Consider the following 121,896-nt stretch of genomic DNA (forward strand, 5'->3'; position numbering starts at 1 on the left):
GCAGCCAGAGGAACCGGTGGACCTGAGTTGCCCATGTCGCAATCCGCGCCTGCGAAACTGCGACTGCCGCGCTCAGGGTGAGTGCAGTGCTGGCCGCCTTACCGATCTCCTCAGCCTCCACTGAGGACATGGTGTCGGACTGCTCAGATATCCGCACCATGGAATTTGCCAGCAACGCAATATTGTTTGCCGCCGCTGACGCCTGGAAAGCACACTGGTGCATCTTGTCGGTCTGTCGGGCGACAAACTGATCCCTGGAGGCAGTCAACATGGGTCGCCGTCCGGCAACCGTGCTGGCCTGCTTAGCTCCCAAAAACTTTGTGAGGTTCGGCTCCAGCGGAGGCACGGTCGGAAACCCTTTATCCGTTAATCCCTCTACCCGTGTAAGGGGAGAGTAGCCTACGTGGATATAGGAGCCCTCAATGTCCTGGGGTTCGCTGCCGCTCCCTCCTGGTATTTCCGGATGGGCGGAAAGCGTGGCCAGATCGGATCACTCTTGACCCTCTGATCCTGGGAGAACACCCCGGACATGTCATCCGAATACGTGCTCACCTGAGCTGGGGGAACGGGGAGATCTCGCCAGGCGGCTGCCTTAGCGATAATCCCCGGAAGCTCCTGGAGAATTCCGCCAATCGACGGCAGAGCCGTGGTGGCGGAAAAAGAGACCACTGGTCCGTGTGCCGGACCTACACCGGGCCCCAGCTCTGCCTCCTCCGTCCGGAGGAGGGAGATGATGGGGGAACCACCTGGTGATCCATGAATGGAGGGGGCGTAGTCATCCGACTCGTGCCCTCCACTCGGACCCAGGAAATCTAGGGACTCGTCCACGGAGTAATCCTCCTGAATTATCCAGTCATCCTCGACCTCAGCGGCAGCGAGAGCGTCCGCTCTCTGCTGTCTGAGGGCCAGAGGGAGACGGGCACATAATGAGCATGACACCTGTGGGGCTAGAGCAGCTCTCGCATGCTCAATCCCCAAGCAGGACTCACACTGTGAGTGTTTGTCAAAACTCATTATATAGCCCGTCCCACATGAAAGGCAATTCCGGACGCGGCCCTGACTTACCTGCCTCATCTCCATCTTTCCACTAGAAACAAAGCGTTTTACGGGAGGAATCTTTGTTTTCTAATGTGCCTGCTACAGTGCTTCTGCTACTACGGAGTGCTGAAGAAAAGTGGGAGTAGTTGGACGGGCCTACTTCCTATTTATACGGAAGGGAGGCTGAAGGTGGGGCCCACGTCATAGGTGGGCGTGGATTAAGTCTGTCAGTGCTGCACACGTGCAGTGGGATTACCCAATAGCGATAGCCTTAGAGGGCGAAGCCTTATACGAAATAGAACTGCGCCGCCGCGCCGCGCCTCGCTCTCATTACTGCGGGCGTCTTTGTTCCGCGAGATTTCAACGTCTCATGTAGGCGAGCCTCCAGAGCAAGTCGGACAAAATGACTAACCATCATGCAACGCACTAGCAAGACGGATTTAACTTCTGCTAGACAGCTATATGCCATACATTTTTGCACACATTCACAGTAAATATGTATTCAGTATGATAGCTGTCTAACAGAAGTTAAATCCATTTCTCACTTATTCTGACAATGTACTTAACCCCAAATAAAATAACCCAATAAAAACAGTTGTTAAATAATAGTGAAGTCACGTTGTAATAACAATAACTCATCTCTCTCTCTCTCTCTCGTTTTCCTTTTGAGGTTTGCCAAAAGCTACTGTGTTAATGTTGTCCTACTTGGGTTGCCGTCCGGAGTTGTCCAATATGGCGGACCATCTCGCACATGCGCACTGCGGATCGGGCAGAGCTGCAGATCGGGTAGTGACAATTGCAACTGTGCAGGGCTGCTTCTCAGGTCGACTATTTTCATTTCCTCGCTCCTCGGTCCTCGGTCCTCGGTCTCACCGGAAGTTGATTTGCCTGCGCCATCTTGAGTACCGTCCCATGGCTCTTATTTCTGCCGGAGGACCGAGGATCGAGGAGCGAGGAGCGATCAAGGAGGAGCGATAACCGAGGAACCACCAGACCATCCTCCGATGAAATCCTCAGATACTCACCCCGCCCCCTTACTGTGCATCGCTCACTGATTGGACGAGGTAGTGCATGCACTGATCTGATGCTTCTTGACATGAGAGCAGAGTGAAGAAAATACATGAACCTCACGGGAGTCACTCCTCAGTTTATACCGTGTTTTGTTTCAATTCATGTATCATTTAGTTACAAATATGTGATATATCGGAACAACAAAGTGGTCAAAAATCGTTTAATTCATTTTTTGGAAACATTTTCATGATCCCTTTTTTCGTTTTACATTTTCATTTATTGTCATTTCCATTCAGTCAGTCATTAAGTGCTATTAAAATGTTAATATGCTACATATCCACACAAACACACAAAGTGTGCAATCCAATGAATGTTAATCTAACTGGGTTTTGATAGATAACATATCTCTTTTTCTTCTCTCAATTATTTTATTTCTATTGTGCACTCTAATAAATATTAATCTAACTATTGTTTGTTTATACATTTTAAGAATGGCGTTTATCTTTTTTTGAGAATGAGTTCTTATTTTTCTTGTATTTATTGGGGTCTGCAACAGATGATACAAATGTTTGTGTCAGTAAATGTGTACTAACAGAGGCGGGGGTGTGTGTGGAAATAACGGGGACAGAGCTGCTGTCAGACGATCAGCTGCGCAGCGTCATCACAAACGGACGTCGCTTCACGTGACGCTCCGGAGGAAAGGACGTCCCATTGCTCTTAAAACTCATTTCCCTGCTTCTCGTGGTTTCCTTGCGTCCCTCCATGCTTCCCTGGTGGGAGGGACTAAACGCAGGGAAACGACGCAAGTGAGGGAAGCAAGGATTTCATTTAATCGACCTGAGAAGCAGCCCAGGTCTCGCTTGTCTCAAACAAGCCTACTTGCTTCCATAGCCCCTCCTCCAACACACGAACGCGCACATGACCAATGAGGGCACGAGATAAGTTTGTGCACGAGATGGACAGCTGACAGGCAGGTAGGCCGTCCAGTTATTTTAGCCGTGCCGGCTCAGATGATTGGTCGTGCTTTTTACAGTATTTATTGTCAAATAATTTAATATTGCTATCGGGACGTTAAGAGCATTCCATGGAATATAACAAAAAGTGTTTCTGAAGTTACTTACCTACCCCAACTTTAATGTATATTTTCCAGCTACGTTTTTCATTTGTTTTGCTTATCCTGAGATTCATATGGTGCGTTTAAGACAAAGTGTCCTTGTTCTGACATCTGGGAGATTGGTGACACTATTAATACATGTTTTTCTAGATTACATTTTGGGAGTTTAAAGTCTGACACCTAGAGGGAGATCACTTATATGTTCATCTAGACTAGAGGCTGAACATTTTTATTGCAGTTGCAGAATGTTGGAGGTATAGTAATGCCGCCATCTAGTGGGTGACATTCATAATCGCAAGTCAGAGAAGTACATATTGCAAATGTGAAAACACAATCTTTAGTCATTCAGGTTAAAGAGTCATCTTGTGGTATTACATATTTTATAGTGCCTTATATTGACATATTAGAAAAAAAGATCATGGCGCCAGCATTAGCCAAAAAAAGTGTTTGTGTCCTATTTGTACCTCACACTCAAAGGCACAAAAAACGAAACAAAAGATCTTTAAAATGTAAATCTGTTGGTGAACAAGTAGCCCACATATAAGCCTGTCATCTTTAGCCCCAGCCATATTTTTGTTGAACTTAGGAAATGTACCGGGTCTTTTCTGCAACCAATCTTTTTTGAGGGGTTGTGAAAGGCATTGCCTCACCTCAAATGACCTTTAAACACAGCAGATAAGAGTTGATGCAGGAGCAGATAGGACAAAAGCAAGCAGCTTCCATAGTCGTGCGTTCTCACCTCAGTACCTTCCCAATACCTCTCTTTCTTTGCTGTCAACACGCTAACCCTGGTGGGCCTCATGTTTCCTGGGACCTGCCCCTCCTGCCTGCTTTCCACAAGTCTGAGTAATCGTGGTGGAAGAAAAGCATGCGTCAGGTCCTGCCTGCCTGCTGCTCACTGACCCTCACTTGTACACAGCACTGCATGAGTCAGTTCATCTGGGAAATAACCTTATAAGGCTGATGGCATGTCATCTGTATTACTTTGCCAAGGCAGCAAGTCAGTCAGGAATAAGAATGTCTGGAGAGAGGAAAGAAAGGCAATTTGTTTTATTATGGGACAGAGCTGTAAAGTACAAAGGTACCAATTACTGAAGAATACAATGCACTGTGAGATAATGATTATGTGTTACTGCATGAAATGTTTCTCCTTAAAACCAAGATTTATCATGTAAACACAGTCCATAACAATGTCTCAAATGGCAATGTCTGCATTCCATAAAACAATGATCTCGTATTAGCTTTTTGTAGTCGACACCATACCATTACCCATGTCAGAAAGATCAGATGTCTCTTGTTTAGCCTTGTTTGCCTGTAGATATCTTTTGTCGAAGAGCGGGTTTCTAAATTAAGGTGAAAAAAAAACACTCAAGACACAACAACAGTTTACAAAGTCTCTGCATTTCAAACAGAGCAGTAGCTAGATGTAAATCTGTCTAAAAAGGACCTTTAATTACAGCCTTACTTGAGAGTCTTTGATCTGTTTCTTTTATGGTTGAAGTAGCTACTATTCGTGGAAAGAGGAGGGCAAACTCTACCTCTTCTGTTAGTGATGTCACCGTAATTCACTGCCGATATTTTCCTCACAACTTCAACAGCTGGAAGTTGATGATATATTATATTCAATATGTGTTTATTGACATACGATGAATGATTACACAAATATTGGGATAAAGCCATGTTTTGAATTCTGATTGACTTTGGGCTCAAAGGTTAAAATGACATGCAACTGTTGGAACGGGGGTTGGGATTATTTCTTCTATTTTTCCAGTCTTAGTTAGATTATTTTCCAAACTGCCACGTTGCTGTCTGTGTGTTTTGGTAATGGCCCGCTTCCACAGAGGGCTGTCTGTCTGAACCTTGAACACACAAGGTTCCCTCTGTTAGCTGTCATTATGACACACGCAGCAGAAAGGGGTCACCCTACCCTCTCACCCTCTCTCTCTCCATGACTCAGGGACGACAACTTCAAACTTTTCAATCAGAGTTGTGCCCCAAAGAGTTACTCCTTCCCTTTAGGGATGGGGAGGCGGGGTTAGTGTCTCTCCAAATGCATCCCTGAGACCTCCACACTCTCTCTGTTCACACCAAAAGCTCAGGAGGGGCTGTCCTGTGGGCGGGGTGTATGATAATAGCCTCTAGAGGAAGTGAGCGCAGTGTAGTGGAATGTTTGCCATTAGTGGGAGTTGAACTGAGGCTAACAGCTAGCCTGCTATGTTGAGCTGCTGATCTGGAGACGCAGAGGACAGTGATGAAAACATGCCTCACTTCACTGTGGTACCGGTGAAGGATCAAGCTCAGGACAGATATGACAGCCTAGAGGGGATCAACTGGGTGGATTACAGGCACACTGGGCAGGATCATCAGGACACTGTCAGCTCTGATGGTGAGTACATCACTTTTACTCAGTTTTTACCTAAGCTTTGACACAACATGACTACTTTTGATGTTAAAAGTTGATACAAAATGCCCTTTAAGTAATACTTGATGAGTTTTGCCAAAGCATGGGATAACCCTGCGTTGTCCACTCTGAACAGCTGATTGTATGGTTACCATGGCAATTCTCCAGAGCCAGAAAGCAGTTCTTCCTACAGCAGTTTTTGACAGCTCACTTTGAGTAAAGTAAAAACAGTATGTCATGTTGGGAGCACTTTTTCCAACATGTAAACGTCTTTTTTAATGAAATGCCAGGACATACAGTATGAGTAAGAAAGCCACAACAATGAAAGGGGTGAGAACCGTGGGGGGGGGAAACACCACAGGGCTGGGACTGTTTGAGGGGGGGCCCGGTACCTCCGCAGCAAGAAAAGGCCTCAAGTGCTTCTTTGCACAAAAGATGGAGCTCGCTTTGTGCCAGGGGAGGGTTTCCTTTCACTAAGATTGGCTGCTCAACAATGTAGGAGCAGATTTCTCCCTCCTCACTTGTCCTTCTTCGCAGCTTGTCTCTCACTGTCACTCACTTGTTTCTTCACTGTATAAGCATGTAGAGAGAGGAGGGGGGGCAATCCCAGACAGAAGAGAAAGGGAGGACAGAGGGAAGACAAGGAGACAAGGAGTGAAGGCTTTGTTTGGGTAGGATTAACAGAGAGCAGCACTGATTTGTGTGGGCTGGGAGTGAATCAACGACGGGAACAACGTTTTTTAATAAAAGACACACATGGGTGCGGCCGTCCAATGAAGCACCCACGCTTTGCTGAGTGCCCAGAAGGCCATGCTGGGATGAAACCCACAAACTGACTGGCCACCCACTTATACTACCTTAACACGTCATGCTGACTGTGAGCTCCCTACAACAGAATAACACAGGAAGTGACCAGGATTCAAGGCTTACGACTCATACAAGTAGTTGTTACTGTGTGAATGTGCCTGTAGTGTTTGAGAGACATTATGTGTACAGGGATGGGATCTGTGTCTGTGTGGATAATAATGAATGCACGTGGAAGCATGTGGAAGAAAACTAGCCATGCAGATGAGGAGATCTAGGTAAAGTGAGCCACCCGGATCAGATACACTGGTGTTTGAAGCGTATCAAGAAGGATGTTGAACTAGCTGTCTGTGTGTTTATTGCTGGAATGCATGGAAGTTACCCTTCAGAGGCAAATCTCAAACAGCAGGAACTCAAGATAGTAGCCTGGTGTTAAAAAATGTGATTTAAGTCTTAAAAAGTAGTGGAATGAATGTTGTCGAAGCAGGACTCTGTAGAAGGAAAAGCAGATGTCCTGAAATAACCCCCTGTTTTATGGTTGCGTTTCGCACTTACTTGTTGCTGACTCCCTGCTGTCATAATTCTCTTTAAACCAACCGAGGAGAGCTTCCTGAGAACAACATCAACAACTATTAAACGTAGTGGGTAGCTGAGAGGATGAGTATATGTTGGACAGTTTGAGCAACAGGAGGAGAAGAAGAGCAGGGAAGTGAGACTGTGAGGAATGATGTGATGGAGCAAATGTTACACAGTGTGTTAGCATTACGTTCAAAACACACGTGGGAAATAAACAGAAACAGCTACTCAAGTCAATGTTTTTGTTTTTTATAAGAGCGTTATGCCAGACCTCTGCACAATTTAAAAAAGAAATTGGTTTTAGTTTTGAGAAACAATAGTAGAACTTGGTAAGACTTACTTTTAATTGTAGTCTTGTAGTACGTACATGTTTAGTATTTTTCCAACTTGAGTTCAACATGCCGCATTATGAAATATTCAGGCAGTTAAAAGTTGGGTGGGATTGTTTTTGCTGTGGTAATACCATTTTAAAGAGCCTGCGTGTTCTGGATGATTTCACCATGGGAGTGGTGGGCTTGGGTTTGGGTCTCCAGTGTGACGTCTGCAGCTCGGAGGAAGTGACACAGTGCGAGTCTGTTTCTGCCTGAGAGCTGGGCTCTGTTCAGCAGGACAGGATCAACACTGTGCTCATTGTAGCTGTGCCCTCCTGAGCAGAGCAACTTGGAAAGTTTGTTGCTGAGACTTGCACTTCTGAGTTTTTTTAAAGGCTGCATATTGGATTGTTGTTTGTTTGGAACATGACCTTTCCCAAGCCGGAATTGCCTCCAGTTGTTTTACCAAGAGCTGGTTGATATCTTGTTAGCTTCATTTGCAGATGGTAAAAGTAACAACGAATATAATCTTTTAAAGTCTATAAAAGTTTCTGTTGTGATGAGTGCTTTTGCTTTTTCGACTTGGAAATAATTGAAAGAAATGTGGAAAGAAATTTGTGGCAAATTAATGATTTAATAAGAGTTTAAAAAGAGAGAAATTAAAAGTAGGTGAGCAAGAGACACACGTTTCTCTTCTTCAGCACTGCCTGTAAAACTGTACAGTTTCCAGTCTGAGATTATGTGAAATAAAATCCCATGAACTAAATATAGCTAACTTGCTAGAGAAAGTACTGTTAACATAACACATTACATTGAAATACAATGTATATACCTACATTTAACTTGTATAGGCCCCTCTATGATTATAACAGAGTCATTTGACCCATTGTTTTGATAAGTTAATAAGCATTTTCTTTCCTTCATTGTTATTGTAAAAAACTAAATGTGCAGCTGTCTAAATACTGTACAGTAACCATGTTGTGCAAGTATGTCTCTGGCTTTTATTGGCCTCAAATAAAACAGGTGCTGAGAAACCTAATAAGTGGCTGAATTGGAGATTGTTGTTTGGATACCCCTTATCTAATGAAAGATATTACTGTCCTACTGTCTGGGGAACTACTCGGATAAACTTAGAAAGATAAACGCACTGTGTGGAGCTGATGACAAAGTTGGAACAAATTCAGATAACCACACAATGTGTTTTACACAGCCCTTCACAACTTTAAGTTTACGCCTTTGAAATACTTGTCAGAGATGTTAAAGAAGATTGTGCTTTAAATAACGGATTTGACACGCATCATTTCCTATGATACACTATCTCGCCATCCAATCATCTGCCATCTCTGTTCCATCTGCTCATTCACATCAAAGTGACAACGGCAGAGCAGCAGACAATGTTTCTCCAGTCATTCCTAAGGATCTCCTATCAAGCAAATGCCTTCAGTGTTTTCCTCTACCCTCTCACTTTAACACCAAACAGATCAATGCAAAAATAGATACAGTACTACAGATGAAAGCATAGATAGTTTACATTACATTACATTACATTGCATTTTATCCAAAGCGACTTACAATAAGTGCGTTCGACCAACAAAATACAAACTTGAAGAAAACAGAATCATATAAGTACATCAGGTTTCAACGAGCTAAAACATTTCAAGTGCTACTCAACTGGCTTTAGGTAAGCCAGTCCTTTATTAGTATATAAGTGCTTTATTAATAGTTCTATCGCTCGAAGTGGAGTCGAAAGAGATGAGTTTTCAGTCTGCGCCGGAAGGTGTGTAAGCTATCTGCTGTCCTGATGTCAATGGGGAGCTCATTCCACCATTTTGGAGCCAGGATAGCAAACCCACGTGTTTTTGCTGATGGGAACTTGGGTCCCCTTCGCAGCGAGGGTGCAGCGAGCTGTTTGGCTGATGCAGAGCGTAGTGCACGTGCTGGGGTGTACGGTTTAACCATGTCCTGGATGTAGGAAGGGCCAGATCCATTCGCAGCATGGTACGCAAGTACCATTGTCTTGAAGTGGATTCTAGCAGTTACCGGAAGCCAGTGAAGGGAGCGGAGGAGCGGCGTGGTGTGGGAGAATTTAGGAAGGTTGAAAACCAGACGAGCCGCTGCATTCTGGATGAGCTGCAGAGGTCGGATGGCACATGCAGGTAGACCAGCCAGGAGGGAGTTGCAGTAGTCTAGGCGTGAGATGACGAGAGCCTGGACCAGAAGCTGCGTCGCTTTCTGGGTCAGCTGGGGACGTATCTTCCTGATGTTGTAAAGCGTGTATCTGCAGTAGCGGGTTGTAGCAGCTATGTTTGCAGTGAAGGACAGGTTGTTATCTAGGGTCACACCCAGATTCCTTGCAGTCTGAGTCGGGGAAACAACAGAGGTGCCGATGTTGATTGTTAGGTCAAGAGTGGGACAATCTTTTCCCGGGAGGAAGAGCAGCTCAGTCTTGTCAAGGTTGAGCTTGAGGTGGTGAGCAGACATCCACTGAGAGATGTCAGCTAGACAAGCAGAGATGCGTGCGACGACCTGGGTCTCTGAGCGGGGATAGGACATAATTAATTGGGTGTCGTCAGCGTAGCAGTGGTATGAAAAACCATGCGGGCTAATGACTGATCCGAGCGAGTTTGTGTACAAGGAGAAGAGGAGGGGACCAAGAACAGAGCCCTGAGGGACCCCTGTAGTTAATTGACAAGGGTCGGACTCCGAGTTTAGAGTCTGAATGATTCACACTGTGGCTTTCTGTGGTGCAAGTTATGGACATTATCAGGATCCAGTACATGAGAAATGTTCAGACAATTCTGTTAAATAAGATAAGGAAAATGTTTCTTTCGTGATTGCAGGCAAATTCTAGCTATTCAAATTAAGCAGGCAAACAGGTTTGTTAGCAGATCTGACAAGGGAAACATTAAAGAAGAAGTTACTTCAAGAAAAGCAGCATGTCAGGGTTTGAGTTTTTGTGTTAATAGTTTCTTGTTTTATTTTGAAATGTTTTCCCTCTTTGTGTCTTTTATTGTTTTAATTCCTGTCTTTTAAGTAAACCCCTGGGTGTTTCTCAATGTCGAGGACGCTTCCTTGGTAGGACAAGTCCCTCCGAGTCAGGGGGTGTTTCTCAATGTCGAGGACGCTTCCTTGGTAGGACAAGTCCCTCAGAGTCAGGGGGTGTTTCTCAATGTCGAGGACGCTTCCTTGGTAGGACAAGTCCCTCCGAGTCAGGGGGTGTTTCTCAATGTCGAGGACGCTTCCTTGGTAGGACAAGTCCCTCCGAGTCAGGGGGTGTTTCTTAATGTCGAGGACGCTTCCTTGGTAGGACAAGTCCCTCCGAGTCAGGTCCTTCAGAAGCGATGCAAGAATCCTTCCTAGCCTCGGAAAACGAAGAATGGTGGAACAGGGTGTTTCTCAATGTCGAGGACGCTTCCTTGGTAGCACATGTCTTCCGAGTCACTTGCTTCAGAAGCGAGGCAAGAATCCTTCCTAGCCTCGGAAAACGAAGAATGGTGGAACAGGCTAACAGGTGTGCAGGTGTGCGTCATATGCGAGGCCCCGCCTAAAATTGAGCGCGATTTCCGCCAAAGATTTGGATATTGGTCCGTGCGCAAAGCATTGTGGGGATTTTAAGACCACGGAGTCTACACATGTGCAGCCTCGACATTTCCCGCAACGAAGTACGCCGGCCTCGGGAGAATTCCAAGTATGTTGGACATTGGAACAGTCCTTCGGTGGGACTCGATGACGTAGCATCCTTGAAATAGTGGCTCTGGAGCAGCCTTCCTCGACATTGAGAAGCACCCACTGATTGTCTGATTTTGTTCACCCGTTGCCCTCTCCAGCTGTATCTTGTCTTTCTGATAAGTCTTGTGAGTATAGTCTTGTCATCCCTTGTCAGTTTGTCGTCGTTCCCATAATTGTCCCTGTTGGATTTTTCCAGATCCTACCTCTTGATCCCCGGTTGGTAAATGTTTAGTTTTTATCAGTTTCTCTTTGTTATCAGCTCTTTTTTTCAATTAAAACTCACTTTTTGTTGAGAATACTTGATTTCTTATTTTATACTGCTCTTGGGTCCACCTTCCTGCCTAAGCATGACAGCAACAGGAGCTTCTTCATTGCATTTCTAAGAGCCAGCATCTAAATTGTATGTTACTTTGTCCTTCTTGAGTTTTATTATTAGACATAAAAGTAGGAGTAAATGAGAAATGACTTTTACAACAGTCTTGGTTGGACGTCTTATAGTAATACATAGTAACTTTGTTTTCATTAGCTACAATGGGACTCAACCCCCATTCTTAAAAATTGTGTCTGATTTATTTTGAACAAGGATAACACATATACTTACTTAACACCCAAGATATTTCTGAAGGCAGTTTTTTCGTTCACGCTGTCAGTCATCAAATTCACTAATACTTCCAACCTCCTCTTCGGACGTCACAGTATACAGTTTAATGAAGTACTGAATGTACTGAGGGATTAGCATCTTGTTGTTTACCTCCATGGCAGTGTGCTGTTTATGATATTACCATGGACATCACGTGTAAATAAACAAGGCAGTGGTTGTTCATCAATGCCTCACAGTTTATCACATGTAGAAAGTAAATGCTGAGTCTGCTGGAAATATACTGCTGAAACATTGTTAAGTGCATGTACATACCACACTTTGGGTGTGTTTGGTGGTTAGTTCTGCACCAATTTGCTTGCCTATTTAGTTAATTTGTGTCTTTTCAAAAGTCTATTGTACAATGCACCTCTTCTCGCCCACCTTTACCCCCCCGAGGTACTCAGGCTGAGCTGCCGTCCTGTTCTCCTCATTAGCACACATCAGAGATAATATGTTTTGCTGTACGGCTCAGCAGGTTAGCATTCCAGGGTTCAGATGCTGCTCTGCATGAAACACAGTCATTACAGCTAATGTCGGCCCATTGCTACAGCAGACATTATTCTGTGTAGTGCCACGGGCTAAGGAGGAGAACAAGTACAATGCTAAATAAAACATGCACAAATGTTCCAACAGGGACATGATTCATAGTTTTCAATATTCATTTGGAATAAATATACCTGCTGAGCATGTGTATTTGTATAACCTCCAGATTAGTATTTGCACACGTTGTTTTCCTTTTAAGGGCGCTGTCAATCAGTGCATTGTAAGGAGTTTAGGATGAACACAGTATAGAAGGTGTGCATCCCCTTGAATCATTATGAAATTACTACTTGGTTTACGATGGTTGAGAACATTTTCATGAACATATCTGCATATATTCTAATAAACAGTACATTATTTGACTTGACCTCTGCTATCATCAATGTAGGAGGATAGCTGCACTCAATTTAATGTTACTATTCGCAATTATGAGAAATACCACATCTAATGTTGTTGTATCCTGCGTCCACAGTGGTGCCCCATACTATAACATAATATTAGCAGTGTTATTTCTGTAGTGCAGGGGTGTCAAACTCAAGGCCCGGGGGCCAAATCCGGCCCTCAACTTCATTGCATGTGGCCCGCAAGAGCTTGCAAATAATATAATGTGTTTATTACACGGTTGAATGCCGCTTCACAGAAGCACGTTGTACATAAACTACATGTCCCACAATGCATCTCATTTTGTGAAATGCACACTGAACATTGCCCTAGACTTCTGCTTTCAGACGTAGTTAATTATGAAGTTCAATAATAGTTATTGTGCTTTTTATCTTGTTGTTAATTATTGTTTTTTTTATTTTACTCCTATTGTGTTATTTTATATTTGTTCCCTGCACTTTGGTCAACTGAGGTGGTTTTGAATGTGCTATATAAATAAATAAAGATTGAGATTGAAAGTTACAACCGGCCCTTTGAGTGCAACCATAATGCTATTGAGTTTGACCCCCCTGCTGTAGTGTATACACATGAAAACACATAATGAATCAAAGGTGTCATGTTTTTGTGAGCTTTTGGAAACCTCCTGTTCATGGACTGCCCCCCCCCCTCCCTTAGGGGAATTCATCCACAAAAAACACACCGGACGAAATAAAAAGGACAACTTAAAGAATGGTTGAGAAACAACCAGACGTGCACTCACCGCTAAATGCACTTTAACACAGGGGAATCTCCTCTTGCCACTTGATGCATCTCTTGTATCTTCTCTTGCACTTAATATGTGGTTGCTGTTATAGTGTACTGCCATGTGGTAAATACTTGTGTGTGCTGCTCGTGCTCTTTTTCATATCATGTATTTATTTGTTGCTATGTTTACAAATGTCATGTTCTTATATGTTGTATGTCAGGGACTACGGATGGAAATTAGCTCAAAGCTATAATCCGGCATATTTACACTTGAAGCATTATTGCTCTAAAGTGTTAATTAATGTACATTGTCCCTATTCAAATAAACGGTTAAATGAAATGAAATGAGTTGTTGATCTTATCATTCACATCCTGTTGGTAGAGCTCAATGAGTTTCTACATAGCAACACTCCATATATGACACATCAAAGTTGTATTAGTTTAGTTAGGATTGCTGGTTGGTTACAGCTGGTTGGAAAAGGTCAGAGTGGCTCTGTGTTGGAGGATCATTTTACAGGCCCAGACACATAAACAATGAGCTGAATACACTGCACAATAGAGCATACATTTCCTTTCATTAGTTGACCCGCTGCCAAGCAACAGTTGTATTATGTTTGCCCAACCCAGTGGCATAGTCACATGCTATGAAGGCATGCAGCTTATTAAAGTCGAGGGACCAAAGGATATGCACACAGTCCCTTTTTACAGCCTGTCTCTCTTTCACAAACACATGCACGCATTTCTCTCTACAGTAATGAACGGAGCAGTCTTGCCAACTATCTGCACAAAGTAGAGTTATACGCCCTACTACATTACTGCTCTGCCTCTTAGTGTTAAGTCTTGAGTGTTTATTAAAGAGGAAGTTTAATACTTAAGCAGAATAAGCTTATGGACAAGGTGGGATATTGTTTTCCATGACTAATCAGCTTTTTAAAAAGTTGAGAGACATTACGGTGAAGTTTCTTCCTGCCTTAGGGTCAGGTTAGGTTTTGAAGGCTACTTGATAATATCCCACAAGGACAATGCAAAATCAAATTCCTAATTTATGAAAAACTCTTCTACAGGATTGAAGGAGACACTTTCTGACAGTTGTTCAATCAGGAGAGACGGTTTTGATGTAAGAATACATATTTATTGCCAGGAATACACGAATGAATGTAATGGAGTTTTGGCGATTAGGCCCCGTTGTGCAGGAGTATCATTCGGGAGGGGAACACCGATCCGATGAAACCCCCGGGGTCTAGACACTGGTGGTGGTGAATGGATAGTTGGGTTCGGTCTGAAGGGGACGGGCTTAGCTTGACCCTGGATTCAGAGGGACAGGAGGTGAAAAAGGGGTGGAGGAGGGTTGCGTCGAGTCACCTGAAATGACAGGTGTCAGAGGGGAGAGCAGATTTAAAAGGGTTAGCGGAGCGCTATGATAGGTTTGTGAGAATAGAGCGAAGTGATTGGTTAAGCTGGGGAGTGACGCCCCCGATCACTTATTGAGAGGAGAGAGAGTAGCCTAGTAACATAGCATAATAAATGAATGAGTAAAGAAGGTCTTCCTGGTTGAACTTGCGCTGAGCTTCATTTGTTAGACCTATAACAAATCATAAACAATATTGGTTTTGTCTTTGTAGACTTGCCCTGACATGTTGTTTTTTTGTTTCAATGTCATGTAGACCTACTTTGCACTCTGACAATACTTTGACAACGAAGAATCTTCCCTGAAAATTGATCTGGTTTTAAACAGACAACAAATAAAACCTAGACACATAGGCAGCCTGTCAACACATTTGCTTTTGTCATTCACTATATTGGTTTTAATATAGGTATAGCTATAATTGAGAGCATGGTAAATTGAATCAAAGGATGCCTACACTTAAGAGCTGCTTCCAATCTTATGGCAATTATAAACACTCAAAGTGCTTATAGTTCATGCTTTTTTAAATATTTGCAGTATTACCATTTAAGTTAAAATATGTGGGAACTAAACAGTAGCAGATCCTTAAGTAAATATTCTTGACTGCATGTACAGTTGCAAGAAAAAGTATGTGAACCCTTTGGATTCTCCACACATAGCGTTGTGTGTTCCTTCCAAACAACTGAACTTTGGTTTCATCTGTCCACAGAATATTTTGCCAGTAGTGCTGTGGAACATCCAGGTGCTCTTTTGCAAACTTCAAACGTGCAGCAATGATTTTCTGGACAGCAGTGGCTTCCTCCGTGGTGTCCTCCCATGAACTCCATTCTTGTTCAGTGTTTTACGTATCGTAGATTCGTCAACAGAGATGTTAGCATGTGCCAGAGATTTCTTTAAGTCTCTAGCTGACACTCTAGGATTCTTCTTCACCTCATTGAGCATTCTGCGCTGTGCTCTTGCAGTCATCTTTACAGGACGGCCACTCCTAGGGAGAGTAGCAACAGTGCTGAACTTTCTCCATTTATAGACAATTTGTCTTACCGTGGACTGATGACCATCAAGGCTTTTAGAGATACTTTTGTAACCCTTTCCAGCTTTATGCAAGTCAACCATTCTTAATCGTAGGTCTTCTGAGAGCTCTTTTGTGCTCTCATGGTTCACATCTGGCAATGCTTCTTAAGAATAGCAAATTCAAAACTGGTGTGTATTTTTTATAGGGCAGGGCAGCTTTAACCAACACCTCCAATCTCGTCTCATTGATTGGACTCCAGGTTGGCTGACTCCTGACTCCAGCTCTTGAAGAAGTCTTTAGCCTAGGGGTTCACATACTTTTTCCACCCTGCACTGTGAATGTTTACATGGTGTGTTCAATAAAACATGAAAACATATAATTGTTTGTGTGGTATTAGTTTAAGCAGACTGTGTTTGTCTATTGTTGTGACCTAGATGAAGATCAGAACACATTTTATGACCAACTTGTGCAGAAATCCAGGTAATTCCAAAGGGTTCACATACTTTTTCTTGCAACTGTATGTAGCATCTCCACGGTGTTGTTATAAAAGCAGTGTTTATTTTACTATGTCGGAGTAAATAGAACTCCGCTAAGAATCCCCCCCAAAAAAAGATCTAAACAGAGTTAGAGGAACTAAAAAAGAAAAGTAGAAGTCGTGACCCTCCCTGATTTACTGCTCTGCCTTGGTTCACCCTTGTGTGAATGTGTCAGTTCTTCAGCACAGGCATCTTTGATCTTCTGGCAGCCAGACGGGGGAGGCACAGGTGACATGTCAGTGCACGTTGCTATAAAGCCTCTGTTTTGTTTCGGGGCACACAGCATGACTCTTATGTGCCTTCATAACAGGCAACTTTAAACTTTAATCTTTTTAATTAGACATTTAAGGTGAGGTTATTAACAACAGATCCCCGCTGTCTCCTGTTTTGCAGGTTCTGAAATAGACTGAGCCGGAAGCTGAACTATTTTGGGTTTAATATCAGGATCTAGTAATGATTGAGTAAAATGTCCTGTGGAAACCTTTTAAAACATAGTGTATTCTTTGGCTAATTGTAGGGCAAAGAAAACATCCTCTATCTCCTTCACACAGTAGTTTCCCCTCATTGCTGCTTCAAACACTTTGTTGTGTTTTTATCCCGTGCCACTGACAGCAAGATGACACTAGAGGACAGTGTTGGCAATGTTTTATCTCATCTTGTCTCCACCATAACTCTGATCCTGCTCTGTGGTTGTAGGGATTAAAGAGAGTAGTCAGACCATTGGGAGTTTAGCCTTCATGCTCCAGATGATTAACTCATTTTCTTCTGGTATTTGCACCCTTTAGACATTTTTTACATAAACATTTCTTTCATAGAGACCTGGAACATCAGGTTATTTGTTTCAAAATGACACTGCAAATAATGATTAATATTGATTAATCTGCAGATAATGTCCAATTTGTATCTATTTGTTTAGCCTAAAATATTGAAAAATATCCACATCAATTCCTAAAGCCTTAGGTCAAATATCTTTAAATATCTCCTTTTGTCAGTACATCACCCAAATATACTGAATATGATATTAAACCTAGCAAATCTCCTTTAAAATACAGGCTTAAAATATTATTTTCTGCCTTTAAAAAACAAATTACTTCAACAACAATACAATGATTATCAAACTAGTTAGCAATGACCTTCTGTCAATAAGCTAATTAATAAGACACATACTTGTTGCAGCTCTTCATACAAGGCATTGTTTTAGCTTTTTGCTATATTCTTGGAATAATGGCATGGGGAAAAAACATTTGAAGGATGATATATCCAATATATCAAAACTGAACGTGAATACATGTAATACTACAGATGCTGTAATACTGCACTTTTTGGAGATACCTTCAACCCAACCCAAGGCTCTTGTATCCCTATGAGCCGACCTGTGCTCTGCATGTGTTTGTTAGTCAGGAAGTTACTACAGTACCCTACGCTGCCCACCTCTCACCCCCCTCACCATGCACCATGTGTTAGATCAGGCCCCTGATGGAGTATCACCCTGGGTGACCGAGTGTCCCGGATAGTAATCGACAATTCCCCAGGCTCGAGCTCAGAGTCCTGCTGCAGTTTGCACACCGCTCATAACTATGCTCACCCACAGAGACAGCAGCAGTGGGACACAGAACACAGGTGAGTGCAGAGCAGCATTCAACCTCAACCACTTACAGCAAAGCTTAGACATCTTCATCACTGTTGAGATTATTTTCTATGTCATGCTCACTTGGTAAATTGGCAGACTTTTTGCTGGAGGATTAATCTGGGTTTTAAAGATGCCTCTGTCAAAGTTTACATGCTCTAATAACCACAGCGTAGGTTATTTCTCGGTAATGAGGTGCGTGCCTGTGTGTGTTATAAGATCTGCACTCTGCGTGCAATAATCGCCGCAGGCAGTGTGTTCTCCTCTGCTTGATTCTTTCTTCAAAAGCAGAAGTTAATGAGTAAAATCTAATTATATGGCTGTTTATCTGCGGACACTGCTTATAGTGGATCTGTGCTGCTTTTGGCCTTTCTCTGCAGCTTCTCAGCATGGGTTGTGTTTTCTACTACATGAAGATTATGAATATGTTGAAGTTATACTAATGTATATTTACAAGCATTGCAATGAAGACACTGTATTTGGTATAGAAAAATACATTGCATTTTTCTACTTACATTTTTTTAATTGCTGCACAGGAAATAATGCTGGGCTTAATTAATATCTCGACAATGCCACATCAAATCCTTTTTTTAACTTTTCATTTATCTTTTGCTTGTCTTAACAGTACTTTAGAAGGTTTGTGATCCAAATTGGATGACATTGATTAAAACCACAACTGTTTTATTATACAGTGTGTGCACCAATAATATTCATCTCTGTTGACCCATTGTATATTTGGACTAAATATAACTTCAAGGACAATATTTCACGTTGCACAACATGTGAAAGAATCAAAGTGACTGTGGCTTTTAATTGTGACACTTTAAGCCCAGTCATCGTAACTCCATAGTTTTACATTAATGACATTCATATTTTATGTAAACATAAAGTCTTGTTGTTACAGTAAATACTAATCCTCCCAGTTTAACGCAGATATTTTTGCAGATTTCTATGAACTTTATTTAAAATCATATCTCATTGTGTCATATCAGTGGATCACAATGATTTGCTGTTGCAGTTGCAGTGCATGATTTATCAGGATGCCTCCAATATATCTCAAAGAACAAGTATTTGCAGAGAAATATTGTTTGGTTGATATTCCCCAGTATATTATAGGTTGTATAGGCCTTATGTCTTGTTTTCCTTTCTCTAACAGGACATGGGAATCATAAAGAAGACAGACCATTTCTCAACAGTGCTGATGCTGCAAGCAAGAATAATGACTTCTATGACAGGAACCTGGCTTTGTTTGAGGTCTGTTACTTTCCCCCATATGTATTTAAGATGTTCCACTTGCACCAAACTCATTCATACAATCTCCCTTCTTTTCCTCCTCCAGGAAGAGCTGGACATCCGGCCGAAGGTCTCGTCTCTGCTCAGCCGCCTGGTCAGCTACACCAACATCACCCAGGGGGCGAAGGAGCACGAGGACGAGGAGAGCGCTGGGGCCTCGCGCAGGAAGACCCCCAAGGTCAGGACACAGCCGAGGAACACTAGGCCCCACTGTTTTTCTATCACTCAGTCTATGGATGTTTAGAAACATTATCCTTCACCTCTTGCTCTCTCCCTGCCTCGCTATCCAAGTTTTAGATTTGTATTAAGAGTTGTTGATTGATTGCTTATGGCTTTGCACGCTCTGCACTCACACGGTGGCTGTGGGAGACCTGAATGCATGCAAAGAGCTGATGATAACATGATTGAATGACCTTTAAAAAAGTACATCAATCAATACAAGTGATCAATACACTTGATTCCTGAAATGTCATGGTCAATATTCTGCCCTCTCACTCTCCATCTCTATCTCTTTACCCCTCCCTCTTTCTCTCTGTCAGACTCCCAACATGGGCACTCTGATGGGAGTCTACCTGCCGTGTCTCCAGAACATCTTTGGTGTCATCCTCTTCCTACGACTGACGTGGATTGTAGGGATGGCTGGCATCATGCAGTCACTCCTGATCGTGCTCATGTGCTGCTCTTGTGTTAGTATTCACACACACACACACCACACACACACACACACACACACACACACACACACACACACACACACACACACACACACACACACACACACACACACACACACACACACACACACACACACACAACTGTACAGACCAACACACACACACGCTGGGTTGATTCCCCCAACAATGTGGGCCAGCCTTTGCTAAACCAGTCAATAGGATCCCCATGGTTAAAGAGGAAGCAGCAATTATTTAAGCCAAATAATGCCCCCTTGACCTGTATGTTTTCTTTAGTCAGTGCTTCCATTACCTTTCATACTCAACAAATAGCTTACTGTGGTCTTATTAACTTTAGGCTTCATATGCTAAATCTTTAGAGACATGATTTCTTGGAGGGAAGCTGTGCTTAATGTCAATTTTAATATTGGATATTTACTGAATACCTACAAGTTCCCAAGCCTTTTCCATATCACTTATATTTTCTTTCCTCTGTAGACAATGCTCACGGCCATATCAATGAGTGCCATTGCTACGAATGGTGTTGTTCCAGGTAATTCAAAATCTCTCTTTGGTACATAGCACTCAGAAATGTTTTGGCTAATTTGAAACCAATGCAGTAGCAGGGGTTTGACTTGTTAAAAGCTAATGTACTTATACAGGACTCTTGGTTCTTTGAGTTTGAAAACGTCATGTAAAAAGAGAGCGCCATTAGCATAAATGTATCCAGCAAAATGCCGACGTCCGCACTATAAATGCCATGTTTTAGACAAGCTAGTAGACATTAACTGCTTTGTAAGACATTTCTATTTGGACCTGTATACTTACTGTATCTCCATACTGCTTGGCATAGATGTAGAAGTTACATTTGAAATTACGTTTGTATCCACTTGGGGGCAGCAGAGATTTATCGTTGAATCCACTGCATGTATTTCCAGTAACTCTCTGTGTGTTTTGCTGTTGTAGCTGGAGGGGCATACTTCATGATCTCACGCTCCCTCGGCCCTGAGTTTGGAGGAGCTGTGGGTCTGTGCTTCTACTTGGGCACCACCTTTGCCTCTGCCATGTACATATTGGGGGCCGTCGAAATCTTCTTGGTCAGTTTGCTTAAATATTAATGTGTGGTTACATTACTCACATTGGTAGGCTTCAAAATGATTTCCAAACACTATTTTATATGTGTTTTTATTTTATACATGCAGTAACTGGACTGTAATTTATTTTCTCCTCAGAAATATCTGGTCCCCCAGGCGGCCATATTTCACGCCACAGACTCCCTTGGGGGTGACAGTGCCATGCTGAACAACATGCGAGTGTACGGCTCGATCTGCCTCAGTCTGATGGCTGTGGTGGTTTTTGTTGGAGTCAAATATGTCAACAAGCTGGCCTCTCTTTTCCTGGCCTGCGTCATTATCTCAATTGTCTCCATCTATGCCGGGGCATTAAAATCCATGACTCATCCCCCAGAGTTTACGTAAGTCTGCAAGGAGGGTTTGCTAATATAAACATGTGCCTTAACACAGGGGTCTCCAAACCTTTTTCACTGAGGGCCACATACAGAGAAACATACGGAGGGCTGGGACACATGTGACGTACAGCTCATACTGTATGTTAAGTTATAATTTAGCAAAATCAATCAAATCTAGCTAAATTATTCTTGATAATTGAAAATGCTTAAAGAAGAAAAGCAGCCGACAGCACAGCTCTCCATTAACAAGGTTACATTATTTTTGATTTCTTTACAAAAAATGTGGGTATTTCAGGCTTGGGCTTTTAGTAATATTCTAAGTAAGATTTGTTGGAAAATATTTTCAACTTTAATTGACTGAATTGATTGAAGCATTTGGCTTAGTAGCACATGAATACTGTGTAATATATGTGTACATATATATTTAAGAAGAACATTATAAGTGAAGTACATGTTTCAGATGTGTGCCATATTCTATTATACTTTTAGAATTTGCTGAGGGCCAATCTAAAATGGACCAATGGCTGTAGTTGGCTGTAGTTTGGACACCCCTACCTTAACAGAAAGTATTGTGAATTACGGGGACCTTAATATGGATGAAGTGTTTTCTATGGAAATTATATGGATTTGTTGGAGATGCTTTTTCAACCTGGATAAGTTATATAATTGTTTTAATTTTTATAAAAAATATTATTCAGTTATTAATATTATTTTTTAATATAATTGTCCTTATTATTATGGCGTTACTCTCCCACCAATTAAATGTTTCAGTCCAACAGTTTGACTATAACTTAGTTTGATAACCTTTCGACTATAATGAAGGTTTGGAGAAATGCTCCACGACCATAATCCCTGTATTTGTGTCCCTGTCCTGGCTGTAGGATCTGCATGCTGGGAAACAGGACTTTGGTGAGAGATCGCTTCGATGTGTGTGCTAAAACGGTGACAAAGGACAACATGACAGTGCCCAGCCAGCTGTGGGAGAGGTTCTGTCTGCCGGGGAACATGAGCAGCGCGCAGTGTGATGACTACTTCCTCCAGAACAATGTGACGGAGATACAGGGCATTCCTGGACTGGGCAGTGGGATTATTAAAGGTACATTTAGGGATTAAGGTATTAAAGTATAAAGCATGAGATGTTGATAGATAATGAATGTAACAACTCTCAACGTTGCAAGTATGTTAATCATTATTATAGACATCCAGATTAAGAAGTAAAATACAGTGTTGGGATGTATTCAAGATGAAGATGCATCCGTAACTTTATTGCATAAATGTTAAATGTAAATTTTAAGGATATCATTCAGTGGCAAATTCAAGCTGTTTTCTGGAAATCATACTGTTATAGTTTGCAATGTCCTGCATCATGAATAACATATGCATTATAAAATGATACTGTTTTCAAATGTAAGTGTGTCACCAATGTTTTAAATGTCTTCTGTTTTTAGAAAACATGTGGGGCGACTACCAAAGGAAGGGGGAGATCTTAGAGAAAGTGGGGCTAGAGTCAGTGGAGGTCCATGGTGCCACGGACAACTTTGGCATGTACGTGTCAGCAGACATCGCTACATCGTTCACGCTCCTGGTGGGGATCTTCTTCCCGTCTGCCACAGGTATTACAACGACATACAGAAAACCTTCACAAAGGTCTGTCATGACACAAACCTCAGTCTACATGCAGTATGAAACTGTAGATTGACTCTTTCCAAATGTGTTCAACAATCATTTTGAACTAAAGTGCCAGTTACCTGCTTGAACTTAAATCTATAATGTTTGAATTTGGATGCAACATTAAGCCATTAAATGCTATGTTATTACATTTTTTAACATAAGTAACTAGCACACAGTGAACTCAACTAGCTTAACCACTGATCCAGCCAGCAGGGAGCACAGTTAAACAGCTCTTACATTTCCTCTGTTTTCACTAACTGTATTTTGTCTTACAGGTATCATGGCAGGGTCCAACCGATCTGGAGATCTCCGGGACGCTCAAAAGTCCATCCCTGTGGGAACCATATTAGCCATTACTACTACTTCTCTTGTTTGTATCCTTTTTTTGACGATTACCCACAATAAATCAACAACTGTGTTCTTTCATAAACGATGCTAAAGTAGATGTATATGTGTGTCTCCTTGACCTCTTGTTCAGATATCAGTTCTGTGGTTCTGTTTGGTTCTTGTATTGAAGGAGTGGTCCTCAGGGACAAGTAAGTCGTTTGTTTACTGCACTATTGGGACATGCTGTAAGTGTAACCATATTGGGCATGTATGTTCCCCAGACTTCCTCCGAGTTTTGGGAAATGTAACAGCTATCAAAACACATCAGACTCAGGGACAGTTTTATCCCACAGGCTTTAAGACGATTAAATCCCTGAGCTCTGAATTGAATTATCTTATTTAGTATTTTTACAATCCACATCCATTCATATATTATAGCAATAAGCAGTATTTTATTAGACCTATCAGTACTTAGTAGTTTTACTGTTATATTCTATTCAATTTGTTATGTACATAGTTTACTCATTCCTGCATTTCACCTGCCATATTGTATAATTGTTACTGATTTATGTCTCTTATCTTTTTTATGTCTTATGTATTTTGTATGTTGAAATGTTGGGGGAGTCTGGGTCATAGGATTTTACTGCCAACAACTACACTGTGGCGTTTGTGTGTATGACAGCAGAGCTTGACTCTTGAATAAGTCATGTCAGTCTTATTCTTGGTCATATTCAGTCAGTCTGTTCTTGCAGGTTTGGGGACGCTGTTCACAAAACCTTGGTGGTGGGTACGCTCTCCTGGCCGTCTCCATGGGTTATTGTGATTGGCTCCTTCTTCTCCACGGTGGGCGCGGGCCTTCAGTCCCTCACCGGGGCGCCACGACTCCTGCAGGCTATCGCCAAGGACAACATCATTCCCTTCCTCCGGGTGAGACGTTGTTGTTGTTGTTGATACATTGTGCAACCCCGTCACATCCTCTGGAAAAATAGCTAATGTTGCAGCAAAACCATAATAGCTCCCATGGTCACATCTGTTTTATATTATTTACTAAACATACCATGATTTGGATATTCATGATAACATGTAAATTACTTACAGTGTGTCGGAAATGTGACTTGAAATTTGAATGGGATGCTTATTTGACTATGATGCAGTATCAAACATGAAGTGATTTGCATCGCTGTGTTTGAAGGTTTGGAATTTCTTGTTTTCAGGTGTTTGGTCACGGAAAGGCCAATGGAGAGCCAACATGGGCCTTACTGCTGACGGGCCTCATCGCTGAACTGGGCATCCTTATTGCCTCACTGGACATGGTGGCTCCTATCCTTTCCATGTAAGCTCACAATGGCAAAAATAGGACATTTTTATATATATTGTTTTTGTGATCACATTTTTATTGAGATTAATAAACAACCAAACGCACAACATTTTTTCTTTAAAATATTGTTTTAAAGGTACATACGAAAAAGAAAAATGTGACAACAGCAATTACAAAATATATAAAATGCAGAATACAGAATACATATGTAAGCTAAAAATAATAACAATAATACAGACAAACAGAAATAAAATAAAAACGAAATCAACCCTCCCTCCCAGACATATAAACACACACACACACACACACACACACACACACACACACACACACACACACACACACACACACACACACACCATGCATACATCACTTCAGGGGACATTACATTGACTTACATGCATTTCCTGGAGACTTATCCTAACCTTAACCATAACCAACACATGCCTAACCCTAACCCTTACCCTTAACCTTACCCTAACCCTAACCCTAAATCTAACCAAGTCTTCACCCTAAAATGAATGATTCCCCTCATGGGGACCTCCATTTTGTCCCCATAAGGGAGGCGAGTCCCCACACGTGACTATGTAAACAGATTTAGGTCCCCACAAGTATAGTAATGCTAGGCCACACACACACACACACACACACACACACACACACACACACACACACACCCACACACACACACACACACACACACACACACTCACAGGGTGTTAGCTGTTGGATGCCAGCACTCCATCAGCGCAATCACATTTATTTATCTAAGACATGTTGGGTGCATGAATTGCTTAATTTCTGTGTTTGGTTAATGCCAACTACACCATGGATGATGGATGATGGACTTCAAATGTGCTGTAAATTCTCCTTTTCTTCATTCAATAGGTTCTTCTTGATGTGCTATCTCTTTGTGAACTTAGCCTGTGCAGTTCAGACTCTTTTACGCACACCCAACTGGAGGCCAAGGTTCAAATATTACCACTGGTGAGTACCGGTGGATCCCCCCATACTTTGTAGAGAGTGGGGTCATATTTTGTTATCAGTCCTATGGGCTTGATGGTTTTCTTAGTATGCAAAAACATCACCTCAGGCTCTATGTGTCACATCCACAGGGCTCTGTCCTTCCTTGGCATGAGTATGTGTCTGGCTCTGATGTTCATCTCCTCCTGGTACTACGCTATTGTGGCCATGGTCATTGCTGGGATGATCTACAAATACATTGAGTTTCAAGGGTATGTATGATGACTTATTAGCATTTACACTTTTGTTTTGCTGCCCCATTAGAGTACATTCTTGCATGGGGCCATGATGGTTGTGTTTCTGTGTATCTGTAGTGGATGCACTTTTGTTCCTTATGTCTGTTTCTTGTCTCTCTTCCAACAACAGAGCAGAGAAGGAGTGGGGGGACGGTATAAGAGGACTTTCCCTCAGCGCAGCACGATACGCCCTGTTGAGACTGGAGGTTGGACCCCCGCACACCAAGAACTGGAGGTACAGCTAAACCTGCAAGAGGCACTCTCAATATGTACAGAAAACCCCATTGGACTGCATTTCTGAGAAGCCATATTGCAAGTTGTTTTCACACAGTGTTCGGTTATGAATACAGCTTATACACTATACATTTAACAGAATCATGCCACACTCTCTCCCTCTGACCACTGGCAAATAGTTCCCATTGTAATGACTGATCCCAGCTTGTGTGCAGACCATTTATTTTTTTAAATTCTAGATTAGAGAGAAGCTGTGAGTTTTATCAAAATCCTGTCAATTGCATTTGAGAAACGTGTTGCATCCAAATGGACAAAGCTCATAAAAAGTAGGTCTTCCACATCGGATAACAATGGCTCTACATAATTATGATAATGCCACACAAACAACATTTGAGATGTTTACCACCAGCTGTTGTCCATACTGACACGTACGTGCTATCTGTCAGTTATGAATTGACGGTCGTTTTAGGGAAGTTGACGTCTGAGGGAAGATTCCAAGCTCATTGTGATCATGCTAACTGGGAATTGTGATGCTGCACTTCCTCTTTTTTTATGGAACAACTGTAGTGAGGAAAGAAGAACATGTAGGCCAATAGATTTACATTTTAACATTCATTTTAATAATCATGTTCCTCCTACTCTTTGCAGACACAGTAATGTTATTTATTTTAAGTTTGCTATATACATTTGCTGGACATTTTATGTTTTGTTATTCTCGCTCTCACAATTTCATTTTTTTCAGACATGTTCTCAATAAAATTGTATCTAATCTCAATCTTATCCAAACAGAGCAGCCCAGTAAATAGTTTCTGGGTGATTCAGTGGTTTACAAAAATCCAGGTATCTAAAATGTGGCAGAACAGGGAGAGTTATTTTAGGTGTTAAATAGAAATATATACATTTGCATTTCTTTATTTCTGATGTCATTAGGACCTCATTCAAAGGGAAATGGTGTCTTCTAACTGCCATAGAATTAACAGTTATGTGTTAGCTGGATGTATAAACACATTTTCAAATATGTTCACCTTTATCCCACTTTATCGTTTACACTATGTGTTTTGAAAAGCAAATCACAGAAAATCTGCTTGACAATACAACTTGAAAGTGTCCAATTTGATCAAAATCAAAACTATTTTTGTATTAATGAACACAACGGCAACCGGTAAATAATGTGAATTTGTCTCAATAACACAATCTTTTAACAAGGATGCCCAAACACATCTGATTTGACACATTTGATCCAGGCCTTTGACTCATATTGACCTTCTTTGACACTTTCAGACCTCAGCTGCTGGTGCTGCTGAAGCTGGATGAAGACCTCCATGTGAAATACCCTCGTCTGCTCACCTTTGCCTCGCAGCTGAAGGCGGGAAAGGGTCTGACCATTGTGGGCTCGGTGGTCCAGGGCAACTTCCTGGAAAGCTATGGGGAAATGCAGGCAGCTGAGCAGGTAAATACTAGAAGGGGTGTGCTGCACGTGCTCCACACCGTTCTCTATTGTACTGTGCTGCTGACTGTGTTGCAGCTAATTGTTACAAATGACCACCTTTTGTAAATTGAAAAGCACAATGGAGCGAAGACATGCTTCAATGGGAATTTTCAATTTTTCAGATTTTTCTAGCATTTGTCACTTTAATCTAAGGACACGGCTGGAAACAGCTTGTGGTTGTAACTACAATATGGTGCCAATGATGCATTACAGTTCAAATAAGGGACATTTTTCATAATGTAATGTGTCTTGTAAAACCGTATACAAGTGAAGCAAATTAATAAGCATTTGCTTCTTCCTACTCCCTTTCGGACACATATGATTTTTTATTATTATTATTAATATGAAGACTTTTTTTGTTGAATATATAAATATTATCATGAATGTGGATACATACTGTATTTTAATTCTGTTTTTCACATTTGTTATTTGTTATTTTTTTAATCTGTACAGAAGCAAAGTTTGCTTCTGTTAATGGGACAACCACTGGGGAAATAAATCACTCATTAATTTACTTATAGCCAATATTCATGGATCTATCTATAGTTTGTGCTACACAGGGAATACTCAGGTATTTTGTTAATATTTTAACTTATGTGCAATGCATTGTTGACATGCTGCTGTAAAAAAACAATTTCCCAATTTGGGATGAATACAGTTATTTTAATCCAATCTAAAACCTTGTAATTTAATTTGAATTGATGAACCATGTTTTTTTTGTGCCATTTAAATCCATACAGGTTCCAATTTTAAGGCATGCACTTAAAGCTGTCAAACATATTAACTTTTTAATGTTTTTTTTTATAGCATTATGTAACAATTTTGTATGTCAACTGCTTATTTGGTCAATTCTTTATTTGTTATCATGGACATACGTTATTTTTTCTGCCAGGCCATTAAGCACATGATGGAGATTGAGCGGGTGAAGGGCTTCTGTCAGATCGTGGTGGCCTCTAAAGTGCGGGACGGTATAATGCACCTGATCCAGTCCTGTGGTCTGGGGGGCATGAAGCACAACACGGTGATGATGGGCTGGCCGTACGGCTGGAGGCAGAGCGAGGACCCTCGGGCCTGGAAGACTTTCATCAGTAAGAGTCTCACTGCAATACTGCTCACAACATGACACCTAAAACACTTAACAAGTATAACATGCTGTTGAATTAACACAAGCTTCACTCTTATAAACTTTAACTTATAAACAGTTTTGTTTTTGCCAATGCCTTTTATTAAATCAAATAACTATTTATATTTTAAACTGTATTATGCATTTTACATTTATTCTATTTTTAGCTTATTTCAATTTGTACTCTCTTGGCTTTTGAATGACTGTTTCTAAATGTATTTAAATGACATGTGATTTGTTTTCTTTACACTGCTGTTTTTACACTGCTATAAATCCTTTCGCATGGCCTTGTTGAATACGAAATGCGGATGTTATAATAGATTTTGTGTTAGTTTCCATTTGCTTGCACACAATGTACATTGTAGCTAAAGTAATTCATGCAGTACAGTTAATATCCATGCCTCCATGTTTCCTCCTCTCCTCAGACACAGTCCGCTGCACCACAGCTGCTCACCTCGCCCTGATGGTGCCCAAAAATGTGTCCTTCTACCCGAGCAACCATGAACGCTTCACAGATGGCAACATTGACGTTTGGTGGATCGTCCATGATGGCGGGATGCTAATGCTGCTGCCTTTCCTGCTCAAACTGCATAAAGTGAGACCTCAGCTATCTTTGAGCTACTTTGGAGTTCTAAAACCTTCAACACGTACATGCTCTCCTTGAATAGTCTTTGTTAGTTTTAGTTGTTTTCACTTTTCAAGATATTTCCACTTTTATTTCTGAAATATGTTTCTGTGAGTAATTATAGTCACACTCATTCCATTTTACCCATGGTCAAATACCACATGGTTGTATCTGTATTTTAGGTTTGGAGGAAATGCTGCATGCGCATCTTCACTGTGGCCCAGATGGAGGACAACAGCATCCAGATGAAGAAAGATCTGGCCACGTTCCTATACCAGCTGAGAATAGAGGCGGAAGTGGAGGTGGTGGAGATGGTGAGGATCTCTCTTACACACCCACTTCTCTGAATCCAAGTAAAGACTCGCATACGTCTTTTTATGGGAACAACAAGACCAGCATGAATTGAACTTGGTGATAAAATTGCAACTAAGACCAGATGCCCTTTGCCACAAACATGCTGGTGCTTAAAAAGAAAAATCACTGCTTGACATGAAAATGGATGTACTTAACTTCCGTGCTCACTCAATCCGTGTGCAACAGACACATAAAGTGTGATTAAGTTGCATTAACCACAATTATGTTTTGCATAATACACTTTAGCATGACAGCGACATCTCAGCATACACCTACGAGCGAACATTAATGATGGAGCAGAGGTCGCAGATGTTGAGACAAATGAGGCTGTCCAGTGCAGAAAGAGAAAGAGAGGTATGTTGTTTTTTATGTTCATTTCTAATATATTTCACAAATTCAAAAAACGTATCATGCATGATACGTAACTAACTCCTGAGCCTTCATTTTCTGATGTTGGGAATCATTTCGGAAATATCTTGCGCAATCCTGTGATGTACAATTCTATAAATAACTATTTAAGTCACGTACAGTTCATTGACAACTAGTCCATGTGTCATTCCCATGGCATGCAGGCCCAGCTGGTGAAGGACAGACACTCTTTGGTGCGAATGGGAAGTCTATACTCAGATGAGGAAGAGGAAGTGGTGGAGGCTCCTCCAGAGAAGGTTCAGATGACGTGGACAAGAGAGAAGTGTGAGGCTGAGAGGAGGAACAGGAAAAACGCACCTGAGAACTTCAGAGAACTCATGAGCCTCAAACCGTGAGTCGCTTTAGCATCACAACTGCCTCTCATTATAAAAGATGTAGTATTTAATGCCAACCTTTTACCTTGTTTTCACCTTTTGTCTTTGTTAGACCCAGTAAGATCTTGCTTTAAAATAGTCAGAAAAAGTTTGTTATTCGCACAAATCCATTCGGCTCTCCTTCTCTCCCCCTTGCTGCAGGGATCAGTCCAACGTGCGGCGAATGCACACGGCTGTGAAGCTGAACGAGGTGATCGTCAACAGGTCCCATGATGCTCGGTTAGTGCTGCTCAACATGCCGGGGCCACCTCGAGACACAGACGGAGATGAGAACTGTATCCTTCGCCAATATGATAAAAGTGTTCATGCTGAATTTCATAGAAGCTTTTTTAAGCTTCATAGAAAAAGTGGCTGCTGTTTGTCTGGTCTATTCCTTTAACGTGTCCCTCAGATATGGAGTTTCTGGAGGTGTTGACTGAAGGCTTGGAAAGAGTGCTGCTGGTCCGAGGCGGAGGTCGAGAAGTTATCACCATCTACTCATGATCAAGGGTTAGCTGCTACTCATCAGAATACATTCCACCTCTGGACAGGAGGCAGCAGCTGCTTTGCTGCCAAACATTTCTCAGTACAGGCATGAATTTGACTTTCATTGTGAAGTACCGATTTTTGAGTACAAAGGTTTTATTTAATTTTTGTAGAATATTGGGACACACTTGTTCACATATCTACCTGTTGCTCACGATCGCCATTCTTTACACATAAATCCTGTTTTTCTCAAACGGAAATCAATCATATTTATGTCACAAAGTCATCTTCATATCGATAATAATCCTTATTATCCTAATTAGAACACAAGTTGGAAGAATTGTTTAAATACTTTGCCAGATTTTTTATTCTGAAACAGCTCTTTGATTATCTTGGAAGCACAACTCTATTTATTTATTTATTTCTTCAACATGTCCCCACTGAGGTATTACATATGTTGCTGTGGATATTGAACGCAGTGCTTGACGTTGGTTGTGCTGTAAGGCAGAGATCATGAAACACGTTTTTGAAGAGTAATAATTTATGACTTTTTGTCGGAAAGATATTTGTGTTGTTGATATGAGAGATGTTTATGAATGACTTTTGAACTGTTGCGTTTTTACTTTTTTCAACAAACTTAAAAAGAATTTCAGATCACCAAGAGACCCTTTTTTGTTTAATGTGTATTTGTATTTTCTAAGAAGCTAAGTACGAGCAGTATTACAGACAAGCAGTCTAGAAATCAACTGTTTATTTTTATGTGGGCTAAACAATCAGTACAAGCCGAGTGTTTTATATGTAACAGATCAAGCATGACAATTAAGCAGATAATAAAAAATAAACCACACAATGCTAGGAATTCTACTGGTCTTCCCTTCACTTCAATAAATATCTCTTTTTCCAAGGAAAGCATTACATAGGATGGAGTTGATTATTCCACTTAAACCAATGTCCCTTGCCAGCAATATCAAACACAAGTACAGGCACGAGCAAAAATAAGACTCAAGAGCACAACCAGGCAAAAAAGGTTTTAGTCAAGCGTTTAATCCAAAAGGCAAAATAATACAGGCAAAGATAAAAAAAAATTACAGTCTGGAAGCAACGAAAAACAACCAACTAAGTTGGTACAAATGCTAAACAGCTAAAACTATAGCTTACTTTAGGAGAGTATCTTGGAGCACTTCCTGCTAGACAGACAAGAGAAACTGGTACTGACCAAGGCAACAGCACAGACTAAATCCACAGGAGAGGAGTAATGATTAGGGACAGCTGAGGCTCCTTGAGGCCAGGCAGGTGATTAACAGGGAAGGAAAACACACCAGGCGAGGGAGTGAGGCGATCAGCCAGGGCCCGGATGTGACAAGCAATACAAATGTGTTTTTTTGCAATTCAAATGTTGGCACATAATGCTTTTTTAATTATATTGGGAGTATTTTAGATAATTTAAGAGTATTTATGTTTGGCAAAGCTATTACATTAAATTGATTATGTGAACAAAAACATCATGGACATGGTGTAGATTGTAGAAGATAGAAAATACATTTCTATGTATGACAGTTTTTTCTGATTGGCAATAGGGTAGTATAGCTCACTTTAAAATACAGAACCTGTAAATCTCCAAAACATCTTATCATGCTATAAGAACATTTGCATTTATAAACTGCTCCCCCTGTACTGTACTAACACTTATTAAAATAACTTAATTTTATAGCAATAAATAGTTGAACATTCAAAATAAAGATTGCAAACAACTCACCAATGTAGCATTTGTGCAGTTGTATTGATCGGCGTCATTATTCACACTTATTATATCTCATAGAGATGGTGTCAGCCAAACAAATTCAGCAACAAATTAAATATGTAATAAATAGACTCCAAAACGAACTGAGTTCCTTTCAGAGGAATGATGATTAATGTATAGTTATAGATATATATACTTTATACAGAGGTGGTTTTTAACATTTGACGTGTAACCCCAAATGGGGTTACATGTCAAATGTATCTTTTTTTAAATGTATTATTTAAAAAATAATCCACTTTAAAAATCTAGCTGCAGCTGAACTTTCTAAGCACTCATTGAATCATGTGAAGGCTGGAGAGCAGCAGACCGATGGAGAGCATCAGCAGACCTTTTGGTTCCTGTCGGGCTCTGGAGGATCCGCTCCGGTCAGAGTGGCCTGTCGTGTCCGGAGGTCTGAGGACCAGCCTGCACGGGTTCTGCACCTCCTCCACAGAGATCTGGACCTCACTGGGCCCGGTGCTCTTCAACTGATCACGGACCTGTGGGAAAAGCAGTGACACAAGAGAGGGAGGATAGAAAACATGTACATTTTAGAACTTATCTTTGAAGTGTTGTTAGTTTTATATATCATTTCAAACTTGCAGTGCAAAGAAAGCATTTCATGGATAATAAATGATGCCTATAAGTCAATATTTGATGGTCAATCAATCTATTGCTATATTTAAAATTGTTATTTCAAACACAAGTAAAAAAAACACTTGAATACTATGTCATGAAGTAAGGTAGCTAAGACATAAAAATGGCCCCTTTACTTTAGGGAAAATACAATACATATAGTGACATTTTGTTTAGAGACCAATTAAATAACACATACTCTTCATATGTTCTACCAAGCATACATTATTTGTATTACATTACATGTCACTTGTTAGATGCTTTTATCCAAAGCGACTCACATATTCAATACTGTGGGCAATCCCCCCAGGAGCAATTTGGGGTGAAGTGTCCCAGGGACACAACGACATGCTGACTGCAGTGGGGTTTGAACCTGTGACCCTCTGATCCGAACACCAACGCTCAACCCACTGCACCACACGCCTCCATAATACTGTAGCAAAACACTCCTGTGGCTCAATTATGGAGAGCAAATGTACCCTTCATTTGTAAGGGAAGACTGTTTTTAGAAGCACAATCTCGTATTCCTGTAGCTCACCCTCTCGACCTCCTCGAACACTCGCAGGAAGTTCCTTCGAAGGACATCAGCTAACTCACTCTCCGTCCAGTTCCTCTGAAGGAGTTCCAGGATCAGGGCGGGATACTTTGACACATCCTCTAACCCTTGAGGAAAGCTGTTGATGAAAAACACATTTTAATTCATGGATACTTATTTTGCCAAGAAACCACTTATTCTGACACTTTTGGCTTATAACATTGCATACCATCATGAGTAGATAATAATCACACGAGTAATTCAATAAACACTTGTTAATGTATTCCTTCAATGTCATTTGTTTTGAGACATTCCTGTTTGGACTAGATTGTATCTGCCTGCAGGGGGAAAGTAGGTTTGTTGCAGAACGGTGCATTGAATCTGCTTTCCCCTTGCATTCAGATACAATCTAGTCCAAACAGGAATGTCTCAAAACAAATTACATACTGCAGCATCTCTATTTCTATGCCTGTTAGAAGTGCAAAGTTATTGATTTTCAGCCTGTTGACAGCAGAGACAGACAACGTGCTGATATCATTACAGGCAACAAAAGCACAATATTGATCTGTAGAGTGTTCACTCACTGTACTGGCATTAGCATCAGCATTAGCTGTGTTTTATTTTGGTTTCTCGGCATGTACGTCTCTGAAGATCCCCACTCATTCTACACTGAACAAAAATATAAACGCAACACTTTTGTTTTTGCTCCCATTTTTCATGAGATGAACTCAAAGATCTAAAACATTTTCTATATACACAAAATAACCATTTCTCTCAAATATTGTTCACAAATCTGAAAAACTCTGTGATAGTGAGCACTTCTCCTTTGCCGAGATAATCCATCCCACCTCACAGGTGTGGCATATCAAGATGCTGATTAGACAGCATGATTATTGCACAGGTGTGCCTTAGGCTGGCCACAATAAAAGGCCACTCTAAAATGTTCAGTTTTATCACACAGCACAATGCCACAGATGTCGCAAGTTTTGAGGGAGCGTGCAATTGGCATGCTGACAGCAGGAATGTCCACCAGAGCTGTTGCCCGTGAATTGAATGTTCATTTCTCTACCATAAGCCGTCCCCAAAGGCGTTTCAGAGAATTTGGCAGTACATCCAACTGGCCTCACAACCGCAGACCACGTGTAACCACACCAGCCCAGGACCTCCACATCCAGCATGTTCACCTCCAAGATCGTCTGAGACCAGCCACTCGGACAGCTGCTGCAACAATCGGTTTGCATAACCAAAGAATTTCTGCACAAACTGTCAGAAACCGTCTCAGGGAAGCTCATCTGCATGCTCGTCGTCCTCATCGGGGTCTCGACCTGACTCCGGTCGTCGTCGTAACCGACTTGAGTGGGCAAATGCTCACATTCGATGGCGTCTGGCACGTTGGAGAGGTGTTCTCTTCACGGATGAATCCCGGTTTTCACTGTTCAGGGCAGATGGCAGACAGCGTGTGTGTGGCGTCGTGTGGGTGAGCGGTTTTCTGATGTCAATGTTGTGAATCGAGTGGCCCATGGTGGTGGTGGGGTTATGGTATGGGCAGGCGTATGTTATGGACGACGAACACAGGTGCATTTTATTGATGGCATTGTGAATGCACAGAGATACCGTGAGGCGATCCTAAGGCCCATTGTTGTGCCATTCATCCACGACCATCACCTCATGTTGCAGCATGATAATGCACGGCCCCATGTTGCAAGGATCTGTACACAATTCCTGGAGGCTGAAAACATCCCAGTTCTTGCATGGCCAGCATACTCACCGGACATGTCACCCATTGAGCATGTTTGGGATGCTCTGGATCGGCGTATACGACAGCGTGTTCCAGTTCCTGCCAATATCCAGCAACTTGGCACAGCCATTGAAGAGGAGTGGACCAACATTCCACAGGCCACAATCAACAACCTGATCAACTCTATGCGAAGGAGATGTGTTGCACTGCGTGAGGCAAATGGTGGTCACACCAGATACTGACTGGTTTTTGGACCCCCCCAACAGAGTTGGGTGTAACGCGTTACAAAGTAACTAAGCGTTACTGTAATAATATTACTTTTGTCGGTAACGGAGTAGTGTAACGCGTTACTTTTATAATTCAGTAATCACACTATAGTTACTAACATTGCCCCGACACGCGTTACTTCTTTACTTTTATAAAATAATCACACTTACTGACAGACTAGAGGGGTTTCCGCCGCAGGTTTATATACATGTAGGCCTATGTAATCTGCGCGACTTGCGAGACCACATCTCCATGTGCAGTGCTGCATAAACATGGATGAGTCTTTCCCCGCTCAGAGACCCAGGTCGTCGCACGCATCTCTGCTTGTCTAGCTGACATCTCTCAGTGGATGTCTGCTCACCACCTCAAGCTCAACCTTGACAAGACTGAGCTGCTTTTCCTCCCGGGAAAAGATTGTCCCACTCTTGACCTAACAATCAACATCGGCACCTCTGTTGTTTCCCCGACTCAGACTGCAAGGAATCTGGGTGTGACCCTAGATAACAACCTGTCCTTCACTGCAAACATCGCTGCTACAACCCGTTGCTGCAGATACACGCTTTACAACATCAGGAAGATACGTCCCCAGCTGACCCAGAAAGCGACTCAGGTTCTGGTCCAGGCTCTCGTCATCTCACGCCTAGACTACTGCAACTCCCTCCTGGCTGGTCTACCTGCATGTGCCATCCGACCTCTGCAGCTCATCCAGAATGCAGCGGCTCGTCTGGTCTTCAACCTTCCTAAATTCTCCCACACCACTCCGCTCCTCCGCTCCCTTCACTGGCTTCCGGTAACTGCTAGAATCCACTTCAAGACACTGGTACTTGCTTACCGTGCTGCGTATGGATCTGGCCCTTCCTACATCCAGGACATGGTTAAACCGTACACCCCAGCGCGTGCACTACGCTCTGCATCAGCCAAACGACTCGCTGCGCCCTCGCTGCGAGGGAGACCCAAGTTCCCATCGGCGAAAACACGTGGGTTTGCTGTCCTGGCTCCAAGATGGTGGAATGAGCTCCCCATTGACATCAGGACGGCAGATAGCTTGCACATCTTCCGGCGCAAACTGAAAACTCATCTCTTTCGACTCCACTTCGAGCGATAGAACTATTAACAAAGCACTTTTATACCAATAAAGGACTGGCTTACCTAAAGCCAGTGGAGTAGCACTTGAAATGTTTGGCTCTATGAAACCTGATGTACTTATATGATTCTGTTTTCTTCAAGGTTGTGTCTTCCTGGTCGAATGTACTTATTGTAAGTCGCTTTGGATAAAAGCGTCAGCTAAATGCAATGTAATGTAATGTAATGTAATGTAATCTGTAAACTCCCTCACGGGGCCGCTCGCTCTCTTTTGTTGATCGCCCTTTCACGGGTGAACAGTTCAATGTCCCGCTTCATTGTAGGAATTCTGTCTCTACCACTTTAGTTTGACCATCTCTGTTACTAAATTATGGAATACTAAATACATAAGTAATTAGATACCTTACCGTTACTGCGCTCATAAAGAATGATAAGAATAATGCGTCTTGAACTGGTTTCATTAATTAGTGTCTTGACGTTTCACAGACTGTTAGCTTGTTGTGGTAGGCTGGTAGCCTATTTTAGAGCATATAAAAAGAAAGACTTGTGTTATGTCTTCCTTAATGCAATAGTAATTGGGGGTGCAAGTGGAGTCTCGCAGAGGCAAAACTGTGGCACGCACACTGTAGGTGCGCCGCAGTCTGCGTGATCTGCCTGTAGGGAGGGGCGGGCCGGCCCTGCGAGTAAAGTAACGAGTAAAGTAACGAGTTACTTTATGTAGAGAGTAACGAAGTAGTGTAATATATTACTTTTTTTTTTTTAAAGTAATATGTAATATATTACTTTTTTTTAGTAACGACCCCATCTCTGCCCCCCAATAAAGCAAAACTGCACGTTTCAGAGTGGCCTTTTATTGTGGCCAGCCTAAGGCACACCTGTGCAATAATCATGCTGTCTAATCAGCATCTTGATATGCCACACCTGTGAGGTGGGATGGGTTATCTCGGCAAAGGAGAAGTGCTCACTATCACAGATGTTTTCAGATTTGTGAACAATATTTGAGAGAAATGGTTATTTTGTGTATATAGAAAATGTTTTAGATCTTTGAGTTCATCTCATGAAAAATGGGAGCAAAAACAAAAGTGTTGCGTTTATATTTTTGTTCAGTGTAGTTATTTGATAGAAGATATTTAACTACTTTTAGCTCCTAGCTTTCTATAAGTTGTGTTTACAGGTGAACATATCTTACCTCACAGCCCCTTCATAGTCCCCTCCAACTCCTATTGACGCAGCTCCAATCACCTCCTTTATGTGGTCAAAATGGTCTGTGAAACCCAAGTGGAATATTAAATCAACCAACAAATAAGCAGATTTAATGTGTATAAAATATAAAAATCAACATGGATGCCTCACCAGCCACATGAGAGATGTTTGCTTCATCCCTGCAGGATATGAATTTGCTGTGGAGGTTCACCATGATCAGCCCCTGCTTCTTTTTCTGAAACACACAAAGCTCCAGTGAATAAACACACACACACACGCACACACACACACACACACACACACACACACACACACACACACACACACACACACACACACCACACACACACACACACACACACACCCACACACACACACACACACACACACACACACACACACACACACAGTGAAGCATCCGCTAAAATGTGCTATGTATGAATGCAATTTCCACACAAAAGTGGCCCTTATTTTGTCAGTGCTCTAAAGTTTAAACAAGGGTAATCAAGGGGCATTTTTACTGCAGGAGACACAAGTTCAGATAAGATGAAAGACCAAGGGCATTTTCGAGCAATAACGTTTAAAAGGCTTTCATCCGATGACTTTTTCATTATGAAGTTGTACATGTTAAGATGGAGCTGGGTTACATTACATGCACAAACAGCCTTCTTTAGGGTGGTGTAGCTGTTGTTTCTGTATCATTAACATTCATTAATTGTAGTTATTAGTGGAAAACATTCAGGTTTCTGCGTATGCAACCTCCAAACCTGCAGTGAACTAGCCTGCAGCGAACACACAATGCGTGGCATAATGAGAAACATGCCCACTCATGAAGGAACTAAGAAAGCACGAGTTGGGTTGAGGTTGAATTAGAACAATGTGTCTCAGTTACTTCACGGTTTGGATATTCAGTCTATTGGAACAACATGTTTATATATCAAACAACCCAGAACTTAATTGTGAATGTGTCTAATTACATCGTGAAATCAACATTAAGAATCGTTCTTTTGGACCTGTCTGCTGCATTCGACACGGTGAACCATCAGATCCTCCTTCGCACTCTCCAAAAACTTGGAGTTTCAGGCTCTGCACTTTCCCTCCTCACCTCATACCTCAAAGACCGTACCTACAGAGTAACTTGGAGAGGGTCCGAGTCCGACCCTTGTCAATTAACTACAGGGGTTCTTCTTGGTCCCCTCCTCTTCTCCTTGTACACAAACTCGCTCGGATCAGTCATTAGCCGGCATGGTTTTTCATACCACTGCTACGCTGACGACACCCAATGAATTCTGTCCTTTCCCCGCTCAGAGACCCAGGTCGTCGCACGCATCTCTGCTTGTCTAGCTGACATCTCTCAGTGGATGTCTGCTCACCACCTCAAGCTAAACCTTGACAAGACCAGTGCTGGAATTGGGCCGGTACTCACCGGTACGCAGTACCGGCACTTCTGGTTCTGACCCATGGAGTACCGGCACTTCTTGCTCAGTACCGGCATGCTGGCGGTACTCCGGTACTCATGCACCGTGCCAGTACTCAACACTCTCCCGCCGTTCTTATTATACATCCATATATATATATATACAGCCGCCCGGTACTCAGTAGATGCGTCATGAGGTGCCGAACGGACATTCTCATCGCTCTAACCGCTGGAGTTTCACAGCGGCTGTCAGCTGTTTACTCCTGTCATTCAAACAGAACGTGCTGGAGAGGGGGCGGGGCTTATCTTCTCCATGTAAATACTGTGGTGGAAACGACTATGTCAAAATTAACCTATTTGACCGTGATTTAATAGTAATACACGTTTCAAAATAATAATAATAATAATGCCGAAGTAACAACATACTGAAAACTGTTAGTAAAACCATGTTTTAATGCTTTACAATTTACATACCTAGATGCACGTGTGTTTTGTTTATGCAGTGCAACTCCCACCCAGTGGGTGGCTATGTAGAGTGATAGAACAGAGCAGGCACGCCCCCCGAGAGAAGGAAAGCAAGTCACGTCACAAATGAGCATTTCTAAAATGTTAGCATGGATTAATAAAAGTGCAAAAAGACAGCGGTTGTCGCCGGAAGAAACTTCAAATACAGAGAATGCTGTGCCTGTGTTGGAAATTGTGTCTGATGGGGAGCTTTCTTTGGTTGATCCTCCTGCTCCAAGTTCTAGTGCATTAGCATTAGCACTAGCTCCACCGCCTCCTCCAGAGCCTCTAACGTTAGCTGCTGCTGGCGCAACTGCCACCACCAACACCGGGCAAAGCGATGCACCTGACTGCTGGACAACGGACCAGGTGCAATATTTTTGCAAGACCAATGCATGGCTCCTTCTTAAAGATAAGAAGCTAGGATGTCGGATATGCAGAGATGTCAAATCTTTGGGAATACACACTGGACAAGGACTGAAACTGTCAACTGAATGGGGTGAGTGTGCAGTGTCTCATTTCGGTGTTGACAAGGGCAAACAACAAGCTAGCCTGAGAAAAAAAATCAAAGAACATAAAGAATCACAAGCCCATGTAAAAGCTGCTGACATCCTTACATCTGCTTCACATGAAACTATTCAACATCAAGTGCAGTCTATGCATAAATCTGAATTAGACCCACTATCAGAGTTTTTCGAACGGCATATAAAATTGGCAAACATAGCCGGCCATTCACAGACATGCCAATTGATTTGAATGTACAGAAACTGAATGGGCTGAACGTGGGCAGGGTTTTGCACTCCAATAAAACCTGTGGCGAAATCATCGACCACATAGCTCATGAGCTGAAGAAAAAAATGGCAAAAGACATTACAGAAAACCAAAGAAAACTCTGTGTTTTGGTCGATGAATCTACCACTATTAGTGGTAAAACGGTGCTTGTTGTGTGTCTACGCTCAGCATTAGCTGATGCTGAGCCCGAAACGTTTTTTTGGGAGCTGATCGAGTTGGATGGAACAACGGCTGATGACATCACAAAGGCGTTAATGGAGTGTCTTGGAAGAGATTTTAACGAGGACTTTTTAGGTCAGTTTTTCCGCAGTATGGTAGAGAATCTGAGACACAGAATGACTTCCACAACCTCCTCTCATGTCAGCACAAGAGAAATCCCATTACATGGCCGGGAGGCCCGGGACAATCAGCTAATCCAGGACATGAAAGTTATCCATCCTGGAAGTTGGCCTGAAGAGGAGTTAGACGTACAGTATGGGGACGTAGAGGTGCTACGTTTGTGCGAAGTGCTGAAAGTGGACAGAAGAGAGACTGTTCAGGGCTTTCGCGAATACAAGGAAACCAGGGCATCCCGTACACCTGCTGCCATGGAGCCTCTACTGAAAGCAGTCCGAACCATCGCTGTCTCCACTAGTGAGTGTGAGCGGGCATTCAGCTGCATGAACGATATCCTTACTGCAAAAAGGAATGCTCTCTCTGTCAGCCGACTGTCCAGCCTGGTTTTCATTAAATGTAATGGACCATCACTAGGACAGTTCAATCCGGAACAGTATGTGAGGTCCTGGCTGGCAAAGGGAAGGAGAAGTGCTGATGAAAGAGCCTGTCCAGCTCCAGCCCCTGATACTGATGTCCCCAAGGCCTTCTGGAGCCTTTTCTAACAATGTGAAGTATATTGCAAAGCAGCTCACCCAGTGAGAAGACTTTTGGCATAATGTGCCGATTTGTACAGATCCTGGAGATAGAAGGACTTCAGACCAACCAGGGAGTTATCTGATCAGCTTGGTGTTCAATGTAACTCTTTACCATGGCTCAGACTTTGTTACTTGCAGTTACAGTTTCTCATTTTAGATTGTGCAAATTTTGCATTTGTTTTTTACATGTTCTTTGTTCATGCTCTTTATCATTTTTCTGAGTTGGAAAGTTAGATTGCATCATAGTTTACTTTATACATATTTGTATTCTTCAGTGGTGAAGTATATTGCAAAGCAGCTCAGCCATGTGAGAAGACTTTTGGCACTTTTTCGTTTTTCGTTTTCTGAGTTGGAAAGTTAGATTGCATTCAAAATGTACAGAAATACTTAATTTTGTTAAAGCTTTTTATAAAAAATGCTTCTGACCAGAGCTTTGTTTCCTTGTCATTAATGTTGAACACCACCAGAGGGGCTCTCACCTGAAAGGTCTCTGCTTCATGTGTCTTCAGCAGAAGATCTAGACTTTGATTGCTATATTTTCAGTTAATATTGACCTTACTGAGCTTTAGCCATATCCGCTGCCAATCATAACAAATGTTAAGTACAGTGAACCTTTCTAAAATATACAGTAGTAAAGAGACAAACCCACCAGCATTATAGTAGCCAAATTCTTGTTTGTGGGCTGTATATATAAAATTGACTTGAAAAAGTTGCTGATTTTAGAGTACTGGCACCTTTTTCATTCCAATTCAAGCACTGGACAAGACTGAACTGCTTTTCCTTCCGGGAAAAGATTGTCCCACTCTTGACCTAACAATCAACATCGGCACCTCTGTTATTTCCCCAACTCAGACTGCAAGGAATCTGGGTGTGACCCTAGATAACAACCTGTCCTTCACTGCAAACATCGCTGCTACAACCCGTTGCTGCAGATACACGCTTTACAACATCAGGAGGATACGTCCCCAGCTGACCCAGAAAGCCACGCAGGTTCTGGTCTAGGCTCTTCAGTGCTGGAATTGGGCCGGTACTCACCGGTACGCAGTACCGGCACTTCTGGTTCTGACCCATGGAGTACCGGCACTTCTTGCTCAGTACCGGCATGCTGGCGGTACTCCGGTACTCATGCACCGTGCCAGTACTCAACACTCTCCCGCCGTTCTTATTATACATCCATATATATATATATACAGCCGCCCGGTACTCAGTAGATGCGTCATGAGGTGCCGAACGGACATTCTCATCGCTCTAACCGCTGGAGTTTCACAGCGGCTGTCAGCTGTTTACTCCTGTCATTCAAACAGAACGTGCTGGAGAGGGGGCGGGGCTTATCTTCTCCATGTAAATACTGTGGTGGAAACGACTATGTCAAAATTAACCTATTTGACCGTGATTTAATAGTAATACACGTTTCAAAATAATAATAATAATAATGCCGAAGTAACAACATACTGAAAACTGTTAGTAAAACCATGTTTTAATGCTTTACAATTTACATACCTAGATGCACGTGTGTTTTGTTTATGCAGTGCAACTCCCACCCAGTGGGTGGCTATGTAGAGTGATAGAACAGAGCAGGCACGCCCCCGAGAGAAGGAAAGCAAGTCACGTCACAAATGAGCATTTCTAAAATGTTAGCATGGATTAATAAAAGTGCAAAAAGACAGCGGTTGTCGCCGGAAGAAACTTCAAATACAGAGAATGCTGTGCCTGTGTTGGAAATTGTGTCTGATGGGGAGCTTTCTTTGGTTGATCCTCCTGCTCCAAGTTCTAGTGCATTAGCATTAGCACTAGCTCCGCCGCCTCCTCCAGAGCCTCTAACGTTAGCTGCTGCTGGCGCAACTGCCACCACCAACACCGGGCAAAGCGATGCACCTGACTGCTGGACAACGGACCAGGTGCAATATTTTTGCAAGACCAATGCATGGCTCCTTCTTAAAGATAAGAAGCTAGGATGTCGGATATGCAGAGATGTCAAATCTTTGGGAATACACACTGGACAAGGACTGAAACTGTCAACTGAATGGGGTGAGTGTGCAGTGTCTCATTTCGGTGTTGACAAGGGCAAACAACAAGCTAGCCTGAGAAAAAAAATCAAAGAACATAAAGAATCACAAGCCCATGTAAAAGCTGCTGACATCCTTACATCTGCTTCATGTGAAACTATTCAACATCAAGTGCAGTCTATGCATAAATCTGAATTAGACCCACTATCAGAGTTTTTCGAACGGCATATAAAATTGGCAAACATAGCCGGCCATTCACAGACATGCCAATTGATTTGAATGTACAGAAACTGAATGGGCTGAACGTGGGCAGGGTTTTGCACTCCAATAAAACCTGTGGCGAAATCATCGACCACATAGCTCATGAGCTGAAGAAAAAAATGGCAAAAGACATTACAGAAAACCAAAGAAAACTCTATGTTTTGGTCGATGAATCTACCACTATTAGTGGTACAACGGTGCTTGTTGTGTGTCTACGCTCAGCATTAGCTGATGCTGAGCCCGAAACGTTTTTTTGGGAGCTGATCGAGTTGGATGGAACAACGGCTGATGACATCACAAAGGCGTTAATGGAGTGTCTTGGAAGAGATTTTAACGAGGACTTTTTAGGTCAGTTTTTCCGCAGTATGGTAGAGAATCTGAGACACAGAATGACTTCCACAACCTCCTCTCATGTCAGCACAAGAGAAATCCCATTACATGGCCGGGAGGCCCGGGACAATCAGCTAATCCAGGACATGAAAGTTATCCATCCTGGAAGTTGGCCTGAAGAGGAGTTAGACGTACAGTATGGGGACGTAGAGGTGCTACGTTTGTGCGAAGTGCTGAAAGTGGACAGAAGAGAGACTGTTCAGGGCTTTCGCGAATACAAGGAAACCAGGGCATCCCGTACACCTGCTGCCATGGAGCCTCTACTGAAAGCAGTCCGAACCATCGCTGTCTCCACTAGTGAGTGTGAGCGGGCATTCAGCTGCATGAACGATATCCTTACTGCAAAAAGGAATGCTCTCTCTGTCAGCCGACTGTCCAGCCTGGTTTTCATTAAATGTAATGGACCATCACTAGGACAGTTCAATCCGGAACAGTATGTGAGGTCCTGGCTGGCAAAGGGAAGGAGAAGTGCTGATGAAAGAGCCTGTCCAGCTCCAGCCCCTGATACTGATGTCCCCAAGGCCTTCTGGAGCCTTTTCTAACAATGTGAAGTATATTGCAAAGCAGCTCACCCAGTGAGAAGACTTTTGGCATAATGTGCCGATTTGTACAGATCCTGGAGATAGAAGGACTTCAGACCAACCAGGGAGTTATCTGATCAGCTTGGTGTTCAATGTAACTCTTTACCATGGCTCAGACTTTGTTACTTGCAGTTACAGTTTCTCATTTTAGATTGTGCAAATTTTGCATTTGTTTTTACATGTTCTTTGTTCATGCTCTTTATCATTTTTCTGAGTTGGAAAGTTAGATTGCATCATAGTTTACTTTATACATATTTGTATTCTTCAGTGGTGAAGTATATTGCAAAGCAGCTCAGCCATGTGAGAAGACTTTTGGCACTTTTTCGTTTTTCGTTTTCTGAGTTGGAAAGTTAGATTGCATTCAAAATGTACAGAAATACTTAATTTTGTTAAAGCTTTTTATAAAAAATGCTTCTGACCAGAGCTTTGTTTCCTTGTCATTAATGTTGAACACCACCAGAGGGGCTCTCACCTGAAAGGTCTCTGCTTCATGTGTCTTCAGCAGAAGATCTAGACTTTGATTGCTATATTTTCAGTTAATATTGACCTTACTGAGCTTTAGCCATATCCGCTGCCAATCATAACAAATGTTAAGTACAGTGAACCTTTCTAAAATATACAGTAGTAAAGAGACAAACCCACCAGCATTATAGTAGCCAAATTCTTGTTTGTGGGCTGTATATATAAAATTGACTTGAAAAAGTTGCTGATTTTAGAGTACTGGCACCTTTTTCATTCCAATTCAAGCACTGCTCGTCATCTCACGCCTAGACTACTGCAACTCCCTCCTGGCTGGTCTACCTGCATGTGCCATCCGACCTCTGCAGCTCATCCAGAATGCAGCGGCTCGTCTGGTCTTCAACCTTCCAAAATGTTCCCACACCACGCCGCTCCTCCGCTCCCTTCACTGGCTTCCGGTAACTGCTAGAATCCACTTCAAGACAATGGTACTTGCGTACCATGTTGCGAATGGATCTGGCCCTTCCTACATCCAGGACATGGTTAAACCGTTCACCCCAGCGCGTGCACTACGCTCTGCATCAGCCAAACGACTCGCTGCACCCTCGCTGCGAGGGGGACCCAAGTTCCCATCAGCAAAAACACGTGGGTTTGCTATCCTGGCTCCAAAATGGTGGAATGAGCTCCCCATTGAAATCAGGACAGCAGAAAGCCTGCACATCTTCCGGCGCAGACTGAAAACTCATCTCTTTCGACTCCACTTTGAGCGATAGAACTATTAACAAAGCACTTATATACTAATAAAGGACTGGCTTAGCTATAGCCAGTTGAGTAGCACTTGAAATGTTTGGCTCTATGAAACCTGATTACCAGTACTTATATGATTCTGTTTTCTTCAAGGTTGTGTCTTCCTGGTCGAATGCACTTATTGTAAGTCGCTTTGGATAAAAGCGTCAGCTAAATGCAATGTAATGTAATGTAATGTAAAAAGAATGATGTGCTGTTCTGAAGTGGCTATTTCCATGCATAGCAAATACTTCAATAATTATACTACTGCTTTTTCAAAGAACATATACATTTGTACTGACTGAGTCACAAGGAGATGTTATTAACTACAGTATTTTAACATTAATTCTTCGAGTTGTGTTCATTACAAACTGAGAAGATTAATGAAGCATGGGATAGGACCAACTCATAATGTTGTACAAAGGAGAAAAAGAGCTAGAGGTGACAGAGATGAATCTTTAGTTGAAAGCAAAGTACAGTTCATATAAACAAATGTAGCAGACGAAGTGGGAAGAATGAAGAATTTAGAAATGCATTGGTGCATACAGCTGACACTGAATAAGGGCATAGACTCACGTCAGCATAGAAACTCTACAACAACCAAGATGGGGCCTTCCACCTTTTCCGACTGCAAAAATAATTTTGTATCGGAAACTGCTCCACACAGTCAACTAACTGCCAATTACAACAGTCTAAAATAAACACAGTGAAAGTTAATCTACTGTAGATCCTAAAGTTCCTTTGTGCGTCATAACCAGACAGGCATTTCATGTTTGCTCAGTATGTGGTGACACCAGAGAGGAAATTATTGGGAAGCCAACACGGGTAAGGAAATGATGACATGTTGACTTTTGTTACCCTGCACATTCAGAATAAATTATAGTGACTGTTAGTAGGCAGAAATGTAATAATTGTTTAAAAGTGGAAATCCTTTCTGCATTTGTTCCCCTTGATACACAAAACACTAATGAAAACAGATTGAATGTTCTTTGTCAGAGGTTTAAATACAAATCATAATTACAATCAATGAATCAGTGACTTCATACGTTTTAATCAAGCAACTAAGCAAGCGATTAATCATTCAGTGAATTGGTTTTCTCACCAGCTCTTGCAGCAGCCAGTCAGGTACGTTACGTTCATGGTTGCAGATGGAGAAGGAAGATGAATGGCTAAAAATAACTGGTGCCCTAGAATGCTTCAGCGCCGCCCAGGCCGTTTCCCAAGAAGTGTGGGAAAGATCCACAATCATTCCCAGTCTGTTCATCTCCTCCACCACGGCCTCGGAAAAACACAATCAAGAGCCACTTGATCAAAAATGGGAAGGAAGTAAGGCCAACATCAGGAGATGGTTACATACATATTAACACACTCATGCAAACACCTTGGGGAAGTCCTACATGGTGATACAATCACCATGTAGGACTGTTGGGTCAACTGAATAGGAAAAGCACTCTTAACATGGGATTTCAAGTTGTTTACATTGTACAACAGCATAACTATAAATAAATAACATGTGTTTAAAGGGCTTGCACGTCAAATTTGGGTTACAGCAGTTTCTCTGTAAACAGCCTCTTGTCAACAGAGTGTTTAGTATGCACCGCATTAATCAACTTAAATGGTAACAAGGTCCACTTTCTTTGGAACAATTCAATACTGTTTCAGTGTCTCGCGGCTGGAAAATGCTATCATATCCTCTGCATTTGGATTTTGAGAGAGCTTTATCACTCTGATAACTCCCTGATGACATGTATGGAGGCCAATGTATGTTACACAGTTTACTCTACTGTGTCTCTATTATATACTACAACTTTAACATGTTGTGACTGGTTACTTTAAAGACCCTAGTCAGTACCTATACAGTCAATGACAAAACTATGAATCAAAACTTAAAGAAATAATTGTGTAAGCAATCATTGTCATTTCTATCTTCATCTTAAATATAGAGCAGATGGTGTGCTCTAATAACATCCGAAAAAGCAGGCCAAAAATCAGCAAACATGCTTTGTTGAATATAATAAACAAACCAAGTTGTTGATCTACTGTAAGTAAAGATTAAGCTTACCTTTCCAAAGTGTGTCAGGCTGTTGTTCTGTCTTTGATAGACATTGTACAGTTTTGAAGAGGATTCAGCCCTGCATCGAAACAGAGTATTGTCAAAGCCACAAAACATGAAGTTGTACGGGTTGCGTTTATCTCACTTGCATAACATTTTAAATATATCCAAGTCCTGCTTCATTTAGGACAACCTTTGGGCACTAACACAATGTCAAGTTTCAAAGAGAGTACACATTAATTTGCATGGAGGGAAATGTAATTGACCTTTCCATTCAGTCAACCCTGTAACTAAATATGTAATCTTACATGTAGCAACACAAGCTTCTGTAAGGAATAGTTCTGTTAGGGTGTGAGCCAAATGACAAAATGACTTAGAAAACATTGTGTTTTATACCTTAAGTATATTTAATTGAAAATCTGAATATCTTATCAAGTCACTGATCCTGTTTTGCTGTATTTATAGTATAGATAGTTTGTTAAATCATGTGGCCATCATTGAATTCTGCAACATAAGACTAAATGTAAAATAAAGCATTAAGAATAAATCTCTTGATTACCATGGTGTATTGCAGGTGTGTGTGAGCGCCATGGAGCGGACCCCAAGTTGGTAAAACATCCGCAGGGCTGGCAGGCTGCTGTCGATGGAGTGACCCCCCTCAAGACTGATCAGACAGGCTATTTTACGATTCATTTCAGAATGCTTAATCTCTGCAGTGACAGAAACACACATGAATGAAACGTACAACAAACCTAATTATTTATTTGTTTTAATTACTTGTTAGTAAGGAGGTATGATTCAAATCTCATAATAATTATAATTATAAATGCCTTTTTTTTCGTTATTTTTCTTCTTGATGTACAAACACACATACATCCAGGGGTTAAATTGGGATTTGATATGTGGGGGGGCTCTGCGTGGAGGTGCGAGAGGGGGGCGGAGGTCGAGGATCTCATTATTTGACCTTCAGGGATATACACTGTGGCCCTAAATCAACTGCTCCATTATCTGTATCAAATACACACATTGATGCCACCAAATGTCACAATAAAAATAGAAAGTACTAATAAACTAGAATTCATTTACATCTTAAATTATTAATATATACACAAAAAAAGGTTTACAAATATCCAACCTTCACATTGCTTTTTTAAATCAACACTGCTCTGCACACTTGCTAAAGAACATTTGTGTGGAAATCTCAATTCATTTGTAGGGCTGCGTGAGTATGGCCAAAAGTATGGGAGTAAATCTCACTGTTAACTATTTAATCATCACCAAATTATGTGTTATTATGACCGATCATAACTCAGCTTTATGCAGACATACATTTAACATGCATGGTGTACATGGCCGTTTTTTGGCATAGGCGACATAGGCGGTCGCCTAGGGCGCCAGATCTGGGGGGCCGCTGCGCTGGCAGCTCTGGGAGGGAAAAAACCATTTTTGACTGTTTGCGCTCATCCTAATCTTCAGCCTTGATGTAACACCATTCATAATTAAGTCAAGGTAACACCCTTTTCACCCTGGTTACACTTTTCATTTGCCCTGTACGATGGGCGCTGTAAGTGATGAAAGTGGGGGGTGTTGGCTTATCAGGGGTCCGCAGCTCACAGCCAAATTGGGCGTGGGAGCGAGCAAGAGAGATATATGCAATTTATGTAAACAAATATTTCCAAGGCACTCCTTTATAATTATTTGGATAAACAGGTTTGAAATCATTTCAATGTATACTATAGGACAGTAAACCAAAAATATCGTTTAAAACTTGAGATAAAAAAATATGCATAAATAAATGTTAACTAGGTAAAATAAGATATGAATGAACAACAAAAATAAGTTAAATGTATTTGTTATTGGCTGTGGTAGGTTATTGGTTATGTTCACATATTTGGTTATTAAAATGTAAACCGATCTTTGTCATATGGGTGTTTTAGAGTTGTACCCCCTAGATCTATCTCTAGTAATGTGTGCTTAAAGTGCACCAGATTGAAGCATTTTGCTTTAAATGTTCAAACATTTCTTCCCGGGGGGGAATACCCCCAGACCCCCCTAGAGGATGTGACGTCCACACCCCAATTAAAACATGTTCATACAATACTGAATACATTTGAAACCTTTTTGATGTATATTACCTATGTCAATACGTTTCTGTTTTTGTAGTGTATGAAGAGATTTTTCATTTATTCTTTATATATTCTATTGTGTATTCCTTGGATACTTTTATCTTTTCTACTGTACGATTGAAGTAAATGTGGGAAGCGTTTAACAACAGCCATTTACTTCAAAGATTTTTCTCAATGTTATTCTTATTTTTGTTAATCCTGGAAGAATGCCAGAAAAAAAGACATTCTCTTCAAGAATTAAAAAAAAACATGACATTAGTAATTGTGATAACAAATTAAATAAGTTGTTAGGTTAAGTCAGGGCCGGTTTTTGGCATAGGCGGTCGCCTAGGGCGCCAGATCTGGGGGGGGGGGGGGGGGGGGGCGCTGCGCTGGCAGCTCTGGGCGGGTGCCAGCAAATATATCGCCTAGGGCAGCACATTTGTTAGAACCGGCCCTGATGGTGTAGGAAACGGGCTCCGTGTTACAAGACGGGTCGGGGTTTGGCAGTACCGCTGCAGACTCTCTGCACACACACACACACACACACACACACACACACACACACACACACACACACACACACACACACACACCACACACACACACACACACACACACACACACACCACACACACACACACACACACACACACACACACACACCGCTGCAGATTCTCTGCACGAAGGAGCCACGGTGCTGCAGCTCCTGATCGGAGCAGAGACACACGTTCACTAATCGGAAAAACTATATCCTGTCACAGAGATCTGCTATTTTAAAGTAAAGTCAACACATATTGACTCTAAATAAAGTCTATATTAAGAACGAGAGATGTTTTAACATGTGGCTTAAACAAATGACAAATGAGCGAGGGTAATGACGTCAGAGCATCATCCTATATGTGCCGGGGCTGAGCCCCGGACAGCCCCGGCCCAATTTAACCCCTGCATACATCACATGTAAACAGATGTGAGTAAAATGGGTCGCCAGGTAGTTGGGGGTTTGGTGCCTTATTCAAGGATCCCTTTGAAGGGCAGGGGATGAACAGAAACTAGAGCTTTCATGGCTCTTTTTCAAATATGCACCACACAGTAATTAAGATAAACTTAAGAGTATGGATTAATAAGTCAAAGAATGTATGATGTGTCTGTGTATAAAGTCATTGAAACAATAAACAGACTGAATCATGATTGTAAAAATGACATAAAAAACGTTTTCATCTCTAGTGTTCTGTTTGTAAATTGCCCTGTTGAGGTGTACTATACCCTGGGTAGATGTGACCAGCTCAAAGTCCTGGTACTCAGTGCACATGCGTCGGACCACATCTATTTGTTCCAGAGCCAGCCGCACGGCATCCTTCTCCTGGGCCCAACACATCACATAGACTGCAAACATCTGACAAAGGGAAGAGGACGGGACACAAGAGTGTCACTGAGGTGCTGCTCTAGGTTTGATCATTTTACAGCTTTGTAGATGCTTTTATTCAACATGTACTATATGGAGCAATCCATACTTTAGAACAAATCAGTGTCAGGAGTGATTCAATTGAAATACCTGCGTCTGTACATGGCCTGCTTGGAGACGGTTGATGTCGGTGGCCACATTGCTAACATTATGAAGGTCAATTTGGCTCAGACGATTGTTGTGAAGTTTCCTCAGCTGAAGAGCAAGGTCATTATGACTGATAGATGGAGAGAAATGGTGTCAGAAAAAAGGAAGGGCATTGAAAGGCTTTTTTCTATTCCATTAATTCACTTTCACAAACTATACAGCATTTACCCATCAATGAGAGGATACTTGGACATCAAGTCACGTACTCTATCTCTGTCAGAGTATCCAGAGATAACACAACAGAGAGAGGAGAGGACCACCAGATGCCCCACAGACTTCATCCAGGATCAGCTTGGAGCACTTGTTACCCAAGAAGGCATATTCTGAGGAGAAAAACACACCAGCACAGTACAGTTAGAATCACAGCTGTCTATTGTCTATTTTGGCATTATAATTTAGTAAGGAAGGAAACTAACTTCCCTGCACAGATAACACATTAGGGCTGCTCGATTATGGCAAAAATCATAATCTCGATTATTTGGGTCAATAATTGATATCACGATTATTAAAAACGATTATCCATTTACTTTGAAAACATCCATTTATTGAAAAAAAAAAGTTTAAACAGGATGTTTTTAACAGTTGATTACCCTGAACTTTAAGTATAATTCAACTGAAAAACCAATAAAAATAAATAATAATTAAAATAAATAATCGTTTTATTTCAATTATGTTGTTTTCATAATCGTTGCAAGCCAAAATCGTAATTGCGATTAAAATACGATTAATTGAGCAGCCCTATAACCAGGGTTGCCAACTCTCACGCATCTGGCGTGTGACACACGCTTTCACTCTCAATCTCACGCTCTCACGCTGCCCAAACTATTCTCACGCCAAAAACAAGATGAACCGGCGATCGTTTTTGGTTGGTTATTTACAACGTTGAGTATCTGGCCCGGCGGTAACGATCCGCTCCCTCCCCGCCCCCACCACCACGTTAACAGACAGCAGAGCAGTGGGAGCCGGTTGGTCAATCCCCAACCCGTATTGCGCATGCGCAGATCTAAGATCCAGTAGAAATTATAAAAAGTAAAAGTCTGCTGGTTATTGTTCTACTAGGCCAAAAATAGAGTCAAAGAGTATATGAGAGTGAGAGTGCGTTAATTAATATATTTGGCAGTTTGGAGTAAGTCTGTAGATGTGTTTGTGTTTCATGTATAGGCCTCTCATGATAATTAATTTTGTTGGATACATTTTCCCGGAAATTATTGCGATAAACGATAATATCGTCGGCACCGTTGTATGACCATTTTAGACCACTGACATAATGATAATATATAATAATAATTCAAGTACATCCTTTCAAACTGCTAGTCACATCCTCATGTAAATGGCAATTTATGGAGGTCAGAAAAGTTATGGAGTTCATTTTTGTTTATCGTACGATAAGTCAATGAATTGCTTATCGCGACAGGCCTATGCACACAATAAAACAGTGGAAACAAACATGTGTTTGACTTTCATTAGTGAATGAAACTTTGTGCCCTTTATAGTCTGTGTCCAATATTGTGTATTTGTATATATTGTATATATATCATATATATATATGCTAAGGTCCCGCTACTGACACGATAGCAGTCATTTAGTGCGCATATGTGTAATTAAACCCATGATCTCAAAATCTCACTCCAGCCAGGTACCCAAAGTTGGCAACCCTGCTATAACACATTACAATAGCAGCTGGAAATACAACATTACAGCATCTTATAAAAAGTACTGCTTCACATCTCATGTAGTTTGAAGTCCCACTTGTTAGATTACACTATACTGATGAGATCAAACTCCTTTTCATTGTATGAATGTATGTGTACTCACTATTTATTATTACGAAAACACAGTAAGACCACACAAACACAGTATGTAAAATACCTGAAAACACCCACTGGAAAATAAAGCAATGATGCATGTTCATTTACAATAATATGTATATCTATATAATAGCGGGAAACTATATAATATATACAACAAAAATAATTAACTTACATGCCAGGACGTTTTAAAGGAGCTTGTTCAACAACTGCATTCAAACAGTGTGAACTTTCCAGGTCTCCACCCTAGTAAAACAAAACACAAGCAGATGTACTCAGTGCTGCGTTCAAGTCCACGCAAAAATAATACGCATTCATAAAGTTTGAGTGTTATTCCGACGTGTTTACCTGTAACAAAGTATGTGCTTAGCTAATAGATACATATGATATTGACAGTAGAAAAAGCAGTATCTCTAAATGGACTAATCATCGCCCCTTCTTTATTTAAAAATCTATAGTGTTGCAGTGACTGTAACAAACGATAATTACAAATCAGAAAACAGGTGGCTCTATAGAAGCTATACAATTAAACTGTTGGGAACAAGTACATATTTCGTTTTTTATATTTTTCAATTGCAGTTTTATTCATTTACTTATTTATTTCACTGCGTTGCAATACGATGTAAGGATTTACGAGGAGCTTTTGAATGCACCATGGAGACCTGTGGATTTGATGTTGCCATCTGTTGGGCAAATAATGTTATCGCTACCATAAAAGGACAATTGCCCACTTACTGCCTTGTAATCTGTGTTTTAGATGTACACAGAGTTACTGTTCATGTTTATAAAGATTTATATTATTTTACAACAAACAAAGACTGAGTAGTTGGAAGCTAGTATACGTCAAAATCAACTGGGCAAATTGTTTTATTTCTTGTTTATTCAAGAACATCATATACGTTGTATACAGAAGGGTTAGACATAGAGTAAATATATACAGTTTAATACAAATGTACAAATATATACAGTTTCATATTTCAGATTCAATAATTATTAAATGCACCATAATTTTGATTGCCTTTTTATTCATATCGTTTTTAATAGTGCTACTATATTGTGTTAATTCTTGATAAATATTTTTCTAAATGAGGTTTGAAGTCAGCCCATCGCTTTTTATGAATATGACACTTTCCCCCAACAATCATATTAACTGTACAAAAAAATAAAAATAAATCTATGTCCATATGTCCATACCATGGTGGTCCATACTCATATATCTCAAGACCGCTGTACTTTCTACGGTGACGCTACCTTTACAGGAAATTGCGCGAAAACATGGCAGGCAGAAGTGAAGCCAGTGCAAATACCTTGGAAAGTGATACAAGTAAGACCAAATATACAGTTGAACACTCTTAAGCAAATATACAAAATGTGTAAAAGAACAAAGACTGATAAATAAAACTGATAATAACTAAAAACGTATATGTTGCTGATGCCCACAAGCTAGCTACGTCATATCCGGCCTACAGTCCTTTTGCCGCAAATTAGCAAATTTAAAAACAACTCGTTTGGTTTTCTTACAGCTGCATTGAAAGAGGTGTGAGGAATCCCAAAGTACTCAAATCAGGGGTAAGCGTTGTTAAATAATGTTCAGGTATTTTTGCTTGCTCAATTATACATAATAGTGGGCAATATTGAGTTATCTGAGCAACAGCAAAACTATTCTAGATTTTAAAACAACGTTTTTTATTTATTTAAACTCGTGGGTTAGAAAGTCCATTGGATGCTGCTGGGCCTTTTTTTCTGATAGTGTCAATGTTTTCCCATTTTAGGAATCCCAAAAACCTGAAGGACTTAGTCCAATACTCACCGTTTGGCTTTTGGAGCTCACAACAAAACAGGGCAGGAACAAGATCATGAGGTAAGAGTGCTTTTTGATTATTATTGAATGCTATGAGCTGTTTATTAATTGCCCCAATAGACTGTGATTAACATCTACAGATCAGCAAGTACTTATTGAAATTTGTATGGCACATCATTTTTGTATTTGTTTGGTTCTTTAGCGAAGCAGTAGAGGAGGTCTTAATCGTTTCTAAGAGTAGAGGTGGGAATAGTGAATTAGCTCGTAATGTGTTTGTGATAATTGTTTTTTCCGCTTGAAGAGTACTTTGGTTCGCTTTGGAGATAGGAAAGCATGCCTGTGGATTGATGGTGCGTGTTGTGTGACATTATAGCAAACAGCTCATGTGGACTTTTAGGAATGTGGTGGAAAACAAGGATGGTAACTATTTGGCATGTGGTATGAGAGTTTGTCATGTATAATAAAGGCATGCTGGTCATTACATCTGTTAACGTAGTAAATGTAGCAGGCAGACAATAATTCCTACCATAGTTGCCATTCCTTGGACTCGGCATGATCGCTGTGGCTTGAACAAAACCACAAGTGCAAATACATGAGTTGCATCTGATATACATATGTTAATGATATGTTATAGGTTTTCACTAGGGTTGGCAGATTGTGAGATTTTTTCTTTTTTAATACCTTGATTGTGATATTGCATATTTCATACATTTTAAGGTTGACTGTTGATGCTTTCACAACATACTTACACAATGAGCTTTTTGATAAATAATTATCTGTTGTGGGTTTAATAACTTAGTGTGTAAAAGAAAACAACAGAACAGCTTGTTTTGGTCTTAACATGAAATCTCTTCACTGTAACGAAGGCTTTAAAACCAGGAAAAGATGACACTTATTCTAAGATATAATTTAAGACGATGTAAAGTATGTCTATCACAATATACATATTATCTATATTGCCCAGACCTGTCACTATTTGCTGCAAGAGACGAGATAAGCAAGAGAATAAGTGTCAATAAATGCAGGTGCCCCTCCACTGGAGCGGTACATGTACCTGGTCAGATTACTTTGCTTTTCCTTAACAAGAATCGTTCCTGGAAAGATACATCTGATACAGTGCTCTGCCTCTTACTATCTGCTCTGAATACCAAGGTCCAGACCACAGAATACAAACTCTGCTCTTACACGCTTTTAAGCCTGAAATGGGCTCACGCTTAATGAGTCCGAGGTGGATTCTGCAGATGTAAATGAGTCTGCGTTGATGGGGAACATCAGGGTGCCACAAATGAATTTCAATTAATTTCAGTTGGAAGATGTTAAGCCTGATTCTGTGGTCCTCCTACTGAGATCTGGCCTTGTAGTCTGTAATGAGGGGAGTGATTCGGTTCTGATTGGAGCTGCCTACTGCTTCAATGGAGTAATCACAACGGTGTTGATATTACTCTACCAATCCCCCCGCTGCGCGGAGTGGACCCCCTGCTGGCACTGTTTGAATTCAAATTAACCAAATCATTTAGTCGTATTGTCAATCTTGGTTTAGAATTGTCTGGCAACATAGGATGATAAAAATCCCTCACGTTGTGTAGCTGGCTGCTGTTTTTGTTTTCCGTAATTTTCATCAGCTGACTTCAGAAAATTGTTTTTCTAAATAATTATGTTTTTCTTTAAAACCTGTGATGAAAGTCCAGAGATGGCACTACGGAGAAGCACTTGGAATAGACCTGAGGAAAGAAAGGACGACTCAATCGTGTAATGCCACTTGTCACGGGTGATTTTAACCACTGATATCAATTGTGTAACTTTAGCTTTGCTACTTTGTAAAATATTAGTTTATAAAATAAAATGATTGATGGCCGCTTCACTGCATGTCAAAATTGGCCTAGCTATAGTCAGCTTCAGAAAGGCAGGTCAAAATATATTCATTGTTAATTTAAATGTTGAGAAGATTCAAATGTATCTTGGTATTATATCAAATGTCCCATACCATTTATTGGAGCTACATCTATTACCTTACATTTTTTATAAAATACTTCACTTGTCATGTGATTAGGCTTCTATATATTTTGTGATTAACACTGGATATTCTTTTACCTCAAAAACATCATCATTAATCAGAAATGCTGTCTGTTTTGATAGAAGCACGAAGCTACCCCCAAACAACATTTCTGTGTTACACCAGCTACTTAATGACATGAAAATTACACAAACAAATAAGGTAGGTTAGGGTTGATATTAAACATTTGAAACTAAAATAGGCTAAACATATACAAATATTGAGAATAGCCTAACAATAAAAGACTATTACTTCAAGTCTGATATGGCCTGATTATAAGCTGTGCTATGATAGTAATATACATTTGATTACAAGTCAGATTATCCCCCTAAAACACAATTCTCAACCTAATAATCTGAACAATAAAAACATCCTCTTTTTGGTTTCTACTTGTTAGGCATGGTTGAGTGGTTCATTGATTGTTATACATATACCATTGATAAACTATTCAGTCTGTGCACTTCTAATACCTGTTAACTTAAAACCAAAGGTTATAATACCAGCAGTTAGTCTGTGTATGCATGGTTGTAGGGTAGTCTGTAAAGAGATGTTAAGTCCTTTGCTGTTCCTAAGGTAATGCTTAAGAAAACCACGGTGCCTTCTTTTCAAGGAAAACACAATATATTGATCGCAGTGGAAAGAGGCATCCAATTACAGCGATAACACGGAGAGGCAGCGGCTGTTCATCACTCTATCAGTACTGCGGAGAACACTGAGGAATGTTAATATGCAAGCCTAGAGCACTGCACCTTATACTTGGTTGGTTTTCACCTCTGAACACAGCCAGTATATTAAAGCAGTTCGGTCACCATATTAATCACAGCAAAATCAATTTTCCCTACATTGTACAAGTGCAGAAGTTTACCTTGGAGGTCATAGAGAACCATTTTTTCATGTGCATCTCCCTTGCATATTGTTTTTTTCCGTTTCAGCAGTATGTGCGTGCGTGGTTGTCTTTCCGTAAACTAAGTTTATTTTACAAATATCAGACTGTACAGTACAGCCAGTACCTTTTTATCGTTAGTGCTTTTTAGAAGACCTCATTTATACTTCAAATGGGTTAAGCTAATTTGATCTGAATCCCTTATTATTGTGGGCGGGAGGTCATGCTGATAAAAGAGTGTAATATTTACACTTGTAGGAGAAAGACAATGTAACAATGGGATAGCATTTAGATTGTAATTTACTATTTGACAGACAATAATACTGCCCACAGCCTGGACATTTTCTCGTTGTGAATGCTGTTATAGTAGGATAAAGAAATACAGATACTAATCTATTCTGTGGCCATTTAGCTTTGTTTTGCAATCCCTCTGGTCTACAGGGCGATATATTTCTGTCGAGTATAATAGCATCCTTGAGCAAAGAGGTGTTTCTGTATTTGACTTTGAGCTTATTTCTCCACCAGAGGGCAGCAACACTCAGAAAAAAAATAACAACTATTTTTGGTTTTCTTCACATTTTGGAACAGCCCATCCTTCAATTACTTTTTATTAAAAAACAGTACTCACAGACGCATTAATGTAACTGTATATACTTTTTTTTAAATAGTTTGATAAAAGCCTTAAAGGAAATGTTAATTTTGCACTCATGTTTTGCCATTCTCTTTTTGAATAAACACCACAATGCACAGGCCATTACTATTCCATGTTAGTAACCACTTAGTCATAGGTGATTTCCTTTTGCTTTTCTGTGGTTAATGACAATACTGTGTGCCCTCATTTTCTGTAAGGGCTTTTGAAAGGATGCTGAAGACATTTTGTTCCCTGAACTTCTCATTTCTGGCAGCCCTCTAGTCCGTGTTCATTATCTGCTCTTACAGCTTTGACTCCAGCACAGCAATTACATCCTCGGCTCTGCTGATTAATCCAACATGGAGGCATTTCTCAAAATGGTTTTGAAAAGACATTTCCAAACACTTACCAGGGAGTATAGCTATGGCACGGCTTGTTTATGCTGATAGACCACAGCCAGTCTTATTGCAATAAGATGTTTTCAATAGCTGCTTAAGTGTTCTCTTAACCTCTAGTGCAGGAACAATGGACTGCTGGGAAAGTGATTAATTTGCTCTATTTTACTCCTGACATAAAATGGAGGTCTGCCTGATGTCATGTTTGGGTAATGTGCGTCTCTCTATTGTAAAACAAATTCCCTCTATGGCCATTCGTTAATATGTCTCCACTGCTCTCTGCTTAACTGCTTAACCTTCCATTCTCTCCTGACAATCACATAATCAATCACTGCCCCATTACTTGACAAGGCAGACAAAGGGAGTGTATGAGTGAGAAAAAAACCTTTCGGCCTGTCTCGACAAGCAAGAGGAATGTCAACTTCAGAGGGCTAACATAGGCAGAAAACATAGGCCCAGTAAATATTCAATTTAAAGAATTTCCTGATAAGGCGAGTTGAAAAATTGAGGCAGCACCCATTCTTCTAGATAAGAGAAGACGGAGCCATCTGGAGGCTGGGAGATAGCGAACTCCCACACCATCCCAGAGACCTCACTCTCATCTGCTGCAGTGGCGGAGAAGAGAAAAATGGAGTGCCAACACTTTCATTATGTTAACTTCAGAATGAATTTATTCACATTCACTGCATGTAGTTATTGGCTTTGGTAAACACAACAGTTCTGTTGTCCCACCACTATAGATAACTGTGATTGCTCAGTCTAAACATAGCTGTCCTTTATTAATGATTTAAAAACTGAATAACTATTTAAGATATCAAGTAAAAATACATCTTCGCGTTACCATTTAAAACAATGTCATTCATTCTACATTTCGATGTAACTTAAAAAACTGCTCCCATAACAATAACCACACAGACAATGTACATTTCTACAGAAATCCTATATACTCAGTAGGGGGACATAAGCATCACTAGTCTCTGGAGTTGCACCCACACAAATAATCTTTATGTGTATCTTCTTCATGGTTGAAAGTGAGGGCAATCAAGACTTTACTTGCTTCAATCCGAGGTGTTTGAAACATTTGACACACTCTAAATCTACTGCAGATATAAAATACAAAATAAACCAATGGTGAATTTTAGGCCCATGCCTTTATATCCTTTAAATCCACCTTGACTACATCTTTCAAAACAAAGAATATTGGCAAAATGGATTCCCAGCTTGTGAATAACCTTGTCCACACTCCTATAATGCACCTTGTTGACTCCTCCAGCATGCTATTTCGTGCCAGCCACAATGGATTTAGCTGGGGATAATGCTTTTGTCAGTATGTTTTATCTATTCCTTCACTCAGGTACGCTATGCCGTTATCCGTAATTACCCCCACTGCATTTTACACTTGGCCCAGAATTCTTAATGCTTGATAACAGATGCAGGTCGATTTGAAATTTACTTATAGCGGTATTATCTTTTTGACCCGCATCGCAGACTGACTGTCCCAAAGGCTCTCGGGTGAAAGCTGTTAACTCTGTGATAACAACGACCCGGAGTGATAACCTTCTAGCAGTCTCGAGGACACACAGTTTGCTACATATGTGCTGTATTGCAGTCGCAGCATTTCTTATTCAACCTTGGGTGCTCGGCTGTGCTCTGATTCATTTAATGGGATCGAGAGGGAGGTTAATCACTGTGTCCGCCTTACACTGTTAAATTCTGGCTGACCATTATATGAAATATTACGATTTGTATTCTTTTGAAAGATGAATTTGAACGCTGATTCCAAGGAAGTGAACTTTCTTTTTCTCGCTCCTTTTGAAGCTGAAACAGAATTATCCCCAGTTAAGAGTCACTTTGATTAATTTACTTCAGGGGGCAGACATCTGCGTCTGCAGATTTTCATTAAGATCAACAGTAAAAGCCTCAGACAAGGTTCCACTTGTCTAAGTTATTATCCCCAGAAGCCATGGTTGATTAAGTGGAAAAAGCTCCTAACTATTTAAATTAAACAATTCTCTGGAAGGTTTATTTTGTGTTTAATGTTTACGACAACTTTTTAAGAAGTATATGTCGAAATCTTTAATGCATAAAATTCAATACGGGTGCTGCCAGCTGTATTTTTTTTTTCTTTCTCGCGCTGTGCATTCTGCATGGAGTTACATTTGATCCAATTGCCATAGATGACGGAGCGTTCAGTTAAGCTTCAGCAATCATCAACACTGTCAAACTCTGCAACCATTTAATTGATAATGTCAGTCAACTACAGTACCTTTATAATGTTGCTGTGAAAACTTAGGACCACATTGTTTATTATTTTTCTTTATAAAAGGGAGATTATAGCGGAAGATGTATACTGTACAATACAATATATATGGTGGGTGGGTAGGCCTATTCACAGAAAGGAAGAGGAGTATATTGTGTTGCCTTGGTTTCATATATTTAGCAGGAACAGTGTATTGCGAAACTCTGTCATGCCTAGTTTTAATCCTTTTCTCCACTGTGTTGTGTGATGTTATGTTGTTATCTTAATGATAATCTCTGCCTGTATTTCTTCCCGAGGCATTTCTGTCAGACCGAGTTGGGTTAGGAGCCCTGCCTTATCAACAGCTTTGTCATTAAATCAGCTTTTTCTACAGACAAATTTCACTGCTGTTATTCTTATCAAATAATCTGCACTCTGTGATTTTCTGTTCAATCAGAGCATTGCGAATTCCATGATGTGCGAGTAAGAAAGATTAAATACAAAACAACATATCCATTGGAAAAAAACAAACAATTTATTGAATTCTGTTTTCATAAGAGTTAATATATCCGACAAATAAAATTGATATGTTTTGCATTTGTCATACCATCAATGGCTTTAAGCTTTTTTATTTTATTTACTTATATATATCTTGTGTATTTTTAAACGCTACACTTAAGCATGTAGGAATAAGAATGATTGCAACATGGAGCTAACAAAAACATTTAGTTTACTGCAAGCAGGAATCTGGAACCTGTGCGATTCATGGCTTCTTCTTTTGTTGGTGTGAAATGGGATGTCGATCTGAGAGATTTGATAACACGGTAGCACACATCACTATTATGTGGATGTGAGAGACCATGTTGGACGTGCTTGGAAACACATCCCTTAAATGCTGTGTGTACAGAGGCAAGCTTTCGAGTCCCAGTCAAACTGACCTCTGGAGGCTGGAGTTGGTACTCAGATCTTCTGAGAAAGCACTGTTCTGTCTGAGTGAGTGTTCTGATTGTCTCAGCATTGTGCTTGAATGGAGGGCAGCGCCAAATGAACTCCTCTGATACAATCCTCCTCTCCACTGTTTGACACCGGTTCAGCCAGTCAGTGAGGAGCGTGGACTGAGACTCCTTCCCCCAAACACACTCTCTTACAGTGAGGGAAACTGCTGTATGGCAAAGGTCCAAGTGTTCTCTTGCATGATGTCTGCGGGGCAGATTCAACGCCCTCTCTCTCCTCCCACAATGCACTGATAGCCTCTGGAGGCTGATACCCCGGCTCCTGGGGATCCAGCGGGTCTTTGGAAAGAAGGATGCTGATGGAGGGCACGGTCCTGTGCACGGTCATCTCCGATGCCCCCTCCTCGCTGCTCTCCCACACCTCTTTCACCACCTTGTATTGCAGTTTGGTCAGCTGGTGCAGAGAGCCCACTTTTCGTTTCATGATTTCAGCACAAGTGATGGTCTTTGTGACGGCGCGGCCTGACCCAGTGAAGACCACCTGCCTGAGCCCACCACCGCTCACACCTCCCCCACTTATGCCCTTCTCTCCCTGCATTCGTGCCATGGCAAATCCCATTAAGTTGCGGATCTTACTTCCCTCCTTCACGCGCATCTCCAGCACCCCAGAGGCCAGCCCTGGGAACGGGCAGGGGCTATCCTCCTCAGTTCGGCAGACTTTCTTAAACCCCTCCTGTCCTAGTTTGAGTGCAGGGGGAGGGACTGGCAGTGGCACTGGTTTCAGCGGGATGGAAACATTGTTGATCACTGCTGGCTGGGCGACGTTGCTATAAGTCTGGTTATGGTAGACGGGGAAGCTCCCTGAAGGTAACCCATGCTCAATTTGGATCGGTCGGCTCACCTCTAGTCCGGGAAGGGGCCTGACAGCGTCTCGGATCAGGTACTGGTTCTGGCCAGTGATCATTCCACACCCGGTGAACATGTCTTCTGTCTTCAATGCTCCACCGCAATGTTAGTCCAGAAACACACTCTCCCCGCATGGAAAGCAGGTCGTCATAATTTTCTTATGCATGTAGCACTTTCCTCTCCCTCCAGTCAACAGCTGTAAAGTTTCAAGACTTCACATAAGAATTATTAACCGCTCCCCAAGAGCACTATCAATGAAGTCTTTAAAGCTCCCTCTCAGAAAGAGCTGGAGAAATAAGATAAACGCCCGGCTGCTGAATTAAAAGCACTGTCGGGACCATTGAAGATGTTCTTTAAAGGGAATCTCAATTTCATACCATACGTTTAAAATTGCCTTGGAGAGATTGAAAAAAAGAAATTGATAAATTATTCTCTATCCGTCGTTTGTATATATTTCAGATGGTTATTTTATCCTTATAGTCACATGGAGTACTTTGTTGATTCTTCTTTAAGAAAACTTTTCTAAAGAAAAACTAAAAGCTCAAATTAAGACTCCACCTTTTTCTTAGTGATCCGGTCCAGCGCTGTTGATTTTTATCAGATGATCATGTCGCATTTAACTCAAAATTGACTTCTCGTCCAGCTGTTAAAGTCCACCTCCTGTTTTGGACCTCTGCTTGTTTTACTCCAGCTTGAGTTGGTGTGCGTCTCCTCTCCTTGTTCTCTTCTTGGCATCCACAGTATAGGCCAGGGTTGCTTGGAGGTCTGCACCTGGGCTGTCCTCCCTAGAGCTCTGTCTTGTCTCCAGTGATGCTCTGGGAAGTATGTTCTGTTCCCCACAAAGAGACATAAGGGACAGGAGCTGCCTCACAAATGCTCACAGGAGGAGTGTCTGTGTGGTTGAGGGGGAGCATGAGGGAAAGGGGGAGACAGCCCTCTTAAAGGCGCAGGTCTTTTCATCTTTTAGATGAACACCCTCCCCTCCTCGACTGAAGCCTGCCGTCTGAGGAAAAAGAGAAGTGCAGGCTTACTTTGTCCCTTTAAAACCTAGAACGCAGATCCCCGGCAACTTTGTCAATCTCTTTAGAGGACGTTCCAGTGTTCAATGTACATGACTGATTAAACCTGAGTTCTGAAATAGAGATTCAGTCGAGCTTTAAAAATGCATTTTCAGCTACGAAACAATGAATTAAATTAGCTCTGTTATAATTGAAAACATCATTCAAACAGCCACTGAAAGTCACCAGCATTAAATTGCACTGTACTTAGCCTTTATCCTATTAGATGTTTGTACGATTTACATAATGCAGCATTAATAGCTTCATTGTTGAGGCAATCAAGTGGCGCGGTATGAATGCCTGTCTCTCAACGCTTGAATTGTTATATTGTCACAAGGGCTGGAGAGCCCTTGTGATCAAGGACACCAGGACCACAAAACGCACAGAGGCGTGACTTCCATGTTTAAGGTGCTGTATTAAAAGTGACTGTCTTCATTAGGCTGCCGTATCTGTGCAGGTGAGGAGATGGGGCTGACAGGTGGGGTAATAAGCATCTTAATAGGCTTTCCATCACCAGTGGAGGGCGCTGGCCCGCTCCATCCTGCACCGAGTCGGGCCCAGACAGCTGTGGCTTCGCCCCGTTCAGCCCAGTCTCCCGGCCGACAGGTGGATTTGTTTTTGTGTGTGACTGACAGATGGGAGAATAGGTAAAGACAACCCACTGAGGCTGAACCTATGAGGCCGAGAGAGAGAAGCAGACAGTCCTAACTACTCTCGGCTCAGTATATCTCTCGCTGCACAGTTGTACACAGACAGTATAAACTCACTGTGGCTCAGCCCAGTCCTTACTGTGAGAATAATTCACACTGGCATGTGTATTATATTGGATCCCTATGTTAATCAAGGACAAAATAAGTAAAAAGTCCCCACATGTCCTAGATCCAGCTGGCAGCAGGGAGAACTGGATTTTAAAGTATTTTATTAACAGAGTTTAACCGGGTATCGGCTCGGCAGAATCTATAGATTGATTTGATCCGTGGAATGATTAATTCTCTTTTTTTAATTTGTATGTATGGGATGCGGAAGCCATTTATCTCCAGAGCCATTCCAGACACCGCAGGAGACGTAGTGACAAATATCTGTCTTTTTCTTGTGTTTTTTTGTTAGCAAAAAAAAAAAAACGGGAGAGAAGGAAGACGGGGGGGGGGGGGGGGGGAGAGGGGAGGGTCTGTAGCGCACACCACCAAAGTGATCATTCTGTTGTTTGGGAGAAATTACCCTCATCAGTCATACAGAGATGCACAGCTGCCTAAGGGGGTCTGGTAATGTTACTGCATAATAAAGTGTGTTTGTGTGTGTGTGCATGTGTGTGTTCAGAGTTACAGCGAGAGTGAACCAGCAGGAAATGCAGAGGGTTAAAAAAGTCTGATTTAACCACAGAGAGGTTAAGATTTATGATAATGGCTGCTCTGTAATCATCCCTCCTTACGCTGCGATGTTGTCACATCATTTATTGCTTCTCAGTTTATCTCCAGGAATAAGTGAATGCTGGAGGGATTGATTGAAATGTCTACCAAACTTGTTGTGTCTCCATCACAGACAAAACTATTCTCCAGATGGCTAAATTAAACCATCAGTGCTTTTCAGAAGTGCCGTGTATTGACCTTTTCTGAGCAGAGCCTTTTTCCTTTAAGTGGCTTCATTTAATGACGGGTACAGGCAGCGGCGCTCATGCCTGGACACTCACTCCTTCACACCTCCTCCACAGAGATGGCCTCTGCTCCTGTAGCTCTCTAAGCACTTACTCCTCACTTTATCCGACCTTGGCTGGCATCTGTGACAATCTTGGCATTCTCTCCCACACACTAGCTTCCCTGTTTTCCCTCTCGGCTTTCACTTCTGCCCACCAGAATTGAAGTAAAGAAAACCCATTTATTCCGAAAGACTGTGACAAATACGTAGCAGAGGTTGTGTCTTGCTCCTCTCGCTCTTTGCTATGTACTTTAGATGTCTGAAGTGGTTGTTGTTGTGAATTGTAGGGCTGTCCTGTCTTTGTTGTTTGTTGCAGCACTGCAGAGCCTCGCTGTGGAGGGGCTCGTTGTGCTGTTGTCAGGGCTGCACATAAGCGCCGTGCCTCGCTGTGACAGCCGGTCGCTCACTTTACGTTAACCGCAAGTGTTTTCACGGTCATCAACCAATGGTGGCCTGGAGGCTGTCATTTCGCTCCGTGTGGAGCATGCCCGCGGCTCGGTTCTGCCCCACAAACTCACAGCCGGCCCTGGTGGGGGGATAGAGCAACACACATGTATGCATATGCACACACTTACAAAGACGCACATGCCTACTGGATGGGCACACACACACACACACGCTCGCACGCACACACACACGCACCCGCACACCGAAAAACGATATGCTCAGCATAAGGCAGGCTGTTGGAGCAATTACAGAAACATGGCAGAACACGATGAAGCAGGCCCTGCTATCAGAAGGGAAATAGAGTGAGCAGAGGAAAATGATGACGCCATTAATAACAGGGAGGCTCGAGCCTGGGAGGGAGGTGGGGGTGGATGACCCTCTCTGTGATTTCCCTGTGACAGCACTTTGAGGTACAAATGGATGTTTGTATTAGATTTTTGGACGTCTAAATGGGTATGTTTTTTCTGTCAAATGTACAAAAATACAACGGTGGTGTAATGTAGCAAATGATGCGTGAAGTGATGTTATCCCGTCACTCATACATCCATTACTCCTGGAAACGACAGGTCATACCTCTTCCGTCTTTCAAGCCAGTCGTCACATGTCTTCCTCTCCAGTCGCTGCTTTCCCTTTGGCACTGCAATGCAGATGTGTCTCACACAGTGGCGGGAAACTTTCACTGAAGATGCTTGTGAAAAAAGGACATGAGAGAGGGGCGAAGGGCATACAAGAGGAGTGGGGGGGAAATATGCAACACTACCAGAAATGATATGGAGAAAAAAGTATTTTGTACTTGGAAGCACAGAGCAAGAATGTGAATAAGTGGGAGCATACGGTAGGGAGAACTCAGACATGGCAACTCTTGATTTATGAGGCCTGTCAATAAAAAGGCTGCCTTTAGCTTCATCACTTTTACAGCTTTGCAAAGCTATCACACCAAACTGTTTTAATGTGTTTTGAAGTCTCACCATGATATTAAAGTTTGCCTTTATTTGTTCAAAATGTAATTTTGCTGAACCCTGTTGATCCATGCTTTTGGTTTTTATTATTTTACACAGTTTGATTAACAGCACTGTCTCTTATTTAAATTGGCAGCAGCAGCTGATAATCACATTTGTGTTAAGTGTGTCTGTTTTGTCTGGCCTCAGGCTAAAAGTTAATGGACTTTAAAAAACATTTTTGATCAATTATGTCAAGACTTAATGAAACAAATGCAAAAAAAGTAAATGAATGCCTTGGAGCAAGCATTAGTTAATTCTCTACCGTTCAATTTTGGGAACACAATGCTGTTTGTCATAACGAGTAGAACAGGATATTAAAATGGTAAGCATCAAAATCCAAGCTGATGTTGTTGGTGCCGCCATGTGTTTACGGAATCTGTAAAGTACCATAGTGATTAGCCGATTAACTAAATACCGTGGCTACTTTTTTGGTCCAAACAGCTATTTTCTTCAGTCTTTGTCTGTGTTCTCTGTATGGGTATTTCAGTTGTGTGACCCTGAACATGACATTTACATAATAAAAAATCTCATTTTTGAAACCATTTGCAGATGCCTTTCCCCCCGTTTTTTACAGTAATAGCCATTCAACGTGAATCCATCTTTTCATACTAGTTTCCATTCTTTCTAGCAGAGTCAGCTTTTTCCTGTGTCATATTCAAATTGCCTACATGGCCTCAAGGGATTCAAAGTAAACAATGCATGCATATTCTCAAATCATGCTGTTTATAATTGTATCTCCTTGGATGGAAGTCTCCCTGTTTACAGATTACTCTCATGCAGCCTTATCAGAGTTGTATTTGTTACCCCTAATGCAAAGTGAACATTTTTTAATGCTGCTGGATTACCATATGTCTCCAAGGTTAGCGGTTCTTTTTCAGCAGTGCTACTGTTCACTGTACCAACAATATATGGACCGTTTCGCAAGGTAAGCTCAAAGCAAATGATGTCTGTGATTGACTGACTGGGTCATTATGTGGGTGATGATGTTACGCCATTGGCCTTGAGTTTTGTATTTTAAACAAATGTAATTTATTCCCCTTTGCTTATGATATGAACAATTGATTTCCTTTAGCCGGATTTTGCAGAACATGCCGTGTTTTTAAATATCCACCTTGTAATCTTCGCTTATTTTCTTGTCTTCTATTTGAGCTTTGGATATTATTTTCCCTGAAACCAATTTATTGACTAATTTAAATCTGCTTCCTTCGGGTCCCAAACCAGCCTTTTAACAACAACGCACTGGATCAGTGGCTTCTGTACAACAAAACGAGACGAAATAGGTTGTGGCTCTCTGTTCCCCCCAGTCTCTCATAAACACCTTCATGTCACTGCGTTTCCAGATGGCCACGCTCCTCCGTATCCCACAGTTCATAGCTCTAAACTTCCTAGCGCACACATTTTCATCGGGTCACTGCTCACTCCGACACGCTAGAGGAAGAGGAGCACTAATCCTACCCAGCATGCCTCCCTGGAAATGCTCTCTATGCAAATGTTTTTTTTTTTTGGGATCCACAGTGAGAGTGGTTTGATGGCATGCCTGTGTGCATCCTGTAGGGATGTTGTAACAGACGTGTGGCTATGGCTCAGTAGGTGTGGCTCTTCTGGCAAATGACCTCCTTAACAGAGTTGTTTCAGGTTGTTTTTTTTTGGCTGGTGACTGGTTGTTAGAAAACATAGTAGTGAACTTTAAAATATCCGTTCACAGGTCCACGCCAGATTTATTCTGTATTTAATTGCATCGGAGAGCAATCACTCTCTGCGCTACAAATCCGTGGTAAAGCTGTGCTTTACAATAGAGACATAATTGCAGGAGTTTAATTGCCTGCCAATGCTCTGCTCCCACTGCCTGCTTGCATTGAAGAGCTCAATAATTAGAAACAGGCAGAAATTAGGTGGCAATTTTGTCTTGGCAATTATCATAATGCAAAAGAAGTGCCATTAGTATTGTTACCCCCACAGTACATAGTCCTTTGACACCATCAAGTCCCTCTCTAGCTGCTGGGTACAGCGACTCTTGATTTCCCTGTAGCCTTTGCTCTTCCTCACTCTCTCCTTTAGTCATCAGCTATCCAGGCCAGGCAGCACTCTGAGTCTCTGACTCTGAGACTGAACACATCCATGCCCCGAGTGCTGGGAGGATTAGAAGCTACAGCATTAGCAGTCTGTGTTTCCTTTAAAGGTATATAAATGAGCTGTTAATCCTCTTCCACCATGTCAACCATGAAATTGTGTTTGATATAACAGAAAAATTAATACATTTGACAGATATTGTATTCGTACCACACTGACATTTCATTTCGGTTCACTGGATTTTCATTGTTTCGACTCCCAAGTTGGATGGCTTCCTGTTTTTGAAAGAACATGGTTTTTAGCATATTGACGAGGAAGTGTAACAGGCTAACTTTATCTGCTGGAGAGTGATAGTAACTGTGACATTTGATTTAAGTCCTGCATAAGAGATGTGTGGTACTGTATGTGTAATGAATGTTTGGACAGAAACATATAAAACAAGGATTTCACCCACCCTAATCTTTGCCTAAAGCAAAACACAAGAAAGCGTTTTTTTGGTAGACCTTAAAGATTGTCTTATATGAAAGACTTTTCTGAAATCCCAGATTAACCCACATTCTTAATTTCTATAATACGGTATTGTAAATCAATACACATTTTCGCTCCTTAATATCTAGTCAGGTGGTAATAAGCTACTGAATGATTACAATACAACTGGAATGCTCTTATTGATACGGCATGTGCATCAATGCTTCAGATGTTTTTAAGCGTCAAACTGCAGATTGCCTCGAATACAAAAAAAAGTAGTGAGAGAAGGATACTCCAAAGACATTTGCAGTAATCGCTTCCATGGTTTTCTCTATTATCGACTTGTAATGTCACTATATGCTGTTCGGGAAAGTTTTTCCCTTTCCTTAATTCCTTACTTCATTAATTTCTTACATACACTTAGTTATTATTTAATGTGCTTAAGTACAAACTAGGCACTGGGCAATACTTTTTTTCTATAGTCACTAGTCTTATTTTTGGGTATGAGAATAAAAAAACAGCCAAGCATGAAGATTATCTGATACAGTTTTTTTTGTCCACATTTTAGATTTGTCACGCTTTTATTTTTGAAGAACTCTGGCACATCTGAACACTTGCACAGAACCTGAAAGCAAAGACACAATTACAGTATTGTTCTGCCTAATCAAAATAACAAGGAGTTCAAAGAACATCTGGTTGTCTGTGGGACAATTTAAAAAAGATAATTTGGTTTTATTGTGCTCCATTTAGAGAACAATGGGTTAGTTCGTGTTACACAGCCTTTCAGAGATGATCACTTCACTTCTTTTCCTTCGCCTTAAGCAGTTTGTAGAAACTTCTGCATGACTTCTTTCACAATCTGTATGTGCAGTCCATTGCAAATTGTGTTTATTTCTTTTTACCATTTTAGCAATTCTTTCGAAGTTCACGTGAATGTATGATAGCAGATGCTGACTGTTGTGTTTGCCACACACGGGGGGAGTGGCCCTGGTAACCACACATACAGCGACATCATGTGCATACTCTCTTTTGCGTACTGATTTTTTCCAGCGTCTTCACACAGATATGTAATGACGGCAGCTAACCTATTGTTGATATATCTAGACGTGCTACATCCATGCACAGCAGGTGGTTAAAAGTGTACACAACACCTTGACGTATGATAATAGCTTGTGTTGGATTATAACTTTCATTATTATGCTTCCACCCTCTGGTAATAGCTGAGGTTTGTGGTCTGTCCTCCCGTCTGTTCACTCGTGTCATTCTCAAGGATACATCATCTCTGGAAAACCTTTCCGTGGGTGTGTTCAAACTTACAACATGGACAGAAGGATGAACTGATTAGAATTTGATTCAGTGGCCGTATCTACTGTATGTATGTGCACAATAGTTGGCAATGCAAGTCCCAGGCTTCTCCAACAATGTAACATAAATATACATGAGGCATAATGACAAATACAAATTGTGCAATAGGATATAGAAGCGGTGCAAGCGTGATTTACACAAACCCTAATTTGACCATAACTCGAGAATTAATACGCTCTTTATGACAATTTCCCTCAAATGTCTAATAGGTTACAATTCCTCATGCATGTAACATTAGTGTGAACTGCATCTTGTTTAGTAGGCTCAGTCATTCAACTGTTAAATCTAGTTCGGCCTGATATTAAGTCCAGTTGTCCCATGAGGTAGTATAACATCTTCTTAAGGAATTTACAAATAACCAACATACTTTGTAATGATATTAAGAAGGTGTGAAACTATCTTGGGAGTTACATTCAATTTGAGCCACACTCATAAAGCGAGCAACTTAGATTTGAACCCAACACTGGGGACACAGTGACGCACATTAGAGGATGCGCATGACCTGTTTGTCTCCTGAGCGAACCGAGTTGTATCAGGCAGTTTAGCAGGAGGGTGTTATCTCCGAGGAAAAACAAGAGGTGCTAATACACGCCTGAATAATGAAGAGAAAATGACTTTGGGAATCAGGAAGTCCTTCACCATTAATGTTGAACAACTCTCAGTGGCTCAAAAGCAATCAAGCAATGGGATTTACAAAAGATTTTAATTTGGATGCATTATCCAAACTCCTCACAGACCAAAAGGCAGGCTCCGACAAAAGATATGCACTGATAAGTTTGAAGGTCAACAAGCTGCTGCAGTGGAGATATCAGCAGCTGGTCTGTACGACACACAGTCAGACGCAGTTAAATACAAATACACTTAATGTATGTTAATACTTTCGAGGTTGTCCAGGTGGCATAAACACCATCAAACTGAGTCTTTTTCACTCCTCATCGAGGTTTACGACCAGTAAAAGCGCTTCTGTTTCATCAAACGTTTGAATGTCGCATGAAGCACGGCTTACGGTTCCCAAAACCACAAAGGACAAGAGCTAATGATGCCCTATGTGGAGAATAAAAGGGGGATTAATGAACAACACGGGTCTGGAGAAGCTCGGCAGCCGTCGCCCGAACTCTTTACAGTGCATGCGTACACTAGGTGAGGATATTCAGGCTTTCACACGTTGCCACAGTATTGAATGGCCTGTGCCGCGCTTGGAGGAGCATTCTGCTGATGGAATCAAAACCCCTTTCACAGATTCAAATGAGGTGCACTCAGCTGTGATTGGTATTGGAAAAGCATTTGTCGGAACAGAGGCTCACAGAAGGCTTCTTAAATACAAGGCAATCACAGTGTCTAACGCAGAGACGAGGCGAGAGGTGTGCCCGGACTGCAGAGTGGAAAACAGGACAAAGGATTATGATGGTAATAAGCAGTAAACCAAAACAAAGTCATCCCCCGATCCCTCATTCTCTCCCTCTCTTCCTGCCTATCTCTCTCTACCCTAAATCCTCTAACACGCTCCCGCCTCCCCCCTCCCCTCTTCGCACCACATATTGACAGGGCCCATTTTTTTCGCAGTGCCTGAGCTACAATTTAAAACTCATTTCTCATTATTTGCGGTGAATCCTTACACACACAATTTCTAATCTGTCGAGGCCATGATGGCTGCTGGCAGAAGCAGAGCGTCTGTATGCAGATGCCCGGCAGTACACCTATATGCAATGTCAACTCCTGCACACCCGGCTGGCCTTATTTTATTACAGGCGTCAGCAAATCTGCATGCCGTCAACTGTGAACCTTTTGTGCTAATGTCTTTTTTTCTCCCCCTTTAGCTGAGCTTGTGTTGTACAGACACTGAAGGCATTTTTACACCCCAGTGATAATGTGCTAGTGCGGATCAGAAACTGTTTTTCGCTCGCAAACTTCAAGAGATATGCTGCCCTGACAGACCTGAGATACAGAATCTGTAGGCATGGGCACAGAGGATAAGGTGGATGTGGTTGAGCTCGGATGGCTGGGGTTGAGCAGGAGTTTACAAACCTCTAATTTGGCTTGTTTAATGAAAGGTTGTCAGGGCTTCGCTTTATTCCAAAGTTGCTCTCCTCCTACTTTTCCCCACATCTTTTATTGTGTGTGTGTGAGAGGTTCAGAGGTTTAGAAACAGCCATTATTATTCCTGCAAAAAGGGGTTGGCAGCAGAAGAAAGAGAAGAAAAAAGGGGGGAAGATTGTGTCTGGAATTGTCCAAGTGTGGCAGTAGTGGTCCTCAGTCACTTTATCAGTGCCACAGCAACGCTTTTCCTTCCATCTATCTGCCCGGCGACTATTCTTCCCCTCTCTCGGAGCAGGAAAACACTCGCTCTCTCACCATGGATGGCTCAACACAATCCCCCCCGCCACCTATCCTGCTCACGCTATCTCTACACTCAACATTGCGCTTTGTCTAAATGCTATTCTTTGTGTGTGTGTGTTTTTTCTATCTCTCAATCCAATCATATTTGTGGAATTGCAGAGCACTGAAGAATTACCACACTTCACCTCCTCTGCACATGCTATTTCTATCTGTTCACTTAGAATCAGGGTTGCGCTTTAAATTACACACCATGTCTAGCTATCTGCATGATTTCTTACAGGTTTTTTTTAACTTTCAACCATAATAACTCCCATTGACACTGAGCCTATAAAGCCAATAAAACGATCATTCAGCACCACAGAAAATCCCATTCTCAAGTTTAACACTTTAAAGTTTATGTTATATATGTTTATCTGTTAGATTTTGAAAATTACATGAATTGCTTTTCAATCAGCAAAGTCATAAATTATATTGGACCCTCTTTTCGCTTAAAGGTGGGGTAGGTCATTTTGGAGAAACCAGCTCGAGTGCGCTAGAATTTGAAAATACACAACCGGAAAAAATCTGCCACTTCCTTACAGAGCCCCTCCTCCAACACACACGAACGCGCACATGACCAATGAGGGCACGAGATAAGTTTGTGCCCAGATGGAAGGCTGACAGGCAGGTAGGCCGTCCAGTTACTTTAGCCGGGCCAGCTCAAATGATTGGTCGTGCTTTTTACAGCGCCACGGCTTCCACAGATGACATTTTTTTTATGGATTTGTTGTCAAAGCACCTCAGATATTCATTGCTATCGGGATGTTAAGAGCATTCCATGGAATATAACAAAAAGTGTATCTCGAGCCGGTTTCTCAAACGTACCTACCCCACCTTTAAGTTTCAGATGATATGACACAACACTTTCAGGGTTTTTGACTATTCGCTCTGCTCTAACACTTGGAGCTTGGTTTTGCATGCATACTGTCAAGCAGACGATGCTCAATACTTCATATGATGCAGTCTCTACCTGATATAATTGCTTGCTAACAAGGCAATATCAAGCCATCTATCCACTGCATGATACATTTTCACTATTAGTGCTCTAATTGACTAATTACTTGAGCCTTTAATTAATGAGCACTTAGGGCAGCAAGCCTTTCATGAACACCAACCTGAAGGGCAATGCTGTCCAATGCAGTGCCGTGTGAAACTAAAAGAAGCATAATGCAAAATATGGAAAAGAGCCTAATGTTTTTTAAATGACATCAGATCACTTTAAAACAAAACAAAACAAATGTTTACTTTACATCTTTGTGTTTTTTCTTGCACTGTTCCTCTTCTCACGCAATGTTGATACATATTTACATAAATTAAACGTTGATAATTTAATCAATGGCTGTTTTAAGTGACTTTAATACATTCATGCACAGACCTTAGTTTCACTTCAAACTTGTATGCCATAGCAGTGACAAACTGTTTGTCTTTGGGACTGAGAAACGATCAAGAAAACATTGTTTTTAATGATGTAGGGTATCCCATGACATTCAAGTATATCAGAATCAGGTTGCCAAGAAGGAAAAAAAGAAATGACGTAGTAAAAGGAAAACAAGTTTAAACACGGACATTTAGAACAAACATATACAACAACTTAAAAAATGTTAAAAAATTTGAAGAAATGCAGATAAACAAAAAATAACAAAGTATATGACAATTGAATCTGAAAAATAAAGTGTAAAGTATTTCATTTTATGTGCAACATATACAGAGGTGCATAAACATTTTCAGCAGGGCAACAACATGGCATTTATTATATCTGAACAGATTATTAACATGTAATTGCAATCTTCGTCGCATACCTCTCAACAATCCTTAAGGAGCATTCAGTATACTCTCTTAACCCATTCAGACATCCAGTAATCATTATGAATGGGTTGAATAAACCTCCCTGTTAAGGTTATAATGAGGATGATGATGATGAGGCTATTCAGTTCAGACTGATGTCTATTGCACTTCACAATCTGAAGATGCACTATGGATTTTGAATGCGTATATAGGGTCTATTAAGTATCAGAACATTTGTAAAATTCTCATGACCATTCCTTAAGCCAAGATGATGACAATAAATTACAGCTTACTATTTTAAAAGTAGATAATCATTGCCACTGAGAAATTGGAATAAGGCCATACTTAGCATTTACCATATTACTGAATTTGAGCATGCAGCTAAGAAACTTATTCACCATGATTGTCATCTGCTTTTATCTAAACGCTTGTTTCTACTCCTTCAATATATTTTCCTGCATGTATTTATTTACGTTACGTTTCGACTTAGCAAAGAAAACACTCAAACATAACGTCACCAAGTGTGCTTGAATATATTTTCACAAGTCATTACGTGATTTATTATTACATTACAATTGACTTTGACATAATGACCATGGGAGCTTCCTGTGCAAAGTCAGATGTTTTTGGCAAGGTGAGTAAAAAGCCTCCCAGTGGGAACGGAGTACACACAGCAGCAGTGTTATCTGTGCGTTCACACCATCACGCTGCACAGGCGAGACATAGATGCTTGGTCAGACATAAAGATGAAATAAACCACTAATCCGTGGATCATAGAGAGCTGCCCTTTGTGTCTTCTGAAGACTGAAATAGCTGAGCTCTAAGAAAGATTAGAGAAGAATGAATCTGGCTGTCATCATAAGAGGGAAGAGGTCAAGGTAAAAGACAGGTCAGAATTCAGAGAGAGCAGGACGATGTGATGGGGAGGCCAGAGAGGGAGCTGGAGATGTTTAAGGATTTGTTTGGTTGGGCTGGACAATCTGGAAAAGTCTCAATTAAACTGACTGGTATAACAATTGCAATACGAGTTGAGAAATGACACGAAATTATCATTTTTGAAACCGAAATAATTCACATGATCATTATAAATTATTACATTACATGTTACTTGTTAGACGCTTTTATCCAAACGACTTACATATTCAATACTGTGGACAATCCCCACAGGAGCAATTTGGGGTGAAGTGTTGCCCAGGGACACAACGACATGCTGACTGCAGTGGGGTTTGAACCTGTGACCCCCTGATCCGAACACCTACGTACAACCCACTGCGCCACACGCCTCCTAAATATCTGAATATAATCATTCTGTGATTTTATTTAATTTTTTTATTAAGGCTATAATATACCGTCTGTAAAGTGGGACTTCTCTGCAGCAACACAATACTTTATTCAGAGTATTCTTATCACATTTTATCTTTACCACATAACAATAATAAATTATATTTATATAGCGCTTTTCTCTAACTCAAAGACGCTTTACAGTCGGGGGGAGGGTAGACCAACAAACGACAGAAAAACAACATATTTCGCTTACTGCCATTAGAGTATTTCTCTAGTCTATATTGTGATTTGGATGAATTGTGTAGCCTTAGTGTGGATATGCAGTCCCTGATCAGTAGATAAGCATTAGTAGGAGCGGTAATAGTTTTAATGGTTAGGCAGAAAAGACATTTGCAAAAATGACTCATTCTCTTTTTATATTTTGCTCACAAATAGATTAATAGACCAATTCGGTGTTCCTGAAACGGCTAAATGGATAAAAAAATCTCTCATGTAGTCTTGTTTGAACGGGCCAATTTCAACATCGGGTAAAGACAAGAGATAAACTTCTGTGTAAGTATCGATTTTTAACGACCTATTGTAGAACGGTTCTAAAAGTGCAGTGTTGTTTCTCTAAAAATCTACCCGACTACAGTAACTAGTCATTGTTGCACAGAGCGGCACATCAAAGCTAAAACTGGTATAGTGTGATGAGCCTGAGTAGATAATTGATCAGGCTGAAATTACACATGGATTTCTGCAGAGCTTACGCCTGGAAATCTATTGTGCTTCAGGTCATCTATTGGGAATCATAGAGGTATGTAATACAGAAATGGCCGCAGAACGCAGTGTTAATAATCTGTTTACACTTCAACCCCCTTTCCATTGATTTCCATTTTCTCCATGCATCACCTGACAGGTGCCACCTCCCGCAAAGGACTTCAGTTAGTTTGGGAAAAGAGCACAGACATTTTGAATAAAGCATAACTCATTACACACTGTGTTTTAGCATTTTTAGATACTGTTTTTATGTTTGTTGTGGTTGAGCTGTCATCACTATTGAGTGAAACGCCTACATTAGATTCTAAAAATGTTTTACTTCTAGATTCCAACTTGTCAAATTGTTTTGTAGCATGTAAACAAGGCACATGAGATACAAATAATATAAAATTAAAACAAAAAAAACAAATGTGTATATATATATATATATATATATATATATATATATATACATATAGTATCTCATTATATTTTCAGTTGAGCCGTTTATTCGATTTTGCACATTATGAGTTGTAATATATAGCATATAAAAAAACACAAAAAAACTTCAAACAAAGATAGCCATAGTCATTTATTCAACATAATTCAGAATATGGAGGTTCACATAATAGGCAGTTTTATGTGTGCATTCAATTGTGTATGTGCTGAACTCAATTATTGTACTTTATCTTAGCCCTAAAGGAAAATGTCCAATTGTGTTTTTCTTACTGATATTGAAATTGCAGTTACAATTAAGAATCTTTTTTGTGCCTTTTCACATTCCTGTACCTGTTTACTAATGATCTATCCAGGGATCTCTTTCAAAAATTCAAGTAAAACTTAAAAATGGCAAGAAAATTACAGAACGGACTTCAAGACTTTTCCATTAAAGAGAGCCATTTAGCTCACCTTTCTCATGATATTCCATAAGTGGCACACTTCACATAATTCAATTCCTTGAAATGTGATCATGGCTTTTTGAAATGGCGATATACATAAGTACATTAGCGGCATAATGACGGCTGACGTTTGATACTGCTGACAGCTCTGCATTGTAACCACGGTACTAAAGCTAAAGAAAGCTATACAGACTGACAGGAGAAACGGCTGCCTCACAGCCTGAGCTACAACAGCTATGATTTATAGCTTTTAATGTGATAGGCTTACAACAATAATATGATGTACTTAAGAAAAAAGAACGGGCGATCTCGTGAACTCTCTTCACAAACTGCGTCAGTTATGCTCAACGACTTCTCTCTTTGCGAGCTGTCTGAAATGATTGTGAGGCAATTAAGATCATTTATGGAGAAAAAGACTTGCTTCACTGTTGGTTCAGCCCACTGCTTATCAAACTAAATCAATGTAAATCAAATCATTAAGCAATACTATATTTTATTATAGATTGCTGCTAACATTTCATGAACGATATTTTTTGTGTACTTTTTCATGCATATATATTATATTTCCAATAACAAAATATTATATTATCCACCCCTCCCATGGCTGCTGTGTATATAAATACATATATGTGTGTGTGTGTGTGTGTGTGTGTGTGTGTGTACTTTCTTCCATTCACCTGCACCTTCTTTCATCCGTGTGTGTGTTTGTGTATCGCTGCAGCTCTGTATGTCTGCCTGCCTTTTTAAAGAGGCTGTGAATGATCTTATTTAGTGAGCGCTGATTGCTGCTTTAACCTGGCGGCCACGCTGGCTGCCGCTGCATTAATAATCTCAGGGAGGCAGGAGAGCTGGCGAGGCCCGCACATTGTTCACCGCTCTCGCTCCCTATCTCCACGGCACCAAGCAAAGAGCCAGCAAACAGCAGGGGAAGTGTGGCGGAAAATTACAGTCTTCACATGCCAGCCATGAAGGCTGCTGCTGCGGTGGGGGCCAGAGCTGTGTGAAGAAGACAGAGGAATAGTGTGTGTGTGTGTGTGTGTGTGTGTGTGTGTGTGTGTGTGTGTGTGTGTGTGTGTGTGTGTGTGTGTGGTGTGTGTGTGTGTGTGTGTGTGTGTGTGTGTGTGTGTGTGTGTGTGTGTGTGTGTGTGTGTGTGTACTTGTACTTGTATCATAATTCAGTTTAGCAAGGTTATGTTGAGGCTTGGGTTTAAGGTTAGTTTTACAATTAAGACATTTAAGAATTAATGTAGTCAGTGTGTGTGTGAGTATTTGAACTTTTTCTTTTTCACTTTTGTCCTCACATTTTTGTCTTCTCTTTTGTGAAGAAGCCACTTTGAGATCAGGCTTCTGGGTTGGAATCAGGATTCTGTTTCTTTCCTTTAGTTAGTCTGTATTTAGACTCTTGTTTAAGGTTACTTTTCCTTCTCCTACTCCCTATCCCTAAATTAAGAAATCAACTGAGGATGAATGTGGCCAGTGTGTTTGAGTGTGTGTCTACTTTTGACTGTGTCTTCACACTTTTGAATCCTCTTCTTGAAGAGAATACTTTGAGATCAGGCTTCAGGTTTGAATCGGGATTCTTTAGTTTCAACTCAGGCTTGGCTTTAAGGATTAATCTTCAATCAAGAAGTTGTATAGAAATAAATGAAGCCACACATGCATGAGTGTGTGCACATTGGTGTTTGTTTCCTTTTGCCTCTTTGATATTTATTGTAACTGATTTGTATGCTCTGGTACCCTCCCATAGGCCAGGGACATGCAGGTTTGGTGCTGGAAACTGAATTGTCTGTAGGAGTGAATGTGAGTGTGAATGTATTCCTGTTCCTAGCCATGAAATAGAGGACATGTTCAGGGGTGCCGACCTTCATTCCCACACTACAAGTGCACATAGAACATATACGGTTGTTGTGTCAATGTATGTGTGGCAAGGGTGAGAAAGAGGTAAAGCAACACAGAAAATGGCAACAAAGCAGTCGCCATCAGACCTCCCTTGTGTCGATATTAACTAGACGGGTGGAAACTGCTGCCCTTTTTAAGCATGGCCAACAATTCCGTCTTTCAGTTCAGTCCAGACGACATTTTGATTGGTTGTGTGAAGATTAAAGCTTCGCTGTCACTGCCAGGGAGAACAGTATAATTGATATTTCAGCTCTGGGCAAACTTGCCTCTCGCAGGCCAGTGGCTGTTTCAGCAGAAAATTAATGTTAGCACAGCTTGGCGGCAGAACGGTCGGCATGTTTCAGGAAATATACTTTGAGTTGGGTCTCTGCTCCACTGGCTTCTGCTCAGTGCTTGAATTGGAATAAAAAAGGTGCCAGTACTCTAAATCAGCAACTGTTTCAAGTCAATTTATTTATACAGCCCAAAAACAAGTATTTGGCTCAAAGTCATATCCTATAATGCTGGTGGGTTTGTCTCTTTACTGTATATTTTAGAAAGGCTCACTGTACTTAAACAAAATGACTCAGGGTGCATCTGAGATTAGAGGGGGTGCAGTGGTAAAGTGCTATATGTATAAATGGGGAGTGGACCTGACACCCTCTAGGGGGGGGGGTCCGGGGGCTTGCTCCCCCGGGAAGATTTTTTTTTTTTTAAATATTGAAGTAAGATGCATCAATCTGGTGCACTTTGAGAGCAAAATGATGAGATATATGGATGCCTCTCAACATCCATATGAAACAACTGTAAACAGATTTACTTTTTCTTTATCGATATAAAAGAAAGTAAAGCCTGACTCCTACTGGTGGCTGGTTAAATGACTCCTCCTCCCTGAGTACACTCACCATCTTTCAGCAGGAAAGGAGAGAGGGAATCCTTGTCCGGCGACAACCGCTGTCTTTTTGCACTATTATTAAGCCACGCTAACATTTTCGAAATGCTAACGTTATGTGATGTCTTTTCTACTCTAGTCTATCGCTGCGGCGCCTCTTAGATGCGTCATGAACTGGGCATATTTGTGGTCATGCTTCATGACGAGCAGAAAAGACGTAACGGCCCTCCACACAGCGGTGTGCGTTGACGCTTCACCATTCACTTTGAATGGGGTGACGTCACTTTTCGGCGAACTGCATTGTGGGAAGCAACGCGGAGCGTTGCTGGCGTTGCAAAAGTTGAGCAATGTTCAACTTTTGAAGCCTCGGCAGAAGCGTCAGCCAATCAAATCATATGCCACTACAAGCTCTAGCCAATCAAACCGCTGCTTGTGTGTCAGGGGCGGGAGATTCATGTGATTGGTTGTTGGTCGAGTTTCAGACACGCACGCCGCTGTGTGGACGGGCCGTAAGAAGTGCCGGTACCACATGGGTAAAAATCAGAAGTGCCGGTACTGCGTAGAGGAATTGTGTGTGTGTGTGTGTGTGTGTGTGTGTGTGTGTGTGTGTGTGTGTGTATGTCTGTCTGTGTGTGTGTGTGTGTGTGTGTGTGTGTGTGTGTGTGTGTGGTGTGTGTGTGTGTGTGTGTGTGTGTGTGTGTGTGTGTGTGTGTGTGTGTGTGTGTGTGTGTGTGTGTTGCGATACAATTAAAGGTGTCAAGAACACTTCAAAGAGGAATACAACTGGAGTCAAAGTAGGATTGTATCACTCCCTGTGCTCCTTAGTAATATCAAGTTGCTCAACAATGAGGAGCATCTCTTGTCTACTTCATTAACACATGTATAATGCAGCAGTCTGAAGAACATAAAACTCGACCTAGCATGAAACGGCGCCGGAGTTCTCGTTCCGATAGCACCCTCATGCTGCACTTGTCCTGAATGGGCCATTAAAGTGGACACAGGGGATTAGGCAGATGATGGCAGCCGAGGTCCTCATATTGGTGCAGTGTGACTCGGACCACATTAACACGACATTAGTCTCATTTCCATTCCGACGGCGTGCACTTCCACACACTGGAGAGCGACCGAAGTCATTGTGACCCTCACGCTCCAGCCTTTCATTTCCTGTCGCCATTCAAAGCTTCCTTATCTCTCTGTTCTCCCATTTTCCTTCTTGCCCTTTTTCTCTACTGTCTGTCTGTCTTGTTTTTTCTTTCTCTCCGTCCTTGCCCACCGCACACCACATTCTTCCCCTCCATCTCCCTCTCTTTCTTTCTTTCCTTCCTGTTCCACATCAGCGGCTGGGTGAAGCCTCTCCCCGTCATGCTTGGCCGCACTCCCCTTAATTACCATGTATTCTTCTTAAGCTAATAAAAAAACGCTGATGAAACCGATTACATGGCAGCAGGGCTTTGTGTGGAGCTGGATTTAGGCACGGATGGAGAGTGAGAGAAGAATAGAGGAAAAGGGGGACATTGAAAAAAGAGATAAAAGGAAGGAGACAGTAGGGGAGTAGCGACATATAAAAAAATACTGCAGACAAAGGAGTTGTGAGAGATGTAAAAAAGAGGAAGGGAGGAGACGGAGAGAAAGACGGAGGAAACGATGGATGGAAATGGGGAAAAAAAATAGGAAGGTTTGGGCAGTAACCCGTTTGTTGTCTTTGTTGTTTGGGTCAGAGATGCTTTAGGCCCTGAGGGAACTTCCTCATCTTATCACAGTGAGCAGACGGCTGGCACATCTTTCTCATTACTAGCCTCTCAGTTATAGATTACTGCTGCCTTACTCCTCTCCCCAGCCACAGGCAGTCTCTGTTACAGTCTACAGAGCTACGCTTGCACCAAACGCAGTTTGAACTCCTGAATATAGACTTTGCCTTTTTCTTTCCCTTTCATGAGCATTAACTCACTCTCTCTGTGCATGTAATCGTTGTTTCAACTGCGACCCAACTGTGGCTCGGAGGAGAAAATGAATTAGGGTTTCTTGGTTGATTGAAAAGGCTTCAGAGAAGAGCTGGTAGCTGCTTCATGATACACTCGTTCTCTTTGCATTACACTGGCTCCCTGCTCAGCTGGATGAAGTAGGGCTGTTTTAGTTTCAAACGTCATGCATTGCGATTGTGTGTAAGACTTTAAGTTCCAATAAATGCAAATGCAGAGAAAGATCTCAGCTTGTAGCAATGTTTGTGTAGCTGTTGAAATCCCCAAAACGTTGCTAATGTGATTGAACACAAGCGTGAACAGTTGTTCTCCTTACATGCTCCCTGTAATGAAGTTGCTGCTACAATAAAGTGATCCAAAGTTGGGAAAATTGTTAATACTGAAAAATATGTATAATGTATGGAGAAAACCAAACCATTTCAGAATCAGAAACATGTTTATTGCCAAATAGGTTAACACATCCGAGGAATTTGTCTTGGTGTTATGGTGCATACATATACATACATGAAAATAAAACAAAAATAAGACAACAATTGGAACCGTGTTAAAAAATGTATTTTAAGAAAACTATAAGATAAAAAATATAGCAATATTTACATTGAATTTCTGATGGCTATTATTATTATTATCATTACCCTTATTATTACTATTATTATTATTATTATTATTAATAACGTTAATCAAGTACTGTACTTAAAAGAGCCTGTGACAGCATCCCAACAACTGTTGTGCAATGAAATATTGGGCTACTAGTAATCTCGAACCGTCAGTTTAAAAAAGAAAAAGCGATACCGTTCCGTTAAATATCAACAATTTCGAACATCGCGGGGAAATTCCTTCGACTCATTTTGAAGTTTTGGGGGAAGCCGGAAGTGACGTCAATGCGGGGAACGCTTCACTGTGCGGCGAGAGAGCCAAACACGGACAAAGTGTGTTGTCATGCGTAGAAATGGTGAATTACTGAGTTTAGGCACGTTAATAACGTTTTAATGAAGTTGACGACAGTATATTCATATTTGTCAGTGCTTTCATGTCAATTCGGCGAACATAAACATAAATGATCGTGGTGAAGATGATGATTACATTAGGATTAAAAATCGGTAGTGAGAGCTACTGAATTTCCTCCCGTAGGATGTGATATAAAAACAAATCGATTATTTTTGTAGTTGTAAACTCAAGTGGATGAAACTACATTTATTAGTGCTTTCATGTCAATTCGGCGAACATATGATAGATTAAATGATCGTGAGGATGATGATTAAAAATCGTTTGTTTGTGCCGGTCTGCATTTCCTGATGAGAAAACAAACCGATGCTTTAGTTGTAGTTGTAGTACACCAACATGGATTAAACGTGTGGTTTTTTTCACCACAATGTTGGGGAAATTAATGGATAAAATGCACGGATTATTATTATTATTATTCCCACTCCAATCGGGACACCAGGTCCACCGTTTCCCCGCAGCGAGGCTCCCCCCGTTGACAGTTTACGTGGGCTGGGTGCAGTGGCGGACTGGCCATCGGGACGAATCCCGATGGGCCGGTACCGAAGTGGGCCGGTCGGATAAGTCACTAGCACATCCCCCATAGGTGGCGCGTGAGGCTCAGGTTTGGGAAGGCTAAATAACTTTTTTTACCTGACGCTGCCCGACTCCGGCGTCTATAGAAAAGAGATCAACTCAGTGTGCGGAGTTTAAATCTCTCAAGTCATATTACAGGATAAAGGAAATACAGTTTAAACTGCCGTATGCAGAGAAGACGCCGACCTGTCGCACTTATCATTCATATTACATCAGTGGCGGCTGGTGGAAAATATTTTTGGTGGGGCTTTTGATATAGTGAGTAAACCATTTTTTTTTTGGGAGAAATGACTTCTGGTGATGTAATGGCGCGTTTCCAGTGCAGCGCGGAGCTCGCTTTAATGCTGCGTTCAGACCGGACGCGATGCGAATATTCGCTTCGCTCTAAACGCTCCTATCGCATCGCTCAAGTCGCTCGAGTTTCACTGCGGCTGCCAGCTGTGTTTACTCACATCATTCAAACAAGACACGCTGGCTCGGGAGCTACAACTACAACAAAATGAACATATTTTACCGTGATTAAATTGTAATACACGTTTCTAAAAGATGCCGACGTAACAACATACTGATACCGGTTAGTAAAAACCATGAATTAATGCTTTGACAAGTCTGCAGACAGACGGCAGGCGAAACACCTTTTTAGAATGCTTGTTTTCTGAATGGAGCTTGGCTAAGCTAACGTTATATACGCTCCGACCATCCACACTCACAACAACGGCCTATACAGACATAAATAAACCAGCGACTGTATTCTTCATGACACAGACAGTCTGTGGTTTGTACTTGTTTAACTTTTGTCTAGTTTCTGAACAGATCTGCCTGTCCCCGGCTGTTTGAAGAGCAAGCATGGGAAACAAAAGATAGCATTTACCTGTTTGCATCCAGCTAGCCTCGTTTATATGTTTTGTCTTTTTCACGAGCTTGCTGCGATATATACAAATCGGGTTGGTCCGGTCCAAGGTCTTTAAGTATCAATTTATCTCCCAAACTTCTCCTTTGGAAAGGATTGGAGAGTAGCTCTTGCACGGAATTGGGTGCGGACCGAGGTCCGGCGACTCCACCTGCACACCATTCTAAATACTGCGTCACCTTGGTCACTCACGAGTCTAAAAAACAACTCACGTCACGTAAGCAACGTGGGCGCCAACGTGAGCGCCCTCGTGACCAACATATTTGACGGCGCTGATTGGCTGAAATTATGTTTCGGCGGCACAGTTTACTATTGAGACTTTTGCAACGTGCTGGTTGCTGCTGTTTGTCTCGGGGGCTCCGCCCGGTAATCAGTACTTTAGACATCGTAACACAATTTTAAACGAGATTTTATTGTAGATTATACATTTTACTGATACCAATTGTATGATGTTTACCTTGTTCATTAAAAATAAAAATATAAAATATATATATTTTTTAAATATATATTTTTTAATTTAATATTTTTTTTAACATTTTTTTTTTAATGTGGGAAGAGGTGGGGCGGCGCCCCTAGCGCCCCTATGGGCCGGCCGCCACTGTATTACATCATCAATCAGATCATCGATCATATAATATCATAATATATCATATATTTCCTTATCTGAGTCAGCTTCTCCAGCCGTATCTGGCCGTGCAACACTTACGGTGTGTCCACACAGCAGCTTTGACCAAATCTTGAAAATCCTGGAGCTGGGCGTGTCTGACAGCTTGGGGATTTCGCGACCAACAACCAATCACATGAATATCACATGAATATCCCGCCCCCGACATACAAAGCAAAAAAACCCGGTTCTTCTACACTATTGTCAAATAGGAAGGGCTATGATGAACATTTATTTTTTTAACATTTTGAACATTTATGAGATTAATGTTTATGGTGCTATTTTATGCTACATTCCATGCTGGCTAATGATACTGTTTATGCTTGCTAGCAACGAAGTAAACTAGCAACGAAGTAAACTGGATATAAAATCCCCAAACAAGCGAAAACCTACCAGTTTCACCCACTGCCTCTGCCACCCTCCCTCCATGCCTGGTTCCTCCGGTTTGTATCCCGGTAAGTAAATAGGGACTGGTCATAAAGAACCGGGTGATTTGCTACCGCAATAACTAAGTTCTCCTCCATTGTTGTGGAATATAGAAATGAACTGCGGGTCTGGTTCTCCCAGCTTGATTGGCTAGCGCTTGAACTGTCAGATTTGCATAAACGGATCTGATTGGCTGTCGCTTCCAGCTCAGCCTCAAAAGTTGAACATTGTTCAACTTTGGAATCCTGAACATCCTGGAAATCCTGGAATCTTCGCCTCGCCCCCCCACAATGCAGTTCGGCGACAAGCGAGGGAAAGTGACGTCATCCCCATTCAAAGTCAATGGGCGGAGACGCGCTGGAAGCGGTGGACAAATCGCCAAAAGCTGCTGTGTGTACGGGCCGTTACAGTGTCACATACTGTATGCAGAAGTATTATTTTAAGCAACACATTATGTTGACGAAACACTCGAGTCAAATGTAATTAAAGTCAGATCCACTCGTGTCTTAGACATGAACGCGCTCTCAGCTGGAGAGAGAAACCCTGGCTTGATTTACCGAGTTGATAACCAGCGTCGTAGGACCGCTTAGCGAGATCTCGTTTGTTAGTTTGTTGTTGTTAGTTTGTTTGTTACTCAAACATATCCAGGGTCTGTTGAACTGGCTTCGTAGTACAGGGCACAGGTGGCTAGCAGCGCTAATGTCAAAGACACAGACATTGCATTATATTTGTATTTTACCAGGATGCAGTGACACAAATATTTACATTTACTATCTACAGCACCCGCCGCCCCTGACATCCCCCACTCCCCCCGTTGACAATTTACTAGCGGTACCGAAGTGGGCCGGTCGAGAGTCCCGGGATGATTTTTAGTCCCAGTCCACCACTGGCTACATGACCGTATGATCGCCCATATTGACGCACCTAATTCCTAAACTTCTAACAGATACAACATAAAGCGATCCTTCAGACTCATATGAGCTCTCAGACACGTTCAAAATTAAACTGTCATCGCTGTCTGAGCTTGCTGCTGTGTGCGCCATCGTGCGTTTACATGCAGATGCTGTGATCCTGAACGGTGCAGCTGGAGCGCTGTGCCGCAATGACGTCACACATAATTTGGCGGGACTTGAAGAATCCCCGAGAAGATCCAGAAAATGGTCAACATTGAAGGGCAGATTAATGGTTATCAAAGTACAAATATCCAAAATCAGTTCAGTAACGGTTTTCAAGGGGACAATATTTACTCAAATTGATGGGTTTGGATGATGGGGGAAACTCGTGTCACAGGCTCTTTAAGTAAAAAAATACTTTACTTGAGTAATTTTACTTTACGTTAATTTTTACTCCACTACATTGACTTTACATATTTGGTTACTAGCTACTTTGAAGATTTAAAATATTAACTAACTAATACATTATCATATCTTATTATAGGTGAAGGTCATATAAACCCCACTTTAACCAAGTGCATCAATAAGGTGATGAACACATTAATGTGTCAGTAATTATTATACAATCATTTTAAATACATAGTGCTTAAATGATACCCAACTATTTAAAATAGTTGAAACATGAACATGTTAATAATACATATGATAATATTATGTACAGAATCTAGCTTCTCTACAAACCTATCCCTATAATTGAGTTGGAGCATAAACTAAGACCTTTGTTCCCACTGTGAGAGCAATTCTCTGTGTGCATATCTGGAGCCATTAGCAGCAGCAAAATGCACACAAATGCCCTGGAACAAGCTGTGCCATTACGGTTTGTTGTCCTATTTCATGACCCCTTTTCAATGAATACGGAAGCCCTGTGAGGCATCCGCCACATTTACATGTTAATGTTGGCAATTTGTAAACATAAATTGAAAATGTCAGAAGCTCAATAGCTAAATGGAGATAAGTAAACACATTATTTAAACGCTGTGGCCACTTAAAGTCGGACACCCATTACATAGAAAATCCGAAAATTATTAGGAGAAGGAGGAGGAGGAGGAGGAGGAGGGAGGGAGGAGGAGAGGAGGCGGAGGAGGAGGAGGAGGAGGAGGAGGAGGAGGAGGAGAGGAGGAGGAGGAGGAGGCAGGCGGGCGAGGCGGAGGAAGGAGGAGGAGGGAGGAAGAAGAAGACAAGGGAATAAGAAAGGGAAAAAAGAGGGCAGGGGCGCTTAATCGCACAGCCCGTACTGCCGAGGGGGTGTGAGACCGATAGGTTTTGTGATGAGAGGCAGCAGTGTGACGGAGAGGGCATGGGGGTGTCAGGATGAGCGAGGATGAGGGAGATGAGAAAGAGAGAAGTTTTATCTTGCTGTGCTTTCACAATCCCTGCACGGGGCACACATTATACGTGTAGATACATTCAAACGCACCTACATCATATTGTGCATGGTCATGCCCACGTGCACACACATACTGTATGCACATTTTGTTCAAACTTTCTATTACTTTCTCTTTACCGCACGCACACACGCACGTGAACACAGTCAGTGGAGAAGAGGAGTCAATGCAGTTGGCACCTGGTTCCCCTCTCTGCACACACATTCATCACTCAGTCGTGGGCCTGACAGAACCCTCTGGCCCACAGGCCATGGCTCCACACACACACCAACTACACACACTGTTACACTTTCACACACACACATACACGCAGACGGGAGAAGTAGAAGACATCAGCAGTACCATCAAGCAACGAAGCTGCCCACAGGCCTGTGAGCTGCACATAAACACACTTATGTTGTTCCACACTGTCAAAAAAACATTTTCCAAGATGCCTCAGAACTTTTAGATGATAGGTATGGAATACTAATATGCATTAGGTATTAAACAAGGTTTGTGATTTAAAGGAAAAGTTTGTGAATTGTTTTTGACTTTTTTGGGGGAAATACACTTATTTGCGTTGCGTAGAAGTTTGGATTTAAAGATTATAATTGCTTTATATATAGGTATTTATAAAATATAAGAGTAAAGAAGACTGGAAGCAGTGGGGACACATCGTACCTGTCTCCGTCTTAAGGTAACAAAATCCAGCTACAAGCATCTCTAAAGTTGAATCTACAGAGCACTTTATCTGTTGAGTTAAAAATATCTTGATCTGGCTTAGCCACACATTTAGAGTACATATTTGACACTTAGGGGTGGGGGAACTATTTGTTCACATACTGTAAGATATGTAATAGTTACCCTTTATCGTTAATTAATTTAACGTTGTGAAGTTATATTGACATCATTTAGGGTGAAAGTCTCCTGCAAGTGCACAGTGCAGCACACAGTATGGTATTCTAATATATTCTCACACAAAGTAAGCATTTGGGTGCATTTCTTATTTTCTAACTTAATAAAGAGCAAAACAGTATTTTTTTTTAATATTATGGGAATTTTCAAAGACAAACCTTCAAAAGAAGACAGTTAAGGAATTTCGGCATTTGATCAGGATGCCTCCACGGCGCTTTGATGTGACGGTTTTTCATTTGGACGATTCTTTCTGCTATATTGCCCCAGGATAGACCCAGAAAACGCTGGACAGATTATATATCTCATCTGGAAACTCTTGAGATTCCCCTGTGGGAGCTGGGACAAGTAGCAGGGGAGAGAGACGTGTGGAGTACCTTGCCAAACCACCATGGTGACCATAGGACATTTGCTCTAGTCTATGTGGGCCACAAGTAGATATTAGCCCGAAATGAAATCTAGAGCATTGAATGACCTTGACACTTTAAAGAAAGTAACATACCTGTGTCCACTGCCTCTGTGGAGAGGTCATTCTCTAGGCTGAAGCGCATACAAAGCTACTCAAGGACCACAACTGGGCAAGTCCGACTGTCAGACTTGGCCTTAATTTCTATCGAGAAGGAATTGCTGATTGCTTTAAAAGCAAAGGATCAGCTGCATGACCCCGCCATCAAGTTCTTCATCCAAAAGGACAGGAGGATGGACTTTGTGTTTAAGCGATTTGATCATCAAAGGTAGGCCTAAGTCATTTTCGATGTGGGCCGCCGTGCGGACTTAATTCATTTGTAATTGTTACTTGGCTGTGGGTGCCCTGTCATGATAGGTGTTTATATAAATGGTGTGGTTTTGTATAGAAGAGGGTTGCTGTCATTGATGCGTTTTTCACCCCGGGCCGTTGTTTTGATATTCCGCTGAAGTATACACGAATGAATGTGAAGAGTTATTACATCGCAGATTGATCCATTTCAGAATCAACCTGTCCTCCTACAAAAAACGACCATATAGGCCGATTGTTCATGCCCTTATTACGACCCAGAGACACGTTTTAAAGTGTATGTTGTTTCTTACACGACCACTAGAGGTGCTCTAGTGGTCGTGTAAGAAACAACATGCTCTCGGCCCGTTCATTGCAAACGCTCCGGAGGGACGTTTATTCACAAATAACTAGGGATGCACGATAATTATCGGTCCAATATTAGGAATTATGACGTCATCCCGATAAACCCGATACCAGTATTAATAGCCCCGATAATATACAATATATTTTTTGGGTAAAAAAAAAAGAAAAAAAATACTGCGGTGTGGGTGGATTGGGATGAGGGGCGCTTGTTTTTTACTCGGCTCCTCCCGTTTTGCCAGTACTGTGGTATTAGTGGTTTAAGGAAGAGGGGAGTTTTTCACAAATCCAGCGCTCCCTAACTCATGCCTGGCTGTGACGCAACTCAAGGCATATGCTCGAACCGGAGCTGCCTGGACGCTGCAATCATGTTGCGCACACTTTTCGTACAATGTCCCACTGTCTGGCTTCCTGCATAAAGTCAAGTGCTCGGCGCAGCTGTGGCGAAATGTCGCTCCTCTGTTTTCATTTAAAGCTCCGTATATCCGTTAGCGCAGCTAGCTAGCACCAGATGCTAACAATAACAATGCACGTAAGGTCTCTCTCTCGCTCGCTCGGGCCACACATACACACACCCTCCCGGTCCTCCCAACAGCCAGTCGGTGCCTGCCGGTGAGCGTGGAAGTGTGGTCTGCCACAAGCGGGCGACAGGAGCGGGGCTGTCAGCATCAGCTTGTAGATGGCATTTTAAACTCGATGCGCTCTGAAACTACCGGGCGGCCGAGGAAACAAAATACACATGCGTTAATCGCGTTAAAATAATAAGTGGCGGAAAGATTTTTTTATTATCGGTATCGGTCTTGAGAAGCAGGAAGTTATCGGTATCGGTTTCAAAAAACCAATATCGTGCATCCCTACAAATAACCCTCTCTGGAAAATTCTAAATTGTGGAATAGTTTGGCCATTAAAATGCTTTTTGATTCGATTTCTGGCGAGAAGTGTATATTGTACTCTTAGAATCCACGTCCAGTCGATGTGTAGGATCTATAGTTTGATAGATATTATGAAGATGATTTGAGGTCTCGCCAGGAGAACGTGTATGCAGCTTCCATGTAAAGTTAGCGTGGGTGAAAACAGTTTTTCCGGTCTCGAAGTTTTCATAATAAAACCGGATATATTCCCCTCACTGTCAAATGATTACACAGTGATATCTGCATTACTCATCCACTAAAAAACATCAGGTTATCCTTGTTAATTAGGCAAGGCAATTTTATTTATATAGCACTTTTCAGCACGTGGTGATTCAAAGTGCTTTACAGATTAAAAATTACACAATATTGATTGGTTTAAATTGTGTACAATGCTTTTGTGTTTTTAACCTTCGATTCAGAGAAACAAATAGTTTTTTCGGAATTTAGACACTACAGATTCCGAAGACACTACATTACCCAGAATCCCCAGCTATCGTTTGGGACTACAACATCCGCATTGCTTTACAAACCCCGTGATTAGTCATCAAGCCATGTGATTGGATGTTGGAGTAGCAGTGCGACAAGGTTACGCTGAGCGTCAAACAGCTCTATGAAATGGAATGGAACCACGGCAGACTATCCAACACTGGGGCTGAAGTCGAATAGTCCATTTAGCTTAGGAACCTTCCTAACGGAGTGAAATGACCCGGAAGTCCCTCAGTGGCAGCCATGATAAGTGCTGTTCGAATTCTCTAGAATGATAGGAAAGGAGGTTTCAAACTTCCTTTATAACCTCCTTTAGCGATGGCCTTTAGCTTAGGAACCACTGGACCTCCCTAACCGAAAGGAGAGGAGAAAATGCTGCCCCACAATGCCTTGCAGCCGCAGCATTTGCGTCACACAACAGTCGGCCGTTCACGGAAACAAACGATTATGACGGAGAAATTATATCATGAAAGTTACGGTGCTTATTAAGCATTTTAAAACGTATGTGGTAAGTTGCCAGAGTGCTTTATTTTGAACGTTCATCCTGTATTATAATCAAAAAGAGAAATATGAATGTTAGTTTTTACTGAAATGATCAAATAAAGTCAACATTTCACTGAGCTGTGGAGTTTGTTCAACTTTTAAAAGATGTTTGAATGGTGATATACACAGTGATAGATGTTAAGGACTAACGTTTATAATAAATACATTTGTATTTATTTTAAGATCTTTTCATAGTTGATACAATCATACGTATTGGGATCATTTATATTAATGTGGACCGGAGGGAGAGGGTGACGAGCATAAGTTTCACTTTCATTTTTTATTTCAATTCGAACTTTGGTCATGAAGAATATGTTTCTCTGTTGTCCACGTTCATAAAGCATAACACAACAGCATCAGAACACGGTGCAGAGTCTCTAGATGAGTCCGTTGTTCTTATTAAACATCCATGTTGTAGTCCGCTGTATAGAAAACTGTGGTTTCCATAGTTTCCCCACAGCAGCAGACGCACAAAATGACGTCCGCTGGCGCATCATTAACACGTTGGATAGTGAAAGTGCATTCGGATTCTCTAAAGTACCGCAGTCTCTTCTCCTAAGACCTTTTGAATTCTCCTATCCACTATCCCTTAACCCCGTGACGTTTCACTCAGAGGTCAAGGAATAGGAGATAGGGTTAGAACTTAGGAGCTGATTTTTAAACTATCCGACCGCAACCTGGAATTGGACGGGTCCAGCCTAGCCCCCCCCCCCCCCCCCCCCCAGAACTACACATGCTGGCTATTGTGTGTTTCGCAATATGTTCTATGGCACGTCTCTTTATAAGACGTTTTCGTATTTCCCACAATTAGAAGTTGCCAGTACTAAACTGTGTACACCCTGGAGGTTTAGGGGATACCAAACACAGTGGTGTTATCACATTTAAAAGTTAAAACATATAATTAATAAATGGGTGAATTCATATACCCACATGACACCTAAGGTCAGAAGAGCTTTATTTAACAGCTGGTCTTATGTCTGTGACCCCTCCTGTTGTTCATTAAGATTCAATTCAAGATTCATAAAGAATCTCTTTCACACACAGTGACGTCACGAGCTACCCACAATGCAACACGCGGCATATATATATATATAAATACGCCATTTTCCTGGAGGTGCAAATATCCTGGAAGTGCAAATATAAACAGCTAGCTAAGGTAGCAAGGCAGAGCGCACTAGGTTTTTTTTCTGAATTAACGACCGAAGAAATCGCTGCATGTCTTCGGATTACATCTCTGGACTTGAGGGGTGTGCTTTAGGTCGTTACCAGCGTAAACTAGAGCTGTGTCGGTTGTCGGATTGCCCTTACAGACTGCCTGCAGATGTATGGAAAAACGACCCTCAAAAGTGGCCTTCGTCGATTTTGGCTGCATCTCCGTCTAATTTCTGGAAACACCAGGTGAATACCCCACTTGTTACAATAATATTATCATGCCATTGCATATATGTGGTATTTTAGAGTTGACTATATATTGATTAAGGCAATATATTGATTAAGGTAATATTCAGTACAGGAAGCTTAGCAACGCCTAGACGGTGTACGGCTAAACCATCTGCCTGCTTGCACCTCGCGTAAAACGGCGGATACCGGAAGTACGGTGTCGCCCTCGGCCCAATACCCGTATGTGTGTGTGAAAGAATAAGCCTGAAACATGCACTTGTCAAGGTTCAGAGGCACATTTTGCAAATATGGCAGTAGCCATCGATCATCTTAAGATAAGATAAGATATACTTTATTGATCCCAAGTTGGGAAATGTTTTTGTTACAGCAGCATACTACTTTGTTCTACTCCACTACAATTCAGAGGTTAACCTGGTATTTTTACTCCACTACATGTATTTGAGTTACTTTTCAGATTCTGATTAATGATGTGAAATATAAACAACCCTTAAATCAGACTTTAGTTACACCTGAGTCAAATTCAGTGAAGGTGATTGTCAAGTGCCAAAATAAACTATGCAATATATTGGGAAAAAAAGGAAAATACAGTTTCAGTCTCTCGATTTGAAGCTTATGCATTGTACCATGAACCTGTATAGACCTGTAACAGTCAACTGCATGAGGAGTTGGAAAGGTAGTTCAGTAAATAATATCTTTAAAAACTACAAAAAAATCCCTTTCTATCAGCTGTGCACCGTTATGGTGTAAATATAACCTATCTACCAATTGGATCAAATATAAAAGTCAGCCGAATTAGTGTTGATACTGCAAGGAGACGTATTGTGTGAAAAGAAATGGAAGATGTTGTTTAATTGCTAATATATTTATGATCCACGTCACGTATTCAGTTTTGGCGGCATTTCTTACAGTTTGTCAAAAGGTCTTCTGATCAGGGCTCTATAAATCAATATCTACGGCAGATATGTAATATTTAATGCAGCCGAACAGTGTATTACAATGCCGTTATGTGATGACTTCCAAAGAGAAAAGCAAGAACACTCGGAATAAAGTATTATTTTATTTAAAAAAAAATGTTTTTCCGATTTCATATCGCATAAACACCATATCCCAACGTGCATTGAGGCTAAAACAATCGATGTTTTAGCCTATCAAAACCTCTGAAAAAAGAAAGGTGTCTCTCAGAATCAAAAGAGAAAAACCTATGGGAAAAACACAAACGCATTGTACACAATTTAAACCAATAAATGTCGTATAATTAACAAGGATAAACTGATGTTTTTTAGTGGGTGAGTACTGCAGATATCACTGTTAAATCATTTGATCATTGGTTTTATTATGAAAACGTCGAGACCGGAAATACTGTTTTCAACCCGTAACTTTACATGGAGGCTGCCGCATACCTCAAATCATTTTCGTAATATCTATCAAACTATAGATCCTACATATCGACTGGACGTGGATTCTAAAAGTACAATATACATTTCTCGCTAGAAATCTAATCAAAAAGCGTTTTAATGGCCAAACTATCCTACAATTTAGAATTTTACAGAGAGGGTTATTTGTGAATAAACGACCATCTGTAACGTTTGCATTCAACGGGAGCACTAGAGGGCAAACACTTTAAAACGTAATTATAGGACGTATTAAGCGCTTGAACAAACAACATATTTGGTCGTAATAAGGGCCTGAACAATCGGCCCATTTGGTCGTATGAGTTGGAGCTTACACACCTTCCAGCGCAGACTGAAAACTCATCTCTTTCGACTCCACTTCGAGCGATAGAATTATTAACAAAGCACTTATATACTAATAAAGGACTGGCTTATCTAAAGCCAGTTGAGTAGCACTTGAAATGTTTTTGCTCTATGAAACCTGATGTACTTATATGATTGTTTTCTTCAAGTTTGTATTTTGTTGGTCGAACGCACTTATTGTAAGTCGCTTTGGATAAAAGCGTCAGCTAAATGTAATGTAATGTTGTTCAGAATAAATATATAAATATTTCATATAATTTCAGGTGTCCCTCCTAAAGAGTCCAGCTTTCTGATCAATGCTCTCCTTCTTCAACACTACAAGCGTGGTGCGTACTACTCACGGGGGGGCGCCAGTGAGTTTGCCTTCCACATCATCAATGTCATTGAAAAGGCGGGCGGTGCTGTTCTCGTCAGGGCTCCGGTACACCGTGTCCTGCTCAACCGGCAGAACAAGGCCTACGGTGAGAAAATGGTTGGAGACCAGTTCTGGAATGCAGTTGCTTTTTTTAAGGAGAGCGTGCAAAGGTTGACCTGTTCATGGAGCTCATGAGACATTCTTTCACACTTGTATCAGTCTTCTAAGCAGAGCTATGTCTTTTTGGGCTCCAAGCCAAAACAGAGATTGCAAGTTGGTCGCATGACTTCCCGCTTTGTTAACCGCTTTTCAAAACACTCTAGAAATTGTTACTAGGCTTGAATCAAAACCAAAATGAGGCACCAGTTTTCAAGCATTTTTAGGAGTTGGTTAAACTTACCAATATTGTCATTATCCTGGTTTGTTACACCTGTTTCCTTTATTTTCTCATTTTCTTGTCTGCTTTTACTTCCTGTCTTTGTAACTGTTGATTCCTTCCACCTGTGTGTGATCTCTAGCTTTGTTAATGTTATAAGTATACTGTTCCTATATATGTTTAAGTGTCGATCATTTTGTTTGGTACTTTCCCTTTTTTGCACTTGCCTGCTTTTTAGTTTTGTGTTTTTGTAACCAGCTTTGATTTGATAAAGCTCGATTTTGGTTTTTCATATCTGCCTCCCCTCTTCTGAACTGCTATTAAGGCCTTATTTCCTTACCCTTGTGACAATGGTGCTTTAAGGCTGAAACACGCACTGATGTTATTTTCCGTATGATTAACACTTTGTGTGTGTGTGTCAGGTGTGACGGTGCTCAAAGGACAAGAAGAGATTGAGGTCCATGCCCCTGTTGTCATTTCTAATGCTGGCATTTTCAACACATTCGAGACGTTTCTACCTCAGCCCATACAGGAGAAACCAGGTAACATAGCTTTATCACTGCAGCCACTAAATAAACTGTACATTGCACTGCTTTCTTTTTCTACTGCATATTTTCTGTAATTTGTGAATGTGTGTGTAGAGATCCAGTCACTGTTGGGTTTGGTGCGCCATGGCATGGGTTCCTTCTTGTTCTTTGTTCATCTGGATGGAACCAAAGAGGAGCTGCATCGTTTCCACCAACTTTTGGATATATAAAGACAATGACTTGGACTCACTGTACGCCACCTATCACCACCTTGAAGATCATACCTTATTGGCTTGCTAACTTCCTGGTTCGAATCGGCCTGTTGGATCGCATATCTTCAGTGTTTAGCCTAGCAACAACCAGCCATTCAGAAATGATGTCCCGTCTCACACAGAACAAGGACCTGGCACTGTCTGCGTACCTCTTCTATGGTGATGGACACACTCACATTCATCACATATCACACTCTCTATATCATTGGGGTCAAACATAAGGCCCACGGGATGCCTTTGCAAAGTGTAGAAATTACAGAGAAGACTGATTTTTCAGAACTTGTATGTATACATTTACAAGGCAGGGGGATAGTTTAACCTACTTCCTGAATAGTTCTCACTTTAGTTTGTATTGTGTTGTGTCAGGATTACTATACAGATGTGGAAATTAATGTAAAATAATTACTAGATCCTGACGAGTTGTTTTGATCATAAAGTAAATAACTATATTGTTTAGTTCCATATACCTGTGACTAAATATTTCTGTAGATACACTGTGATCTGTAAGTAATGCACATGTGTAAATGATAAACTGAGGAATAGAATGGTTTAAATGGCCCTTATTTTCTCAATATTTACTGGTCCGGGCCATAGAGATCAAATGTGTCTGTACGCTGCTCTATATCCTCTTCATTGGTCTATTTCATATCATTTTGGGTGTCCCTCTGAAAGAGTCCAGCTTTCTGATCAATGCTCTCCTTCTTCAACACTACAAGCGTGGTGCGTACTACCCACAGGGGGGGGCACCATTGAGTTTGCCTTCCACATCATCAATGTCATTGAAAAGGCGAGCGGTGCTGTTCTCGTCAGGGCTCCGGTACACCGCGTCCTGCTCAACCGGCAGAACAAGGCCTACGGTGAGAAAAGAGTTGGAGACCAGTTCTGGAATGCAGTTGCTTTTTTTTAATGAGAGCGTGCCAAGGTTCATGGAGCTCATGAGACATTCTTTCACACCTGTATCAGTCTTCTAAGCAGAGCTATGTCTTTTTGGGCTCCAAGCCAGAACAGAGATTGGAAGTCGGTCGCATGACTTCCTGCTTTGTTAACCGCTTTTCAAAACACTCTAGAAATTGTTACTAGGCTTGAACCAAAACAAAAATGGGGCACCAGTTTTCAAGCATTTTTAGGAGTTGGTTAAATTTACCAATATTGTCATTAACTTGGTTTGTTATACCTGTTTCCTTTATTTTATAATATTCTTGTCTGCTTTTACTTATTTTCTTTGTAATTGTTGATTCCTTCCACCTGTGTGTGTTCTCCAGCTTTGTTAATGTTATAAGTATACTGTTCCTATATATGTTTAAGTTTTGATCATTTTGTTTGGTACTTTCCCTTTTTTGCACTTGCCTGCTTTTTAGTTTTGTGTTTTTGTAACCAGCTTTGATTTGATAAAGCTACATTTTGGTTTTTCATATCTGCCTCCCCTCTTTTGAACTGCTATTAAGGCCTTATTTCCTTACCCTTGTGACAATGGTGCACAATGGTTTGTCAAACAAAGCACATGGTGTAGTCCTAAACGATAGCTGAGGATTCTGGGTAGTGTAGTGTCTTCTGCCATCCTAAACTCCGAAAAAATATTTGTTTCTCCAAATAAAAGGGGGAAAATACAAAAGCATTGTACACAATTTAAACCAATCAATGTTGTGTAATTAACAAAGATAATTTGTTGTTTTTGAGTTGATGAGTAGTGCAGATATCACTGTAAAATCAATCGACAGTAAGGAGACTCCGTTATCCAATGGGAATGGACGCTCACATTGCCTTTAAACAGCCGCCGACATAAACGGATGCGGTGCTTCCATGAGTGTCAAATATCTCCGCCGATGGGAATACATTGCAATCAGTTGAAAGCTCTTTGCGTCCGTTTATGAAGCTGAAGGAGCCTCGGCGCGTCCCAACTGCACGCCACGGGACCCTGACCAAGCGTCACTCCTGGACGTTTAGGGAGTGAGAGTGTGTTGCTTCCTCTTGCTGCTGATATATCCATTGTTGTTTTTATAAATGTCTTACATGAAGCCTTTTTCTGGTGCTTCTATCCTGATTTCTGAGTCAACAATAAAGCAGTTTGGTGTTTACAGTCATTTGGCACGGTGTTGATTGGTTCATGTGTGTAGCATTTTTAATGGCAGTGTTTTGAAAATGGCAAACAAGTGAATATGTTTGATTGCAGTTTCTTACTTGGAGAACCGTTTGCAGTGGTTTGTAAAAAGTGCCAAGTTGAATTGCAAATTGGGTGCAGAGCTGAAAATGTGTTTTGGAGATTTGAGCTGAGGTTTTGCTCTTTGAGTGTGAGTTTAAATAATGATGCTTTATGTGAGGTTGTGCAACCTGCTGTGTGTTAGCAACTAAACAAAACTGTAGATAAAGCACCACAGTGTGTAGTTGGTTGGACAAAGTGTCTTGTACTATAAGTGAAGTGTGTGCCATTTGGTGCAAAAGTGTGGTTTTGATAAGTGTTCATGTAGTTTTGGGTCCAGTGTTTCATGTTGCAAGATATATGAGGTGTTTTGCACTTTGGGTGTGTGGTTTTGTGAAAGCTGTAAATACGATACATATTGATATTCATGAGGATTGATACATGTGACCACAATAACTTTCACGTCACTTTTTTATTTCAGTTCCAACTCCTTTTGAATTCTCCCAACCACTATTCCTTAACCCCTTGACGTTTCACAAAGAGATCAAGGAATAGAGGTTAGGAAAAGACGAGAGGAGCTAATTTTTGGAAAATTCCACTGCAACCCGGGCTTTTATATAGGAGAAGGAGAGTAGTCGCAATCATGATGAATGAATAGCAGCTGCAGCAACACAGTCTCACTCCCTGAACGTCCCGGAGCGACGTCAGCAATTAAAAAAAATGTGTGTTAGCAATCGAGAAATTGTAACTGCACTGATGTTGAAATAAATCAGATCAGTGATGGTTATCGCTCCTCGCCCAAGATGGCGCACCAAAACAACTTCTCGTTCGACCGGGGAGCGAGGAAATTATAAGTAAGAGACATGGCATGGATCCGAGGATGCCAAGATTAGACAGGGGCAGGATGTGACCGCTACCTTTGTCTGAAAGTTGGTTATCATGTGCAGGCCAGTTAACTCAAAGTTAATGTTTACAAAAATGGATAAACAGGTAGAGGCAAAGACTGTCAAGAACAAAAGAGAACACAGGTTCAGTTCAGCTTTATGGGTCATTTTTATTTGACGTCTTTATTTGTTGTTATAAGTCACATACGGAGGGATGATAGGTTAAAACATTAGTAATTGTGATGTCACTTTGAAAATGAACTTGTGAAAAGTGAAACTAATTGTACATGTTCAAAGGTGAATAGACATTAAGAGTATATTAAATGTATTGTTATTTACTGATCACAGAGATTACAAGTTTGCAAGAGTAGTTTAACAGGTTGCATGCTTTCAAGTCATGTAACTTTTGTTATACAACAGAGGTGACCCCAAAATGCAGTGAAGTGCAAGAGCAAATGTAAACTTTGTTACCAGCCCTGATGATTAATTATTGAGAGCGCTTGATGCACTCATCTTTTGTTTTGCATCACGTGCACCTTCATGACAGTTTGGTAGGTGTCTGACATTGTTGCCATGATGGTGACTTGGTTCCCCTTACAAGTGAGAACACCACCACTCGCTTTACCTCTGACAAACGTGATATCTTTTTTGTAGTACATCTCACAATAAAGATCATAATCACACTTTTTGCTCTTATTAAAAACTCCCACTGCGTACCAGTTGGAGTACAGGTTAAAGTCATACGGCACAGAAAACATGACAGCTATCTTCTCAGCTGTCTGATTTCTACACTTGTTCAGGAGATCGTAGGTAAAGACGCCAACAGTTCCTTTAGCTGTGTGTGGTGTCTTTTGGAACACTGCATTCCCAGATTTGAGAGGGGTAACAGTCGGTGGTAAAGGTGTAGCACAGCTTCCACTTGAAGTGAACGTCCTGTTCATAGAGGGGGCAGAAAAACCTTATTGATCAGAGAATATTTGAGGAGAACTTATCCTAGAAGAAGACAGAAAACATACGTACCTGGGGTTACAAAGAGTGTAGGTAGTACATTCATTCACAACCTCAATGTCACACTGTCGATGTGTTGGTAATGCTCCAGCAATTGCCTGTCCAATTGCAGCAACTGCAGCAACTGCACCGACCGCCACAGCCATGATTGCTGTGCAACAGAAAGACCAGTTCAGACACACAGAGCACACAACACACACATTCTGATTTCATTTTCATTGCATTTGACAGGCAGCTCCTCTGACAAAAAAAGCTGACAACTTCCAAATATCTCTCTAAAAGATGTTTTGTTAAACATCTCTTAATCCATACCCTCAAAATTACAGATTATTGCTACCCCTTTTTATTTACATCAGCCAGGCTGAGAGGTGGATGTTATATTCACACTTTTTCAGGGTCCGGAACTGATTATATTTTTATCTCACAAATGATATATTTTTTGTTTCATATATTCTTTTTCTGCCTCTGAACTATCTTTAATTTCACTTTGGCCATGACTTTGTTGCATGTTTTGCATTGCAATGCTTTGGAGCGTAGGCTTGTCGCTTTACAGCATGAAGTGAATTCAGTCAGACAACTGGCCAGGGCCGTCCCTCCCTACAGGCCGATCATGCAGACTGCGTGGGGCGTCATCTTGCGGAGGGTGCCTCAACTGAACCGAAAATGCGGCGCACCTATGCGCTTATGCGGCGCAATTAGTGTGGTGCTCGCGAAACAGAGGGCCTCATCATATAACTTTGCGTGGGGCCTCATGTTGGCCAGGGACGGCCCTGCAACCTGCTGCTGTGTTTCTTGTTTCTGCTGCTTGCCTGCCCCCCCACCATCCCTGCTTCCATCTGTGGAGTGATGAGGTCGAGCCTCATCACTCCACAGATGTACATAGAACATTGAGTGAGGTTAACTATCCCCCGAGCCTACAGGTGGAAGCTGGGATGGAAGCAGGGATGGTGGGGGGGCAGGCAAGCAGCAAAAACAAGAAACACAGCAGCAGGAACATTAACGACACGCTTTTTGATAAGAGCGACTTAAACTCAGGTGCGATTTATAGTCCGGAAAATACAGTATATCTTTTTTTGTTCAAGCATTAATCTGTACTGAGAAAGTCTGAAAAGGCAAGATTTTAAAGCAGAGTTCTGCTCCTGCAAGAGGAGTGTGTTCTTACCTCGTCTGGTGGGTGATCAGCAGCTGTGTGCAGGAGGCAGACTGCAGCTGCTTTATAAAGAACATGGAGACGTCTGACTGCTTTTGGTGGATTTTCAGAAAGCAACGCCTGCTGCTGGGTCTATAGGAAGCATATATCCTTTCCCCACTACTTTGAAAAAAGTGTATTTAGCTAAAAGTGTTCTGAAAAATAGCATGAACAAAATTAATTGTTCTCATGTAATACATGAGAACAATTTACAATCTCGAGAACAGTTTGTCCGTTCACACTTGGTGGGTGTATTTCTGGGAACACAAGTGGTGCCATTTGGACATTCAACATATTTAATATTAGTAAGCTTTGAATCGAAAATAGTTAAGCAAACAACACCCCCCGTTTTGCAGCAGCAGGGCCGAGGCACTATTATTAGTCAATAAAACGTACGTAAGCTAAACCAAGACATTCTCACTCCCAACTCGGCCTATGTTGACGTTATGTCAGGGTCCCTGTCGTCAGTTTCAACTATCAGGGAGTCCCATTGACTTGCATAGAGCTCCTTGAACGTTGGTAATAGACGAGTTGGGACCGGGGCGAAATGCTCTCCGCAGATCCATTCTCACAGCGTTTATCAAACTTTTTCTTACTCAATATCAAGCCACACTTATTGTTTTTACTTCTTTATTTTAGTTGAATAATTTCGGACTTTTGTTGCTGTCAGTTAGGGGCTCAGAATACTGAAATCTGTATTGTTTCATCGTTTTTTCCTTCTAATTTTGTATTCTTTTTCTAAACCACACACTGTTATTTACTCAACAATAGGACACAATTATCCTTGTGTTTATTTATTTGTTTGATTAATCCGGAGTCCGTCAGGACCGAGGGTCGGAGCAGCTCATAGTAGTAGTAATTTTACATCCGTTTTTTACACTCTCCGCTTTGCTTGACAAACCGACAAACCCCGTGATTAGTCCTCAAGCTCTGTGATTGGATGTTTGAGTGGCAGTGCGCCGAGGGTTACGCCCAGGTTACGCCAAGCGTCAAACAGCACTTTCAAATGGGATGGAACCACGGCAGGTTATCCAAAACTGGATTTGAACGGGTCCACTCCGTTTCCCCCTCCCCCACCCCGTCCCCAGAACTACACATGCTGGCTATTGTGTGTTTCGCACTATGGTTTCGCAACATGTTCTACTGGGAATTGTAGTTTTAAAAGACGTTTTCATATTTCCCATAATAAGAAGTTGCCAGTATTAAACTGTGTACATCCCGCTAGGTGGTTAAAGCACTCAGGTTTACAGTATTAACACAATAAAATATACTGCTGTTTCCAGTTTAGTTTATGATGGATGTATTTTGTTATCCACACATATATTGTTTTTATATTTGTAACACCAAACCGACAGAAAATATGGTCTTAACATGACCCAGTGGTCTAGTTAATACAAAATATATTATCAAACATAATATTAAAATGAACTCTTATTTTGAAAATACAGCTTCCTGTGTTCGAATGAGCTGCTCCGACTGTCAGTCCTGACCATAGACTGTGGCCGTTTCTCAATCGCGAGGATGCTGGCTTGGTAGTTGCGTACTTCCAAGTCACTTCCTTCAGAAACGAAGCAAGTATACTTCCAAGCCACGGCTACGGAAAACGAAGAAGAATGGAACAGGCTAACAAGTGTGCCACTCTCTCTAACGGTTTCAACATAAACTGTACCAAAAATAAATACCTCACGATGTCTATCTAATTATGAACTTGCTTTACTTTCACGGAACACATTTTTCGTGATAACAAACAAATGTAACAAAGTAACATATTTACCAACACATGTTCTACGCCACTACATACTTACATTTAAATGTGTGCTGCATCGGTTCAGCCATTCTCCGCAAGGGTTTTTGAAATTGGTCCGTGCGCAAAGCATTGTGGGGATTTTAAGGACGCGAAGTCTACCCATGTGCAGCCTTGAAATTTCCCCCAAACTAAGGACGCGGCCTCGGTGGAATTCCAAGTATGCTGGAGATTGGAACAGTCCTTCGGCGGCACTCGATGACGTAGCATCCTTGAATTATTGGCTTGGAAGCCAAAATCCTGGCGATTGAGAAACGGCCGAAATATATAAATGGACGTAGGGTCCGTGACGTCACCCATAGGATTTTGCAGAGAAGCCCTTAGTAGGCGGAGTCGGCCACTAGCGGCTCGACAGTGACGTCAGAGTTCAACTCCCGCCTACTCCAAATAAGGGCAAAGAGGCGGAGCCGAGGCGGGACCTCCTGCCACCCATGGATGTATAATAAGAACATTTTCTATTTTCTTTTTGGTGTCTATATAAGCTGGGATCCGGAGTCATGGATGATCCTGCAGTCCTGTGTCCTGGATTGCGAGCCCTGGATCTTGAGTCGTGGTTGTGGTCCTGGATCATAAGTCCTGGATGGATATCCTCGTGGATTCATCTTCCTATTATACACACATGCATTTCCAAACATTTGGACTACCTATGTTGCAAATGTATTATATTTTCAATTTACACACGGCATCTATTGCACGTCTGTCCGTCCTGGGAGAGGGATCCCTCCTCTGTTGCTCTCCCTGAGGTTTCTCCCATTTTCCCCCTTAAACTGTGGGTTTTCTCCGGAAGTTTTTCCTTGTACGATGTGAGGGTCTAAGGACAGAGGGTGTCGTATTGTCATACTGATATTCTGTACAAACTGTGAAGTCCACTGAGACAAATGTAACATTTGTGATATTGGGCTATATAAATAAACATTGATTGATCTTTGTAGCTCACTGTTGAAATAAAATAAAAAACATTACAATTACAAAATAATTATATCTACAGCCCCTAAACACACAAACACACCGCTTTCATAAATAACACACTTGTTTTGCAATAATATGTTTTATGTTTCCTGTAATTTTTGTCAGGAAAGGACATGCCTGAAAGACACAACATTTTCTCCTTCACTGAGGGTCAAGAAGAACATCCAAGAGGACCATTAAAAGCTGATGCTAGATTTTAAGACCAGTACAGGACATTCACTAAGAATTCGTCAGCTGATCGAATGCACCTATTTCCACATCTACACTCCATCCGCTGATTATTTCTATTTGCCTCACTTTATGAGCTTCACATCATGTGCCTTGTACCGCAGAGTTTGCAACGTCACAAATAAATGGGGCCAATCTTCAGTCAGATGTGAATGTGTAATCTAACATTTTCAGTAAGAATAATGGGCAAAAGGAGTGCAAATACAATTTACTGAAATGTGAACCAAAACGTAATCAAATGTTTTAAATAAAAAGCACATATGGACAGAAGGTGTAAACCTATTAAATGTATAAGTAAACCCATTTAGTCAAATAACGTGACAGACTAGGCCTGTGCAGTTGGTATCAGCTATGCCCAGCATGGGCTCCTCCATCAGGCCTGGTCCTCCTCCCTTAGGAAAGACCCTTAGGCCCCAGCCACACGAGGACGAAAACGGCTAAACGCATAGGATTAACGCAAACGCAATCGCAAAAAAGCTTCCGTCCACACGCAATAGTCATCCGGATAGTGTCTGTCCACACGAGACCGCTCCGTTTAGCTCCAACCGCTGGAGAAGCTGCAGTACATATGCAGGAGCCTGTACGTGGCGCTGTAACTTCCTCCACAAAAGCAGCGAAGAAGCATGGTTGTCATGGTTGCCCTTCTGTTTATTCTCCGCGGTGGGGGCCGAGGGAACCGGGCAGAGTTTTTCGCCAGTCAACGTGTATTAAAGTTTAAATCTTCCGGACAAAATTATAAAAGTGCCGGTCAAAGGTCTTCTTTGTCATTTATTGAGCTTTAAAACAAATGAATAACGACTCTATATAATATAATAATAAAATACACGGAGCCTCTCTTTTTCCTCCCTCTCTTTGGACAGCGCCAGTGTCTGTTTCATGCAGCAGCTGATCCAGTAATGAGTGACCCGGCCGACAGTAAAAATAAACATATTTATAACTAGTTTAGGTAGTTTGAGAGGTGTCTCCGTCCTGTCAGATTAGACTTCACTCGCGTTTATGTCCATATCGAGAGAAAGATAAATAATCTGAATTCAGTGTGCAGTTTACTTTGACGCGGGGGTGAGCAGCAGAGGTGGGGCGGCGGGGCTATTGCCTCATCATTATCAGAAAATGATCGTATAGGGCAGGGGTGCCCAACCTTTTTTTAACCGAGAGCTACTTTTAAAGTTGCCAGTCTGCCGAGATCTACCAGGCCAAATAGAGAGACGTAGCCATTACTGACAGCCTACTACCAGGTAAATACACACTTCTACTTGTATAAAACTGACCTTTGTATGATTAATACCTCATAAAATACTGCAGATCCTTTATCTTACCTCTTTCTAATCTACACACATACAAGTATTTAACTGAAGTTACACAACAGTGTTGTTGATACAGAGTTGGAGTTTATTCACACGTCACACTACAGTGGGTAATGTTTTCAAGAAACATTGAACAGTGCTGACACAGGGAAAAAATAAAAGACTCTGAACCCTTTATTTGCCATTATATAAAAAATAGTGTTGCTACAAAAGTATAAATGAGGCTTACTAATAAGACGACTCAGATCTGAAGCTACACAGGAATCTGCTGCAACAGTGCAATAAAAAAGACAAAATTAATAGAATCAAACCCTTTTTTTGTTGCATTTTAGTAGAGTATAAAAAGAAATGCCTTTAAAATAGGATGCAAGCAACACTAGTTTCTTAACCTGAATTGATAATAGACTATAATCAATTTAGCCTCCAGGAATGCTTCTTTCACAACTTCGCAGTCTTTGAAAGACTTCATGTGTTTCGCAAGAACGTGACTGACACGATAAGGTGCTATGGTAGCAGCCTTGCTCTTGTTGTTGGGCCTGGTGAAAATGGACTGCTGTGCATTTAGCAGTCCTTTCAGGCCCCTCCCCTTTTGGAGCGTAGGGCAGAATTAGGAGGGAATTCCGTCTCGTAGCGTTTGTGCAGTTTTGAAATGCCGCTCCTAAATTACTTTTCTTCGATAAAGCTACGCTCGCATTGCAGATGAGACAGATGGACTTTGAATTGGAATAAATACAAAAATAATCATCCTCCCACTCGGAGTGAAAATTATATATGTTTTGCTTCTGCCATAATTGCGGTCTTGTTTGTGTGCGGACTGTCACTCCTGTTGATACGGACAACGTTAGCGAATTAGTGCACTGCCCACTAGCCACGCCCCGACACATGGGGTCACGGCGGCCAATCACAAAGCTTTGATGCGTTCAAGTGCATTATTCTGGCACAGGAAGATTATGTTACAGGACATTAACGATAAAACAGAATATTGTTGTTCTATTTTTAGACACATCTCGCGATCGACTGGGAATGGTCGATCGCGATCGACTGGTTGGGCACCCCTGGTATAGGGCGTACACACAGAGCCGTTGGACCCCCCAGAGCGTTGCGTATGCCGTTCTATCCACCTTGGGACCCGTTATCGTTTCCGCAGTCGTTTAGTGCCGTATTCGGTCGTCCTCGTGTGGCCGAACGGTCTATGTGACACTAAACAGTAACGCAAACGACCGTTGTCGTCCTCGTGTGGCCGGGGCCTTAGTCCTCTCCAAACCAACAGACTGGACGTCCATCACACGGAGGTTTCTCCCTGAAGTCTCTGCAGCCCTCTGGACACCACGCTGTCTCAATCCGTCCACACTGAATATGAGAGGGGAAAAATGAAAATAATAAATGCTTTAGACAATAAGAAATATAAAGTTGACTGTTGAGTTGCTCAGTTTTTTTAGATTGTCAATACTATTACTGTATAACTAATATATCAGGTTAAGAGGCACCTTCAAATAAAGATTGGTCTTTAAATACATGTTGTCTTTTGAATTGTTTGTCTAAAGTCAAGGATCTAGAACTGGTACTTAGTTTTAATGATACAGTCTGGCTATTATGCTGTTTGGAGGAGGCCTCACAGGTAAGAGCACTAACTAGCTACCATCACATGTACCTTAGCTTGACTTAAATGTATTAAACGTATAGTTAAGTGATATAAAAATATAAATAACTAATGTCATGCAAACATATTCATATTTGCTTGATTCCAGTGTTGAATTTAGCACAATTGCATACAAACGTTAAGGGATTTTAAGATTCTGAAGTATTATGCTAAAAACTCAATAACTTAGATTATTATTTATAGTTTTGCTGAATAGTTTCATGTCCGCTTACCTTATAAACGTAAAATGCGACGGCAGTGTGCAGATGGGGAGCATGTTAGCTTCGCTTTTGTAGCTAACGGAAGCATATATAATGTGAACAAAATAGGTCCGAGCACTGAGCCCTGTGGCACTCCATGGCTAACTTTGGTTTGCGTGGAAGATTCATCGTTGACACGTACAAACTGAGAGCGTTCAGATAGATAGGACCTAAACCAGCCTAAAGCAGTTCCCTGTATGCCAACTAAGTGCTCTAGTCTTTGCAATAGGATATCATGGTCGATAGTATCAAATGCAGCACTGAGATCGAGCAAAACAAGAATAGAGACAAGTCCCTTGTCTGAGGCTATTAGAATGTCATTTGTGACTTTAACCAGAGCTGTCTCTGTGCTATGATGTGTTCTAAAGCCAGACTGAAAATCTTCAAATAAATCATTGTTTTTTAAGTAATCACACAACTGTTTTGCGACTGCTTTCTCAATAATTTTTGAGAGGAACGGAAGATTAGAAATAGGTCTATAGTTGGCTAAAACCTCTGGATCGAGGTTGTGCTTTTTTAAGAAGCGGTTTTATCACTGCTACTTTGAATGATTGTGGAACATAGCCTGATAATAAAGACATATTCATAATATTTAATAAAGAAGTGCTAATTAATATCAAAGATATTTGATATATCTATCAAAGACAATCAGATTATGAATGAAAAGTATGAAGTTCATCAACATTGAAAATATGTTATTATCAAAATAATATTTAACTGTTATCAAAACGTAGTGCAACTGTAGAAGCATGCTCTGTTGTCTCACTGAAAGAATAACTTTTACCACGTTTTTTTCAGACAATATTGAGAGATAAATAGTAGCAGTTCTCACTATGTGTTAAATATATTTTCCTTTAATACATTAAATTAGAAAGCTGACAAAATCATAGTGCTTGTTAACATCTAAATGTAACTTTTTGCATGGAAAAAACCCTCAACTTAACTGATGTGTATGTGATCTAGTAGGGATGTAATGATATACCGAATATCGCGGTAAATAAACGTCCCAATACCGTCGTGAGATCTACCGCGATTTTTTTTTTTAAATACTTTTTTTTTTAAAACACTTTTTTTTACTTTTCAACCTTTATTTAACCAGGTGGTCCCATTGAGATCATCGATCTCTTTTTCAAGAGAGACCTGTCCAACATGACAGCAAGTAGGTTACAACATGAACATAAAACAACAGAACACAAAAGGACATCGTATTTACAGGGCTACATTTACACACCTAGAGACATTGACAAGTAGGCTAGGCCTATACAGTATATTTATATCTCGCCCTGTCAATAAGCCTCACCTTCTTGGCAAAAACTGTATTGTTTTTGAAGTGGTGGAGAGACAATGCACAGTTTGACCCACTACTGTCACCCATGGCCAAAGCATATCTCTCCGTCCCACTGAGGTGGCGTTAGACTTTTTCGCTGTCCGTCATTTTGACAGACAGGATCGTAAAATGTCCGTCATAATCCCTTATTACCCATCGAGTCTGAACAGTTCACGAGAGAGCACGCTCGTGAACTGTCAACGGGGGCGGGGGGGGCGGTGTTATGCCGTGTGTGCATGCACCTCGCGGGAGCGCACACAGCGTAAAGCAAAACCTCCCAGACATGTATTGATCCAAAGTACGGTTTGGAAACTATATAATTTCCTTTTGGAGGGCATGCATAACACGGCATAACACCAGAGCCTCGCTGCGGGGAAACGTTGGCTCTGTTCCGAGTTTGTTCTAATCCGTCAAAATGACAGACTGCTTTCAGATTTTTCCGTCATTGATAAATACAATATTCGGTTAACGCGACCACTGCTGTCCCGGCAACATCAGTACCAAGCGAGAGAGTTTTTTCCAGAGCAGGGGATATTGTAAATGCCCAAACATCCCAGCTTATAAATACCTGGAAATGTGGACATTCTCATATTCCTAAAAACCTGTCTGATGATGCTGAGTGACTAGTGAGTTTGAGTTGAGTTACTTGAAAAACTAAAGTGAAACTTGATTTATTTTATTGCAGGGTCTGATTATTAAATGTCCTTGTTTATTTGTGAGATGCAGTGGCACAAAGAAAATGCCTACTTTGTTTGGTAGTACTATAGGTACAAAAACACTGGTTTTCTTGTTACAGTCTGTTACTGTCACTTTGTTTTTGACACTTTAAAATACTGCTATCCTACTAAAATGCTGTACAAATCAGATTTATATTTAATAGTGCTGTCAAAATTATCGCGTTAACGGCGGTAATTAATTTTTTGAATTAATTGCGTTAAAATATTTAACGCATTTAACGCATGTGCAGAATGGCCCGCCCCATACGTGCCACCAGTGGCAGCTTCCAGGGTATGGCTGGGGTAGGCTACACCCATACCAAGAAATGGCTTAGCCCCACCATGAAAAATGATGTTAAAGTCAGCAAAATAAAGTCTGCCAACTCGCGCGGAGTAAATTGCACAGACAGCAGTTGGTAAGATTGATTTCAGTAGCCATTTTTTAAGCTGTGATTAATCTGATTAAAATTTGTAATCGTTTGACAGCCCTAATATTTAATAAATAAAAAAAAAAAATATTATTCAATATCGCGATAAATACCGTACCGTGGACTTGTTATCGCGATATTATCGTACCGTGAGTTTTGGGTATCGTTACATCCCTATGATCTATTTAGTATTGTTTAATGGAATGTATATCAGTGTATTAAAGTCAATACTTCATTCATTTTAAACAATATCTTTCTTGATTCTTTGTACAGTATGAACAAAATAGTCTTTGTACCTGTGCTGAAGTTCACTGCTGTGAGGAGTCCAGTTCTGTCTCTCACTCTCTGGTCCAGCCTGTCTGAATCACCTGGACACCTTAAACAAACAGATATATATGTACCATGTGTACAAACAATATAACTGATTCTCTTCTGTTGAACATGTTGGATTGTGTATTGTCCAAGTCAGGGTCCTTTTTATTTTACTGGAAGTTGTGTTACCAATGCTTACTGTTTATTTGATACCCATTTGGTAATGCAATTAATAAAAACAACAAGGTTTGGGTTCGTTCTTCAGATGACTGTGACGTTAACGTGTAAGCTCAATAATGAACTCCAGCTCAACCAACCATATTGTAATATCTAAGTAATCATCTTGAAATATCCATCCATCCATCCATCTTCTCCCGCTTATCCGTGGTCGGGTCGCGGGGGTAGCAGTTCCAGCAGAGAGCCCCAAACTTTCTTTTCCCTGGCGACATCAACCAGCTCTGACTGGGGGATCCCAAGGCGCTCCCAGGCCAGCGAAGAGATATAATCCCTCCACCTGGTCCTAGGTCTACCCCTTGGTCTCTTCCCAGCTGGACGTGCCTGGAACACCTCCCTAGGGAGGCGCCCAGGTGGCATCCTAACTAGGTGCCCGAACCACCTCAACTGGCTCCTTTCGACGCGAAGGAGGAGCGGCTCAACTCCGAGTCCCTCCCTGATGACCGAACTTCTCACCTTATCCCTAAGGGAGACACCAGCCACCCTGCGGAGAAAATCCATCTCGGCCGCTTGTATCCGCGATCTCGTTCTTTCGGTCATGATCCATCCTTCAGGACCATAGGTGAGGGTAGGAACGAAAATGGCCCGGAAGACAGAGAGCTTTGCCTTCTGGCTCAGCTCCCTTTTCGTCACAACGGTGCGGTAAAGCGACTGCAGTACCGCTCCCGCTGCTCCGATTCTCCGGCCCATCTCACGCTCCATTGTTCCCTCACTCGAGAACAAGACCCCGAGATACTTGAACTCCTTCACTTGGGGTAAGGACTCATTCCCTACTTGGAGTGGGCAGTCCATCGGTTTCCTGCTGAGAACCATGGCCTCAGATTTGGAGGTGCTGATCCTCATCCCAGCCGCTTCACACTCGGTTGCGAACCAATCCAGTGAGTGCTGAAGGTCGCAGACCGATGAAGCCATTAGAACCACATCATCTGCAAAAAGCAGTGGTGCAATCCTTAGTCCACCGAACTGCAGACCCCCTCCCCCATGACTACGCCTCGAAATCCGATCCATGTATATTACAAACAGGATTGGTGACAAAGCGCAGCCCTGGCGGAGGCCAACCCTCACCGGAAATGGGTCCGACTTACTGCCGAGGACCCGGACACAGCTCTCGCTTTGGGAGTACAGAGATTGGATGGCCCTGAGTAGAGACCCCCTCACCCCATACTCCCGCAGCACCTCCCACAGTAACTCCCTGGGAACTCGGTCATACGCCTTCTCCAAGTCTACAAAACACATGTAGACCGGATAAGCGTACTCCCAGGCCCCCTCCAGGATCCTTGCGAGAGTAAAAAGCTGATCCGTCGTTCCACGACCAGGACGGAATCCGCATTGTTCCTCCTCAATCTGAGGTTCGACAATCGGCCTGACCCTCCTTTCGAGTACCTTAGAGTAAACTTTCCCAGGGAGGCTGAGTAGTGTGATGCCTCTGTAATTGGCACACACCCTCTGATCCCCCTTTTTAAAAAGGGGAACCACCACCCCGGTCTGCCACTCCTTCGGTACTGTTTCCGACTTCCACGCAACGTTGATGAGACGTGTCAACCATGACAGTCCCTCAACACCCAGAGCCTTCAGCCTTTCCGGGCGGATCTCATCCACCCCCGGGGCTTTGCCACTGTGGAGTTGTTTGACGACCTCAGTGACCTCCCCCCGGGAGATTGGTGTTGATCCCCCGTCATACTCCAGCTCTGCCTCTAACATAGAGGGCGGGGTTGTCGGGTTCAGGAGTTCCTCAAAGTGTTCCTTCCAACGCCCTAACACTCCATCAGTTGAGGTCAACAACGTCCCATCCTTACTGTACACAGCTTGGATGGTTCCCTGCTTCCCCCTCCTGAGGTGTCGGACAGTTTTCCAGAACAACTTTGGTGCCGCCCGAAAGTCCTTCTCCATGTCTTCTCCGAACTTCTCCCACACCCGCTGCTTTGCCTCAGCCACGGATGAGAATGCTGCCCTTCGGGCCTGTCGGTACCTTGCAACTGCCTCGGGAGTCCCCCGGGATAACAAATCCCTGAAGGCCTCCTTCTTCAGTCGGACGGCTTCCCTGACCACCGGTGTCCACCAGGAGGTTCGAGGGTTACCGCCCCTTGAGGCACCTAGGACCTTGAGACCACAGCTCCCCGCCGCGGCTTCGGCAATAGAGGCTTTGAACACCGACCACTCTGGTTCAATGTCCCCAACCTCCACAGGAATGCCCGAAAAGCTCCGCCGGAGGTGTGAGTTGAAGGCCTCCTGAACTTGGGCCTCCTCCAGACGTTCCCAGTTCACCCGAACTACACGTTTGGGCTTACCAGGTCTATCCAGAGGCTTCCCCCGCCACTCGACCCAACTCACCACCAGATGGTGATCAGTTGACAACTCCGCCCCTCTCTTTACCCGAGTGTCCAAAACATACGGCCTCAGGTCCGATGATACGATAACGAAATCGATCATGGACCTTCTGCCTAGGGTGCTCTGGTACCACGTACACTTATGAGCATCCTTATGTTCGAACATGGTGTTTGTTATGGCCAATCCATGACTAGCACAGAAGTCCAGTAACAAACCACCACTCCGGTTCAGATCAGGGGGGCCGTTCCTCCCAATCACGCCCCTCCAAGTGTCTCCATCATTGCCCACATGTGCGTTGAAGTCTCCCAGCAAGATTAAAGAGTCCCCTTCAGGAGCCCCATACAGGACTCTTTCCAGGGTCTCCAAGAAGGCCGTATACTCTGAACTGCTGTTGGGTGCATAAGCACACACAACAGTCAGAGTTTTCCCCCCCCATAACCCGCAGGCGTAGGGAGGCGACCCTCTCATCCACTGGGGTAAACTCCAACAACGAAGCACCTAATCGGGGACTTGTGAGTATCCCCACACCCGCCCGGCGCCTCACACCTTGAGCAACTCCGGAGAAGAATAGAGTCCAACCCCTATCCAGAAGTAAGGTTCCAGAGCCGACGCTGTGCGTAGAGGTGAGCCCAACCAGATCCAACTGGTAACGCTCCACCTCCCGCACAAGCTCCGGCTCCTTCCCCCCCAGAGAGGTGACGTTCCACGTCCCCAAAGCCAGCTTCTGTCGCCCGGGTCTGGTCCGTCGAGACCCTCCGCTTTCACTGCCACCCTTCTGGCAGCGCACCCGACCCCATCGATGTTTCCCGTAGGTGGTGGGCCCGCGGGACGGAGAAGCGGAGGTGTTGCCCACGTTGCCTTTTCGGGCTGGGCCCGGCCGGGCTCCGTGGCAAGCCCGGCCACCAGACGCTCGCCGACGAGTCCTCCTTCTGGGCCTGGCTCCAGAAGGGGACCCCGGGCTTCCTCCGGGCCGGGTATCCTCACTTCTTGTGTCGTCTTTCATGAGGTCTTTTGAACCAATCTTAGTCTGGCCCCTTGCCTGAGACCAATTTGCCATGGTAAACCCTACCAGGAACACAAGGTTCCAGACAACACAGCCCCCAGGTTCATCAGGGCACACAAACCTCTCTACCACGGTAAGGTGCTGGTTCTTCAGAGAGGAATCTCTTGAAATATGACATTAATAATTGTAATATACGCATCTTATTGTGAGGTTGATTTCACATACACTATTTCGTAGGGGTGTAACGGTACACGTACCCGTACCGAAATTATTCGGTACGGGCCCTTCGGTTCGGTACAGGTGTGTACCGAAGTGTACCGAACGAATATAACGTTAAACGTAAAAAATTGAGAACGTGAACAACTTTTTGGAAGTAATCTCAGGTGCTGCGTCGCAGCATTCAGAGTACATGGTGTAGTCCAAACGATAGCTGGGGATTCTGGGTAGTGTAGTGTCTTCTGCCATCCTTTACTCCGAAAAAATATTTGTTTCTCCGAATCGAAGCGGAAAAATACAAAAGCATTGCACACAATTTAAACCAATCAATGTTGTGTAATTAACAAGGATAATCTGGTGTTTTTTAGTCGATGAGTAGTGCAGATATCACTGTAAAATCAATCGACAGTAAGAGGAATACTTACTTCCGGGTGTACAATTCTCCGTTATCCAATGGGAATGGACGCTCACATTGCCTTTAAGGGCAGCCGACACAAACGAATGCCGTGCTTCCATGAGCGTCAAATCCCGCCGCAGATGGGAATACATTGCAATCAGTTGAAAGCTATTTGCGTCCCTTTATGACGCTGAAGGAGCCTAGGAGCGTCACAACTGGACGCCACGGACACTGACCAAACGTCGCTCCTGGACGCTTAGGGAGTGAGAGTGTGTTGGTTTAATCGCTCTTTCACTTATATCTAAAATGGTGTACTGATTTATTTTGAAAATATTTGTCCACTGCTGCTTACATTTACTGGCATCCATCCTTGTTTGTAGTTGTGTGTGTTGCTGAACAGAATTTGTGGCATGTTGTTGTTGTTGATCAGGTTAAGCAAGTGAAATCAGAGGAATGCGAGCATAGGCAACCTTGTTTATTTATATTTTATGATACTCAATGATGCTGTTTCCACAGGATAAAGTACATTGATTATTTCACAAGTATGTATGGCAACAACCTGGAAGGTGTTCAAATCAAGCAGTCAAATGTGTAAATGGAAAACTCACAGTTATAACATATTTTGGCTTTGCCTTATAGATCCTACTACTGGTTAGCGCTAGGCTAAATCCCTCCTACTTCAAAAAGGATTCAGGCTGGCTTGTGCCTATCATCTAACTTTTACCATGCTGCCACCAACATTCAGCACTTATAACATGTATCATATTAACAATTATTAAAGATTCAACAGTCAATGATTCAAAGGTTTTATTGTCATATGCACAAATGTTTCAGTGTAGTTTTTGGCAATGAAGATTGTCTTTATTATGTATGGTGTATCGTATTGCATTAGCTGAGACTATTAGCGCAACATTACCCATATTATCTATCACTGAAGCTTTTCTCAGCTGTCACTCACTTGCACCTTAATGACAGCTGTGTTGCATTTAGACATTGTAGCCAAGACGGTGACATTTTCACTTTCATGTTTCAGACTGGGGCCTTTTGCTTTGCCGCTTACAAGTGTCATGTTTTTTTGTTTGGATATCTCACGGTAAAGATCACGGTTACACTCTTTGCTTACGTCTAATTCTCCCACTGCATACCCAACTGAGTTCAACTTCATGTCAAAGGGCACCTTGTAGAGCACAGCTATTTTCTTAGAACACTGTTTCGTAGAATTATCGATGAGGTCATAGGTGAACATGCCGACAGCTCCTCGGGCGGTGTTTGGAGTCTTGACGAACACCGCCTCCCCAGATGAGTCTGGCTTAATGCTGGGGGCCAGAGGAACGGTGCAGCGTCCACTATCCATGTACACTCTAGAATGAGAAATATAAGAAATCATCTTTACAATATGAGAACGGATTCAAAATTTTAAAATATATTAAGAATAACATTCCATTTACCTGGGGTTGCCAAGAGTGTATTTGGAGCTCTGATTTTTAAGCTCGATGGTGCACTGACGATGTGTTGGTGTTATTTTAACAATCGATGATTCAATTGAATCACCTAGTTCTGCTAACTCACTCAAAAGCTCCATATCTGCAGTGTGACTTCCTGCTTAGAAATACATATTAATTGCATTTAAAACATATAGGCATCTCTACAGTAGAATTCCTGAAATCATACTTAAACATGTGTACAAGTCACTGCCACTGCCAAATGTGGTTTTAAAATGACAGCCACAAATATTATTTAGTCAATGACATGAGAAAAAACCAACAAACTAAATTGCAGCATTATTTAATCTGAATGATTATGGTGGCCAACCCGTGCAAACGCACCACAATGGCTCAAAACACTTCCATTAGGAGAACACAATGCACTTTCAAAAACTATGCAAATATAAACTTTCTTTTTTTTTAAAGTAGCAAACCAATAAGTATTACAAATGTGCAGCAACAGTGAGACAAGATCCTTTAAGAAACATTACGCTGAGATAAGATGCTCCTACCTGTCCTGTTTCCAGCCGGGGTCAAAACCTCTGAATATCAGCGGAGACTCTGGCTGTCAGCTTTTATAGGCAAGGCGAGGCGAGGCGAGGCGAGGCGAGGCGAGGCGAGGCGAGGCGAGGCGTATGAACAGCTCAATTAAATGTTTAATTCTTATTCTTGGAACAGAGAGCAGACCCGACCCAGAGGACCTGAGACTCCTGGATGGTTCATAGTTATGCAGGAGATCGTTTATATACCTCGGTCCTAAGCCATTTAGTGATTTAAAAACTAGCAATAGTATTTTAAAATTAATTCGTTGGTCGACTGGAAGCCAATGTAAAGACTTCAGAACCGGACTGATGTGATCCACTCTTTTAATGTTAGTGAGGACTCGAGCAGCAGCGTTCTGGATCAGCTGCAGCTTTCTGATGGATTTTTTTTCTGAGCCCTGTGAATACACCATTGCAGTAGTCGAGTCTACTGAAAATAAAAGCATGGACAAGTTTTTCTAAATCCTGTTGCGACATTAGTTTTTTAATCCTAGATATGTTCTTCAGGTGGTAGTATGCAGACCTAATGACTGTTGTAATGTGACTGTTAAAATTCAGGTCTGAGTCCATCACTACACCTAGATTTCTAGCTTTATGAGTTACTTTGTAGTCTGCCGACTGAAGCTCTGCGATTACTTTTAATCGGTCCTTCTTTGCTCCAAAAACAATGATCTCAGCTTTTTGTTTGTTCAATTGGAGAAAGTTCTGAGTCATCCAGATGTGCTCAATGCACTTGCTCAGTGTTCTAATCGGAGAGTAGTCTCCCGGTGTAATTTTAAAATAAATCTGGGTGTCGTCTGCATATATGTGATAGCTTAGATCGCTGTTTTTAATCATTTGAGCCAGTGGTAGCATATAGATATTAAAAAGCAAAGGTCCTAAGGTGGAGCCTTGAGGAACCCCCCCCATGACATATTTGTCAGGGTTCACAGCAAATTTGAAATCTAAAATTCAACACCCATGTAGTTAATTGTAACACTATGAAAGAGTTTATATGGAAACCACCAGCAAAGTGTTAAATTAACACTTTCCAAAGTGTTGACAATATAACACTATCACAGTGTTACTATACCAACACTAAGAGTGTAAGATGTGAACACCTGCAGCTTCAATTTTACACTGTCCTGGTGTAGAGTGAAACTACAGTAGTGATACATCTTCTCCCATCTAACACCTTTAAGAGTTAAACATGTACACTAATAACGTTGCAATTTTACACTGTCCTGGTGTAGAGTAACACTACAGTAGTGATACAATTTATCCCATCTAATACCTTTAAGAGTTAGAAATATACACTGAGCGAGTGTTGAATGCACATTATACTGGTGTTGCATCCTCAACCCTGGGAGTTCACAATGAACACTAATCTAGTGTCAAATGTAGTGTATTGGTATTAGGATGTACAACAAACTGGTGTTAAAAGTTACAATGACCAATAAATCATTTCAGATATCAGCATATATGACAAGTGCTTTGTTTGAATGGTGGCATGTCTCTTAAGACTGACAAATTGCCTGCCGTGCCAGGCAACAAACCTTTTTGGACCACACACACCCAGTGTTTCAGTACTACAAAAACAATGCCAGAGGAAGAAAAACAAAATTACAGCACAGCTGTCTAAGACAACATAAACAAGGGTGTCATTGGCACTTGCAGATATTTGCAGATCAAAAGGCTTATGAAATTGCAGTGCATCAGGTTTGATGACTGAAAGACTATCCTGCTTAACATTAAAGGCATGAAGATGCTCAACAAAAAAACTTTCCATGTCTCTTAAGACTGACAAATGCTCCCAATATTCAATTCAACCAACATTCAATATTGTTCAACAGCAAAAATGTATATCTACAAAAATAAAAATAACCCTCTGTGGCAGTTGAGGTCCAAAAAGGTTGTTTGTTGCCTGCCGTGCCAGGCAATTTTGGACCACACACACACCCACACACACACCCAATGTTTCAGTACTAAAAAAAAAAATGCCAGAGGGAGAAATAAAAATTACAGCACATAGCTGTCTAAGACAACATAACAAAGGGTGTCATTGTCACTTGCAGATTAAAAGGCTTATGAAATTGCAGTGCATCAGGTTTGATGCTGCTTAACAACATTAAAGGTATGAAGATGCTCAACAAATAAACTTTCCATGTCTAATACCAAAAAATGAATTTCAGCTCTCATCAGAAAAATACAAACAATCTGCACAAACACTGGTATCTGGACAATTCAAAGTGCTTTACAAAATAAAATAAAATAAGAATAAATACAGTAAAAACACATTATATAATGGCCAAAGGACTTTGGCCACTGTGGACAAAGTGTAGTGTCTTCGGCCATCCTAAACTCTGAAAAAATATTTGTTTCTCCGAATCGAAGGGGAAAAATACAAAAGCATTGTACACAATTTAAACCAATCAATGTTGTGTAATTAACAAGAATAATCTGGTGTTTTTGAGTTGATGAGTAGTGCAGATATCACTGTAAAATCAATCGACAGTGAGGAGAATATTTACTTCCGGGTGTAAAATCCTCCGTTATCCAATGGGGATGGACGCTCACATTGCATTTAACTGCCGCCGACAATGACCAATGCGGTGCTTCCATGAGCGTCAAATACCGCCGCCGATGGGAATACATTGCAATCAGTTCAAAGCTCTTTGCATCCGTTTATGAAGCTGAAGGAGACTCGGCGCGTCACAACTGCACGCCAAAGGACCTGACCAAGCGTCGTTATTGGACTATCAGGGAGTGAGACTGTGTTGTGCGAAACACACAATAGCCAGCATGTGTAATTCTGGTGGGGGGAGGGCTAGCTGGACCAGTCAGAGTCCAGTTTTGGATAGTCTTTTGTGGTTCCATTCCATTTAAAAGAGCTCCTGGCGAGACCTCAAATCATCTTCGTAATATCTATCAAACTATAGATCCTAGGCTACACATCCACTGGACGTAGATTATAAAAGTACAATATACACTTCTCGCTAGAAATCTAATAAAAAAGCATTTTAATGGCCAAACTATTCCACAATTTAGGATTTTCCAGAGAGGGTTATTGGTGAATAAACGACCCTCCAGAGCGTTTGTGATCAACGGGATGATGTTGTTTCTTACACGACCACTAGAGGTGCTACACTTTAAAACGTGACTCTGGGTCGTATTTAGCTACTGAACAATCGACCTATATGGTCGTTTTTTGTAGGAGGACAGGCTGATAAATACTAATGATGCTAATCGATTGGACAATGTGATATTCCT

At 41.6% G+C, this 121,896-nt stretch overlaps 5 protein-coding genes and 1 long non-coding RNA gene across 6 annotated transcripts; 2 read left to right on the forward strand and 4 right to left on the reverse strand.

Annotated features, from left to right (window-relative positions):
• The first annotated feature begins 5,249 nt into the window (after positions 1 to 5,249).
• Positions 5,250 to 31,821, forward strand: slc12a4 (solute carrier family 12 member 4). Its single transcript, XM_034220830.1, has 24 exons — positions 5,250 to 5,549; positions 19,026 to 19,123; positions 19,209 to 19,340; positions 19,702 to 19,848; positions 20,332 to 20,386; positions 20,800 to 20,930; positions 21,066 to 21,307; positions 22,183 to 22,397; positions 22,750 to 22,914; positions 23,248 to 23,346; positions 23,451 to 23,508; positions 24,052 to 24,226; positions 24,514 to 24,632; positions 25,506 to 25,604; positions 25,733 to 25,852; positions 26,007 to 26,111; positions 27,392 to 27,560; positions 28,492 to 28,687; positions 29,148 to 29,317; positions 29,530 to 29,661; positions 29,948 to 30,055; positions 30,274 to 30,461; positions 30,646 to 30,779; positions 30,896 to 31,821. The coding sequence occupies exons 1-24, from the start codon at positions 5,423 to 5,425 to the stop codon at positions 30,985 to 30,987; spliced, it is 3,276 nt and encodes a 1,091-aa protein (XP_034076721.1). The 5' UTR covers positions 5,250 to 5,422; the 3' UTR covers positions 30,988 to 31,821.
• A 172-nt stretch (positions 31,822 to 31,993) lies between these two features.
• On the reverse strand, positions 31,994 to 54,152 carry dpep2 (dipeptidase 2). The gene is made up of 11 exons (XM_034220831.1): positions 54,072 to 54,152; positions 52,257 to 52,411; positions 52,032 to 52,158; positions 51,743 to 51,872; positions 48,931 to 49,081; positions 48,381 to 48,450; positions 47,421 to 47,597; positions 38,362 to 38,446; positions 38,198 to 38,273; positions 33,924 to 34,059; positions 31,994 to 33,249 (listed from the first exon to the last, which is right to left on the reverse strand). The coding sequence occupies exons 2-11, from the start codon at positions 52,367 to 52,369 to the stop codon at positions 33,043 to 33,045; spliced, it is 1,272 nt and encodes a 423-aa protein (XP_034076722.1). The 5' UTR covers positions 52,370 to 52,411; positions 54,072 to 54,152; the 3' UTR covers positions 31,994 to 33,042.
• A 1,212-nt stretch (positions 54,153 to 55,364) lies between these two features.
• LOC117549153 lies at positions 55,365 to 100,144 on the forward strand. Its single transcript, XR_004569426.1, has 5 exons — positions 55,365 to 55,465; positions 55,669 to 55,757; positions 96,972 to 97,169; positions 97,862 to 97,981; positions 98,081 to 100,144. It is a non-coding gene; the product is annotated as an uncharacterized LOC117549153 (long non-coding RNA).
• On the reverse strand, positions 60,308 to 64,611 carry LOC117549151 (ribonuclease P protein subunit p25-like protein). Its single transcript, XM_034220787.1, has 2 exons — positions 64,316 to 64,611; positions 60,308 to 63,969 (listed from the first exon to the last, which is right to left on the reverse strand). Exon 2 carries the CDS (start codon positions 63,831 to 63,833, stop codon positions 62,997 to 62,999), a length of 837 nt encoding a protein of 278 aa, XP_034076678.1. The 5' UTR covers positions 63,834 to 63,969; positions 64,316 to 64,611; the 3' UTR covers positions 60,308 to 62,996.
• Positions 100,145 to 101,409: 1,265 nt separating the features above from the next.
• LOC117549152 (DELTA-actitoxin-Aas1a-like) lies at positions 101,410 to 103,492 on the reverse strand. The gene is made up of 3 exons (XM_034220788.1): positions 103,430 to 103,492; positions 102,280 to 102,418; positions 101,410 to 102,192 (listed from the first exon to the last, which is right to left on the reverse strand). Exons 2-3 carry the CDS (start codon positions 102,411 to 102,413, stop codon positions 101,769 to 101,771), a joined length of 558 nt encoding a protein of 185 aa, XP_034076679.1. The 5' UTR covers positions 102,414 to 102,418; positions 103,430 to 103,492; the 3' UTR covers positions 101,410 to 101,768.
• A 13,955-nt stretch (positions 103,493 to 117,447) lies between these two features.
• On the reverse strand, positions 117,448 to 118,634 carry LOC117549155 (DELTA-sagatoxin-Srs1a-like). Its single transcript, XM_034220791.1, has 3 exons — positions 118,618 to 118,634; positions 118,070 to 118,223; positions 117,448 to 117,982 (listed from the first exon to the last, which is right to left on the reverse strand). The coding sequence occupies exons 2-3, from the start codon at positions 118,201 to 118,203 to the stop codon at positions 117,565 to 117,567; spliced, it is 552 nt and encodes a 183-aa protein (XP_034076682.1). The 5' UTR covers positions 118,204 to 118,223; positions 118,618 to 118,634; the 3' UTR covers positions 117,448 to 117,564.
• Positions 118,635 to 121,896: the final 3,262 nt, after the last annotated feature.

The sequence above is a fragment of the Gymnodraco acuticeps genome, unplaced genomic scaffold (assembly GCF_902827175.1).
Source record: "Gymnodraco acuticeps unplaced genomic scaffold, fGymAcu1.1, whole genome shotgun sequence".
Taxonomy (NCBI): domain Eukaryota; kingdom Metazoa; phylum Chordata; class Actinopteri; order Perciformes; family Bathydraconidae; genus Gymnodraco; species Gymnodraco acuticeps.

Bases quoted from the DNA above. Each gene is read 5' to 3' on its own strand.
- dpep2 (XM_034220831.1), bottom strand. From the start codon at position 52,369: ATGAAGTCTGTGGGGCATCTGGTGGTCCTCTCCTCTCTCTGTTGTGTT. The intron at 51,873-52,031 runs GTATTTCAATTG...TCCCTTTGTCAG, and splicing joins CAGGCCATGTACAGACGCAG to ATGTTTGCAGTCTATGTGAT. The intron at 49,082-51,742 runs GTATAGTACACC...CTGTCACTGCAG, and splicing joins GCTGGTCACATCTACCCAGG to AGATTAAGCATTCTGAAATG.
- LOC117549152 (XM_034220788.1), bottom strand. From the start codon at position 102,413: ATGGCTGTGGCGGTCGGTGCAGTTGCTGCAGTTGCTGCAATTGGACAG. The intron at 102,193-102,279 runs GTACGTATGTTT...CTCTATGAACAG, and splicing joins TACACTCTTTGTAACCCCAG to GACGTTCACTTCAAGTGGAA.
- LOC117549151 (XM_034220787.1), bottom strand. From the start codon at position 63,833: ATGTTCACCGGGTGTGGAATGATCACTGGCCAGAACCAGTACCTGATC.
- slc12a4 (XM_034220830.1), top strand. From the start codon at position 5,423: ATGCCTCACTTCACTGTGGTACCGGTGAAGGATCAAGCTCAGGACAGA. The intron at 22,398-22,749 runs GTACATTTAGGG...TTCTGTTTTTAG, and splicing joins GGGCAGTGGGATTATTAAAG to AAAACATGTGGGGCGACTAC. The intron at 24,633-25,505 runs GTAAGCTCACAA...TTCATTCAATAG, and splicing joins GTGGCTCCTATCCTTTCCAT to GTTCTTCTTGATGTGCTATC.
- LOC117549155 (XM_034220791.1), bottom strand. From the start codon at position 118,203: ATGGAGCTTTTGAGTGAGTTAGCAGAACTAGGTGATTCAATTGAATCA. The intron at 117,983-118,069 runs GTAAATGGAATG...TTCTCATTCTAG, and splicing joins TACACTCTTGGCAACCCCAG to AGTGTACATGGATAGTGGAC.